The following is a 144,179-nucleotide window of genomic DNA, read 5'->3' as shown; positions in this document are numbered from 1 at the left end:
TTAAAAGAGTCAAGATATTGTATTTATAATGATATCAACAAGATACTTGAGATTTTATATACAAGGCAATATTATGCAATGAGTGAAAATAAAGTATTTCTAGCATAAAAGCATATATATATATATATATATATATATATATATATATGTTTTTTTTTTTGAGAAGCATCTAAGTCATAGGCTGATTATATGTTATTAACTACAAAATAATCAAATTCATATACGGTGACTATTACAATTTATTATGGTAAATTTCAAATATAACTAAAAATGCTTGTAGCCCAAACCATAAAAAATTCATTAATCTAAAATTTGAATAACAACAACAATAATCATAATAATAGTCATACAAACAATATTAACTACAACAATACATAATATTTTACAATGTATTAGCTTCTAATATTTACAAATCATATATTTATACAATAATAATAAATCTGTTAATTTCTAGAGCTGTAAGTTAATAAGCAAACCAAAAAACTCACATTAACCCAAAACTTACAATTCTTAGTTGTGCACACTGAAGCAAAGCAGAAGAGTAATATAACATTGAACAATCAGAAGTAAGTGAAGCAATATGAAAAATGTAACTTTGTGAAGAGATGCAATGCTTTAGTGATGGTGCCTGCCTTTTATAACGAGGAGGAGAAATGAAAAGACAAAAAAGAATCCATGACATAGATTTTATGTGTGATATCAGTAGGTTAGGTTTTATTGGGAATGAATAAAGAACATATTTCAAGTACTTTGGAGAATAAGAATCAGGAGGAAGAGGTGAGGTGATTGACTGATTGAGTCCTCTAATTTTCGGTGCCATAATTTTTTTTTCCTCCTATTTCAACAATTCTATTGCCACAAATTTTTTTCCTCCAATCCATTGCCAAAATTACTATTAAATTCCTCCCCAAGATTTCGGCAACTTGGTTGTCGCAATTCTTTTTTTTTTTCCTCCCATTTTCGGCAACTTGGTTGCCACAATTCATATTTTCTCTCTCCTTACTCCCCTACAATTTCGGCAACTTGGTTGCCACAATTGGTTTCCCTTTCGGGCACTTCACCTAACACTGGGCAGGAGTTTCGGGCAGCAAGAATTTCAATAATAAGATTACTGAAATTCAAATTTTTTCTCCCTCCTCCCATCACATTACTTATCTTTCCTATCTTATCTCATACTTTTTGTTAGAATTTCGGCAACCATTGCCGAAATTCACTCTCTTCCCTCAATTTCCTAAATAACTTTAAACAGTATCCATATCACAAATAAACACAATTTTTGGCAATATTCAGCCAAAAGACTCCAGACCACAAGCAATGAATCAGTTTCTTGTTTGAGTAAAAATATTAATTAATATTGTAACATCACACGTAATTTCACCATGTAATTTCTCTCCCTTACGCAATTTGCCACTCAATTCTAGAAAAGAGTATTTTATATCAAATTGTACCATGACATTTTGTATCAAAACCTAATATATGAGAAATACGTGTGCAAAAATAACTACCCATTAACACATGTCTTTTAATTGTCAGTGAGTTATTTATTTTTTACTAACATATCTCACTCTTATTGAATTTTGATACCGCTGACATAGTATCATTTAATACCAAATACCTTCTCAAGTTCTAGGCCATCAGGACCACTTAAATAACACATGGTAAAAACTAATTAAGTTCCAAAAGAAAAGATGAACTGATTGCCTATAACACTTTCTTTCATTGATGGGATAAAAGGGAAGAATATTTTGAAGAACCTTTTGAAGAGCAGATAAATAATGAATTTCGATTCTATAAAGATTCTTTGTAAAATAAGATATTTATACTATATGATTTTATCTTAGCACATAATTAGATTTTGTTTTTTTAGAAGAACACATAATTAGATTTTTAAAATGTAAAGAATAGGCGGTTCCCACTCTAAATACAATTCCAATTCGGTTTCATATATATATATATATTTATATATATATATATACACACACACATACATATCCTAATTTTAGGCCTATTATAAAGTATAGTGAAAATAAGATTATCACAAACAATACGAGAAATCCAAAATTTTATGATATGTATTACACTTATAAATTACAAAGTATCTTTTCTTTATATGATGGAGTTAGTGAGAGGTGATGCAAAAGGCACAAAGAGATCTATTTAAGTTTGCAAGCTTTTTTTTTTTTTTTTTTTGATAGAGTTAATTTTGTAAGTCAATTGTATTCTATTTCTAGGTATTTGTAGTTAATTAGGTTATTTGCATTTTATTTCCAAAAGTCAAGGTTATTTTTTGTAATTCCAAATGGTATTTTCCTAGCTAATTAATTAGAATTAGGTTTTTTTATATTAGTTAGAATATAGGTATAGTAGTCTATATAAGCACCTTAATGTACTCCTATTCCTATATAGTCAAATTATTTTTATGATAAAAAAAATTTTCATGAAATTCTTCCATTGGGCTAGTGCTGAACATTGGGTGTTGACTCCTAGAGGTTCTTTTTTACTTGATACCAATTACAACCAAGTTTATTAGGTGTTGAGTCTGTTGGCTCTTTATTTTGTCTATTCTTTAAATTCTTTGTTACATAGTTTTGATTTTGTCGGGATGAATCAAAGTGGAGGGATGTCGAGGCCACTGAGGGAAGCCAGCAAAACAAATACAACATCAATTGACCCAAAATAAAACAGAAGGGAAAAGGAAGATTCTGTGGTTTTTCCTTAGCTTATGTTTGGTTTGTGAGAAAGTTTCTAATCGTTGAATGAGGCTTGGAGAGGGGGAGAGGGGTTCGAATTGGAGTACATTAATGGAGGATATTGTCCCTAGCTAGCAAGGGAAACCGTGGCAATTATGACCATGCATGAATGCTTCAATGATAGTGTCCATGGAGATTATTAGGATTGTATTTGTCTATTGCTTACAGAGGTTGGTGTAAACATAGGGTAGTTTTGCTGGAGAACTTACAGAATTCGAATAACAAGTAAATATGTGAAGCAAACTAATCTCTCTTCCCAACTTTCAAACCTTTTACTATTCACTTTGAGTATATTTTACTTGATAATATTAATATTAATATTAAAATAATGGTTAAATGTTAAATTTAATTTTTTTAACCTTTCAGTTTTTGGGACAGTAATTTATCATAATATCATAGTATGTGAGGGGTGTTTACCAAACCACACAAACCGCAAAAAACGCACCAAAACGGCTCGTAAAATGGCATAACTGCACCGCAAGTAACACTGCACCACACAACATAATGCAGTGCGATTTGCAGTTTTATAATAAGAAAACTGCACAAAATTTGAAAAATATTCTGACTTCAAACTGCTCAATCCACATCTTATACACCACACTGCATTTATGATATCAAAAATGAAGTGCAATGCAGTTATGGTTTTGTCTAAATTCTGAATCGTATCGCACTATACCGCACATGTGACCAGAAAAATAAAATGTGGTATAGTTATAGTTTTAGCTAAACTACATCGCTAAGTGTGGTGCTAAAATTGGTCCAAAACCACACCGCACCGCGAACTCCCCTATATGTGACTTTATAATATTAAAGTCACATATTTTACTTGATAATATTAATATTAAAATAATGGTTAAATGTTATTCACTTTATTTTTAACCTTTCAATTTTTTGGGATAAACAGTAATTTATCATAATATCAAAGAATGTGAGGGATGTTCACCCAACTGCACAAACCGCAAAAATTGCACCAAAATTGCTCGGAAAATGGCATAACCGCACTGCACCACACCGCAAGTAACAATGCATCACACAACATAATGCAGTGCAGTTTGTTGTTTTATAATAAGAAAACCACACCCACTCTATATATTAATATATATTTTTAATATTAAACATATTATTAATAATTTAATAACCCTAGTTTTCAAAAAAAACAAATTATAGTTTGATAACCCTAGTAAATGTTGACTATGAAAGTCAGCCCAAAATAAAGAAAAACTAACTCAATAGTTTAAATCTTAACTCAAAATAAAGTGTTTCTAAAAAAATAAAAAAAATAAAAAAACTCAAAACAAATGGAAAAATTAGTTTTGGGCTAGGTAAGAAAAGCCTAAAATTTGAAAAATATTCCGACTTCAAACTGTTCAAATCGTATCTTATACACCACACCACATATGTGACCGCAAAAATGAGGTATGGTGAGTTATAGTTTTGGCTAAACTTTAAACTGCACTGCATATGTAACCACAAAAATAAAATGCAGTGTAGTTATAGTTTTAGCTAAACCGCATTATAAAATGTAGTGCTAAAAATGATTCAAAACCACAATGCACGGCAAACACCCTTATATGTGATTTTATATTCAAATATAGTCTCTATCTTACCTCTCATTTAAAAAGTAAAATATCTCACATATTTAACTTCACTTTACAAAGGAAAGTGTTAAAAATAGTTAAATGATTGAATTTATCATTTTCTAATAATTCATGCTTTTATAACCGTCTTATAATTTTACTTTAGAACTATCATTTTCACTGTAAGAACGGCTAAATGATACGATTATAGTGAAAACAAGCCTGAGTATTAGAAAATGATAAGAATGGTTAAATGAAGGCAAGTGTTAAAAGAATAGTTAAATTGATTAAACTTATCATTTTCACTATACTTTTTATAATGAGTCTCAGCTTTGATCAACTAAGGACATAAAGTTATTTTTCATCAAAAAAAAAAAAAAAAAAATGAAATAAAGCTATTTCAGAAAAACTCCCCCTTAATATCTTATGTAATGGAAATTGAACTGAGCCTAACCAAATAGGGCTTCCATCAGTGAACCTAATTGTGCCCAGTTCAAGGGACTAACTGACCCAGACCCCTGAGCTAATAGAAATTTCAATACGTAGTAGTAATGCTTAAAATAGTGAGGTTGTGGGCCTTGTGGCCAATAAACTCATTGCTTTCTTTTCGACCTTTTCTCATGGATGTTTTGTTTATAGTTTTCTTTCTTTTAGTAAACAGTACTAGTTATTAAAACCCAACAAAAATAGTAATATTAGTGTTTTAAATCTGGTTTATAATTTACAACTTTATTTTTCACCACTGTGACATAAATTTGTTGTGATTTAAGAAGCGACAAACTTTTAGGGACATTGAATTTAGTACACGTAAATGGGTTAAGCGAAGGGTCAATTACTAGATATGGGCCTCAAGATTCAGTTGAGATAAGCCCAGCCCGTTAACTTTAGCACGCCAAAGCTACAATATTTTAGGCTAAAGAGGTCGGCCTTGTGCTAGCTCCAGTGACGGTCAATCCAAAGGGTATATTTTGATCCAGAGTAATATTAGGGAGCAAAAATTTTCATAATTTATTTCTTATGACAAAATATGCTAGAGTTTTTTCACAAAAACCATTTGTATTTGTAATTTTAAAAAAATGTTATGTTTAAAATTTTTTTACAACAAATTCTAAATGATAAGTAATTTCATATATAAATTCTAAATGATAAGTTATTATTGGCTAGAAATTGGATTGAATCCTGATTTCCCAAAAAAAAAAAAACGCATATCGTGTCTTGAACTAATGATAAAAAAACTATTGCTATAAAGTTGGAAAAGATTAAAAATCATCTCCACAGCCACACTTATTCCAAGAAAAATAAACCTTAAAATCCAATTAAAGAGAATAAACAAAATTCAATTATAGTCAAATAATGTAACCTTAAAACTTATTCATTGGGCCAAGAGCTCTTGTAACCTAATTAGCCCTTTTTAGTATTTTCAACAAAAATATTCAGAGTTTAAATCCTCCTCCCACGTTGTAATTATCATATTTATCAATTAAAAAGCTAAACTACTCATTGGTCCTACAACCACAAAATAAAAAATATAAGCTTATACTTTTTGAATTAAGTTGTCTTTAATAATTTTAGGATTAAAAAATTAATGATCAATTTGATGTTAAATATGAGATTTAATTTTCAAGATTAAAAAATGATCAATTCTGAGGTAGCTAATTATAGGCATGTGAAATATTTGTACCATTTGAAATGATGAGAAATTTCAAATCATCTCACTATTAGTATTTTATTTTATAATTCACCAATCGTTGTGTAGTCTCTCACACTTATTTTGTTTTATTTGTAAAAATAACTAAAATTTAAAATGGAAAATAATTATACATATGACATAATAAATTAATAACTGTTATTGGTAGAGTATCAAGTGAAAAACTAGGAGATGTTTAGCAAAAAAAAAGAAAAAAAAAAAGGTAAAAAACTAGGAGATAAATGCATGTATGCGAATCAATTGCTGTAATGGAGACCTTAAAATTCAATCAATGATAAATAAATTAAAAAAAGATTATAGGAATTTATCAAAACATCATGTCCCTATAGATAGTGTGGGGAGTAAAAAGACCTTGATGGGAATATGGGCCGTTGGGTCATGCTAAGGAAGGCCGACCTGCTCTTGGGTTTAGGACTTCTTAGTACTACGGGTCGGCCCATACGCCGAGGGTCCGAGGATCCAGCCGAGGATGATTTTTCCCTTCGTACTGACACCGAAGAACCCGGGACTTCATGGTAAAGGTTAGGGAAGGACATGGACAAAACCAATGGTTAAAGGGGGTGAACCCTTGAATGTCCTAGAAGCACCGATGTTGGAAAAATGTCAAAGATAAAGGCTGCTACCTCCACATTAAAGACCCTGCACCTACCACCCTGGTCGCATTAATGGGGAAGTGACATTTAAACAGTGGAAGGGAAACTTCTGGTTACTATTCAAAGGCACTAAGAAAAGAAATATCTAGGCTAAGGGGGAGTTGGGGCAACACATGTACAAAGTATTAAAAAGAGGAGTATTTAAGGAGGAACCTAAAAGAGAAAAAGGGACGGACTTTTTGTAACCTAAAAGGAAAAAGAAACAAAGAGAAAGATATAATATAAGAACAACTCTCGGCTTACATCCGAGGAAGCTGATTTACAATATTCCTTGTTGTTTCCAAGTACTTGCAATCTTTAGTTTGTCATTTAATCCTCACACACTTCTAACCTGGGTTTCAAGCCCACACTCTACAAATTCATATTGTTTAAGGCTCATTGGGCCTGAGCCCATAACTGTTTTTGGGGCCAGGTGCAATTGTGCACTTACAATTGGCGCCGTCTGTGGGAATCTAGTCTAGAAGAGGTAGGGTTATTATGGCAGGCTTAGGCTCTCACCATGCAGAGTCACAAGGATCACAACCAGCCATACTCATGGTGGGGGTAGCACTACCCACGATGAGGGTTCTAAATCCATGCAGAAGGAAATCAATTGTTTGAAGAGGAAGTTACGCCGCGCTAAACGTAAGGTTTCCCCGTCCTCGTCTAGTTCTTCTTCGGAGAAGGATAGGGGAGTTGGCTACAGTTCAAGGTCGTGTTCCCCCACCAGCGCAACATCCTCCGGTGAGGAGGACGACCAGCCAACCCGCAGACATAAGAAGCTTCGTTCTAGGGGCTTAGGCAACGATACCATGAGTAGGGCTTAGGCAACGATACCATGAGTAGGGCGTTGCACCAACTCTCTAAATCTCCGTTTTCACGGAGGATTGAGAGGGGGAGGCTTCCCAGGAGGTTCACCCAGCCCACCTTTACCATCTATAATGGCCGGACTGATCCGGTGGAGCACGTGAGTCACTTCAACCAGAGGATGGCAGTGCACTCTCACAACGAGACTCTGATGTGTAAAGTCTTCCCCTCCAGCTTGGGACCTGTGGCTATGAGATGGTTTAACGGTCTCAAATCGGGGTCTGTAGGCTCATTTGGGGAGCTGACTAAGGCATTTGCTTCGCGGTTCATTACGTGTAGCAGAGTCCCTCGGCCATTGGACTCGTTGCTATCCATGGCCATAAAGGAAGGGGAGACACTGAAAGCATACTCCGACCGATACTGGGAGATGTTTAATGAAATAGATGGCGACTTTGATGAGGTGGCGCTTAATACCTTTAAGGTGGGTCTCCCTACTGATCACGACCTAAGAAAGTCTTTGACGAAAAAGCCCGTCCGTAGCGTACGCCGTCTTATGGATCGTATTGATGAGTACAAAAGGGTAAAGGAAGACCAGCAGCAGGGGAAAGGAAATGAGAAGGTTATCCCGTAGGAGAGAAGGGATTTCAGGTCGGACAGATATCACAACAACAAGCCGAGGAGGGATTACTTCGGACAATCCGGCTCGGCAGCACCTCAGGCTGTAAGTACTGTGTTCCGAGAACCAGTGCATCAGTTATTAGAAAAAGTTCGTAAAGAGCCCTTCTTCAGATGGCCCGGCAAGATGGCAGGGGACCCTGCGAGAAGAAATCAAAACCTCTTTTGTCAGTACCATCAGGATGTGGGCCACACTACCGAGAACTGTCGGACCCTGTGGAACCATCTAGAGCAGCTCGTCGGTGAGGGAAAGTTAAAGCAGCACTTGTGTCGGCCACCGGGCAGTGTCACCAAGTTGGTTCAAACAACCAGAGGAACAATTCATCTCGGCCAGCATTGGGAACAATTAATGTTATCTTTGCTGCACCTGGTAGGACCGGCTCAGGTCCCACTAGGGTGATGACGGTTTCCCATCCTCAGGCCGAGGATATGGGTAGCAGGCCAAAGAGATTAAATGGCACTTTACCCGTTTTGGGTTTCTCCGAGGAGGATAAAGTAGGGACTATCCAGCCCCATGACGATGCTCTTGTGGTTACCCTCAGGATAGGGAATTATGATGTGAGAAGGGTGATGATAGATCAGGGCAGCGGTGCAGATATCATGTACCCTGATCTATTTAAAGGGTTAAGGTTGGAGATAGAAGATCTAACTCCTTACGACTCCCCACTTATAAGCTTTGAAGGGAGAGCCGTTGTGCCGAAGGGACAGATCCGTTTACCCGTACAATCCGGCACCGAAACGGTTGAGGTGGATTTCATTGTGGTTGACGCGTACTCTCCATATACAACCATCCTCGCCAGGCCATGGCTGCATGCTCTGGGAGCCGTCTCCTCTACCTTGCACGTTAAGGTTAAATTCCCCTCGGGGGAACATGTTGAGGAAATCCTCAGCAGCCAGATAGTGGCCAGGCAATGCATATCGGCTGCAGTACTTCGTCAGTCAGAAATTGAGTTATCAACTTTGCCCATCCAGGAGTCATAGCAATTAACAGCTCCGGAGGCACCTAGAGCGATGACAGGAGATGAGGCTGTTTGTGAGGAGTTAGAGAAGTTTGTAATAACAGATGATCCAGAGAGGTTCTTCCAAGTTGGCATACGTTTGCCACACCAAGAGAAGATAGAGTTGTTGAAATTTCTGAAGGATAATTTAGATGTCTTTGCGTGGGACCCCTATGAGGCTCCAGGCGTAGATCCGAACTTCATTTGTCATCGTTTAAACGTGAATCCTGCCATCGTTCCGAGGAGGCAGCCACCTCGGCGATCTTCTCGGGAACATTCTGAGGCTGTGAAGGAAGAGGTTCTTAAACTCAAAAGGGCGGGGGCTATCAAAGAAGTTTTCTACCCTGAATGGTTGGCTCATACTGTTGTTGTTAAAAAGAAGAACGGCAAGTGGAGAGTATGTGTGGACTTTACTGATCTGAACAAGGCCTGCCCTAAAGATTTGTTCCCAATGCCACGGATTGATCAACTGGTAGATGCTACTGTCGGACATCCTCAGATGAGTTTCTTGGACGCCTTCCAGGGTTACCACCAAATTCCCTTGGCGTTAGAGGATCAGGAGAAGACTGCTTTCATTACTCCAACCGGGAACTATCATTATAAGGTCATGCCCTTTGGGTTAAAAAATGCTGGGGCTACTTATCAAAGAATGATGACCCGAATGTTTGAACAGCAACTGGGGAAAACCATAGAGGTATACGTGGATGATATGGTGGTGAAGAGTAAGACAGTACCTTCACACATGACAGATCTGGCCGACACCTTCCAGATGCTAAGGAAGTATAAGTTACGCCTTAACGCCTCCAAATGCTCTTTTGGCGTAGGGTCTGGAAAGTTCTTGGGATATATGATTACTCATAGGGGCATAGAGGTAAACCCAGTGCAGGTTAAGGCTATTCAGAATTTGCAGCCGCCTCGAAACCCAAAAGAGATTCATAAATTGACCGGAATGATTGCTGCGTTGAATAGATTTATCTCTCGGTCAGCTGACCGATGCCGTCCTTTCTTTCAGTTGTTGAACAAGTGGAAAGGGTTTCAATGGACCGAGGACTGCGAGTTAGCTTTCCAACAGCTTAAGCATTATCTTTCTCGCCCACCCATTTTATCTCGCCCTGAGGTGGACGAGGTTTTGTTCGCTTATCTGGCCGTGGCTGTCCACGCGGTGAGCTTAGTCCTTATAAGGAGTGAAAGCGGAGTGCAAAGACCGATCTATTACGTTAGTAAGTCCTTGAATGAGGCCGAGGTGCGCTATCTGCCCTTGGAAAAAGCGCTTCTGGCTGTAGTCCACGCCACGCGCAAACTTCCTCATTATTTCCAATCTCATACTGTGGTTGTTTTGACCCAGTTGCCTCTCAAGGCTGTGTTGCGTAATGCTGATTATTCCGGCAGGGTGGCAAAATGGGGAACCATTTTGGGAGCTTTTGATGTTAAATATAAGCCTCGCACCTCGGTGAAGGGTCAGGTCCTCGCTGACCTGGTGGCGGAATTTGCCGAACCATTGCTGGAAGAAACTCTGAAAGAGGCCCACATGGGTGAAAAATCAGTTGAGGCAATCACAGTTGCGGTGTCTCCGATTTGGGAAGTGTATGTGGACGGGGCTGCTAATCAAAGAGGGTCTGGTATTGGACTCGTTCTAATGTCCCCTGAAGGAATTGTCTTTGAAAAATCTTTAAGATTGGCCTTCTCGGCTACTAACAACGAGGCCGAGTACGAAGCAGTCTTGGTAGGCATGCAGATGGTACGTAAGATGGGCGGTAAGGAAGTCCATGTCTTCTCGGACTCCCAACTGGTGGTCGGCCAGGTCATGGGGACCATGGAGGCTAGAGACCTCAGAATGCAGGAATATTTGGCCCAGATCAAACTTCAGCAAACTGAGTTTGGTTCCTTCGCCTTAACCCATATCTCTCGGAGCGGGAACACTCATGCAGACTCCTTAGCCACGCTGGCAACTACCTCGGCTCAAGGTTTACCTAGGGTTATCCTCGTTGAGGATTTACTAAAACCCTCTGTTGTTATTGCCGACGCACCCCGCATCCATCTAATAAGGCCTGGACCTAGCTGGATGGACGCGATCGTATCCTTTCTTAAAAATGACCTCCTTCCCGAGGACAGGGCTGAAGCAGAAAAGATACGTCGAAAGAGGCCGCGTTTCTGGTTGTCCGAGGACCAGAAGCTATACAAACGATCCTTTTCAGGACCGTACTTGTTGTGTGTGCACCCTGAATCAACAGACACATTACTGGAGGAACTGCATGAGGGAATTTGTGGGAGCCACACTAGGGGAAGGTCCTTAGCCCATAGAGCCCTGACTCAGGGCTATTGGTGGCCCAATATGCAGAGGGAGGCTCAGGACTATGCCAGAAAATGTGATCAATGTCAGAGGTTCACCCCTAATATTCACCAACCTGGAGGGGTTCTCAACCCTCTCTCCAGTCCTTGGCCCTTCGCACAATGGGGCTTGGACATTGTAGGGCCATTTCCGAGGGCCGCTGGAAACAAAAGATGGCTTCTTGTGGGAACAGACTATTTCACCAAGTGGGTTGAGGCCGAGCCCTTGGCAAATATTAGAGATGTTGACTCCAAGAAGTTCGTCTGGAAAAACATCGTCACTAGATTCGGAATACCACACACACTCATCTCAGACAATGGTGTCCAATTCGATAGTAAGGCTTTTAGGAAGTATTGTGGTGACATGGGTATCATAAATAGATATTCCACCCCAGTTTATCCTCAAGGAAATGGACAAGCCGAGGCTGTTAACAAGGTCATAGACAACGGGCTCAAGAAGAGGTTGGACGATGCGAAAGGTAGATGGGTAGAAGAGCTCCCTCATGTTCTGTGGACGTATCGGACTACACCGCGCAGTCTCATCGGAGAAACGCCATTCTCAATGACTTATGGAGCTGAGGCGGTGATACCACTGGAATCTGGTTTTCCTACCCTAAAGACGAGTTCTTTTAGCCCAGAGAATAATAAAGGACTCCTAGAAAAGGATCTAGATTTACTTGAGGAACGGCGTGAGGCAACTATGGTCCAAATGGCTTATTATCAACAGAAGCTAAAACGAGGGTATGATGCCCACGTAAAACTAAGACCACTCGCGCCAGGTGATCTTGTATTAAGGAAAGTTGTAGGCACTTCTAAGAACCCAGCTTGGGGTAAGTTGGGACCCAATTGGGAAGGCCCCTATCGCATTGTTTCAGTAGCAGGTATAGGGTCGTATAGGTTAGTTGACCTAGACGAAAGAATTGTACCACGTCCATGGAATGTAAATAATCTTAGAAGGTATTATTATTAATGAAATGAGCTTTTGTCAATTAATATTTCAAAGTTATGAGTAGCTCTGATGCTCGCAGTTATCATTTTTAAGAATCAAACAGAAACTTGGTTAAGTGCAGTCCTCGGACCACAAACCTTGTGAAAATTTATGTCTTGTCATTTGTTAAATAGAACCTTAGCTATGCCGGGTCTTCGGACCTCCTGCTTTGGGAAAATTAACATTTGAGGTTATCATTTTTAAGAATCAAACAGAAACTTGGTTAAGTGCAGTCCTCGGACCACAAACCTTGTGGAAATTGATGTCTTATCATTTGTTAAACAGAACCTTAGTTATGTCGGGTCTTCGGACCTCCTGCTTTGGGAAAATTAACATTTGAAGTTATCATTTTTAAGAATCAAACAGAAACTTGGTTAAGTGCAGTCCTCGGACCACAAACCTTGTGGAAATTGATGTCTTATCATTTGTTAAACAGAACCTTAGTTATGTCGGGTCTTCGGACCTCCTGCTTTGGGAAAATTAACATTTTGAAGTTACTGTTCTAAAGAATCAAACAGAAACTTGGTTAAGTGCAGTCCTCGGACCACAAACCTTGTGGAAATTGATGTCTTGTCATTTGTTAAACAGAACCTTAGCTATGCCGGGTCTTCGGACCTCCTGCTTTGGGAAAATTAACATTTGAAGTTATCATTTTTAAGAATCAAACAGAAACTTGGTTAAGTGCAGTCCTCGGACCACAAACCTTGTGGAAATTGATGTCTTATCATTTGTTAAACAGAACCTTAGTTATGTCGGGTCTTCGGACCTCCTGCTTTGAGAAAATTAACATTTGAAGTTATCATTTTTAAGAATCAAACAGAAACTTGGTTAAGTGCAGTCCTCGGACCGCAAACCTTGTGGAAATTGATGTCTTACCATTTATTAAACAGAACCTTAGTTATGTCGGGTCTTCGGACCTCCTGCTTTAGGAAAATTAACATTTTGAAGTTACTGTTCTAAAGAATCAAACAGAAACTTGGTTAAGTGTCGCCCTCGGACCACCAGCCTTGTGGAAATTGATGTCTTATCATTTATTAAACAGAACCTTAGTTATGTCGGGTTCTCGGACCTCCTACTTTGGGAAAATTAACATTTGAAGTTACAACTTTGATAAAGGTTATCTCCTTATTATGTCTGGATGTTAATGCGTTACTGTTTATTAAACTCGGATCTTAAGTTTTATATCTTTAAGTGTTAACCAATTTTGTGTAAGGAATGGTCCTCGGATCTTACATCCTACTAGAAACAGTGTTATGCATTATAAGGGTTTAATTGTTATATGAGGTCCTCTCTTCTTTTTAATCGAGGCATTGTTCAAATATATTAACCATGTCACCTTTTATTAAATCTTTAATAATATGCGCGTGATTATGTGAAAGTTATGATTGTGCAATCCTTGGAGTTAGATTTATTTACTCTGAGAAACTTCTGTAATAAGTACAAAAAGAATAAAGTAAAAACAGATACAACCCAAGTGAAAAGCAAATGAAATTGTTCTTCATTAATCAGTCAAGTATACATTACATATATAATTCAAATATGGAAAAAGAGAAGTCCTAAAGATAGGTCCTAAGCTTTTGTAGGGGGTCTTGCTGAGAGGTACTGGTGCCCTCGGTCTTTCTCAACTCCAGCTCAAAGGGAGTCAAGACTTGCTTTCCCTTATCTGCTGTCTTCGTTGGAAGGACGTTGGGTTCCACTGTCTGGCTCAAGTCCTTCTCTGCATCCCCTCCTCCTTCCTTCTCTTTGTTGGAACCAGAAGGTTCTGTAGGATCAGGAATTTGCTGAGGGACCACCGGAGGTAGAGCAGGAAGAGTTGTCTCAGGGGTAGGAGTAGCAGCAGGAGCCTCTTCAATCTCCTGTATTTCCAAGGGAAGCCAAACGTTCTCGGACTTCCTCAGATTTGAAGATAGAGGAACTCCTGCTACGTTTAAAGCTTCCCCCCATACTTTTTGACAGTATTCCCGGCATAAAGCCGCGAACTCTTCTGTCAGCTGCTCCTCTGTGGTTGTTACCCCTTCTTCGAAACTCGCCTGCTTGGCAGCTTGAAGAGAGAGTTGGAAGGAGCTGGCTTCTTCCTTCATCAACGCCAGTTCCTTTTTCAGATCCGAGCACTCCCTTTGAGCTTGGGAGAGCTCTTCATCTCTTTCGCGAAGGAGCTTGCGTTGTCCTTCTATCTGGGTCTTCATGGTCTTCAAGTTTGACTCGACCCCATTTTTCTCTCTCCTCAGATCAGCCACCTCTGAGGTCAACTTCTCATTCTCAGCAAGGGCTGTGCCCAAGGACTTCTCAGTCTCCAGCCTGATTTCGAGCTCAGTTCTGGCTATCTTCCGAGTGTCTTCTATAAACTTCTCGGCTACAAAGATCTCCTGAATGGCCTGTAACAAAGTATGATGGAATTAGGAATAGTAAAAAAAAAAATAAAAAAAATAAAAAGAAACTTAAACTTACTTATAAATATTGTTAAAAGTGGAATCTTCCTAAAAAAGGGAAAAACTTACCAGCGCTAAGTCTCTTTTTAGTGAGAGGAATAGTTGTGGCTGGCCCATTTTTTCCAAGGTCTCCATGTCCTTGGGCAGCAGGAGAGGGCGTTCCAACACTTCGGCCAAGTGGTGGGCATGGCCTTGTTGAACCGCCCTTATACTGGACTGGCAGGAGATGGGTGCGCCGTCCAGTCTTAGATCGGGGGACCAGGTGGTCGGTGCTCGACGCACTTCAGCCTCGTCCCTGATTTCCCCGATTTCAACCGAGCGGGCCCTACCCTTGCCTTTGTCCAGCTTCTGCTGCTGAACCGGTGGGAGTTGTTGTCGTGGTTTCTTGGGGTCCTTATTGATCGTCCCCTCGGTATCCCCCTTTCTCTTCTTCTTGGGATCCTCGGCTAGGAATTTTGGTTCAGCTGGAGGAGGGGGAGGTGGTAAAGATGGGGGAACTCGGGACGTCCCCGTCTTTTTCTCTACAACCTTAGCAGCTCTATTGGTGAGGAGACCCTGCATTCTTCCCATATCTTCTTCAAATTCGTCTTCGGGTAGGGCAACCACAAACCCTGCAATTCCAGAGGCCTCGGTGGCTTCTTCCTCCTCGTCGGAAAGTACAACAAACTGATTCCCGCGAGGTCTCTCGGTGTCTTCGAAATGGAATTGATCTATCTCGTCGTCAAGTGTATGCGAAGAAGACACCTGCTCTTCTGGAACGACAGTTGCTTGTGAGTGCACGGCGAGGGGAATTGCTGCTATAGGCTGGTTGTACAAAACGGTGTTAGGAGCGTCCAGGAGGTCGCGGTCGTCCAGAAAGTGGGGCCGAGCTACGTTTATCCTCCTTCGTCTTCGGTCACCCGCAACTATGGCGTTTTCTATCTCCTGGAAGTTCGAGGAAATGGGAGTGTACCCTAGAATGAGATGAGCAGCCCGTAGTTGTAAGTCTTCGCTAATGTACACCTCGGAGCGAAGTACTCGGTTTAGATCTGCGACGTTACAGTGACTCAGACGAGAACGCACGTGTTGTTTATCTGCAAAAAAGACATCAAAACAAACAAATCTGGTCAGATTCACACAGATATTTAACAAGTTTAAGTAAGTGTGAATATGCATTTCTGTGTGTGTTAGAAGAAGTTGTGTTGTGGGGAGATTAATCCTACGGCATCGCACCTGGATCCCCCCACTCAACTGGGCAGTGGAAGCCGTCGTGCCAGTTCCCAGAGACGATCAGGTGGTCGTCCTTCATACCTTTGTTGGATTTGGGCAGACAGGAGATTAACCTAACGACACTAGAACGGGACTTAATGTAGTAACCTACGTTGGAAAGTTTATGGGACTCATATAGAAACACGACATCGTGCCATGTGAGGTTTAAACCCATCTGCTCGTTCAGAGCATCTACACTACCCAAAACTCTAAAAACGTTTGGGAGGCACTGATCGGGACACAACCGGTGGTTGCGAAGGTACTCCCTAGTTACAGGTTTCATTGGAAGGGTCATCCCACCCTCTATAAAGGCTATCATTGGGATGATAACCTCTCCCTCTTTCCTAGAACCGGCCACGGCTTCTGCCGGGCAATATTTTAACCCTACATCACTGGGAATACGGTATTTGGCCCTAAAGCCTTCCATCCCAGCAGCGGTATCAACTAGACACTTAAACCTACCCATTAGAAAGGAACGAAAGGCTAAACTCTAAAGGGGAGAATATTTACGAAGACAGCCGAGGACTGTATCCGAGGAAAAAAGGTTAAGAATAGAGAGAGCAAGAACTTACAAAGTTGAAGGTACAGGTTCCCACGGTTTTCTGCAGGTAAAGTATGATTGTTGATGTTTTGATGGGATTAGTCCCTGATGAATTAAATGAAGGCGCAGGTTCCCGAAGCGTCACGACGTGCGAAAAGGCGGCCTCGAAATTATATTTGTCCCGCCTAAAATTTCGTGGAGTAACGAGGACCGTTGGATGCCCATCTCACCGTTGAACATGGGAGACAAAGAGTAACTTACAGTAATAAATGCGCGCGTTTTTGAAAATAAAACCGCCAAGTGGCATCTTCTGGGACGCGAAACGATTTCCACACGTGCCATCACTTATGAAGTGTGTGGAGTGGATCCTCGTTAGATCAAAACCCTATTTTTCTCCTCGGATGTCGAAAATTAGAGTTTTGAGGGGCTATTGTGGGGAGTAAAAAGACCTTGATGGGAAAATGGGCCGTTGGGTCATGCTAAGGAAGGCCGACATGCTCTTGGGTTTAGGACTTCTTAGTACTACGGGTCGGCCCATACGCTGAAGGTTCGAGGATCCAGCCGAGGATGATTTTTCCCTTCGGACTGACACCGAAGAACCCGGGACTTCATGGTAAAGGTTAGGGAATGACATGGACAAAACCAATGGTTAAAGGGGGTGAACCCTTGAATGTCCTAGAAGCACCGATGTTGGAAAAATGTCAAAGATAAAGGCTGCTACCTCCACATTAAAGACCTTGCACCTACCACCCTGGCCGCATTAATGGGGAAGTGACACTTAAACAGTGGAAGGGAAACTTCTGGTTACTATTCAAAGGCACTAAGAAAAGAAATATCTAGGCTAAGGGGGAGTTGGGGCAACACGTGTACAAAGTATTAAAAAAAGGAGTATTTAAGGAGGAACCTAAAAGAGAAAAAGGGACGGACTTTTTGTAACCTAAAAGGAAAAAGAAACAAAGAGAAAGATATAATATAAGAACAACTCTCGGCTTACATCCGAGGAAGCTGATTTACAATATTCCTTGTTGTTTCCAAGTACTTGCAATCTTTAGTTTGTCATTTAATCCTCACACACTTCTAACCTGGGTTTCAAGCCCACACTCTACAAATTCATATTGTTTAAGGCTCATTGGGCCTGAGCCCATAACTGTTTTTGGGGCCAGGTGCAATTGTGCACTTACAGATAGCGTTCGATATTATTTGTTCCATAAGGTCGATATTCTAGTTAAGCACATGAGAAAAAAAAAATTTGTGTTAGCTTTCACTTTTTGAATTTAGTTGTCTTTTATAAGTATATGTGTTTGATAACATATATATGATATACAGTATAATATTAAGGATTCAAAAATTATCAATTTGAGCTACTAAATTATAGGCACGCCAAATATTCATATTATTGTGAATGATGTCAGTCTTAATTACACGAATCAAGACTTCAAAAAAAAAAAATTACACGAATCAAGTATTTTTTTTAATTATACAGAAAATAAATGCATGCAGCATGCATGTCGATCAATTGCATGCCACCCTCTTTTTTATTATTTATATTTACCTCTCTCTCTTTTTAGAATAGCATAACTTTATTAAAAAGAAGATAAAAACATTACATTTTGAACCAATGTGGACTCAATAGTAACAGGATTTTTCTCTCTTGATCTATATAAAACCCATTACATATTTAATCTCCTCATCACAATTACATAATAATTTATCTTTTATCAAGAAGAAAAAATTGCTTGAGTCTTTTAGTAATGGAGAGTGGAAGTGTTCCGGTACAGTCCTCAACCTCAAGTTCTCTAGTAACCCCTAAATCCAATGCAGCGGCTCAGTCCTCGAATCCTTCAGTAACCCCTGATGCAACAAAAAAGCCAGAACCACCAGAAAATAAACCAAGTTTGAAGAGGAAATTGTAAGCTTATTTCTTTGTTTGTAGTTGAGAAATGTGTTTTATTGTATACACCACCTTGGAAAAAAGAAGAGATGAATTTCAAATTATTTTATTTTAATCGATGATTAGGTGTTTTGAGACTTGACAAAAAGTAAATGCTAGAAAGATTACAATTTTTTTTAAAAAAAACTTACAAGTTGACATAATTATGAATGTGACTAATGTCATTTAAAAACACACACACACACACACACATATATATATATATATATGCTACCCTCGAGATTAATAATGACTTTATATATTCTTGTTTTACAGATTATTCACTATTGGATTACCTATGTGTAAATGTCTCTCATTCTCCACATTGGAAAAGAAAAAATGACAAAATTTAACTACAAAATTGGTTGTAGTTTAAGATTATAAATTCACTAAATAAAATAAATATTACTATATATTTTGAAAATTTAACTATTAAATTGCATGTTCTTTACACTCTTAATACACATGTCAAACTTTATGTCAATTGGATATTATTTACTATATGATCTTTAAGCTTATATTTTATGCATAATTTTAAATTACAAAAACTAAAAATTTTAAAAAATTATTGATGACATAGCTATTGATCTTTAATTTTCTTAAAATTTTGTAAGCATAGATAATATAAGAAAAAGATGTGATCCAATAGTAGATTTGTCAAATTCACTTCTAATAAAAATATATTGAGCCTCTGTTTGGATACCAATGAAAAATGAAAATTATTTTACTATTCAGCTTATTTTTGCTACTATTCTGGGGTCTTACTGCACTTTTTGGTACTATTCATGTGTCTCACTATACTATTTTAACTAATTTTTACCTTTATCTACAGTACTTTTAGCAATAAGTTTTCAATTTCAGCAAAATATGAAGTATCTAAACAGACCTTAAGTAAGATTGTACCCTAAGACTACAACCAATTTTGTAACTAAACTTTGTCTAAGAAAAAATAAGTTTATACTATTAGAAATTAATAGAGTTCAAAAAGATTTAACATTGTATGGATATTCTGAAGAAATTTTACTCTATTGCTAGTACAAGAAACAATTATCACAAGTAGCTCTCTCTCTCTCTCTCTCATCTATTTACAACAAATATAAAATAAAAATTGCTCATTGTAGACATCACATTTTGCAACATTCATTTGATTTCACTAAGGGTAAAACGTCATTATAAAACATAAGAATGAATTGGTAATATAATTATTTATTTTAAAAAAAAAACAGATGTCCTAATGATCAAATTGACATATTATGTGTTTAAATCATACCACTAGATTAAAAGATATAGACAAATAAATCAAAATTAACAATTGTATGCATCCTTTCGATTGAGGTTGATCGGCGATCACATTTGATTTAGAATAATTAATGATGATTGTTTCTTTTAAAGAATTAATTTTAATTAATTATGTGTCATAATCTTATTGGATTTAATTAAAAAAAATCATAACCATTGCACACCCTTGACGCGATGGTCACTTTTCATGTATAAGTGCTTGTGTGGTGTGGGGGGCAAGGGCCGGGGTTCAAGTCTCTAGGAGGGAACTTTACACACATATACATTTAGATTATATTATAGTAGAATTTCCATCTTGTATTAAAAAAAAAAATCATAAACAAATGGTTCTTTAAGGTGATGGACATAATCTATATAACTAATTAATTATCTTTTAGTTTAAGACAGTTAATTAATTGTTTTAAATTCATTAATCGGGCCTACATTATCTGACTTTAGAGTGGTTAAATTTAAAAAAATCATAAACAAATGGTTCTTTAAGGTGATGGACATAATCTATGTAACTAATTAATTCTCTTTTAATTTAAAAAGTTAATTAATTGTTTAAAATTCATAAATGGACCCTATATTATCTGACTTTAAAGTTTAAAGTGGTTAAATTTTAGGTCCAGACTGGATTATGTCTTGAAACTAATTTAAAAAATGCCAAAAATCATAAAAAGAAAATGAAATAGAACTTTAGGCCCAACTGACGATTTGGAATTTGGATTTGGCCTCTACCCACTAAATTTTCAACCTTTTTTTCTATATTATCTGATTGTCAACTAATATCTCATCAGTTTCTTAAACTCATCCATGCTTATTGCAATGCCTTCCACTCCCTCTATAAAATAGAGGTGGATTCACAATTCAAAAGAAAATTTCTTGGAGCTCTAGAGAAAGCTGTATAGCACGATCATTAGGCTTTTAGTGATCATTCAGTGTACGGCCAAGTCCTTTGTAACAAAAACCCTCTAGAATCTAGCCTCAAAACCTAAATATTTACTAACATTTCACCCAAAATCCTCCTAGACAGTAGACACCGAACCATAATATTAGGATCATCAACCAAACCCTAGTTGATTATTAAGCCATGTGCATGCAAGATATATTTATTGTTCTTATTCTTTGTTTAATAAATTCTAAATAATCAAGAACATGCTTGTTCTATGATGATATGGGTTGATTTAGGATCAAAGCATGTTTTGTGATGTTCATATATATGCTCAGAGCTTTTCCCCCTATAAGACTCTAAACGCTAGAACTTTTTTTTTTTTTTTTTTCTACTAATGAGATGTTAGTTGAATAGATGAAAGGACATAATGGTGGCCACTAGATATATTTTAATGGTCCATTTGGTTGGGTTGATTTTAGGAGATATGGAAAAGAAGAAGAGAAAATGAAATTTTTGTGTGTTTAGTTAGAGCATTAGCATAGATGTAAAACTTCCCAAATTGCTATTATAGCTCCACGTATGTCCAAAACCACCAACATCTGGTTGGTATATCCACAAAATTTTCCCACATAGCTATAGTAAGGTTGTAAATTTACAACATAAATTTACTTATTTAAGGGTCTATTTGGATACCACTTATTGCTAAAAACTAAAAACATTATAGCAAAATAATTTTTAAATATGTGAATAGTACCGTGGGACCTATTTTTAAGGTTCCAAACGCACACTAATTCTCTTCCTCTCTAGCTGGTTGTGTGGATTTGATGGAGAGAGAGAGGAAGAGAGGAAATTAAAGAGAGAAGAAAGAGATGAGAGAAAATAGAGAGAAATGAGTTATTTATATTATTGGATTTGGTAGTTTATATTATTTTAATGAGTTGTATATTTTAAAATAAAAATTGGAACGTTAGATAAGTTGTAAAATAGTATGGTAAAATAGGTAAAATAGATTTTTAAAGTGTAAAATAAATTATTTTTTTTTCCAAATCTCCAAATGCTAATACTCCTAGAGAAGAAAATATGAGAGAAAACTAAAGGTGTTCAAATATTTTCTTTTTTAGCCTACCAAAATGTTATCTCTCCATAATAAAAATGAAAAGTAAATTCAAGAGAAAAATGCATGAGACAAAATGTCTCGTGTTTTAGACAAATTTGCACCCCCCCCCCCCCCCCCCCACGTGCAACGCTTTGTTATATTGTTTTTTTTTTTGTTCTCTCTCTCTCATTTGTTTTTGGTCTTTTTGTTCTATTTACTTTAAGCACTTTTTTTTTTTTTTTTTTTTTTGTCTTCTTACTTCTTCTATTCACATCTATTCTCATTTTTTTTTTCCTCCTTCTATTTTGGGTTCTTTTATATATATATATCTTATTAGTTTTATCTAAGAGCATGAAAGTAAATTTATACAATCTAAGTTTCCTATGCTTTCATTTTTCTTCTAAAATGAATAAAAAGTTTTTTATTCCCCACTTTTCCAACTCTAACCAAACACTATGAAAGAAAACTAAAATCTCTTATACCCTCCCACTTTTTTATTACTCTTTTATTTTCCATCATTTCATTTTTTTTATCTCCCAACCAAACAAACTCTAAAAAACCAAATTCAATAAAGAAAAGTGAGTGTTTAACACTTTTCTCAACTTCTAACTTTAGCTTCTCATTTTAAATCAATAAAACATCTAATAAATTTTATTCTATGTAATTTTATCTTTTTAAAATGTAATTAATACATCAATCTATGTAATTTTCGTTAGATTGTATATAGAAGCAAAATCATAATAACGTTATTATTCGTATTCAAATTGATGCAAATTACTAATTAGCATTTTTATTATTATTTTTAATCAATGAAAAGGTACATAGAAAAGGTCGAAAAAAGGAGGTGAGATTTTGCCGACTGCCAAGTGGCATGCTCCCGCTGGTCTAAAACCATGACCTCTCATATTTTTTATTAAAAAAAAAAAAAAAAAAAAACAGAAAGAGAAAAAAACGATGGCTTGCCGACTTGGTAATGCTACCAGGAAAAAAGAAGTGAGTAGACGGAACTATTAAGACAGTGACCAGTTGCTTATCAATTACACCTAAACCAATCATTTTTCTCTAAGCTTAGGTTTTTTTTTTTTTTTTTTTTTTTTGTGCATACGTTCTTTTACCTTATAGTTGTGACAAAAATATTGTAACATAAATTATGGTATTAAATTTTTTCAACTACAAAGTTGTTGAGAGATAAATTATAGGGCAATGACTTACAAAATGCACATATATCAATGCTTCAAATAGACCTTATTTGGTGAAAAATTTAATCTTAACACGGAAAAATATAAGTCTATCTAAGACATTGACACGTGTTCATTTTTTAGGGGCAAATGTTAACGAGCACAGCATAGGTGTTTGTTAAAGTTGTACAAAAGCGAGTCTTATTTAATAAAAAAAAATGAATAAATAAACGAAAATGGTATAAAACTTTTTTTTTTTTTTTGTTATTTCAATATTTTTTCTCTCTATAAAATTCACCCACACTAAAAAAAATATGACTTAAAACTGTAAAAATGACAAAAAATTATACCAAAAACAGTCCAAATTTGCTATTACACCTTATGTCCGTTAACACAACCATTTTTTAAGAATTCAAGAAAGATTGCTGGGCTTAAAGAGTTATATTTAGGGGTGTGTATGGGTCAGGTTGACGGAATTTTTTGACCTAATCTACTATGGTGGGTAAAAAAAATTCAACCTAACCCAACTCATCATATAAGTCCAACCCAACCCAACCCAATCCAACCCAACCCACATGGGTCGGGTTGAACACATGGGTTGGACAAATTATTATTATTATTATTATTATTAAATTGAGTAGAAGAAAATATAAATATATTAAAAAACCCAAAGAATAGTATCAATATAACTCCTTGAAGGCAAACAATACTAATGACTAAATAACAATAGTAATTTATTAGGGTTTGTGTAAACTAATTAGCTTTTCTATAAAATAGGAAGAGCTGATTATTTTAAAAATTTTATTAATTATATAATATATTTTAAGTGTGTATATATATATATATATATATATATATATATATATATATATATATATTAAATATATGAGTAGGTCGGATTAGATTTGACAAGTTTAAAATTTTATGACTCAACCTCAATCCGACCCGCTATAAAAAAATTTGTAACCCAATCTAACCCAACCCACCAAAGTTTAAAAATGGACCCAAGCCGGTAAGTTGGGTTAGTTGTTTTGGTGGGTGGAGGCTGCACACCCCTAGTTATATTCAATCGCATATTCGCATACACCCTCCAACGACTTCAAAAAATAACTTACGTAACGTGTTGTGGAATAGTAAAAGTAGCGAGCTATTAAGCCAGCGTTGCGTAATTTCCCAAACTAATATAAACGTTTTCCAAATCCAGAGAGAGAGAGAGAGAGAGAGAGAGTCCGTACCACTCGGACCGAATCAGCGGGGAGTAGAGGCAAGTGGCGACACAGACATTATCGGATTCTGTGCCTATTTAGTATTTATTATATACATTGAACCATGAACATCACCACTATATATAGTACTCCAACAGCTTCTTCTTGTGCTCTAAACTCTTCCTCATTTGTCTCTCTCCCTACTGCTCTCACTTCCTTTTCTAAGCTCCTTTCTTCTTCTTCTTCTTCTTCACCACCACATCGTTCTCTTCGTCTTCGAAGTCGAACTACTCTTCCACCGAGGATTCTCTGCTCCTCTTCTTCTCTCTCTGTTTCAGGTTGGATTTTTCTTTAGCTTTGATGATTTGCTTCGTAGACTGAATTTCTGAATTAAGTTTTTACAATGATTTGGAGCTTCAAATGTGTTGGTGATTTGGTTTTTGGAATTTACGTTTTGGTTGTGCTAATATTTGCCTATGTTTTGAATAATGCTTTGTTTGGATTTAGATTTAGATTTAGATCTTTCATTCATGGTTCCAGGTAATGATTGAACAAGTGATAATTATTAAGGATCGATTCTGCCAAAGTATATTGGTATTTTCTTTGTTATTATTATTTTTTGTTCTTTCAAACATCCTAAGTATTATTCTGGTATAAATTTGTTTTGATTCCAACCTGGCGTGTAACACTTGCTTTGCATCACATGTGTTTGTTCTGTATTTATATACATGTGGATCGCTTTTGTTAGTTATAATTTCAAGGCTGTGATTGATTGTGAGTTTCTGACATTTGCTATGTCTTTTGGGTCTTTATTCTATATTGCTTTAGTTAAAAATATATTCTGTACCTGGCCATTTTTTTTTATTAGCGTCTTGTAGAAGAACCTAATCGGTACATTCTGTGAAGCACGCACAGTGATTGATATATGGTTTTCACTTTTTATTTGGATGCCCGTACTCACATTTAGTTGATACTTTATTATGTACATGGCAAATTGGCAATATGATCTTAAGCCTTTTCTGTTGGTTGTCTACTTTTATGACTGCAGACATGGATGCCACCGGAGGTCAAAGCCTCTACCCATTGCACCGTACTAAAACTCTTCACCTGGTATGTGTATATAACGCTGCTACACATTCATTTTTGGAGATTATTTCTTGGGGTATTTTTTTTATTTTATTTGTACTTTGAAAATGGTTTGGTCTAATTAAGCCATGTATACAGGTAAGGCATGCCCAAGGGATTCACAATGTGGAAGGAGAAAAGGACCATGATGCATACTTATCTTATGATTTCTTTGACGCGAACGTTACCCCACTTGGCTGGAAGCAGGTAGCCGCTTCGTTAATTATGTTATAATTGTTTGTTTGTTGCAACTCTGTTCTTATTAAGTTGTTAAAAACTTTTATACAACTGGTTTGCTGGTGGAACACATTTAACTTTTTATCTTTAGAAAAAGTAGAATGGTCCCATAAAATTTTGCAAAAACTACTTCAATTTGAAACTGAATAAAACTTTTGGTCTTTAAATGGAGAACATAGAATTTCAAGAAGACTTTTTGCTGACCATACTTCTAGATTTTCTTACCCTGTTATTGTCTTGTATTAAAATGATTAGATATTATATTATATTATATTCTCTGTTTCATGGACTTTTTTACTTTATGCACTTGATTTGTTTTTGTCCTTGATGCATACTCAGGTGACACCACCCCTCTTCTTTTTAATATATTTTTATTACTTATCAAAAATAAATAAATGTCATGGGATGATTTCATTGTGCCATAACAGGTTGATAATTTGCGCAAGCATGTTCATGCGTGTGGACTTTCCAAAAGAATTGATTTAGTTGTCGTTTCCCCTTTGTTAAGGTAAACTTACTGCCTCCAATTATATTGCCTCCATATTTAGAAATTTTCGGTCATCCTCCTATTTGCTTAATGCTGTGTAAGTGGTGCAAACTATCTTTTCTATGATTCCTTCCACTAAGCTCATAACTGGATTCTGATGCTAAATATAAGCTCGATATTAGCACTAGCAACAAGTAGTGAACCACTTAGTAACTGACTGCTCTAGCATTATTTGTTGATGAGAGCTATTTCACCTGTTATGATTAGGTCTAGGTCTAGGTCATTCTTGCTTTAGTCACTCAAACAAGAATCTATATATGACTGAAATGAGTGTGGCTGGTCTCTGAAGTCAAAAGGTTGGGGGGACAGTTGAAAACTTTACATCATATAAACCTTAGCATGATTGTTGGATACCATTTGAAATGATTCTACCACAAATGATTGAAAGGGGATATAACCAATCGTGTAAATTAACTTAATTTTCTACTTCTTTATTCCCTGAGGGAATTTTTTTTAGAATTCTTTACATGTTGATCTCAAACAACTTTGACTCTACATGTTTAATGTCAGAAATTTTGTACTATAAGCCATGACCAACAATGACTGCATTGCAGGACCATGCAAACAGCAGTTGGAGTCTTTGGTGGTGAAGCCTACACAGATGGCATAAATGTACCTCCTCTAATGGCGGCAAATACAGGGAAAAGTGGCCGTCCTGCAATTTCAAGTCTAAATAGCCCACCATTTGTAGCAGTAGAGCTTTGCCGAGAACATTTGGTATGTCATATACATCTAATAGATATTGTATGGGCATTTTTCTTCATTTATATGACTTGCAAGTATGAAAAGTTATTATTGCATTTGTGACATCTCTCTTTGCACTTGATCCAATTACTCATAAAGAAACGAGTGAAAATTTTCACAAATGCATCCACCATCTCACTCTTCTCTCCTTTTCATTAGTTAAGACTTAGAGTTGTCTTATAAAAAAAAATTAGTCACTGGTTGTCATTTGAATTCATGTGAGTTTGTTTTTTACTACAGGGAGTTCATCCATGTGATAAGAGACGAAGCATTACCGAATATCGCCCTCTCTTTCCTGCAGTGGATTTTTCTCTGGTAAGTAATCTATCATTATTGGTGCTTTATATCAGGAGCAAGTGGCTTTGACAGTCATTTTTTCCTGTGATAATTGATTTGTTTGTTAGTCTTTAACTTAATTCTGTTTTGGAATTTAATCTTGTTTCAATTTTTGTTCAGATAGAAAATGACGATGACATCTTGTGGACGCCTGACATTAGAGAGCGGAATGAAGAAGTTGCTGCTAGGGGACAGAAGTTTTTGAAATGGTGATTGCCAATTTTTCTTTTTTTCCCTCTTGCTAAGAAAGTGATTATTCTTTTAACCAACATAACAATTAACAAAGGAATGAAATTTCTATGAACAAAATAAGAATTCAATTTCTTTAATTTCAGAATTACTCATCCATCAAAAGCTAAATGTGTAGTTGTTTCACCTCTGGCATCTCATAATATACTTTGGTATACTGTTTGATAGTGGCTAGCCTTGGGGTTTTCAAACACCATGCCTTGATTTTAAAGAGTTGTTGGGGTGCTACTTATAAATAAATTTATAAAAAAATCTTAAAAAGTGTTTTTTGTATTTTAAAATTATAAATAAAGATGAGTTTATAGATCAAATAGAAAATAACATCTGATTGACACAAAATTTGGCATACGTGTTAAGAATATAGAGAACATGTAGTCCTATGATGAGTTTTTCGAAATACTAATTCAATAAAAAGTTATTAGGTGATGTAACATTGGTCAAAGTTACACTAGGTGTAAATTGATCTTGACACTATATATATATATATATATATATATATATATATACACACACACACACACATATATCAAATTAGCTAGCATGTAGTTGTCCCATCTAAAGGAGATCATTTCATTGAGTCTTACGTGCATCCAAGGTCACCTCCTTTTATAAAGTCAACAAGCTCTAGCTCAAATGACACTTCCCTTGTAAGAGCAAGATGAAGGGTGAAATTGTGGACTTATGACTGATCAATTGCGTATCTTACCAATTAAAAATAATAAATAATTAGTTATTTGTTTGTGTTATGTAATGAGTTCAATATGTAATACATATTAGTGTGTTACATGCATCTAAAGCCCCTAATTTTTTTTTTAACAATAAAAATAATATTAGTGTTTTCAAATGCAAGGGAAATTTTTTGGCAAAGTTTCTTATTGTGGCATATAGAATGGCTTAGTAGATCTTATAAAGAAGTTTAATAACAATGCTCTTAGGTTCTGTTTAGGATCTGCTTATTTTGTTGAAACTGAAAATTTTTTGCTGAAAGTACTGTTGATAAAGGTAAAAATTAGCTGAAATGGTACAGTAGGACTCATGAATAGTACTAAAAAGTGCAGTGGGGATCATGAATAGTAACAAAAATAAGCTAAATAGTAAAATACACTAACTTTTTAATTTAGAGCCAAACGCACACTTAGTTATTGATTGTGATGATCAATGTTTTCCACATGATTCATTTATATCTTTTTCACCTTCTTTTCCTGGTTGAATATGAATTGTATAGACATTTGGAATGCGTTGGCTATTATCTGGTTGCAAGTATGGTCATAACAGTGCCACAAATTATTTCTTACTTTTTCCCACTTTTCAACTGGTCCAGGTTGTGGACACGTAAAGAGAAGGAGATTGCAATTGTCAGCCACAGTGGATTCTTGTTTCATACCCTAAGTGCTTTTGGAAATGATTGTCATCCATCTGTGAAGAGTGAAATATGCACACAGTAAGAATTATATTGATTTATATTTTTCACTTGCAACTATACACATGATCAGGTTCTCAGATTTTAAATTAAAAGAACTAAGTATGTGCTATCAGATGATCAGCGTGTTGCTTAATTTGCAATCTTGCTAATAAAAATGCTTTCTTTTGAACTTTTTATTGGTAATCTCTTATTAACTTGAAAGTAAACGCATGGTCAGTAAACATATGATCAGGTTTCTTAGATTCTAAATTAAAAGAACTAAGTACGTGCTATCAGATGAAGAGCTAGTTGCTTAATTTGCAATCTCGCTATTAGGCATGCTTTCTTTTGAACTTTTTTATTGGCAATCTCTTATTAACTTTAGAAAAAAAGGGGGGGGGGGGGGGGGTTTAAAACTGCTGGGTGAGCGAGAAACTTTTATCTTTTTATTTATTTTATTTTATTTTCTTGTACCAATTCTCTATTCTGATGAGACATCCTCATGGCAGACACTTTCGTTATGTCCCATCTAAAGCAATGTTTTACCTGTATGACTAGGAATTGGAAACTACGTGTACCCCTCCCAAACATTCACCCTACTGTGGGAGAGACATGAAAAACACAGAAATTAAACAAGGGGAATTTGCTGTAGATAAATATAACAGAGCTAGTGAAACAAGATGTTTATAAATTTTTGCAGCTTATATGATATGCTGATTTACATGCATGGTGACGAAACTAAAAAAATACAATCTGTGTTGTGCAGCTTTGCCAACTGTGAGCTTCGGTCGGTGGTGATTGTTGATAGGAGGTGAGCATTGTCATTTGCAAAACATAGAACCTATGTTATAGCTTAACGCAGAAATTTCATCTTCTGATTTTTCTTTCTGCAGTATGATTGGGTCAGATTCCTCAACAACTAACTATCCTGGAAAAATTCCTAATGGACTTGATCTTACCAGTGAAACAGCATCAGAGAAGCATCCAGAGGAAAAGGGTGCCTAACTAACTATAGCCCATGGCAATGATCAAACTGGAATAGACTAGATACACTTAATATGAGTCTTCAGAAGTGTTCACTGAGGTACTTCTCAAGTGAATATCTTCCCACAGGAGTCGAGGTGTCCATTTTTTGTGAGTTTGGTAACTCTGTTTGGCAATTTCAAGATTCCATTTTAATTTGAGTAGTTAGATTTAAAGCCTTGAACAAAGTCATAGGTGCCAATTCTTTTTCGGATGAATATGTGGACACATTTGTTTAATTCAACTAAGTTTTTCTATCTATGATGGTCGAAGAAGATAGAAGTTTAGGTGAATTATATTTACTTTCCCTTCTAAACTATTCGGATATGTAATATCTACCCTAAATTTTAAATTGTGCAATAATATTCCAAGATACACTCGAGATGCAATCTTACTATTGAAATCAATGTTACTCTTACATTGAATATTTTAGCACGTAAAACTTAAACACATTCTGTTGAATTTGATGCATCTCTTGATTTAATACAGAATTCACATGATTGTCCGAGTGTTTGATAAAATCATAAAATGTGTCGGTGTTTGCGCCAATTTTAAAGTCCAAACCATTCCTAGTAACCTTGTGTTTTGATTCTTCAATTTCCAAGTTTCCGAACTGTTGGGTTAAAATGAATTGACCTATTGCAAATTAATTAATTACCTAAATTAATTAATTAGATCAAATTATATGCAATAGCATGGTAGCACAAACAAATCATCAATTATACTAAATGCAGCAGAAATTAAATTTGGCACAGGTGATTTATTTACGAATGGAAAAAACCACCGAGGTAAAATTTCACCGAGTAAATTTAAGATTACCCCTTCCAAGAATCTATTATTATCTATCACAAGCAGTTACAAGTATAAGAATCTTACCAAACCCTTTGGCCTATCCCGAAATACCAACCTATAGTTGAATTCTTACCATAATATCTAATTGGACTTGTATTATAGCAGCAATGTTTCCGTTGAATGCACGAATCTCAATACGTGGCTAACCAATGATACATAGATCCTAGTATGTGACTAACTCCATAATTTGAAGAAGTTGTTGGCTGCAAAGTTCTTCAGTTTATCAACGATGAAGATCAGGAAGCTCCTTAGACACAAAACCCTTGGCGTGAAGATGCAGTAGTTTTTACAGAGAAAATGATGAACTAGGGCACTATCTGCTTGCGCTATCTGATGAGACAACCTTTTAAAATAAGCCTTATATATATTTAGGGTTGTGAGAAAAGAAACCTTTTACAAATATTTCAGCATGGGCCGAAAATTAGATTTGGAATTTATGATTTCGTAAGTCTCGACAGAAACAGCTTGTGTCGAGCTTCAACATTAAATCTCGATAGAAAGGATTCTATCGAAATTTTAATCGAGTTTTAATGAACAACTTTTCTTCACTTGTTTTTTTATCAGATTTTCATGGCTTTAACACTTGACTTGAACAACATGTTTCTTGAAATCTTAAACTCATCCTAGATCTACCCAATTACCAGTAAAGTACATTTTGTCAAAAGATTAGCCAATTACATAAGATATGTCCCTAACAATCTCCCCTTTTGACAATCCGTGACAAAACCACAACAAAATAAATAATCATGAGAAAAGTCTTAAATCACTCAACTTATAACCACTTGTTGTATTACACAATAAATCTATTCCTAACATAAACTCTTGAAAACTTTTTAAGAAGAGAGTTCCTGGTAAGATAGACTTTCACAACTTGTTTTTCTGAAATACTTAAACAAAACTCATCAAAGCATCATATGTGAAACGGAAATAAAGATTGCATACATAAAGAAACATGTGTATAAAGAGAAAAAAGAAACAACACATGTAGAGGTAGGTGAATAAAATGAACATACATCATCATCATATATAAGAAAATAAAGTACAATGTATGTCATAATCATATTGGTCACAAGACCGGTGTACAAGAGGCTAATGTAACTAAAAGAAATAAAAGTGCATATAAACCTCACTACATCCCTCAAAAACTATACACACTCCCCCTAACAAAAAAATGTCTTATACTAACTTTTTCCTTAAGTACAAGACTACTCTCAAACCAAAATCACTTCCCCTTTTTGTCTCGAATGACAAAGGGCAAGTCATTGAGAGGTCGTCATCTCGTCATCACTGGAAGAGCTAGCATCATCCTCATCATTATCATCACCCTCATTAGGCGAGGAGTCTAGAGGATAGGGAGAAGGTGCAAAGCCAGCCATACGAGCCTGTCTGTGGGCAATGCAGCCAACTCAAGTGTTCATCTAACACATCTCATCTGTGAAAATAGTCAAGACAACCACCAAAGTCAGCCTCTATTTACTGAAGCTGCGCCATGATGGCCTCGAGGGTCACACCACCAGTTGCGAAGGTAGAAGAAGCCGAAGAAGAAGCTGAAACAGTGAAAGCTACAGGATCGGTTGTCTCCACTTGTGGCCGCTTTGGTCAAAGCTGGGCCTCACTCCACCAGACAAAACTAGCTCTGATGGCACCCATGACGGTGAAATGAGGAGAGAGAGGAATGGAAAGTGAAAGTGTGTGAGGATAAGCGTGATAGCCGAAAGGAAGATGAGCTTATCACGTGTAGCAGTGTCCAAATACATATCTAGAATAGATGTGATGAAGTGAGAGGGAAAGTCTATAGAAAGATCTTCCATCAAAGAAAGAAGAAAATGAGCACAAGGTTTAGTGATGGAGTTATAGTGAGACAATGGTGTGAGAGTGAAGGTCATCACCATATTAAGGAATCTTGGGACTTTAGCAAAACCCAAGCATGGAGTGTTTAAGTTACCACCCCATATGGAAGGAGTCTCACAAAAGTGAGAGACAAGCTCATCTTCGAACATAGTCCGTAGACGATCACAGCCAGGGTAGTCAGGATGCGCTACCCTAGGAATGTGGAGTACCTCAGATATAATATCTGGAGTAACTACAATACGTGTACCTCGAAATGTAATAACAAACTGAGGCATAAAGGTATCGATGCTGTGTATGTTGGAGTAAAACTCTTGTATAAACACGACGGGACACCGCGAGGGTTTCTTACAAAAATATTCCCATCCCCGAGTCCGAATAACTTCAGATAGCAGAGTATTGGCAAAATCTGACAGAATAACCTGACATTTCGGATGGACGCCACGTTTCTGGAAGTTCTTAAAGAAGTCCGTTTGGGCCTTCTCATCACGAAACCAAATATGAAAAGGTACAGGAGGATCAGAAGAAGAAGATGACCTAGAACCTTGACGAGAGTTCCAAGCCGGAGTAGATTTGCGTTGTTTGGGTGCAATAACATAGTCTATTCAAGAGAGAGAGAGAGAGAGAGAGAGAATAGAAAGAAACACAACACATGCTTAGAAAAGAGAGAAGGAAAGGACGTATGCATGAAAAATGCATGAACATGTGATGTGAGAATTTAAAAGTATCATGGGTAAAACCCAATCCAAACCTATCAACATTCACAACAATAATCAAGCACACACATCTAATATGCATGAAACATTGTTATAATGCAATGAGGATGCAATGCATGACCATATAACAACAAATCAACACAACCCAACCCAAAAATTTCACAAAAATCTCAAAAACCCCAAAACCTAGGTCTAATGCGTGAAATGCATGAAAAAGAGAGGATATAGAGGTCATACCACAAGAATGAGGCTTGAACTAGGCCAAATATTGAGTGGGTTGAAGGATTTGAGTAAGGGATAGAGGTTTGGGTTGAGAGAGAGAGAGAGAGAGAGAGAGAGAGAGAGAGAGAGAGAGATTTCTATGGAGAGAGAAGAGAGAAAAATGAATCTAAAATCGCGCCTTAGCTAGCTCAATGGATCGAGATAGCTATTGGATCTGTCGAGCACTAAATCTCGACAGAAATGAATCTGTTGAGGTGTTGTCGAGGATTTGTCAATGGCAAAAATCACCTCGATGGATCGAGAAACTATCGAGAATCTATCGGTCAGATAGTATGCATAAAAATTTGGCTCAATGGATCAAGAAGCTGTCGAGATACTGTCGAGAAGAAACCCAGAAATCTCAATGGATCGAAGATTTGTCAAGATTCTATCGACACTGAAGAAACAATGCTCGATAGAAATGAATCTATCGAGGATCTGTCAAGGAGCTGTTAAGCTTGAAAAAAAAGAGTTTTTCAAGGGAGGAAAAACACATAAAGATGAATGCAACAAGCAAGTTACTCAAAACATCTCTCAACATATAAGCATAGCATCCATAGATCCAAAAACACACACACACACTAAACAAGTCTAACCAATTTTATATTTAAAAAATAAGTTAAGATAATTTAATGAGCATATATCAACACATGTATCTCCTGTGATGGCCAAATCACATTGTACCTGCATATGTATCAAAAGTAGCAAAGACTTTGCATGTTGTGTGTGAAAACATAACAAGTGTGCACAAGTTTTTCATATTATGACGATTTGAGATATGAGAAAATCTAATATACTCACATACAATCATAATTGTTTGATGGGGACTGTCACCTTTGAGGTACATCATATAACTCTCACATCTCCTAAAAACACGCTTACAACCATATTCAAAGCATTTTGATTCTTTTTGCTTTTATATTCTTTGCATATTTTTCTTTTGAGCATAGCATGCATGGGCATATAAGAGAGAAGAAAATACCCAATTATGTAAGACTAAAACATCACACTTTTGCTATGTCAAAGCATATAGATGTTATACATAATTGGCGGGCTTTAGTGGTGAGATGGTTATTTATGTCTTTCTCTTAGGATTTTCTAGTCCTTTTAGTCAAAAAGAGTGCTATGAGTATGAGATCTAAAAGACAATTTTAATTGTACTCCCGCCACTTGCGTAGTTATGCATTGAGATGCTCATCTAAGTTACAAGAGATACAAAATTTAGAAAACTTTGTTTCAATAGCCATCGAAGGTACACAAGTACCAATATACACAAACGCACACTGTTTTTGTATTTTTCTGATTTTTCAATTTTTTTATTTTTATGTAAAACAAAATAAAACAAAACTGAAAACAAATAAACAAAAACGTGTAAACATAAAATGCATGAAACTAGATTGACTCAAGAACAAGAAAGCAAAACAAACAAGTAATGCAAGAACAAGAGAGAAAGGAAGTGACTTAATCACTTGAAGCCTTTTTTCCTTCCACACTTTGGAATTGGAGGAAGATCATTTCCTAGAGTTGAACCTTTGTTCCAGAGGTGAGGCGGAAGAATTGAAACAGTTCAAATTCGAAACAAACATGAGGGCCTTGAGAAAATCTCCAAAAGGACCCAAAGATGGTGGAATCTGACCTTGACCACCAAATGATAACACACTATTGCTCTATTAAGTGGCTAACCACTTATAGCAATTTGGACGAGTGTATCCTGAAACTCCATAGTGATGACAGAAATACGGCTTCTTTTGTTGAGACTCTTTCTTATTGTCTTTCTTAGTCCTAGGGTTCCTAGTCTTTTTCTTCTTTATCTTAGGGGGTGCTCCTATAATAGATTTGCTCTTGTCTATATTCTCACTAGCTATTTCAGTCTTAGCTTTATTTTTCTCAAGATTTTCATTATTAGTGTGTGAGACAAAAACAGTTCTACTAGAAGAGGCAATATGAGAAGAGTTAGAGAGTTCATACCCCAAGCCAGTTCTGTCAGAAGCTGATTTCTGAAGGTTCAGCATTTCATCCAGCTTTGCACTAGAAGTCCTCTCCAACTGAGCTCGAACTTGGAGCAATTTTGCTTCAAGCTACTTGGTTCTTTTAGCCAAGAAATTGTTCTCAAATCGCAGTGCTCCAATCATTTGATTGGCTTCATCAACCTTGGTAGAGAACTCCTCTAGTTCCAACTCCATTTCACTAAACTTCTTAGTAGACAACCTATACAACTTCTCATGCTTTTCAGATACCTTGTATACCTTTGCATAGGCTGTATGGATGCCATCATGTTCATCCATCTTCTAGAACTTGGATTCCACCAAGTCCCCTTCTTCATCCACTGCTTCTACGATCCCCTCAGTATGATCCACTGTGGCAGTGAAAGCATTTAAGATTCCCTCGTCATCACTGTCATCTAACTCAATCTCAGGCTCGGTATCACTCAAGGTAGCCGCAAGAGCCTTGCTTTTCCCAATCGACTTGAGATATGTTAGACATTCTTGTTTCATGTGTCCAAAACCTTGACATCTGAAGCACTTTGGTCCAGAGGGAATAGTATACTAACCGCAATCCTTAGCATCCTTCTTCCCTCTGTCTTGACTTTTGAATTGAGAAGAACTGGATTGCTTACGGTCCTTGTCAAAACCTTTCACATTGGCATTCTTCATGAACTTCTTGAACTGCTTAGTGATGTAGGACTTTATCTTGGACTCTTTATCATTTGAAGACTCATCAGTCTCATTACTTTTGGCCTTCAGTGCCATATTCTTACTTTTGGTTCCATTCCTAAGTCTAGTCAAAATCAATTCATAGGTTTGCAAGTTGCCAATCAGTTCTATCAAATATCCTTTGATTCTTCAATTGCTGTTATCTTGGCGTGAAATCTCTCAGGGAGAGATTTAAGCACCTTTCTCACAATCTTGGGCTCGGGAATATGATCACCAAGATTGAATGTTGAGTTCATTATGACCTTCAGCTTGGCATAGAACTCATCAAACGTCTCATCCTCCTCCATCTTTATCTCCTCAAAGCTAGTCTTGAACCTTTGGAGTTTTGAATCCTTGACAGCCTTAGTCCCTTCATAGGTTGTCTGAAGGATGGTCCATGTTTCCTTTGCAATTTTAGTTGAGAATATTTTCTTAAACTTCTCATTAGTCACCGCACTGAATAGGGCATTCAATGCTCTACTGTTGAAGTTTGCCGCTTTGATCTTGGCCTCATCCCAATCAGTCGGCGCTTCCTTTGGCTTCACCCAGCCAATTTTCACAGCTTGCTAGACCTTCTCATCTAAATACTGCAAGAAAGCTCTCATGCGTACTTTCCTGTATGCATAGTTAGTGCCATCAAATAAATGAGGTATAATAAGAGGCTGTTCTCTATCCATGACAAACAAGAGTCAATGGATCACACAGCAAATATTAAAACCTAATCAGAGTGTGCCCGCTCTAATACCACTTGTTGGGTTAAAATGAATTGACCCCTTGCAAATTAATTAATTACCCAAGTTAATTAATTAGATCAAATTACATCCAATAGCGTGGTAGTACAAACAAATCACCAATTATACTAAATGCAACGGAAATTAAATTTGACATAGGTAATTTGTTTATAAATGGGAAAAACCACCAAAACAAAACCCTATCAAGTGAATTTAAGGTCACCACTCTCAAGAATCCACTATTATCAATCACAAGCAGTTACAAGTGTAAGGAATCTTACCAAACCCTTTGGTCTATCTCAAAATACCAACCTACAATTGAACCTTTACCCCAATACTCAATTGAACTTATATTGTACTGACAATCTTTCCATTCAATGCACAAATCCCAGTACGTGACTAGCTCCAGCAACTTGAAGAGTTGTTAGCTGCAAAGTTCTTTAGTTCATCAATGATTAAGATCAGGAAGCCCATTGGTCACAAAACCTTTGGCATAAAGACGCAGTAGTTTCTACAGAGAAAATGATGAACTAGGCACTATCTGCTTGCATTCTCTGGTGCAATGGCCTTTTAAAATAAGTCTTATATATGTCTAGGGTTGTGAGAAAAGAAACCCTATACAAACATTTCAGCATGAACCTAAAATTAGATCTAGAATTTCTGATTTCGTAAGTCTCGACAAAAACAGCTTGTGTCAAGCTTCTGTCAAGTTTGAACATTAAATCTCAATAGAATGTATTCTATCGAGATTTCTGTCGAATTTTAATGAACAGCTCTTCTTCACTTGTTTTTTGGTCGGATCTTCATGGCTTTAACACTTGACTTGAACAATGTGTTTCTTGAAATCTTAAACTCATCCTAAATCTACCAAATTACAAGTAAAATGCATTTTGTCAAAAAAATTAGTCAATTGCATAAAATGTCCCTAACACATTCATAGAACATTACAATTTATTCAAGAGTTTATGCTAGGAAAATACAACTAATCTTAGATAATATAATTTAGTAATTGATACATGAGCATGCAGTAAAACATGTCCATGAGTATCAGATCTTGAGCATGTATTATGTGATTTTATCTTTAGTATGACTTCTGTTTCACGAAGTACGAGCTAATTATTGGCTAACTGAAATTGGCAGATAAAATCAGTCTTCATTTCCATGAAAATTGACGTCTTACTCTTTTCTTAAGAATAAGATCAAACCTGCAATTGGTTTTAAGTTTTAACTTTTAGCCCCTTCCCTTTATATCCCCCTCCCTGCTTCCTACTCCCCCTTGGTCAGAGAGAGAGAGAGAGAGAGAGAGAGAGCGAGAGATTTATACATTGGTTGGATGAGTGCTTAGCTTGTTTCTCTGATTGAATTCAAATGCCTGGTCGCATTGCATTCAAACACTCTGTATAACTTATTAGTTGCTTTAATTTTTTAAGCCTTATTTACAGTTTTGTTTTTTAAAAACTCGTATCTTATTTACGGTTTTTTAAAACCTCGGTATTTTTTTTTAGAGTTATATTATAACAGTGTTTTTATGAATTTTTATAAAGGAAAAATAAGTTGAATAAAATATGCCATCTCAGCAAGCAATGTCTAATTGCACCGGAGTTAGAAAAAAAAAAATCAGTAATCTGTGCTTAGCTTTGATACTTTGTGAACTTCGTTTGGTGCTCTTTTTTTATGAGAGGTGGGCATGTAATTCAAATTGTCCTATTTGCAGTGGACAAAAAATAAATAATCCAATAAAGATAGAATCAGGACAAAGAAATGATCAGAAGTCAAATGAATCAACGCTTTCCACTCCACTCCACTCCACTTTTTCCAATTAGTACTTTACAAAAAAAATCCAAATTTTTTTTATAGGTACATATAACACTCAAAATTGATCCCACAAAGGTAAAATAATTAATGGGGGGAAAAATCTAATTGATTTGTAGGACTGCAAAAACCAACACCATTGGATATTGAAACCGAGGCTTCACTTGATGAACAACTATGTTTTTGATCCCCTAACAACATAGAGCCCTAACCCCACTACGATAGAGAGAAGCAGGAAGAGAATAGCACCCACGATGTTGAGATTGTTGGACTTGGTAGATTTTTTCCCACTTTCCTCTTTTGTGTCAATTCCATTTTTTTCCAAGGGAGAGCAAGATGCTGAATTGAAGGGGATTGCCACATCCCAGAAGGGCTTGGTGACAAGCGATGGGGCTTCTTTTTCCAGTTCCAAGATTGTTGAGGCATCACTTGGAGCTTCCATGGACATCAACTCAACACAGTGATCTTTTAGAACCTAGGGGAGCATGTAAAGCAGGGGTCAAAATAACTAAGATAATGCAATTCTCTGGGGCAGTGAGGAGTGACTCAATTATAACAAATATATTCAATAAGGGCACGGTCCATTTTGAAAGAACATATCAATTTTTTAGATCATCATATCATATATATCAACAATAAAATCTGTTATGCCAGATATGCATGATTAAGAGCTGAACCCTATTATGGTATTTCGCACACATCAAGCTCGTTGTAAGGACGTTCATTATGCAGGATTGTCCAGACCACACACATGCAATATGCATATCCAAATACTCTTTTAAGTAATCTAAGCTTTTTTTTTTTCTTTTCTTTCTCATTGCAAGAAACCACATAACTAAATATTTTACACATCAAGTCAGATGTACGAACCTCGAGAGTCTCAGATGGCTGTAGGTAGTCACATATGTATGTGCCTGCCAACCACGGAACAAATACTCTTCGAGGAAATGACAGACGGCATTCTTTTCTGTTTGCAAATGTATAACAACAGATATCATCAGTGTTCAAATTATGTTCCAGTGAACATGGGGAAAAAAAGTTATCAATGAAGAATGATGCATTAAACATAATGATTCAGCTTTGAAACTTTGGTTTCACAAGAGATTGATTAAACTGCTAAAAGCAAACTGATGTTGAGCAAAGGAAGGATGCATTAAACATAATGATTCAACTTTGAAGCTTTGGTTTCACAAGAGATTGACTAATCCACTAAAAGCAAACTGATGTTGAGCAAAGGAAGGATTTGCAATGAAAATCTAATGGTGACAATGAAAAAAGTATTGCTGAACATAATTAGACCCCTTAAATGGCTCAATCTAAATTAATTCCACCTCCAACACCAAGTTCATAAATCGTTTTAAACCTTAGCTGATAGCACACAGTACAGGCATTCACCACAAATGCTTTTAAATGCTATGTACCTATGCAAGTGTGACTATGCATTTATAATGGTCAGAAAGATGGAACCATTATTGCAACTACATAGGTAGCGGAAAAACCATATATCAGAAGGTACTACAGTCAAACTAGACATAATGACCTTATGGAGCCATTTCCCTACTTGTAATCAAACACAACTTGCCACCTATCTACAACGGGCATGCAGTATGCATGACTGATTTTGGCACAAAATACCAAAACCTCATTTAAACATCTAAGGCACCAGAATCTAGGTCCAAGAGTCTATAAAAGAGTGACGACTTCCAAACCTTGAGAAGAATTTCAGTAAATAATGATGACATATGAAAAGAAAAAACACATGCCATATTAGAATCAAGGAAGTTCCTTGAAATCAATGGCATGTCACAAGGATCTCGTAAATTTAGTCTGTGCGCAGATTAGGTTTTCTTCCCAAAACTGGTAAGTTACACAGACCAGTCTCAAACCCATGACCTCACCCTCACTCTTACAAGAAAAGGAGGTGTCACTTGTACTAGAGCTAATTGGCTTATTGAGCACTTAGTCATTCTAGTTTAAGTGTGAAAAGATGATGAAATAACCATACTGACCCAGTATTTCACTCAAAAAGTATATAATACCTAGGTGTTGCAATATGATGACATGAGACGTGATTCATAACCACATTAATATCAAATATGGACCATGGTGGATGCATGTTATTGATCAAAAAGCCTCTCAAACATTGATTGAAATGATAGCAATACACAAATTGATATAAAATAATGAACATTAATTTTTTTAGCCATACTATCCTCGTAAACGAAACAAATACATAGGAATATACATCCAACACACCTTAATAATTGCAGGACGAGTTGGGGAACAGGTTTATCAGTCGATATCCCATCACTTGCTTCCTGACTAACATCTTCTGTCTGACCCATATCTCCATATGCCTCATCACAGATGATATCTAATCTACTTTGCAGACTACTGATGATATCCCTCTATACACAGAAAAGGAACCGAAGAATACACAGGACAATGAGCTACAACTATAGGTTGTTCATAAGAGTAAGACTAGCAAGGACTATTTCACAGGAAAAAGAAAAAAGCAAAGAACAAACAACAATTTAAGCATTAACATTTCATGGACAATTCAAAAGCAGCTGATAAAAAGCAATCTAAGTGGCAACCAAATGAGATGGAAAGATGAAGAATAAGGGGGGGTGGGGGGGAGTATAGAAGCTTTAATTATACTCTATGTGATACTTATCCATTTCTTCTTAGTGATCAGTAACCTTTTGTCTTTTTTAATAAATACAGCCAACATATGCAAGCATTCTACATCAAAAGTAGATCAATTGAATATCATAGTTAGACAACTGTAATCCAGTGCATCAAGGAAACAAAGACTAAATAGCTAGAGAAAACCCTGTCTGAAATCTCAGGCACATGCAAAAGTGACACTTGATCAGTGGCATACATCATTTATCATATTCATCTAGTTCTTAAGCACTTGGTCCTCCCAAAAAAAAAAAAATAGTTGCACTAGATTTCCACTTCTACATCCTTTTTGTTTTATCCATAAAATAATTTCAAGTACATACTTTTTTGGGGGGCAAGTTCTCAAGCACATACTTCTGAATATAAAATTCGAAAGGATTACCTTCAATGCATTAGGCTTGTGCCTTGCCTTATGGGGGTAAAATGCCAAGCATAATGTTTCTCAACTTGAAAAAAAGTGACACGGTCAAGCAAACAGTAATAACATGCTACACTTTCTAAGATGTCAAGAAGTATCAGTCAACAGTCAATACAATAAATGCTCTTGTAATCTTGCTTCCAAAAATAATGATAAATCAAGCATTTCCAAAGAAATCTCAATGTCTAGGCCCAAAAAAAAAATCATAACACTTTTCAAAGCTGTTGAGGTGACATACTGTTATTTATGTACACTAAAAACGGTGTTAGTGGTGGACTCATGTGAAAGTGGTGTTAAACCAATTACAACTTACTATCTCAACAAGTTGTGAAAAAAGTTGTGAATTTTTCTGTCTCTAGCATTACTCAAGAAATTTACATGACCCTTTAATACTAAAGCAAGAACAAATTTTCATTGTAAAACAAATAAGTAAGCCTGAACTGATTTTTGAATACCTTTATATCGGCCACAGCTTGTGAAATTGGTTCCTTTGAATTCAAGTATGCAAAAGAACAGACAGATCCCTTGAAAAGAAGAACACCAAGAACATCTTTTCGGCTGCATGCTTTACATCATATAAACAAATAGTTCAGTGTAAGGAGATATAATGAAAATGATGGAAATCACAAAGAATAACCTACTTAACAGTTGAAAAAAAAAAAGAAAAGGAAAAAGTGCCAGCACACCTTCTGCATATGTATCTTTCATGAATGGTAGAAGCAATTCAACTTCATGCACACCATCTGATGTGCTTGGTTCATCACTAACAACCTAGAAATGAAATTGGAACACCCCCCCACCAAAAAAAGACGTAAAAAATATGATATTAGAAGAATCCACTGACAAAGTGAGCTTAGAGAGCCATGATGTAATAATAATTATAAATAAAATAAAAATAAAAACCCACTACAAGATTCAATAAATCTCACATTCTAAATTACTGGAAGAATGGTCAGCCATTATTTTAATTATATCAAGTCATGGCCTCCCAAGGACGATAAAACAAGTGGAAACTGCTACTAATCACATGTATGCTTGTCAGTTTAAATTTATGTATTTTGTTTTGCTTTCTACGAAATAAGTGGTTACTACAACATAACAATGAGATTTGGCTCAAATGGCACCTCTCCTCCTTATAAGAGCAAGGTGGAGGGTGAAGTCATGGGTTCAAGACCCACCATGTGTATTTACCAATTGAAAAAATAAACACTTAGTGTGAAGCCTTATCTTCATTGAATCTTCATTGCACAAGAAAAAAACTGCTGAGATTTGCATCTCAAGCAATCAATTTTGAGTCATGGAAGGAAAAATTGTTTAAATCTTCTAAGCAGCACCCTTGAGACTTAATAGAGAGGAAATTAAATCTTTCATCATGGTTAAGATACTAAACAATAATCATGTAACTGGATTCTCCCTTTGAGGCAGTTGAATTGACACTAGAATCAAGTGTAAGGCCATTAAGAATGTAAGATACAAATAGGTTTAGAAAACCACCAGAGCACTGCCCTATGCAACAAGGGGTGCATCCTGATGTTGCATGGTAGCTGCACTGATGCAGCATAGCGTATGTCAAACTTGATCTTCTCTTGGAAAATGGATAATCCTGATTTAGTATCTTCTTGAGTCATCATATATTTGTATCATATGTTAATGCAAATTATATTCTAGTTTCTTTTCTTTCCTTTTGAAGCAAAAAGGATTTGTTGCTATACTATATAAATTTTTTTACACCTGACTTGACTTTATGCATGAACTATCAATAAATATATCAACTTACAACACAGTATTGAAAATTTTGATGAGAGAACTATTGCAGCTATATGAGAATATTGGTAATCCGTTGTACGAACAAACATCCACAGTAAGTGTGTATAAATGGATGGATAAATAGACAGACAGATAATAAAGAAAGTGAAAACATGGTATCTTGTAGTCTGTCTTACCAAATTACCATCAATAACTGCCCTTGCATCTTTTAGCTCTTTAGCATGATGAGAAATTCCCTGACGAAGAACGTCACTTAATGTTTGAATGTTTGATGCACTCTCTTGACATATGGGCAATCTGGGAAAAGACAGCTTCACCCATGAGAGATTACTTAGTAAAACATATTTAGGAGTAGCTACTTCCATGACTGACATCAAGAACTTTTAGAATAACTACCAAGTACCAAAATATCAGTAGACAATTTACAGCCAGAATATAATGTGTGATGGTATGATTGCCTGATATTCTACACCAAGAGGTTCACAGAGACGCCTAATGGTCCATTTGGATTGAGGGAGAGGAAGGGGGAGTAGAGTAGAATTGGCCCAAAAGTAGCCTATTTTCAAACAACTCTACTCTACTCCCCTTCGCTCCCCCTCCCTCCCCCCTTAATCCAAACAGGCCCTATGCAGTTGGCATAGCTTACATGCAGAAAGAACCTGGTGCAACTTCAACATTGACCTCAAATAGGACTTACAGCCAACTTGATTGATCATTTTTTAGAGGTTGGTGGATGATAAAATGATCAAGACGGATTCTTATAACACCTTAGTTAGATAATGTCAATTTTTTTGGGACATTTACCAGTTCATGCTTGATTTACAATATCAATGACTTTTGTTTCCTTATCATTCTCCTTATAAAGATGAAATTACGGCTCAAATTTTGGATATACTAGCATCTTTACACTAATTCGTGTTGAGGAAAATGATCTCCATCAAATACCACCTCCCAAAAAAAAAATTTATAGAGAGAAAGGTGTGAGATTTTTTACTTGACATAATGTAACAAACTAAATATATATGAATTTCCAAACAGAAAACATCAATTTAATTGTCACAAGAAATGAAAGAAAGTATTAAAAATTAAACAAGAAAATTTATCAATCAATAATTAAGAAAATGATTGATAACTGATGCAAATGTTACCTAAGGTTAAAATTGTAGTTGCACTTGAAGGTCTGAAGGGAAGTTATGACCCTTCCCATCTTGAAATCACATGGTCGCAGGCTACTTGATGTAATATTTGAAGTCCATGTGCAATTTCGACACGTCCACCTACACAAACAAACTCTGTTGTCAGCATGATAATCACATAATAAATTCACTAAGATGTTAAAATTGAGAAGAGAGAAGATATATTAAGTTAGATAAGTCATATACCTCATTGGACTGTAACAAATGTGAATGAGCAGTCTTTCCTCCCGATCATTCTCCAACAGGGGTGCTGCTTCTGCAACTCCCTTTACAGTCTGCAAGAGCTATTTCATTATTTGAAATTAACACAAACACATTGCTCTGGACTGAACTTCATGGTGAATGTAAAAGTTTTATTAAACATTTCAAAATATTAAGTGTGTTTGACAAAAATTAAAAAGCCAGCTTATTTTATTATTTAGCTTATTTTTACTACTACTCATAGGCCCCACTACACTTTTTGGTACTATTCATAGGTCTCACTGCATTATTTCAGCTAAATTTTATCTTTATCTACAGTACTTTCGGTAAAAAAAATTTAGTTTCAGCAATGACTCTTATGTATTGTGTTGTTTTAGCTTCAGGAATATGACATATATTATATCAAAATTTTGTATTAGACATAAATTAGCAGCAGTTTCAAAATTTTCAGGAACCAAATTAGTAAAATAAGATTCCCACATGACAAATTTTCAAAATGAAAAATCCTACATTACAATAATCTCAATTTCTAATATCTTCCTTGTTCCTACTCTTTTATCAGTAGCAATCAATCCCCGACGAGAAGTCAGCATCCATACAGCATGATATAAGTATCTTATTTATATTATATCACAAATCTCAGCTGAAATCCTGGTTGAATCCACTCGCACGTGGAATTTTACCCATTGTAACTCTATTATTCCAAACCCCACTTTGTTTTTTGGCTTGATTTGTTGTAATTTTAATGATTCTACGTGTTCATCATCTTGAACATGAAGTAACCTTCTCTTTCAACATAAACTAAAATCCTACATTACAATAATCCCAATTTCTAATATCTTCCTAGTTCCTACTCTTTTATCAGTAGAGCAATCAATCCCCGACGCGAAGTCAGCATCCATACGGCATGATCTAAGTATCTTGTTTATATTATATCTCAATTCTCAGCTGAAATCCTGGTTAAATCCACTCGCACGTGGAATTTTACCCATTGTAACTCTATTATTCCAAACCCCAATATGTTTTTCGGCTTGATTTGTTGTAATTTTTAACGATTCTATGTGTTCATCATCTTGAACATGAAGTAACTTTCTCTTTCAACATAAACTAAATAAAAACACGCACACACATCAAAATTGAATAAGGAAAAACAAAAGAATTTACCTGACAAAGCGTTATGGTTGAATTTTTGAAAACAGTATCGCTAACCCATATATAGATACCAATAACTTTCATGCCCCCAACTAACATTCTAGCCACCTGAGAATCCATAACCAAAGCTCAAAAAATTAGTATTAAATTTAACGAAATCGTATATACAACAATGACAATAATAATTTGAAATGTAAAAAAAAAAAAAAAAAAACCTGACGAGCGTGTTCGGCGACCCAATCGTTATCGATGAACAAAGAGGAGGAAGAAGAAGAAGAAGAAGAAGAATCTGCTGAGGCCTGAGATTTGGATTTGGGTCCCTTTTTCTTGTCGTCTTTGGCGGTAGTCTCGACGAGCGAACACGCGGGCTCTCTGGCATCGTTTGGTGGAGTTGGGATCAAATCGAAGACGAAACCTCGGTCTAGTGGCGAGCTCAGCTTGCCTATTACCAGACCCACCTGCAACAAAACCCTAAATTCAGATTTTCAACCATTTTTCTTGCATACATACATACATACATGCACACATTGATTCATCGTAGAGAGAGAGAGAGAGAGTGTGTATGCCTGAACGGGGAGTCGCGATTGGATGAGACGATCTTCGATCAATTTGAGTTGGGTTTCTTCTCCAACCACCGCTTTCACCATTTTCGATTTTCTCTTGTGGGCTCTCTGTACCAGTGTCTATGACTATACTATAAAGGGAGCTCTTGAAGAAGCCGTTGAAGCATTAAGCTCATTTTTACGGTTATGGTTTTTTTCTTTTTTCTTTTTTGGCCCTTTATTTTTAATTAAATTACACTTTTAACTCAGTTTTCAGTTTTGGATTGTCCATTGTCCGCATTTTTATTAGAGTCCGTTTGGTTGGAGTGAAAACTGGAGCTATAGAAAATTGTGATTACAATCCTTTTGAGAGTTTTCATTACATTTCATCTGATTTGATTCCATTTCAAAATGGTCATTCTATCAATCTTTGTAATTGAAGAGCTGTTTAACTGTCAATAAAAATCATTATTTTTCTTATTTTTTTATCACCCTTCTTTCTTTATTAAATAGCTCGATAAGTCAAGGACATGAACGGAATGATCATGTTAAAAATGTAATCAAACTTAATTGACTAAAATGAAAAATCTAAAACTTTAATGGACTGAGTTTGTGGTGAGGTTCCAACTTTGAATCATGCTAAATAACTCTATGTCATTCCTTTCCTTCTTGAATTAATATTATTTAGCAGTTATATGAGAGAGAACTTCCTAAGTCCTTAGCATTCACGGATCAAGGTATACTTTTCATCTTGAGAAATTTTTGTAGAAACATGAGAAAGGTATAGCTTTGAAATTATTGCTCTTAGGATTACACTTCCCTTACCCTGCTTGTCAACAACCAAATAGATGTACACGGAAAACTAAACCAAAGAAAGCTGAAAGCAATTAGGTCCATTTCACTATTAATTTTATACATTGATAAGTAAAAGCATGTCCTGATCACAAGCCGTGTCTTCAGCCAATTAGGTGGTGAGTCAGGTGAACCAGTACCAAAAAAAAGCCTCTAAGTCCATTTTACAATTCAATGGATATAGAATGCTCCAACCCTTCCAACATAAGAAGATGATTTCCCAAGGGTAGTATCTTTACTCCATCATCATTCACAATGCTAAAATGCTTGCATGGGTCAATTCCAATGTTTACTTGAATAGCGTTCAAAGATTCTGTATGTACACGGGTAAATTCAATCAAAGTTTTCCGTGGGGCTCCTCTAATTGAAGTGGATGCTCGGCCAAATAACATTATCACGTGGCTCGCATCCATATCCGCATGGTTGAACACTGAAATCTGCACTTCAAATTTTAAGAGATTGCAAGATGCTATCTCATTGACATCAATATAATCAATCCCATCTAATGTCTTGTGAGTAGTTAATTTACGTAGACCAGACTTGCTAGTAGTATTCGATACCGTTATATTGTCTGGCACTGATATAAATTTATATGTAATATTGGAATATGTCAACCCATATCCAAATTCATATACCACCTCTCCAGTATAGAACCTATAAGTTCGTCCTGGATAGCCTCGCGAAGGGTCAGGCCGCAAGCTCATGTCATTCATGGGCACACTGATAAATGAGTCAGGATACCAAGTAATTGGCAAACGTCCACCTGTTTCTCTCAAACATTGTCCAATAAGTTTCCTTATGACAAAAAGTAAGTGAATGTTCAACATTAAGACTTGATTCAAGATACAAACCTGGATTAAACTCTCCAAAGATAATTTCTGCTACCGCTTGCCCACCAGCCTCGCCTGGGTATCCTATCCAGAGGATGCTTCCAATTTGTGGGTTTACTTTGGCAAAGGATACATCAATTGGTCCACCACCAAGTAGGATCAAAATAATAGGCCTTTCACTTGCAGAAGACACTGCAGAGATGAGATCCATCTGTTTACCCGGCAAGAGAAGGCTTGTCCTGTCACGTCCTTCATCTTCTTGGGAAAGATCAAGCCCAGCAACCACAACTACTGCATCAGCTTCCCTGGAAATTTGAATGGCTTCTGCAAACCCATCACTGGAATTACATCGTGTGCCACCACAACCACTAGCATAGGTTGCTTTGATGTAAGGTTGTAGTCCCTCAAAAAGGCTAATTGGATTGCATGGTACACCTACACATTAAGGAACCTTAACTACTTTAAACTTACAAGCCATAAAAAGTAACAGACAAGCAATCCTTCCTGAGAGAAACCTGTGTAGTCACCACCCAGTTGACTGGAATCATTTGCTGAAGGCCCAATAATGGCCAGGGAGGTGATAGTCGTTCGCTTTAATGGCAGCAAATTCTTATCATTCTTTAAAAGCACAATTCCCTGCCTTGCTGCATCTATTGCCAATTTCTTGTGTTCCAGAGTACATACATCTTCCCTTCCCAATTTTCCAAAGTGTCCCCTACTAGGGTCTCCATTGAAAAGGCCAAGAAGAAGTTGGACTGAAAACAAATTTGAAAGAGCTCGGTTTATGTCCTCCTCCTGAATCTGTCCTTGCTCAAGTGCCAACTGGGTATACCGCGATAAATATGTACCGCAATTTATGTCCATTCCTGGTTCAATCAAGCTTTTCTCATAAACTTTACAAGGTGTAACACTTATTGCAGCGTATTAGAAGTTGTTGGTTTAAAGATTGCATTATTGCAAGAACAAAAAATGCACTGATTTCAGGGGCTAAAATTCCATGGCTAAGTTTTTGTGATGGAGGCTCACATGAGGTGATTGCCTCTATCAATAAGGCTAAAACCTCATTGAGTATCTCTTACATTAACCAACCTACTGATCTTCAAATTCTTTGCAACTATATGATCAAGTCTATTATCTCATTTTATGCTAATTTATTTTTCCACCCCCTTAAAAAGAATGATATCTCAAGGTCTCAGTTCTTTTAAATCATATAACTAACTTTAACATCTTCGAGTGCAAAATAGTTTAAATTTGATCTACAAACCTTATGCATGCATGTAATATATTTAAAATGTTCTCAACCATTCATTTGAATCAATATAATACTTAAAAATGAAGATATTTGGAGTTGTAAGTCATGTTTATGCCTGTTAAATTTGATCAATGACACAGCATCAAACCACAAATGCATGCACATTGCACATTCTTTTTTCCTATTAATTAAGTACTCAACTCAGGCAACAACAACCTTACCTGCTTTAATAACATCAGCAACTGCATCTTCAGGAGCCTTTGCATATTTATGATCTTCATAAATTACAGCAACTGCATCACAGTCTGACGTAATGTATCTGCATTTTCCTTCAAAAAGTTTGTTACAAACAAGTAAACAACACTTATATTATCAATTCATCAAGATAGAAACTTTCAATCCAAGCTTGCCACATTAGTACATACCCTTTGAAGCCCCAATCCCTTCGAGCTCTCTGCAGGAGATCAAGATCTGCACATGAAGGCACTCCGTTGACTCGATTATATGAGCACATCAAACAAGTAGCTCCGCCTTCTTCAATGCAGCTCTGAAATGGAGGCTGGTAAGTATCCTCCATATCCTGCTTGGAGACCTGGTAAAACAGCAAAAGCCACCACAGAATAAAGAAAAAGGAAACCAAATTGTGCTCTCCATTTCATCAACACAATATTCCTTTCAGAGTACTTAATCACTTAAATTTCTGTTTAAACCAAATTCAACATCAAGAAAAATTGCGGCCATGACGGCATAGTAGGGCTGTATGCCATCTATCTAAACCAACTAATCACTATATATCCTGATTAGTGATTATTCTTCCCCAGGAAGGACACCAAAATATGACAATAGAAAATGTAAAACAAGCTTATTTTCACCTCAAAAGAAAGTTTACAGCTTTTTTAAGTATCACATTTTTCAAGGTACGGTTGTATAAAGCAATAAACAAAATAACCTAATTAAGATAAGCTCATCCAAACTTACACTAAACAAGAGTTCAATTGTCAAAAATACACATAACTCACAAGTCACAATTTTGTGCTACAAGCCCAAACTGTCTTTGGGTTTTCGAAGAAAATGTACTGCTTTTTAAAGTCTTACATTTTTCAAGCCACAATTGTACTCTCACACAATAAACAAAATAACCTAATTAAGATAAGCTCATCTAAATTCACACTAAACAAGACTTTTATTGTTAAATACAAAGAACTCACAAGTCACAATTTTTTCCTGCAAGCCCAAACTGACTTGGGTTTTTGAGTTTTTCCAACAACAATCCCAATGAAATACAAAAATAAAAAAACATAAGAGTGAGACACTTCCTTACCATTGCGTTAAAGCTAAAACTACGGAAATCCCCCCAATTCTCCAAATCATAAGCAGTATAATGCTTGCAACAAGCAGAAACCATGAAGCCACCATCCCCACCAACCAAATCCTCACCCTGCAACCCCTTTACATACTCAACAGCATAAGCACTTGCCACCATAGGATCCTCACCCGAGGTCTCTTGCCCTCTCCCCCACCTGGGGTCCCTGAATATATTTATATTGGGTGCCCAAAAAGTCAACCCAGATTGACCCTCATTGTACATGGCCCTGCCTTCAAACCCAATAGCCCGCCCAACCAAAAACCACAAACTTTTATTAAAAGAAGCTGTGGTGAGCAAAACCTGAGGGAATGAAGTGGCAGCTCTTATTGGGCCACTGAAAGACACACCAGGGCCATTTGAAGCTATGCCATGGAGGGACTCAGACCACCACTCATAAGCAGATAAGCCGAGTCTGGGTATAGCAGAGGCGTTATTGGATAGGAGTTGGATCTTTTCATGGAGGGTCAAGAGGGAGACGAGGGATTGAGCTCTGGTTTTGATGGGAAGGGAAGTGTTGCAGAAAGGGTAAGAGTGGTGTGGTGGGGCACAGGAGAAGCTTGGGTTTGATTTGAAGGGGTGTGATGATGGAGCTGTGGAGGTGATTGGGAAGAGTGACTTTGGCTTGAAGATGATGAGGAGCTTGAGGAAGATCAGAGTGACAATAATTGCATTCCAATTCCAAGGCCATTTTTGGACCATTGTGCAACTACTGAAACTTGTTTAGATTGAGCTTGGAACTGAGTTTTCGAGCTGGGTTTACTTTTAATGAAGATTCTGGCTTTCCTGATTTTCTTTGACTTTGTACGAGATTGGATTCTTGCAGATACGAGGTTTGGAGTTTGAACTCTGAACCGAGGACTAGTACAGGCTGTTACTTTGGGAATAGAAATCCCTTTATATATATATATATATATATATATATATATATATATATATATATATATTTTTTTTTTTTTTTTTTTTTTTTTTTTTTTTTTTTGAAATGCAGAACACAGACTTTTAACTCTCATTTCAGTCTTCTATATTTATATTCTTTCATTTCAATTCTCTTCAATTCAGTCTTCCATTAAAATTTTATACATTCTTGCCATTAATTTAATATATAATATTTATTTTATTATTTATTTCTTAATTATTTTAAAGAAACCATAAATTAATTTACAAACCATGGCGTCTTTGTTCATCCCAAACTGAACCATTTGAAAATGTTGGACCTCTCATAGGTTTGGCCCATGCAAAGAGTCACGGCCTCTTGCATTGGTTCAAGGGATATTGGGCAAATGAACACAGATTGAACCACACATAAGTCCAGCTCTTCAATCATCTTCTTCAAATCCAATTTCTCTACACCAGCTCGAACAAGCCCACCCAAAACCCCATATTTGATAGCAGTGTCCAAATCTAGAACATTCCCTTCTCCACCACCACCGCCACCACCTTTATACCCAACAACCCCATATTTCTCTTTGTCAATCTGTCTCTTCTCTCCCTCTCGGTCTCTCTCTCTCTCTCTCTCTCTTAGTCTCAATTATCAATGGGTTAGGTTGGGGTGGGTGGGTTTCGTGTTCTTTAGACGGGAAGGACAACTACATAGGATGCTATTTTAATTTTTGATTTTTTTAATTAACGTCTTTCAAAATTAAGAAGTAAATAATAAAATAAATATTATATATTAAATTAATGGCAAGAATGAATGAAATTTTAACAAAGAACTGAATTGAAATGGATTGAAACTTAGAGGATTGAAATGACAAAACATCAAATTAGAGGATTGAAATAAATAGTGGTGAAAATTAGAAGGTGAGTTTTACATTTTGACCTTTTTTTTCATTTTTCCTTTTTGGGCTAATGAGAACTAAGTCCAAGATATTTTAAAATTGACTAATTTAGTCCTTAAATTCAACTAAGTCCTAAAAAGAAAAAATCATTAGTTTTCCATTAGTCATTTAGGCTGCGTTTGTTTCAGTGTAAAATATTTTCCGAGTGTAAAATAATTTCAAGTGAAAATACTTTCGGAAAAGGAAAATATTTTCTAGTGTTTAGTTGCATTTTAAAAGTTATATTATAAAATAATTTCAAGTGTTTGGTAACATTTTGAAAATACAAATTTTCTACTAATTTCTCACATTTTTTCAGCCATTTTCTCAGCTTCCAAACAAATTTTATAATAGAAAATTGTGCTATATAAACTTTTAAAGAAACAAAAATCAAAACAAAATCATTCTCAAAACAAAACCATTCGGTCAAACTGAGAGAGGAAGGAGGAAGAGAGAGTGATTGCAAATCGAGGGAAAGGGAGAGGTAGATCGAGAAAGAGAGAGATCGGTCATGGGTGGGTCATGGGCTACGAGACCGGTCTAGCGACGGTAGGCTTCAGGCGACGTCGAGATTGAGACAAAAAAAGTTCGATCTAAAGGGCGGCGGCGACTCGATCTAGGCAATGCGATTTGGGGTGCGATCTCAACGGGACGATATCACCAGTGCGATCTCACCGGCGCGAGCTCTATGGCGCAATCTTGCAGCTCGATCTCGTCGGCCTGAGCTCAATCTCACTCTCCCTACTCTCTCTTCTTGCTCTCTCTCTCTCTCTCTTTCTCTCTCTCTCTTAGGATGTCTGAGTCCGGAAATCATTTGAAGGTAAATAAAAGTGTAAAATATTTTCCGGGTTAAAGGGCTTATTTTACTGTCAAAGCTAATGATTTTCCGTTTGACTTTATTTTACAGGCCCTACCAAACACGCTGTTGGGTGTAAAATATTTTCCGAAATTCATTTACACCCAAAACAAATGCAACCTTAGTTTCTCCTCTCTCTCTCTCTCTCTCTCTCTCTCTCTCTCTCTCTCTCTCTCTCTCTCTCTCTCTCTCTCTCTCTCTCTCATCCACCATTAAATCCAAATAGAACATGAGTACATATGGATCAGGTAGTGTGTGGTGTTGAGTTCAATGGCGGTGGTTGGTACTTTAGGAAATTTGTGGGATTTGGGCAACTTTATGCAGTGGTGACGATTGTTTAATTCGACGACAAGTTAGGCTTGCCTTTTGGTGAATTTTGTTTGGTTTTCTGGTGCGTTTTTTTTTTTTTTTTTTGGGTTGAGATCTATATGTGTGTTGTGTTGGGGATGGGTTCCAGTGTAGTGATTTGCAATGGTTCTACAAGTTTTGTGGGTTTCTATGGGTGGCTAGAGCTTTAATGGTGGAAAATAGGATAGGTTTTTTTTCCTTTAGTTTTAGCGTGACTAAGGAGAGAGAGAGAGAGAGAGAGAGAGAGAGATGTGAGCTCGGTGGAAAGAGAGAGATCTAGTAAGAGAATGAGGGATCAATGGATAGGAGAGTCACATAAAGAATTGAAAGAATGAGAGAGAGATGAGGAAAATGACTAACGGGGGCTAACGGTGTTTAGGGACTCACTTTATCATATGTTTCTTTTCTCTCTCTTTTTTCCCCCTCACTATGAATGTGTGTGTGTGTGTGTGTGTTTTTCTTTACTCACATATGACATTTTTTTTCTTCATTAAGAATGCACACTATTTGATTTTAAATTGATGAATTGGAATAACAAAAATAATTCCACACAAATACTATACTTGGAGTCTTGGATTAAAAATTTTAAAAAAAAATCTGCACTGGTGGAGGCATCTAGAGATGACTGGGCTGCCACAAGACCAAAAAATGTCACTGCTAGCAGATAAGGAAATACATATCATTCTAGTACTTTTTTTTTTTGGGTTTCCATGGAGTGTCCGGGCCAGCTTATGCTAGCTCAACTTTTAAAGAACTCAAATTTTTCTGAAAGCATGGATGTCAAGTAGATGATAATTATGTTGATGACTGATTAATACAAGGTAGGTTGCTCTAAATGCAGACCTGATCTCTCATGTAATCAGCTCTACCAACTACTTAGCCCATGCTCTTGCAGCTTGGAGCCCTTTTTTGTAATATTTATGGGCCACTTTCCATCTATAGTCTCCCAGTCCCAGTAACTTCTTGAGGAAGAGAAGCTAGTTGAGCTGGACTCAGAGCTCTCTTTTTAACCATATCTCTATTATTTCATCATAAGAAAATGGAAAGAAAAAAAAAAGCAGAAAACCAAATAATTGAAAGAAAAAGTTTAGTTACAAAATTAGTTGCTACAACTTCTTTTAAAAAACTTAACCTTATTGCATATTTTGAAAATCTAACTATTGAATTACATGTTTTTTACGGTCTTAATATACATGTCAAATTTTGTAACAATCGGATATTATTTACCATATGATTTATAAACTTATAGTTAATGCATAATTTTAAAATACAAAATCATGCAATTTAAACAATATATTGATTACATAGCTATTAATATTTAATTTTCTAGGAATTTTGCAAGTATGGAAAATAAAAAAAAAATGTAATTAAACAGTATATTTGCCAAAATTCACTTATAATAAAAAGATATTAAGAAAAGTTGAAACCTAAGCTCAACCAATTTTGTAACTCAACTTTTTTTTTTTTGGTAAACTAGATAATATATTAAAACTAGGCGATATCCGCCACCAAATTACATAAAAAATCTTGGGTCACGCCTAGTTTGTCCAAATGCAAAAGACTAACAATTATAGAGGGAGGGAACTCAGAAACAACAAAATCATCCTCCATGTTCGCTCCAAACTTTGCGAGGGTGTCCGCATAGCGGTTTACTTCTCTATAGCAGTGTTTCAATCGAACATGAGTGTCATGACCCAAACCTGTGCTTCAAAATTTAAAGCACGACTGGCATGTTAATATCAAGTTTACCTCAATACTAACACAAACCAACCTAAACTAAAGGTGTTTATCAAGAATTATTTTTTGTATTTCTGCTTATTTACTTGCATAAAAGCCATAATATACAAAAAAACTGAAAATCTTGAAACTTCATTTCATTTGAACTTAGCAAGATTACCACTTGGCTGAAACTTAAGGTATTCGTGTAAATATTACATAGCTAAATGTTTAACAAAACGCTTATTTACAACTGGGGTTCAAAACAAACTAAGGTTCTGAATTACATTTGTGCTCAAGGATCAAATACATCTTGATTCCTCCTATACAACAAAAGAGCTAAACTATTATACAACAAAAACTATACATTCTAACAAATGAGAATCACAGAATCCTTGGCGCCTTTACTACTCTCACTACTTCCAGGAAAGAACCTGTGCACTGAAATATAATAGGGTAAGCTGCAAAGTCTAGTAAGGTTTTAAGCTCCATGGATCTTTAATAAGAATGCATGTAAATTAAATATTTTATGGATATGCCAACTTTGATAAAATAGTCTTCAACTATTCATATTTTTCTTAAAATAACTTATGAACTTTTAAATGAAAATACTTCATTTTCCATTCATATAATAATAAAATGACATAATTAACAACTTAAACATAATTTAGTAACCTTATCTTTAAATAGACTATAAAATACTTGATCATAAACTTCTCATCAGACTTATAACACATTCAACATATCTTTCTTATCATCATATTTTTTTTATAATTTCCAATTAACTTAATAGCTCATTTATTATACATATTAGTCAGTCTAATTATAAGTCTGTCACAACTTTGTGAGGTTTCCAACACATAGTGCTAGGCATTTAGCACTAGTCACAGTGCTAAGTAATCTTTGGATCATATCATAATACATATCTTCAACCATGGGGGTAGGTTGGCATCCTCCACAAGTTGGTTGTTACCAACAAGGACGAGTACAGCAGAGCTCTCCACTTTTAATGGCCAATCCGAATCTCTATGGAAATGCCAGTACTATAATCCCTACTGGCCGAGTTCAGATTATAACAATGAAATAACCAAAAACTATATATTTTTGATAACTATGCTTTTACATAAATATTTCACAATAGTAACATATCTACTTCATTCTTAAATATTATGTTCGTGATATAAGTAATAGCATCAATATGTTAAAATTATCATGTATATAAGATTGAACAACTCACGAACATATATTTTACTTAAATCATATTTATATGTAATATCTCTAATTAAGAGGTTTTAACGCATAATAGTTTTTCAAACAATTTTTATACTTATCAAACGCACATGTCACATATCCCTTACCTGAAAACAGAAGACGCGAGAGATTTGTACAAGAGGAGCTCAAGTGTCCATATTCTCGTTCTCATCACCTAAATGAAAGGCCAAAACTTATTACTGACAAACTCTTCCTAAGTATTCAAACTTATACATGAATCACAACCTAACTCTCAAACCCAAGAAAATCTTAATTTCCATCACACAAAAGTTCCCCAAAGCACATGATACATTCATCAAACACATTATGTACCAAACCATAGAAAAACCAAGGCATAAAATTTATCGATGATCTAAACATACCAAAAGATGCGCATACTAATTTATAGCTCAAAACATTCACCCTAACCTTAGAATTAAATTCTCAAAGTCAGGTGTATCATATGTTGTTCACTGCTTATTTCAGCAGCATATGCCTCATTTGTAAAATACAAATGGGCAATTCCTAGGCATCCAAATGTCATGAAATTTTACAAAACTACTCCCTTGGATGTCTAGTACATAACATATCAATTTCAAAGTCAAATTATAAAACCATAATTTATTAAAAATCCTACAAGGCAACATGATCAAATCTGTCTTAACAGAAATTCATGCAACTTAGAAATTAGCCATTACTTTTATATTAATCCAAATGATGTGAGACCACTTCTATTACAACCATATGTATCTTATAATTCCTAAAAACTATTCCTAGCATCCTAATTCATAGAAAAAGATTTAATACAGATTTTTCTTGTTGTAAACAGCAAATCTGTCATAGTGACAGTTTCAATGTATGTTAGTACAAAATCATCAACTAATAGCAATTGGTCTTCATTTAATTTGGGTATTTTTATACCTATACTATAGATATTAAAATACGTTAATAAGCATCCAATTGACCATAATATCAACAATCTTTCAAATTACTAAAACAGAATCACAAGTTCAACTTCTAAAATCAAATTAGAGAATAAAGAAGGGAAAATAAACAAAACAATTATACTGTCAAAATACCTAAAATCAAATGAGGTTTTAATTACTTACTCACAAACTTTGAAGCTAAAAATTTAGTGTTACTCCTTTAGTTTCTTTTTTAGAGAGAGAGGTATATTATTTCAGTGAGAGAGAGAAAGAGAGGTGTTGTCATGTAAGAGAAAAGAGAGAATAACAAAGAGTTTTCTGGTGCAGCAGCAAAGAGATTAGGGAATAGGATTTTGGGTGGGGCACTTGTTGGCCAAGGGGAAAAGGGTTGATAAGTCACCCTTTAAACTTTTTAAAATTTACTTCCCCCCCCCCCCCCTTTATAAGCTTATATTCTATAAAGACCCAAACAACAATATAATTTTACATATAAACCCTTACCTTTATAAATTTCTTTCCATAACATTAAAAGAGCATATATGTTTTATAATATCACAATATCAAAGTTTTATGCACTTAGAGTAATTAAGAAAATACTAAGTATATAAACCCATAAAATTAATAATGTAATTGGGTTAGGATGTTACACTGAGGGATGTTCTTCATTAGGTTCCTGCAGTCATCAACAAGAGAGGAAAATTCACCATTAGTATTGGTGGTGTGGGATAACAAAGAGATAACTACAATTGCATCAATTTCAACTTCCACCGCCGCTAGTAAGAGACTATAGCACCGAGTCAGGCCGCCTCGCACTGCCCAAAGTTCAGCAGTAATTCTAGTTGTGAAGCCAATAGCCCTAGCAAAACTTGAGATCTAGTTCCTATTGCAAGTGCGTGTAAGCCCTCCACCCCCTGCTAATCCAGGGTTCCCCATAGCAGAGCCGTTTATATTTAATTTAACCCAACTCAAAGGTGGTTTCACCCATTTGACAGCAATAGTTGAACCAGGCCTTGGTCTCACATGATGAAGTACACAGAACCAATACTCATAAACCTGCCACTCCATAATTTTGCGCAGATTTAGGTATGGTTAAGTTGCTTGGAACAACCTTTTATTCCTTTGGAGCCATAGGTACCAAAAGCCAAAAGGGAAGAAATGTGCACAGGGATAGCTCTTCCCCTTCGCTAGCTCTGTTCAAAGCTCTGTGCAAAACGCATTTGCTTTAATCCACGCCATGACTTCGAGCCCAAGGTTGTGGTGTATGGCATCAGGCCAATTAGATTTAGCCTAAAAAATTTTGGCTACAATGCAGTCCCTTAACACATGGCTTATAGTTTCAGGTTGCCCCTCACAGAGATCACATGTTGGAGATAGTTGGAGGCCCCTATTGTTAACATTTCCAAAGAAAGATGTGGACTTTGTGCAAGGTTTTAAGTTTCCATATCCAATTACCTCGAAAGCTAGGTTCACTAGTGTTTGCTCCACAAGCAATAAGGTATGCACTTTTAGAATCAAACCCCCCCTAGGGCTGGAAATCCACAATAAGTGGTCACTATTTGACTAGGCTATCCTTATCGGTATGGCCTTGATGGATTGATTGAGGAGAGGAGGTAAGACAAAGGAAAGTTTATGCAGTTCCTAGATACTGTTTAAGTAAATGTCACATACTCAGAGGTCTTCCTCTCCCTTGTGAAGGGGGCCTTCAATACACTCACTAATTGTGCCGATGTCTAACCATTTGTCTTCCCAAAAAGGTAGTTGACTGTTACTACCAGTGGTCTATTTTGATCCCACTTCACACACAACTGCACCATGGAGTACTGCCTTCCAAGTTCTAGATTTAGGGATTTTACTAGTAATTGCTCTCCTTTTATACTTGTGTTTCAGAACTTTGGCCCAAAGCTCACCACTTTCTCCCTTCATTCTCCAGCATAATTTTGCAGCAAGGGTGGTGTTTCTTTCCTTCGCAACATGTAAACCCATTCCCCTCTATTCTTCGGCTTGGTGACTTTATTCCACCCAATCATGTGAAGTTTTTTCTTGTCTTTAAAGGAACCCCATAAGAAATTCCTACTGATCTTATCCAGGTTAGTATGGATTTTACTTGGCAGAATGCACCCTTGCATTGTGTAGAAAGGAATGGCTGAGATCACTGCTTTTGTCAGAGTCAGTCTACCCCCATGGATAGTAGGTTAGCTTTCCAGCCTTGGAGTTTGTTTTGGACTCTTTCCAAAATTAAGTCAAAATTCTGAGAAAAGGAATTCTTGTGCTGAATGGGGAACCCAAGATACTTGCCCAAATTAGGGGTAGAACTATAACAAAGGATATTGCATAGTGAATCACAGGTATCTTCTCTAATGTTTGGAGAGAAGAAAACCTTCGACTTAGTCATATTCACTTTTTGCCCTGAGAGGTCACAAAACGTGTCTAGGATGTTTCAGATGCTATGGCAAATCTTTACATCTGCCTTAGCAAATAGAGCCAGGTCATCCGCAAAAAATAGGTGCGAGAATGATGGCCCACTCTGGGAGGATTTGAGAGAGTCCCAAAGTTTCAAGGGCACTGATTAGCTATCAAAAACCCTAATATTTTTATGCACAAAATGAATAGGTAGGGAGAGAAAGGATCTTCTTGCCTAATTCCTCTTGAGGGAGGAAAGGGATCCAATTTTCCTCAATTGAAGAGGATTGAGATGGTTGAACCCGAGATGCAACTCATTATAAGCTTAACTGTGTCTTGCAGGAGCTTGTAAAGAAAGAGGACGTCTCGGATGAAATGCCACACAAGTCTGTCGTAAGTCTTTTCAAGATCAATTTTTATTGCCATATAGCCCTGATTACCCTTCTATATACTTATCGTATGTATGAGTTCTTGCACAACGATCATGTTATCAAGCCTTTTCCTCCTCGGGACAAAGGCTGCTTGAAGGGGAGAGACCAATTTATCTAGATGTGGTCTAAGCCTCTAGACGATGATTTTTGTAACAAGTTTGTAAATAGTATTGCAAAGGCTGATTGGTTTGAATAGGCTAAGGCAATCCGCCCCTAGGCATTTGGGTATGAGGGTGATCAGTGTCTGATTCAGATGGCTAGGCATGGCCTTGTTGTTAAAGATTGAACAAACTTCCCTCACAACTACATCTTTCACAACTGTCCAATTTCCCTGATAGAAGCTTGCATGCATTCCATTGGGGCCAGGAAACTTGAAGGGCTTCATGCTCCAAAGCCCATCTTTTACCTCATTCTCTATGACCTGGCACGTAATCCTTTCACCTTCCTCTTTCGACAAGCTATTAGTCCAGCTTGTAACAGTCCAGATTGAGATAGGAGCACTCATATTACTAGTTGTAAACAAGGATATGTAGCCCTCCCTGATAATAGAAGCAATACTTTCCTCATTGTGACTCAATTTCCCCATATTATCCTTGAAACATGAGATCTTGTTCCTTTTTCTTCGGATGAGTGTTGAATTGTGAAAAAATGTTGTATTTCTATCTCCTTGAATCAACCAGTTGTATCTAGATTAAACAGATCAGAACTTCTCTTCCTGCTGATTTACTTCCCAATACTCTTCCTTCAACTGTCTCTCTAAGGCTAAGAGACAGGCACTTGGCCCGTTAGCAAGGGCTTTTTGTATGCCTGCAAGGCGTGCCTCAACTCTCCTCTTCCTATGGAAAATATTCCCAAAGACTTCCTTATTCCAAACTTTTAATGCCTCGGTGAACTTTGATAGATTTGTGCTAAGGCTGAGGTCATTAGCCCAGTTATTTGCAAGAAATTTCTCAAAGGGGTGGGACATCCAGACTGGTTGGAATCGAAAAGGTCTAGTCAGCCTAAGAGTTGGTGGCTTGTCTAGGCTGAGGAGGATGGGACAATGGTCAGAGTGCACCCTGGTAAGATGAGTGACTGAAGCCTCAAGGTATAGGTTAAGCCAATCCTGGTTTGCAAAAGCTCTGTCTAGGCGTTCTTGAATGAATTAGCCGATATCTTGTTTATTAATTCAGGTATATCTTGGACCTAAAAACCCTAAATCAATCATATTGCACAAGTTTAAGTAGTCCTTAAAGATTTGGTCTCTTTTCATGTTAATTGGGTTTCCTCCACACTTATCAGCACTAGATAGAACTTCAAGTCTCCTAACATTGTCTAGGCAATATTGTGCAGCCCTACAACTTTAGTTAGGTTCTCCCACAGTAACTTTCGTTCAACAAATCTAGGACTAGCATAAATACAGGATAAAATCCAAGTTATGTTAGAGGAGAATGCCTTTCTTATGACTTGGATCTCTTGCTCAATCTTTGCCAGCTAAGTGACTTCCACTAAGTTTGAATTCTAGAGTAGCCAGAGACCCCCTAGCGTACCTAATAGTGTTTGTATGTATGGCTCCATCAAAAGGGAGTCCATCAGTAATATCTTCTACCCGTGCTCCACCAACTCAAGTGATGAATTGTGCTTGCTTATTAGGCTATCCAAAGTAGTTCGAAAACGGGGGTTTAGAGCCCCTTTACAGTTCTAGCAGATAATATTCATGGATATTGGAAGATAAATGGGTGGATCCTTATTGATCTGAAATCGATTGCTTGCTTGATTTAGCAACTTCCAACTCTGCTCCCTTAGCCAGGACTTGGTGACCTCCTTGTTCTTCTAAATGCATATCACATGCTCCATAATCCTTATTTGTTGTTCCCTCAAGTTGATCAATAAATTAATTGTATCTCCCACATATCTGAATTAACTTGATTGCTTCCGAACACCCCATTAAACTTGTTGCTATTAGTATTCCCACCGAGATTTTCCTTGTTTGAATCTCCTCCAAGAGGCTTAATTCAGGCAAAAGACGATCCATTGAAGTTAGCGATAGTGCTTTTCAACCCATTATCTTCCCTCTTGCTACTAACGAGTTGTCCATTGGAAATCTTCACCAAGGGTTTTCCCACTCTAGCCACTTCGAGTTTGTCAGCGGGAGGAAGCCTAGCTTTTGACTCTCTGGGGTTAGAGGGAATATGTGGCTCCATGCTTGCAGTTGCTTTTGGTCAAACCATCCCCAAATCATGGTGGGGGATGCTCTAATCTGTTGGATGAAAGATGGAGATAGGGTCACAATCTTTCCATGGAGGCTTATTGCCCATTGTCTTTGGAGCTTGTCCCCCATGGCTTGCAATAGAGATTTTTTGTTTGGGCTTAGATCTACTGTTCACTTTAGGAAGGATAGTGTGTGTTCCAAACCTTGGTGGATTTGAATTAGGGAAAGTGGAAGTGCTTACGAGATTAGCCTTTTCTGAAATCGAGGTGCTGAGTGTTGTCTTGGGAGGCTTACTTTTTAGGACGTTGTATCTTGGCCAAAGGAAATGGCGTGGTCATCAGAGCTAAAGTTGTCAAATCTCCTGGTTTTACGTTTCCCATCTGGCGAAGCTGTAGGAGGCCTGTTTGGTGGGTTAACTTCTAGAGATAGCCTAGTCGGCCCAAATCCTTAGCATTTAATGCTGAGATTTGCTCCAGATTGGACTGAAGAGGGAAGGTATGAGTTGCCCAAGATTTAGAACCTTGTTTCTCTCACCTCACTAGCATCCAAGGGCCATAATCTCCCTTATCATCTCCCACTTATTTTCCTTCGAGATTAATGCCCCCTGCCACCTCATCATCATTTCTCTTCAGCGCACTCTTGCCGATGTTCTCCATTTCCACCTCTGCCTCCCTAACCATGTAAGGACAATAGTTTTTCCGGTGCCCCATTCTTCCACACGAAAAGCAAAGTGAGCCAATACCCTCATACAATATATCCTGTTGGAACCTTCCAATGAGGATGGTCCTCGGTAGCGGATTGTCCAAGTCAACTTGAATAAGCCGAGCGTAGCAACCTCTTGTCCCAGTAGTTGTGTTGGCATCAATCCAAAGCACTGGACTGATGGCCTACCCCATCTCCTTCAAAACCTCCAATTCATAAAACTCAATGGAAGCCCTGAGAGGCGCGCCCAAACAACAACCTTAGAGCAGGCAGCCATTGTGGGTTTGAAGTAGGGCTCCCATGCACAGATAATGAGATAGTGTTCCCCTATAAACCAGGGTCCCCCCTTCAGGACTTTCTCATAACCCTCAACCAGCCCAAACTTGATTAGATAGAAATCGTTTTCCAGATCAATGCAGTCTAACCTCCCCACTGGTTTCCAAAGGTGCATAATCCTAGCATGAAGAAAGTGAAAACCTACTATTCTTCCAAAGACTTTTACAATAAGGGAATGTGCCCATTTAGCCCTGATGTGCATTTTTGTCCTCTTGGATAGTTTGATGGCAACGGTGCCCTTAGGGGGGGTTCTCTACCTCTTCATTGGAAAAAGGCTCCTCTTCTTTGTTAGCATGAAACTTAAAGGCTTGGGCATAGGCACCAAGGATGTCTCCAACAAGTTTAGCCTTGTAGGATAGCATTCCACCTACGCCTGCACACCCATCCTAGCTAGCCTGAGGGGAGCCAAGGACATGGACCTCTTTGACTTTCTTAGTACTTTGCTGCAACTCCGCTTCTTCTTCACCAGTTCTCTCTAGTGACGTAGACTCACACTCCATGATTTTCAATTTGTAGTTTTTCACCTTGTAACTCAACTTTGTTCATAATAAAATCAGCTACCCAATAATATATTTATTAAAAGTAACAATATGTTAAATCTGATAACATGGTGTAGATAAGCGCAATCATGCAAGTGGAAAAGGTTGAGTGCAAATGAAAAGGGTTAGAGCATCCGTAGTAGATGTGCCAACTGTCAAATACTTGGCACACCAAACACAAAAACAGAGCTTTATCAAATGTTGCAAATCACAAAAATTATGTCACATTGCTACAGTACCGTGGCAAAAATGCCATGGTACAGACAACAATGGCATAATGAAATATCTTTATTTTATTACCTTTTTCTCTCTCTTCTTCCACTAATAACTCTCTCTCCTCTCAGTTATTTAATTGATTTTTTTTCTCTCTCCTCACAATCTGTCTATCACTCTCTCTTTCTCCCAACTGGTCTCTCTCTCCCTCTTCAGATCAGATCAGCTCCTCCCTCAACCTCAAACGTCTCTCTTTCTTTGCACCTTAAATCAAACCCAAAAATCTTCCCTGCCGATCTAGATCTCGCCGATCTCGATCTCGCCTCTGTCAGCTCCTCCCTGCCGATCTTGATCTCGCCGCCTCACTTTCCAGTCCACGCCACCGATTTCGCCAGTCTTCGCCTCTAATCTCGCCACCTCATTTTCCATAGCTCGCTGCCGATCTCGCTGCCTCATGCTCCAGCGCTCATCAACGACATCCACAACCCTCATCACCGACCTTCAAATCGTTGTTTGAGTTTGGGTCTGTTTGAGTTTTTTTTTTCCCTCATTTTTTGAGGTTTTTGGATTTGGAATTTGCTGGTGTTGTTGTTGTTGTTGCTGTTGCTGTTGATGTTGTTGGTGTTGGATTGTTGGTTTTGTTGTTGTCAATGTTGTTGCTGTCGTTCATCAGCATTGATGTAGTTGCTGTTGTTGATGATATTAGGTAGAGATAATATATTATTTTATTATGTAGTAAATATTAATTTAATGTATAGAATTGAATTTTACAACATCTGATAAATGAGATGTTGTAAAATGATGTGGTAAAATAATAAAGTAGGGTTTTGATATTGCAAAATAATATTTTTTTTGCAACATCTACTGTGAATGCTCTTAGAGACTAGAGTGCTTAAATTAAATTAAAATATATGAATTGGCTGCATAATTTTATAATGTCAAGTCGTTGTTATAAAATTATATACCACATCCAATATATTATGCAGCTCGTGGTAAACTTGTTGCCCATGGTAATCACCTGCAAACAAGTCAGCACCCTGGGCCAAGTGAGTCAGTGACAGCCCGAAAGTGATCAACTTTGTGATTTAAAAAATTAAAAATTTTAAAATCATGGAATAGAGAAAAGGGGTTGAGTATATAATAATATATGTGGAAAAACAATGAACTCTAGCACGGTTCATGCGGCTGATTTTAATTTTTACTCCACACTCACTGTTACGACTTACGAGACTATTAGGTCTAATTGGAAGAGAGCTGTGGTGGTCCTTTTTTGTCTTTCTAATTAATAAAATACTACTCAGTATTATTTATACAAATGTTATATTACTTGCTAATTTTTTATTTTTTATTCTTATGGTGGTTAGAAAGTTGACTATACATTTGCATAAGTAGCTGAAATATCCTTTTATTAGTTAAGAGGACTATCTTAACAATTCTTCAAATGGACTTAAAAAAATTTCGGGACAATGACTAGAAATTGGTAAACAATTTAATATCACTCGTGATTAATTTGCCATGTGATGAAACTTGACTGTATGGTTCGTTTGGATTGAGGTAAGAAGGAATATAGTAGAGTAGAGTAGAGTAGATTTAGTACAAAATTAACTTATTTTTAGCCAACTCTACCCTACTTCCCTTCACTCCCCTTCCTTCTCTCCTCTATTTAAACAAGCCATAATTTTTTTTTTTAATAAAGAAACACTTTCAATTTAATGCCCAAACATTAAGAGGGTGTTTGGTAAGGGTATGTTTGGTAGAGTAGTTTGAGATGAAATTTTTATAATTTTTTGTAATTTTTTGAAATACGTGTAAATAAAAAAGTGTATAAAGTTGTTTAAAATATAAAAATGTGAGTTTGAAATAAAAAACAAACAGCCCTAATTGTTTTGCATTTTATGGGAACAAAGTTTAACGTTTATAATTAGATTCTCAAAAAAAAAAAATATACATACATACATATATATATATATATATATATATATATAAACCGACGCCAAAAACAATACAATAAACAAAGAGCACATGCCGTTGTGTAAAAGCATATGCTTTGTTAGGTCAAAGGTCCATAATAATCTTTTTTTTTTCTAGGCCATAATAATCAACTTAAAACGTATCAGTTGTCACAGTCAATCATAATATATTAGTATATACTTTAAAAAAACAAGATCAGTTATTGACAAATGGTTCAGACTTGATTTTAGAAAGAAAAAAAAAAGTTGTATATTCGGGTGCTGCACTCAAATGTAGGTTAGACTCAAATATAATATTATGTTTACAATAAATTTATAAAATTGAGAATTTATTTTGTTAAATAATACTCCCTCCTCTCCTTATAATAACAAAGTTTGAATGTCATTTGATAAAGTAGCATTTTAAGTGTCATTTCTTATAGAGATGAGTTCCACATTTGTTACGCTACCATAACATTATAAACATTATGTACGTGTGGAAATCAACTTAAAATAGATGAAGAGTAACGTTTCAAACAATAACCGAAGTTTAAAAGGATTGTACATAAATCAAACAAATTAGTAGTTTATAAGTTAGACTGAATTGGTTGAAATTTTTTTTCTATTAATAATTTTATTACTTACACAGTTACACTAAAAAAAGAAAAGAAAAAAGAAGTCTCTAATTATAACTATTGAATTATAAAAATAAAAAAAAAGTTGTAAATATTAAATTATAAACAAAATAAAAAATGGTCAAACTCAAGATGTTTAAATAAGATCATCTAAAAAAAAAAAAGTAAACAATAATTGAAGGAGAAGAAAAACAGATATTGTGGGAGTCAAAAACTACCCTTCCCAAGGGATAAGGTAAGGCTCTTTAGGAAATTAGTTTGACTGACGGACAATTCACTAATAAAAATGCAAAGAGGGAATTAACACTTTACGATGGGAGACTCAAACAATTGATTTCAACAACAGCATTTGTTTCATATAAAACTAGAATATTACAATGGAAATATCTCTCTTTCCCGTGATGTTACACTTTCTTGTTCTCTCTTAAGACAAACATATTTTCTTTTTCCCTCTCTCTTTCTTTTTTCATACCCCTTCTACTTGCCTTTCTCTTCCTTTTTATAGATACATTCCTTGCTCTTTTCTTTATAGCTATCTTATTTCCAGCCAAGTTTTCAAGAATATTTTCTCCTCTTTTATCGATTTCCTCCCCTCCCTTATCTTGAAATTTTGACTTCTGGAGGTGTTTGTACTATTCAAATTGTCCTACTTGCATTTAATGTGGCAGGAGTTAGGTAGAAATCCCCTTATTAATGCGGTGGTAAAAATCGTTAACCTTTTTGTTGGTTCTGGAAGGCTCTCCGAAGTTCTAGGTACCCTTTGGAAGTATGATGTGGAATTTTCCGTACACCTCTCCTCAAATATGGTGTGGCTCCCGCTATCTTGCTGTTCTTTCCACGGGTACAATTTACAAAGCTCTTACATTCCTCAAGTTGCTCAGGCTGGCCCTACATCCTTCCTTCAATCCTTATAACTTCATTAGGCTCCTTTATGCACATATGTGTATGGCCTAATTCGCTCCACGGGACCCAATTGACATTTGGGCTTTAAGCCTAAAAAGGGGGAAGGACTCTTCCACTCCCCACAGATACCATTAGCTTTTAATTTGAATTATTAATTGCCTAATTCATAAGTTTACTCCAAGTCTTATGATAAGGTTTTAAATATTTTGACATTTAGATGGTATGTTATGGTATTTTCAACATAAATATTAGGGATGACAATTTATATCTGACTCACAAATACCCAGCCCGGCCAGACCCTAATGGGTCAGATTTTACCCGGTCTAATAAATTATAGGGTCGGGTATGGGTTTAAAAAAAAATCCAAAGTGGGTCCGAATTGGGTCCAAGTTTTTGCAAAAATCCGGCTTGAACTCGGACCCAGACCTGACTCGTTTATATATATATATATATATATATATATATATATATATATATATATATATATATATATATATAAGTTAAAAAAAACCCTTAACCCCATATTCCCATTTCACACAATCACTTTGAGTCGCTTGCCTACTCTTTTTCTCCTCTCCCACTCTCACTTGGTCAGTCCCTCATCATCAACCCCAACCTCCAATCTACCACCGCTAGCTTGATTAGTCTGAAGGCCTTCATCGCCAGCCATCACTTGCACCTCCAGCAGCCTTGCTTCCTCCATGTGTCTCCACCGGACCACCTTGTTCTCACCTTTTTTTCTTTTTTTTTTCCCGTCTCAATCATGTGAGTTGTTTGTGATTGTGTTAGGATTTGTGTTTGTGTTTGTAATTTTGAAAGGGAAAACATAAATCTAAATTTGTGTTTGTGTTTGTGATTTTGAATGGGAAAATTATAAATTTGAAATTTTTGGGTTTGTGTTTGTGTTAGGATTTGTGTTTGTTTTTGTGATTTTGAAAGGGAAAATTATAAATCTTTGGTCATTGTTCATCCATGATTTCCTGGTGGTTCTTTTTATTTTTCAATTTCATTCTTTGATTTTCTCTTCCGATCCTCAAATCTTTATTATTTTTCAATAATTTTTGTATGTGGGTATTTCATCCTTTGATTTCTTTGATTTTTCTCTAACTAAGTATACTCCTGCTAGTATAAAAAAAAAAAAAATGTTTGCCCAGATTCAAGCCTTGAATTTGGGCAAGCACATTCTCAAAAAATCTGGGCAAACATTTTTTTAAAAATTTTTGGGCCACGGTGTGGGCTGCAGGAAAATTTTTTTTTAGGATTAGGCCCAAATTGTGGCATGGTTGGCAGGGCCTGCAGGCAGTGGCGGAGCCAGGAATTTAGGTTAGGGGGGCAAGATTAAAAGTAAAAAACTAATCTAAAAAAATTAATACTAATAACAAAATAAATAAGCAATTATATGCTAATGTAATTGTCATATAGAATCTAACATAAAATGTAAACTTTAATTTGGCTTTTCATACTTAGCTTAATTTACTCAATTGTCCTCGAAAATTTTTCATATTTTGAAACCGCTGCATGATTTTTTCACACTCAATAGTCTTAAATATATCTTTCTAAACAATTATTCATCCATTGATCTCCCATTCGATTGTATAGTCGATTTTTAATTATGTTCATTGTTGAAAAAACTCTTTCAATGATAGCTGTTGCAACTGGTAAGATTAATGCCAATGTCACTAATGAGTAAACCAATAGATATGAAACATCCATTTTCATTTCTCCCATTTTTTCAACAAATTGTCCAATTCCTTTAAGTGTTGAATGCTTTCAAAAACTCCAAAGTTCAAATTGAAAGAGACTGGTATCAAAAGAATTTATTTATTTATTGTGAGGCATCCTTTACTCCTTTATATTATATATATATATATATATATATATATATATATATATATATATATATATATATATATATATATATATATATTTTATAGAGTCCTATTAGTATTAGTATTAGGTTGTGTAATTCCTTTTTATTTTGGCCATACGATCTTTTTTTTTTTTTTTTAATCAATTAGGTCAGCCCTATTGCCCTATGATTTCTATTTCCTTATGTCAGCACCATTCCCCTATGATTCCTATTTTCTTATATACGACATTAGGATTTGCATCTTCTGTACAACAACAACCTAATGTCTTTTGTGTCGGGGGGCATGGGTGACATACATACCATATTAGTTCCAAAAAAAATTGAAATTTCAAGGGGGGCACCTGCCCCCCCTCGCACCCCCCCTTCCTTCGCCCCTACCTTCGCCCCTACCTGCGGGTGCCCGACGGTCAGGTTTGGGGTAAAGAAAAAAATCGGTTTAATAAACGAGCCGGGTTCGGGTTTCTAGGGTAGATCTGTGGGTTGAGTCCGAGTATGAAAAAACCCAGCCCGTTGCCATTCCTAATAAATATCTATGATTTTGAAGGAGTAAATTGCCACTAAACAGAATCTAACATTTTTAGAAGGTTATCTCTCCTTTTATTTTTGAAATGCTTTTACGAGGAAAATAAAATATCAATTTTTTTTTACAATAATTGAATTATCAACCAACCATAACTCAATTTTTTTAAAACCTATGGACACACAATTGAAAATAAAGCTGTGAAAATAATTGTAACATTTTATTATATTCTTAAATTATTATTGTTATTTTCCCAGCATAATATCCTCTTGGTTGGAGACTTGGAGTTGTACCAAAGCTATTACTATCACTTCCATTTTTAAAAAGATAAAAAAGAAGAAGTCAAATTAACATTATCTATTTCTATAAAACAAGGTCTCCCTTTTATTCAAATATGAGTTTTACTAATGTGTACTCTTAGGGCATATATTAGTAAACCATTTTTAAAAAAATTATGAAAAAGTGAAAAAGTTACCAACTTTTTTTTTTTATAGTTTTTTTAATTTATTATAAAATATTTCAAAAAATGAATGTGATGGTCATTGATGTGATAGTCACTCTACTTGACGCCACCACTTTTCCTCCTTACTCACATTAACTAGACCCTTCGAATATTATCAGATTATCACTTACATCATTGATATGATAGTCACTTTACTTGTACTACTTGTGAATTGTTGAGAAAAAGGGAGGTTGAAATTTTCTCCTGAAAATTTCATACATACTTTTTTTTTTAATAGCCATATATATAATTAGATTAAACAATAAAATTATATTGTGTATAAAAAAAAAAGCATTATCGGATTATCCTTTTTCACTTTTAAGTTATCACAAAATGGAAAAGAAACAGAAAAAAATCACTCACATAACATGACATGACATCAGATGCTCTTCCTTTCACGTCTCCACATTTTTTTTTTTCCTTCCTCATCAATCCAACCAACCAATTCGTGGGTCCCACCCCTACAGCCGCTTAAACTCATCCCAATCCTTAAATTAAAAAAAAAAAAAAAAACCCAATTCACCTACTCCAAATCCATAAATATATGCTTTCAGAAAAAAAGAAAAAAAATCCATAAATATATAATCCACCTTCTTTCCCACGCCACCACTTTTCCTCCTTTACTCACAAACAATGCCTGCTGCGAAAGCTGTTTCCCTCTAACCCTAAATTCCAATTCCCACTCCCGAAAAGAAAATAATTTTCCCAATGGAAAACTATTCCTACTCTTCCTACCCTGATTCCCGAGACTCCTCTCCTCGCTCTCGCGAAATCGACTGCGAAAACCAGTCATGGGAAGAGCCTCCTTCTTCCAACTACAAAGTCAAATTCATGTGCAGCTATAATGGTAAGATTCAACCTAGGCCTCACGATAATCAGCTCGCTTATGTCGGCGGCGAGACCAAAATATTAGCCGTCGATCGCAGCATCAAGTTCAGCGCTATCAAGTCTAAGCTTTCTTCGATTTGCAACGACGCTGATCTTTGCTTCAAGTACCAACTCCCTGGCGAAGATCTCGACGCTTTGATTTCTGTCACCAACGATGAGGATCTCGAGCACATGATGTTGGAGTACGATCGGCTGCTTCGCGGTTCAGCTAAGCCTGCTAGGCTCAGGTTGTTTCTGTTTCCGGTGAATTCTGCGCCGGCGAGTTTTTCGACCGGCGATCCGAAATCGGAGCGGCAGTGGTTTGTGGACGCTTTGAATTCTGTTCAGTTGGAAGGCTCTTCACCGCCTGCTGCGGCGGCGGCGGCGGCGGCGGCGGCGGGGAATCCGGATTTTTTGTTTGGCTTGGACAAGGGGTTTCCGGCTATTCCAGCGGCGAAGTTTCAAGATTCAGCACCGGCTCAGACGGCTCCGGATGTGGTTGCGACGAAGGACATGTCCGCCGGATCGGACTGTGGATCGGAGGACCGCCACGTGGTTTCCGATCCACAGTTAATGTCTCAGGCGGAGATCCAGAGACAGATCCACGAACTGCAGAGAATGCAAATCGCGAATCAAGAGCAAGCAGCGATGTATCAGAGAAAATCCGATGAAATAAACCCTAGGGCTTACGTTGGAGACTACTACACTCAGAAAGTACCGGAAAAGATTTCTCCGGCGCCGGTTCCGGTACCGGTACAAATGCAGATTCCCGCGACGTACATGCCGGAAAGACACATGACCACCGCCGGAGGAGTCTATCCCATGGCGCCGGCGCCTGGTGCGGCGGAGCACCAAATGTATCTGATTCAAACACCAACTGGTGTATACCAGGCTGTACGACCGGTAACCAATCCAGTCAGTCAAAATTACTACGGAGTCCAGAGGGTTGTACATGAAACTTACCGGGAACAGCCGGTATACAACGCAGTAGCTCAACAAGGAAAGGTTGTAGGAGGGGCTTATAATGAGGGGAATATTCCAGTGGTGCAGCATCAGCAGCAGCAGCAGCAGCAAATGTATTATACGACACAAGGCGGCGGAATTATGGCGGCGGCGAGCTATCAGACGGTGGCGCCTGTGGCGGTTGATAGTAGACAAGGGGGTGGCGGTGTTGTTTTGAATCAGGAGGGTAAGGTTGTTACCAAGGCTTCACAATAAAAATCATCATATATAATAGCCTTTGCTACTATCGGCTATGTGAAAGTGTGTCACGTTGGGTTCATAATTTACTACATACACTTAAATTACTATCCTCAGTTGTTAGAGTATTTTTATTATTTTTATTTTATTTTGGTAGTTAAAATAAAAAAGAGAATGAAGGATTTATAATAGGTTTTTTATTTTTTAGTGAATGTTTTATGTTTGGTTTGAGTGATGCTTGTTTGTTGGGATTGTGTGTGTGTGTGTGTGTTTGTGTGAGAGTGTAAATTTGTGACTAGATTTTTTTTTTTTTTTTTACAATTTTGGCAATAAACTAATGTAATAAACTAAAAAGATTAGTGATTTCATGTGTTTTGACTCTTGGGCGTTTGAAGTGCTTTGATTCTCGCGTCAAAGAGAGAATTAATAATTTTTCAGTCAAGAACTCATGATTCATTTTAAAAAATAATGGTGGTTCATGGCAATTTTGGCAAAGCTTAAAGAGTGCCGTCTTTGACTCTTTGTAGCCTTTGTTGAAGGGATTTGCTTCTCAAATCCTTTCAATCCATGGGTCACTTTGTTTCTCAATAATGACAACTTTATAATAATTGATAATGACCCACTTTGTTATACAATTGGTGCGAGTTTTACCTCATGAGGAACTATTGCTGCTCTGAAGTTTCAGATTTTGCATCATCTCCTGCCCCATTTCACTAATATGCCTACAGAATCCCACACGTAACTCCCAGTCCCAACTATCCTTCAAATTAACAAAACCCAGAAGCTGCTATTCATTATTAATTTTATTTGAAATTTACGTACTCATCATGGCTCTGAAATTGCCGTTATAGCCCGGTCTCGGGCTCATTCATACAGATGAGACTTGAGAGGCAGGCAACGCTCTGATGGGAATTTGTGTGGTTCATGTCATCCCCGGCCAGGCTTTGCAATCTCATTTTGTCAAGTGAACATTCTGCTAGTCTGCTGTCTTTCTTATATAGTGTGGTGTGTACCTCTGTAAATAATGTTATAGGATGAAATTTCATAGACAAACTCCAACATCTTGGTATAAAATATTTTAGTTGCACTAGGTAGTATTCACTTCAACTAATAGTAACTGCCATGTTTTATTGTACTCAGTAATAGATGCCATGGATCATCATCTACACGACAATGTAAGCTGTTATTTAGCTAGACTAGGTTGACTTCAAAGCTTAATGTGGCATAACTTATGCAGCAGGTGCCTGATTTCTGTGGGTTGTTGCATCCTTGGGGGCAACCTGAAGGAAAAGTCATTCATTGTATTTTAGCGACAACCACCACCACCTCCACAACGTCCCCCACAACCACCACCGCCACAATTACCAGACCCTCCACAACCACCCCCACCGCCACAACTGCCACCGCACCCTCCGCAATGACCACTCTTCAGCTTATGTTCATGGCCATAACCATCAGGCCTTCCACATGTGCTGTCTTTCACCAAAGCTTCACACTCATTGCAACACTGGACTACGCAGTTTGTGCCATCTATTTTTGCCGCTTCATTGCTTTTCTCACCCACAGCAGAGTAGTTGTTTTTAGTTTTTCCAGACTCCTCATTGCAGCTCTTGACATCTTCTTTTAAGGCATTTTTTATTTCTTTTGGATCCTCCCTTTGGTTGGTGATGAAACCGCTATAGTCCTCCTTCCTCGAAATATCAGAGATCACAAAAGCTGATAGGATCCCAGGCAATATTAGCCACTCTTCGTTGATCTGTTTCATCAAATATTAAACTACAAGCATCGGCATCATCATTATAATTCTGAGCCGTCCAAAAAAACAGATAAGAAAGCAAAAAAAAAAAAGAACCTTTAGGAAGCCAGATTTAAGGTTGAGCAAAGCCACGGCTTTTCCATAAGGATTTTCTGCAGAGAATTCAACTGCTGTCATGAAGTCTTGTTCATTTTTCGGCTTCTCACAGTAGTTACACTCGTAATCCAGTTTTTTACCAGGAAAAATAATCACCTGCAGGAAGAAAATAAAGAAGAGTAGGTAAGCTGCAAGCTGAGTTTTGGTGGTGACGAGATTGAATAATGTCTTTGTCCATTCCCATTTGCACTTGTGAAGAGGATCATTTGCTGCATTTGGTCCAACCATCTAAATCACACCAGAAATTGTATAGATACTCACCTTTTGGATGTCAACGAGCTCTAGCTGAAATGTCACTTTCTCCACTTTAAAGAACAAAGTGGATGGTAAAAGACCCACCGAGCCCTTGTGTAACTCACTTAAAAAAAAAGAAAAAAAAGAAGAAGAACAAGAAGCAGATACTCACCTTCCGGATACCTGTGAGCTCAAAAATATGGCCATTTTCACTGAGTTTCTTCCGAAGCTGAAGTGACCAATTAGAATTCATTAAAGACCACCCTTCTCCAACAAACTCTGCAAGCACTTGAGTTGCACCAGATGTGAGAATACCAATCACTTCTTTCTTGAAAATACCATTTATTGTTGATTCCCTGTCATGTGCAACAAACGAGCAGAAAATTAATGCTGAAACTTTTTTTTTTTAAATTTAAAAATAATAATAAATTGAAGGAGCTTGTAGTAAATATAGACAGTAACATTTGGTTCTTTTATCCTTAATTGGAAAAAGAAGGGCGGAAATCTTTGGTACTCATCCTAGACAACCAATGCTGGCTGTCCGAACTGATGCTTCTATCCATGCATGACCACAAGACTCAGCAGAAATAACATGACTTGATGATCATTAGGTGATGCCTTCAACAATTTTATATTTCGACAACAAAGTACATCAAGATGATCATGTTCTTTTGTTTTAGGTCTGAAAGATTGTGATGGGGGATAAAATATGGTTGGACTCATGGAGCAAGTGTACTGAGTTACCCCCTCATGCTCACTGGCAAGGAAATTTAAAGTGCTTACTGTAAATTGGAATTCTATGTCAAAGTTCAACATACCTCATGTGGAAACTGATGACCTCATTGCCAGACCCATCCAGGATACATGTATGCTGTGATGTTCCATGAAGTGGAAAGAAACATGAACTTTTTGAAAATGGATGCTCGTGAACCATTTGCAGCACATATGGTGCTGGAAATGGAGCAGTTGAGGACACAGCAATAAGTAAACTGATTGGTGTGGAATCCATGACTTCAGAACTTGGTGACATCTCAAACCATTTGTCTACAAGAAGTTTGGAGATGGGATTCAGAAGGTTCTCTAGAGTGATTGAAGAGGTACCCAAAACTTTGACTGGCCCTGCTATGGGCAAGTTGAAAGATGAAGAGGTCATAAGTTCAAAGACAAGCTCTCCAGTAGGTTCACATCGGAAAACAGCAAACTTTTTCTCTCCTGACTCGTCTATCCTTATTTTTTTCCTGGTGTTGAAGATTACATCCGGCTGTTTCTTACTAAAAGAGACAAAGAGGCTGCTCTTGCACTCGGCTGGCAAGCCTTTGATCCCCGCAATCTCCAGCATAATCTGAATGAGAATTAGGAACAAAAATGTAAATACAGTAATTCAACAACTTGTGGCAAAAATAAGGTAATACAAGTGCCTGTGCTAGAATTTATGTCTTTGTCATGAGTTGAGCTTTTGTAACAAACATAATTTGGCAGAAGATCATATTAGGGGTTACCTCCACTTGAGTTTTCTTGGGGAGTTGAATTATATTCTGATACTCATTGGATAGGGCTACTTTCATGCTCACAATATTCAGTCGGTTAAGATTAATAGAAAGAGGAGCTGGAGCACGCCCTCTACACATCACTCCTGCCCTCCAGTATTTTGAACCAAATGCCTCTTCCCACTGCTTGGTGGTTCTGGAAAACCCGACGTCCAGCTTACTGCCCTTGGTTCTATCAGAATCTGTGTCATCATGCACTAATACCTTGCCCATTATTGCCACCATATCTTTACAGTAAGAAGCAGAATGCAGTTGGTGTGAGTGCCAGATGAGGTCAATGTCATAAGTTGGGACACAGAATTGATTAATTGACCTCTCTTTGTTCCTCTTGATCAAATGTAGAAACCCCTTATACCTGGCCACTGCTTCTTCAAGCAATTGATTATCATTCATGATGACTTGAGATACCTGCAACATATAGTGGGAACAAAATATAATGCCAGTCTTCAGTGATTAATTGTAGAATAGAAAATCTAGAGAATAGTACATATGCTTAAAGTTCTAAGATGTACTTAACCTTGTATTATGTGTCTTTCAAATGTTATGCCAAGAATTGTTGCAGCACAGCATTTGGCAATAGTTTAAAATGTTTGCATTGACAAGAACTTAAAAGCTTTCAAATTTGAGATAGTTTATACAATATGCTTTAACACGTAATTTTCTTCATTACCTGATAAAAGAAAGAACATTGCCTTTTGACAGCTGAATCTAAATTGTACTCGGTGCTTTTTGAACCTCCTAAAATAGTTTCATCAAAATTCTGTATCAATTTGCTTGTCAGCCTGATTTCATATGGTTCAGCTGGATACATCCTGTTCCAAATTTCTTCAGTTTGCTTGTTACAAGTTCCTTGAATTGAGGATGCAACATTCCAGTTGTCAAGAATTCTCCCATAAATTTCCTCACAGTCATTCTTGTAACGCACCTGAAAAACGAATAAACACAGCTTAGTTAATCCAACCAAACTTAAATGCAGACAGTTTCAAATATGTTGTGAGTTCTGATCCAGAAGCCTACCGGATTGAGCCTATGACAATGCCATACCCATTCACAATCAAGAGGCACAACTAAAGGGCCTTCTGTAACTTGAAACTTGGTATGTCTGGCAAGTAAGGGAAGCCAACAATACTTGTACCTGACATTGAGCATAATAAGAAGAAAAAGAACTCTTAAAAATTCATGAATTAATATGCTGTTTTGTTAACATACTTTGATGGCCTTTACATATCTGCACCTTCGCTATTACCATTATAACAACAGCCATGGGACTTTGAATTGATTAAACCTGAATTTCCAAGGAGGATTAACCCACTAAAAAATATTGAAAAAAAAGAGTAGAAAAAGAAAAGTACAGTCTAAAGGGACACAGTTGTTTGGAGAAACTGGCCCTGAAAGTTTTGATGATTTGATCATTGTTCAACTCATTCTTTACTACAAAACCATATAATGATGTGCCTTCAAACATGTAAAACCTGGTAACTAGCACAAGGATGGATATGTATAATGTACTTAAGTCAGTTATTTGTGCCATATCATATCAGTATATCAATAAGGATTTTGATTATGTTTTAACATATGACGTCTGTTCTTGATGATAGCTCTTTATCATCAAACCAAGATACCAATCAGTTTTAATGCAGGTAGAGATCTACATCTTTTATACAACCATCAAAGATTTTATTATATTTTACTAGTTGTGCTCATTAAAACCCACAAATGAGCCCCATTTAAATGACAATAATAATAGCTCAATCCATTCCTAAAACTTATCATTAAAATTACTATTTACTAAACAGAATAGGAATATACGTATATATACGTGATATGTCACAAGTCCTTCAGGAACGAAAACTCATGTCATGTACTATTCAATGAGTTAAAGAAAGTACCTCAAAATGGCTCGTTCTAAAACTGGGCCATCGTAGAGGCATCGGTTTCTGTCTACCTCTGCAAGAAATCGTAGCTGCTGTTTAGCTGTGGCCACGAGGTCTTCGCTTATGTCAATCTTCTGAGCTTCACCCCACTCCAATTCCTTACTTTTTTCCATGCCTCCTACTAAAACTGCCCACCAAAAAAGAAAAGAAAAAAAGAAGTCTTCTTATTCAGATTATGTATCACTCAAACCTTAAAAACTTCTTGCTCACAATCCAAAGTTTGAATTTTAAAACACATATAATTAACCAAATCTTTACTTGTATAAGGTCAAGGGCAGAAATCGCTAATGCACAAGAAAAAGAATCAACTTGTATGATATTTGATGTTCCGTTTGTTTCTCTGAAAAATAAATACATTTTTCCTGTGTTTACATTTGGTTGCAACTCAGAAAATGAGTTTAAAAAACTTTTTTGTTTAAAAAAAAAAAAAAAATTGTTCGACATTCATGAAAAATCGTTTAACAATTCAATATCTAAATTATAAGAACAAAATCTTTCATTCACAAAAACATGTTCTAAATACATATTCCAAATATGATTTTTTTTTTTTTTTTTTTTGCATGGGAATATAGATAACAAATTTGAAATCCATACCAATAAAAATTTAGAAAAACAAAAGAAAAAAAAAAATTCAACACTCAGTCAAGAACGATAAAAATCAATCAACATTTCGTTTTTTTTGAGTGGGAAGAGACAAAATTTATCATTAAATGTCTTTTGTGGTGTTGAATTTATTTGTGGTAACTTTTTGAGTATGTAACGTTTCAAAAAACATTATATATTTTTATGCTCTTAATTGGGTTTGAATTTCACATTTTCTGCTTACTTAATTTTTTTTTTTTCAATATCAAATACCATAAAATGTGGAAACAATTCGGCATTAAAAAATAGTTTGAATTAAAAATTTAACCTGAAAAGTGTTTGTGACAATGGAGATTTGGTTATTGATGGATCAGATACTGAATTCGCTGGCTGTAGTTTCCTTCTCCTTTCCAATGTCACTGTCTTTATCTACAAGGCCGGTTGCTATTTATAGTTTCACACAGGGTTTGGAGACTAAAACAAAAAAAGGTTGCTCAAATTATCAATCTACACTCAATTCAGTTTCATGAAAACTTGCCACTTGAGACTGGATGGTTTTCTACGTATCGAATTGTTCATACATGGAATTTCCTAAGGTGAACTTTTTGCATGTGAAAAATAACGGTCATACCAATATTTCATTCAATTTGTGTGTCACGCCTTAAGCACTTTCCTACAAATGGACGGGTTTTGTGTGTGGGGGGGGGGGGGGGGTGGGGTGGGAGTCGGCGTCACGCAAATAAGAAAAGCTTGTCTGGTTGGTAACATTGGTTGCCATTCTAAATTGTGTGTACCATCGCGCACCTTTAGGGGGGGGGGGGGTGGGAGTCGGCGTCACACAAATAAGAAAAGCTTGTCTGGTTGGTAACATTGGTTGCCATTTTAAATTGTGTGTGTACCATCGCGCACCTTTGGCGCGATGGTCATTACATAAGTATAATTACTTGTGACGTGTGAGAGGAAATAAGGGTCAAGGTTTAAGTTTACAGAAAGGAGCTTCACACGTATATACACTTAGATTAGACTAAAGTAAAATATCTATCTTATATATATATATATATATAAAAATGTGAGGCAAGAAAGTATCTAATACGCCCTGGCGTATAGGACTGAGTCCTACTACATAATTTTGGAATTACTTAACCTTTCATGAAATGTGAGTCCAAAAGTGCAATAGTGAGAGGCAAATATAAATAACACCAATAAGGAAGGGAAATGATTGAGGACAAGGCAATGAGAGAATTGGGTATCATGGGGTGCTCAATTGGACAATATGCTAATAAAAATAGAGTCCATATTATATTTAGGAATGAAATATCATTTGTCTCGGTCCTTGGAAACCAAGTTGTCTATTAGAAATCGCCTCACTCATTGTCTGTTTTATTTAAAAACAAAAGCAAAAAATCAATGGAAGACAAAAGCAAGTTGGATTTACCAGAATATTGGTCAACAATGGGACTATATATACTAGAAAGTGATGATGAAGGGACTTGAATGAGGTGGTAAATGGTAATAGTACTGTTGCAGAAACCAAGTTGGAATGTTGGATTAACCAGAATTCTATGTAGAACTTGCCTACAGATCGAATGTAAGCTCTCCCACTTGGGAGGGACAAAGTTGTTTGCTAAGCGTCATCAAAAAAAAGAAAAAAGAAAAAAAAAGAGGTGTTTGCTAAGCTACATGCTTCCAAAAATGTAAGTACTTGGGGTTAGTGGGAGAAGGGTTCTAGTTGCAAGATTTGACTGATTAGTAGCATATTAGTTTATATATTTTTAACTATCTAAAAACAAAAACAAAAAAAAATCTATTTCCCAACTTTTTTTTTTGTAAGTATAAAAATTAAAATGGCTAATATATTAGACTTATAAACAGAAATAAAAATAAGTCTATTACAAACATTTATTCTTTCAGGGCAAGCAAATTTTCCACTACATCTGGTGGGTGATCAAATGTTACAAAAGCAGAGTGTAGATTAGTGTCAAGTTTTGCCAATGCATCAGCAAACTAGTTTTTTGGTTTTTATTTCTTTCTAAAAGAAAACTTTTTCTACCAATTTTGAGGAATCTTCTTCAGTATATTTTGTGACAATTTGTAAAACCATTCACATCACATGGCTTATTAAATGTGTCATATGACTTAAAGTATACATTTTTATCAATTGCTATGTAGTGGATTTTGAGAGTTTTCCTCCTCCTAATTGATTTGGAGGTAAACTTATTTCTTTTTTTTCTTTTTAAGTGAAACCATTTATTGTAAAGTGAATTCAACTATGTAATTGAGGTTTTTTTTTTTTTTTTTTTTTTTCAAAATGAAATTACTTTTTCTAAGGTCGATTTTGCCACTATTCCCTGTTGAACTTATATAGTATTATTTTGCCCAATCCCTCTAGTCGTTTGCAACTAGACAAAAGTAGATCCATACCTATTAAACTCATCAGAATTTGAAGAAAATATATTCTTATGGGTACGGATTTTTAGGTCCATGAATAATGGGCCAACACGTACTCGACTAGCTAAAAATTGATCATAATAAATTTGTCTTTTATTGATTTTGTCACACTTAGCAAAGCCCCACTTCTCCAAGTTTGGTCACACTTGATCATAAATTTCTTGAACAATCCTTCCACAATTAATTTCAAATGGAATATTTTAAGTGGAACAATGCTTGGAAGATTTGTAGACAAACTCATCTTGTGAGATGACATAATCCCCCATTTGCGATGATTCTCACCTGCTAATTACCTAAAGATTGATTAGCACCTCGGTTTGTCCATTGGATTTGAAATAACATGAGCTTGAGCATTGGAATTTACTCAATTTAGTTTCCTTTAGCTTTTATAAAATCCACCAAAGATGACTTAAAATTTGTATTTCCAAAATAAAATTTATAGTTAAAAATACATAAACTGTGCTCTAAAAACACGATTTTCAACGTTTATAGAAATCACAAAAAAAAAAAATAGATTATTCAACGAAAAATTATTAGGTTTATCAAAGGATGGTTGAAGTGGTCTTCGTTAGTCCACTTTTATTTTTTTATTTTTTATATTGATTAAAAAATTGATTCACATATTTATATAAATAATATTATTTTATTGATTGAGAAACCCACTTCGCCCAATATGAAAATTAATGAAAAAACTAATACTTTTGGGAAATTGGTCTGGGCCCACGGGCCAGGGGATAGTGGAAGTGGGCCTGCTCCACTTTACTTTTGGAAGAGTGGTTGTAAATATGCGGACTCCACGTTATATTATAGGGACCATCGACATCTTATCTCTTCAAACTAATTTTTTAAAATTCTCAAATTTTACATCTGTACCTCTCCTCAATAATTACTCATATGCTGCAATGATTCTTATCTTTTACTTCTTACCCAAAAAAAAAAAAAAAAAAATATATATATATATATATTTTAATGCTCCTTCTACGACACTATCTTTTTCAGGATGAGCAAGTGTGGCTTAACCGCGGTTTGATAGTGTTATTCTAATAATGTTATTTTAGTAATATTATTTATATTTTTTTTAAAAATATGTAAGTAAAAAAAAATATAAAAATATGTGTAATATTGTTTAAAATTGAAAATTATTACCTTAAATACCATATCAAACGGCCCCTAGAATTTTTGGATGATCACAACCTGAGTAATTTTAGGTAGTTCTGAGCATAGTAAATAGTATTTTATTCTCTCACATTTATAATGAGGTTTAATTATTAAATTTATGATATCATTAATTAAAAAAAGAGAATATTATTTTATTATACCTTGAAAATATCTAAGAATTTTCCATTTGCCTAAGTAATCTCTGTAATCCTATGGCTGAATTTTTATTAAACATTGTGTGTATATCAAACATGTACAATTAACACACGGGCGCCCTCCCCCCCAAAAAAAAGAAAGTACAATGAAATCAGCCAATAAGGCAATCTTGTGCTTGATATTTTATTTCTTTATAATAATTTCCGATAGAAGCTAGCTATATGTGTGATAGATATTTGTCCTTAGCAGCTACCAGTTAGCACTGATCCTAAGATTTTTATGTTTTGTGCTAATCGAAGTAACACATGTTATTGGTGCGGCCAGTTATATGTATCACACTAACACGTTATTCTTGAGCTGTTATTCTCGAGAAAGCAATATTTGGAATATAACGGACAATCCGTCAGATTGGGTTGGGAATCGAGATTGGATTTTTGTTCGCCAGTTTTCGGTTAATTTTCCCGTAACCAATCACATTTGATAATTAATTAATTTTTGTTGAGAATTTGACCGAATTCATCCATGGTATTTACTATTTAGGATGTTCATTAGTCGAGTTGGATCAGATTAAGGGTAAACTGTCACTGACTCGATAACTTTGGGTTGAAATCCTAGGGTACTATTTGGTTCTTTATATGGTCAAATCCAGCCACAACTCAGATGTTCATAATCTACCAAAATCCAACCACAATTCCAGATACAGACCAAAACCAAAATCCACTCAAACTTTTGTCAGCAAGCCAACAATCAACCTATATTTCCACGTCACAAGTCGTAATCCACAAAAAAAAAAAAAAAAAAAACTCAAAACCTACCCTAGATCTCCACCAAAATTTCAACAAGGTTTATCAAATCCCAACATGAGAGAGAGAGAGAGAGAGAGAGAGAGTTTTTTTAATGAGACAACTTATAGTTAGAAGGATCCACAAAGTTGATTTTTTACAAAAATGCCACTGTATCCATTTTTACTAAACATGAAAATGGTCAAAAAGCATTTTCATTTTTTTATATTCAAACCCATTTTTTTGAGTATTGAAAATAAAAACGGAGTACATACCCTCAAGCCAAACCAATTTGTAGTGATAGCTCTCACAAAAAACTAAAAAATGAATACAAGAAACGCCTACATTTTTCTTAGACCAAACACCTCTAGGCTCTAGACCAAGTTTCTTTGAAATTGAATTAAAGTCTTCTCAGAAAAAATAACTAATTTGAAAAAAAATGCTTAATTTTGTTATTTTTAGAAAATAAAAAAGATAAAAAATTGTAGCATAGGTGGAATTTTGTTTTCCTAATCAAGTAAAAAATCTATCTTTATCAGCTGCACATAAGTCTAAATGAGGAGATTAAAAAACTACTAAAAGTATAATAATCAACACTATATAAAAAAAAAAAGCCGCTGTCTGTACGATAATATTTATGTTATAAAAATTAGGAGTGGGGGGAGAGTGAAAACGAAGAGTGGGGGTGACTTGTCACCACTCAGCTGGCTCCATCAGCGGTCGGCGGTCGGCACTGCCAGTCAGCTGGTTACCAGCTACTCAACACCTCTACTTGTAACCCCCCATTTGTCAAACTACTGCTTTCACACGCCAAACCCATATGTCAAATAAACAAACAATCCCCCTCTCAATTGATATATTTTTTTTAAAGACAGTCTCAATAGGTCTTGCAACGCTTTTAATGATAATTATTTATTATTGAATTAATATATTAATTGATATTTTTATTATCAGATCAATACACTAAAATCAACTGGTGTAAACGAAAATTGAATCCTAAATTTCTTATTTAATCATCAAAAAATTTTACTTGTTGATCTAACTGGAACATATAATCTCTCAATTTAAAAAAATTATTATTAGTATTAAAGACAAAGATCGAGATATTTCCCTACTATTTAATTTTGCCTCCCTTTTATTAAATTTTCTCACCTGGAATTCAAAATTTTCTTTGATTCTTTTCCATTTGCTTTCCGACCTAACCTATCTTCAAAATACTAAGAAAAAGCGAAAAGCTTGTTAGTAAAGCTTTTATATATATATATATATATATGGTGGTGCTTTGCTGGTAAGAACTTTTTATGTTCTGGAAATAGTTGGAGTGCAATGCTAGTGAGCTTGAGTTCAACAAAAACATAGTTGGCAGAAAAGAAAAGAAAAAAAAAACAGAGAGAGAGAGAGAGAAAAAAAAAATGGTGGTGAGGAAAGTAGGGAAGTACGAGGTGGGAAGGACAATTGGAGAAGGAACCTTTGCTAAGGTTAAGTTCGCGCAAAACACGGAGACCGGTGAGAGTGTCGCCATGAAAGTTCTCGATCGTAATACCATCATCAAACACAAAATGATCGAACAGGTTTAGTGTGTTACTACTTTTTTTAGTTACTCCTATTTTTTCGAATTCACTCAACCAACCTAACTGCAATTTATTACACACATACTGGTTTTTTTTTTTTTTGAAAATAATTAATAGATCGGACGGTCGTTGATATTATTGTTTAGCTAATAAACATGCGGATCTTAGTACTTTTGTAGATTATCGTTTTATCTGATAATTTGTTGTTTAAATTACATGTTAAGATTACCAAAGAGTGGCTCTAAGTAGTTCTTAATTTTCTTGTTTTGTTGGAATTATCAAAGCTTAGTTTGTAACGTGTTGTTAATCAAGTTTCAATAGGATGACCCTTTTGATTTTTATGAATCATTTTAGGGTTGACCAAATGAGCTGGGTTCTACTCTTATCTGAAGTTTGAAACCTTTTTGTACTTTTAATATATTAGCAAGAATGGCATTCTGGGTTTTTACAATCATAATATAATGAGGTTTGAAACAGCTCTGCTGATGTGTTTTCAATTAACATTAAAAGGTTGATTTTATTGCTCTCCTGATATGAAAGCTGAAGTCCTAGTTTCTGAGGTGTTTATTGGTCCTTAAAAAATAGACATTTGATGTTAAATTACAACCTATCATATTTCGATTTTAATTTACTCGATGTCAAGCAACTTTTGTTTCTCATAATGTATTTATTATTATTATCTTGCAGATTAAGAGGGAGATATCAATAATGAAGCTAGTCAGACATCCCTATGTTGTTCGTCTTCACGAGGCAGGATAATTTGACTTCTGAAGTTCTAAATCTGGACATTGACTCTACAGTTATTTTAGTAATCCATGAGATTTATATGTTTTCTCCCTGGTATATAATGGATCCTTTGACTAATAATGTTCTTTTGTTTAGGTTCTAGCAAGTCGTACTAAGATTTATATAATCTTGGAGTACATTACAGGTGGTGAATTATTCGATAAAATAGTGAGTAGTCTAATTTTAAACCAGTTGGCAATAGATGGACTAGCCTTATTTTGGGGGTCAGGGGGGTTGGGAGGGAATTTTAAATTATTTATTTATTTTTGCTTTTAAATTAAGTGGTAATGTTGTAATGATTATGAAGATTCATCAAGGACGTCTGAGTGAGGCCGAATCCCAGAGATACTTCCAGCAGCTTATTGATGGTGTGGATTATTGCCACAGCAAGGGAGTCTACCATAGAGACTTAAAGGTGTTCATTGGCTGGAATTTGGAAAGCAATTGTAAATTTTTTGTTTCAAAAAATTCTTACAATTGTTTCCTTTTGTTTTACAGCCTGAAAATCTTTTACTTGATTCCCTTGGAAATTTAAAGATTTCAGATTTTGGTCTGAGTGCACTGCCTGAACAAGTAAGATTGTTATTAACGTTATCATGGTCTCAAATTTTCATGTTATCTTATCTGTGAGAAATGATGTTATTGGCTTATTACTTGGTAATGCTTGCACATAGGGAGTTAGCCTCCTTCGGACAACATGTGGGACTCCCAACTACGTAGCACCTGAGGTAATTATAAGGGTAGCTAGCTTCTAAGTTGGGTTCAAGTGCATTGGATATATTTATAATGCATTCTTATCTATCAATTAATCTCATATTTTGCTCTAGGTTCTCAGTCACAAGGGTTATGATGGAGCTGTGGCGGATGTTTGGTCCTGTGGGGTCATCCTTTATGTTCTGATGGCAGGATATCTTCCATTTGATGAACTTGATCTCACCACGCTATATAGTAAGGCATGAGCTATTATCATGAGTACCTTTTTATTTATTTATTTTTATTTTAATTATCAAACGGATAAGTAGCTTTGCATGTTGCTATTGGCAAGGTTTTTTTTTGATGATGGGTGTAATGGTCTTTAACCAATATGTTGCTTTATTGTTGCAAACTCTGAACATCAGTTTAGTGAATTCTTATCCCATTTACCATGCTTAGTCAGTTAGTCTATACTGCAAAAACAGTGATCAAGCAGTCCTGTGGAACCTATATTTGGTGGGAAGGAAGATGGGGATTTTATCTTTGGTCTATGTCTTATTTTGTCCATGAATCTTGTTATTAGATGCATGTCCATTTGGATTCTGGTTCTGATCATCATTTAATTCCCCTTTGTCAGTCCAAACCCAATATATTCTGCTTCCTCTCATGTGCTTTTTGTCAAAGATGTTAGAATTTCACCGGTCTCATTTTTTTTTTCCCTCAAATTTTATTCTGCAGATTGAGAAAGCAGAGTTCTCATGTCCATCTTGGTTTCCAGTTGCAGCAAAATCCTTAATTCATAGAATTTTAGACCCCAATCCTGAAACTGTAAGTATTAGCTCTATGACAAGGCATTGATTTTTGTATGTAACATTTGTACATTCTCTTGGTTGCATCTGATAAATAGGATTTGTGACAAAGACACATGCTCATGCAATTTTTGGTATATGGTTCAGAATTAAGTTAGGGAATGACATAAAAATAACATGCAATGCAATAATGCATGTGCCACTACCCCACTCTGTATAACCTGTTGGGGCAACAGAAAATTAGAAATCCCAAAAGAGGATTGTCCTTGTTACTTTTTTTACATATTGTTGCAAGAGCGCCAATTTTTTTGCAATTGGAAAACTGACTTGGTCTATGTCATAATTTGCCCAAACTCCAAACCTGCACTGAGATAAGTTCATTCTTGACATCATTGTCTTTTCCTTTTAATTTCTACTTATCTTCTTTCATTCTTTTTCTATGAAATCATGTAGAGGGGGAGGGGTTACCATCTAATCAAGTGTTGATAAAAAAAAAAAAGTACATAATTGAATAAACTGGCTGTAGTGGTCACAGCTGTTCGGTTTAGCAACTTGCACATATTTTCCTGCTAAGCTATGGATTCGATGTCATATGGGTAATGGGTCTCACTACAAGCACACAATGTGTTGAAATACTTTCATGGGAAAGTATATTAAAGAAAGCTATCGTGTGCCTGGACCATAAAAGCCAAGATTTTTAGTTGTAGTTATCCAATTACTTAAGTATCCAGTTAAGTTTTTGACATCCTTAAGATGGCCTTCAAATGTTTATTTATAGGTAAAAATTTAAAACAAATCTAGTTTAATCTTGCAAGATCTTTGACTAGAAATAGAAAGCTAGATGCCCTCTTAGGAAAGTTTTGCCAACTTCATTTTCCTTTATGGGAAGTTTGACTTTTATTTCTAGAGTCATATTTTTTGAGAGGTTGAGTCAAATGTTGCTAAGAATGGATAATAACATTACATTCAATTTTGTTCCTGATCTACTCTTTGCCAATGATACTAGTCTCTTTTATGATGCCATAGTTGAGCAACCTTTTTATATTAGAATAGTGTTGACCTGCTTTGAAGATTTAATTGGTTTGAAAGAGAATTTGAGTAAGCGTGAAGTAGTCCTAGTGGGAGAGGTTGGAGACAAGTTGCTTTGGCTTGGGAGATCAATTTAAATACCATCTTATGGATTGGAATCCAATCTGTTCTCATTTTTTGATCAAGGTTAGGGGTGCATAAATTAGGCACCTTTAACCAAGCCCTGTTGGGTAAATGGCTATGGAGATTTGGGGAGGAAGATACTCATATATGGAGATTAGTTGTTGCTTTGAAATATGGGGAAGATTGGGGTGGTTGGTCAACAAAGCATATTAGAAGTACACATGTTTGTGGTTTATGGAGGAGTATGAGGCCGGGTTGGGATAGATTTGTAGGTTTTGTGTTGTTTGAGTTAAGGGATGGCAATTAAGTGAGGTTTTGGCATGACAAGTGGTATGGGAGTTAACCTTTGAAGGAGATATACCTGGAGTTGATTGCGATTGCAACTGATAAGATGCCTCAGTTAACTCTTATTTATAGTGTCAAAATTAAGGGAGGATGCACTCGTGGAATATCATGTTAATTTGAAATTTTAATTATTGGGAATTGGAGTCGGTTGATTCGTTGTTTGATTTTTTGTTCTCCAACATCCTAAGTAGAGATGGTGTTGGTTGCATGAGGTAGAGGCTGAATGGAAATGGTGGGTTTGATGTTTGTTCATATTAAGAGGTATTGCGAGGCTTTGGTGAGGTGTTTTTCCCTTTGATAAGCATTTGGTATGCCCAGGCTTTGAAAAGGGTTGCATTTTTTATGTGGACAGTAGCATGGGAGAAGATTCTAGCTTGTGATTATCTCATAAAGAGGATTTATTCTGTCTGCTTGGTGCTACATGTGTGGGCATGGTGGGAAGGCAGTGGACCATTATTTGTTGCACTGTGATGCTTCATGTGAGATGTGGAGTTTTGTCTTTTCTGTGTTTGGGGTTTAGTAGGAAATGCTGAAGAGTGTTGTTGGTGTTTTATATGGATGGAGGAATTGGTTTGTTAAATTCTCTTCTTCTTTTTTGGATTTTGGGTCCTCTGTGCTTGTTGCGGACTCTTTGGAGAAAAAGAGAGAGAGAGAGAGGAAACTTTGCATTTGAAGATGTGGAAGCCTCATTGGTTCACATGAAGATGTCCATCATTACAACATTCTTTTAATGTGAATGTTTTGGGTCCTAGAGATATCCACAGTTGTAAATTTTATTGACCTTTTCATTTGGATTGTAATTTCTTTATTTCTTTTTTGGTATTTTTTTTTTCTATCTTATGTACACTTTCTGTATACACAAGGCAGTTACTTTTATTCAATAAAATTTTGTTACTTATATAAAAAGTTTCATAATTAATGAATGAAAAATTCTTCTTACATCTGATCATTGGCAATATGGTGTGCTCTTGGTATATAGCAATCTAATTGGCAATATCTTTGATTTGAATTTTTTTGTTAAATGAAATCAGCTGTGTCCTACCTTGTGTGATGGCAACTGTGAATATGGTAGACAACCAAATGGATTACAAAGCGTCCCCTTTTTAGTGGCTTAGGAGAGGCAATAATGATGCTAATAATTCTGATTTTGCTGCAATTTGATTGAACATAAATTATTTTTTTCCCACATCTAACAACAATTGTGATGATATCAGACAACCCTTTGAACCACAGTAATATCATCTCTCCTTCTAATGGCTTAGGGGAACCCATTATCAATGCTCATAGTTCCTATTTTACCATTTTATGCCAACTGAATGATGAATTCCTATTTGTATTGCCTTCTATATGATGTTTGTAATACTATTAAAAATGTCACTGAAATTGATGGCTTTGATCTAGTTCCTCTGGTTTTTTTGTTTTTGTTTTTTAGAAGTTATTTTCTGTACTGTGCAGCGAATAACTATTGAACAGATCAGAAATGATGAATGGTTTAACAAGGATTATGTTCCTGTCAGACTTCTTGAATATGAAGATGTTAACCTTGATGATCTAAATGCAGTTTTTGATGATGATGAGGTTGGTAAGGCTTTCAAATGCTACATTCAAATGCTACATTTTCTTTCCTTCTCGTTTGCATTTATTGACATTTTAACATGCCAGCTTGTGTGGAGGAGGTTGATCTGGTGTGTGTAGCATATAGGCATATGTGCAGGATGGATGGATCCAGTGTGTCCTAGTTGCTCCTGGAACCTGTAATAGTGTTAGAGAATTGTTTAGTTTTAGATTGGAAATATCCATTGACAATATAATAGGAAAAGAGTCTGTAAAATGTTGCTCAAGTTGTGTTGAAGCATATCAGAGAAGTACGATCTGTGCATCTTAGACAGTTCCTCTATTGAAGCTCAATCAATCGAGAGTCATAGTTTGAAAGTCCCTCAATTGATGCTTGGTCGATTGAGAGCCACAGTTTGACAGTTCCTCAATCGTCAATCGACTCTCGTTCAATCGAGAGTTAATCTGTTTTGCAGTATGCATTAAATTTGGAGTCGGCCTTGTTTTCTGAACCCTACATATAACAATTATAAAGGCTTATAAACTCGACTCCCATGTGGCCGAGAGAGGCAGAAGTACTAAGCAAAGAGTAAATTGTAGCCTCAATCCCGTGAGTGCAGAAGAGAGATTTTCTCTAATTTAATCGACAGTATGTGATCCAAAAATTTGAAACCGGAGCCTTTTTATTTTCTGTTCTTCAAAAATTGTTGTTGCATCCATTTTGATTTTGTCCTGCATTACTATGCCTTTTCAATATACACACTGGAACATATGATTTTCCAAATCAGGTGTCTTTTTCGACTTGCATTGGTTTGGTAATTGTATGCTATATTCTGTTAAATCATTGAAAATATGGTTTCCTGTAGGAACAAGGGGCTAATGAGCCATGTGGGAATGAGGACGCTGGTCCTTTGATTCTTAATGCATTTGACCTGATAATTCTATCTCAAGGATTAAACCTTGCATCCCTGTTTGATCGTGGCCAGGTATGAGTTAATAATTTTTTCCTGTTAAAATGTATTTTAATCTAATATATCTCTAGTGTTAAAATTCAAATATTGTGTGTTTTACTTTTTGAGCTATGATTTGAGGACACACAAATGGGTGTCTTGTTCTGACACTGACAATGGACATGAGCTTTTGGGTAGGCAACTTCTTAAAAACCTAGACTATGCCACATGGATTTTTATATGTATTCGTGAATTGAAGTTGAAACGATGTTGATAGTGATTCTTAACATGTTGAAAAGCCATATAACTGAGACAATGATTATAATGTTTACTTGATAATAACTTCATTAACAAATGGCAAAGAACCTTTTACTCCTAGATGTGAAAGGTGTGTTGTCAAACGTAAGCTCTCTCTACTCTATTGTTGCCTATCATTCTTAATTATCCCACATATCATGGACATAAGAAACCCCAAACCCCATACAGAATTGGTGTTGTTAACATTTGCTATACTTTTATCTCTTAATACTTCAATTTTACCTTACCTCAGAAATATGCTAAATTCTCGATCTCATGCAATAAGTGTATGTTGTTGTGATCTTGTTTAATATATGTTTCCTACTTCCATTAAGAAGTTCAAATTTCTTGCCCTCTCCCTGACAGGATTCTGTGAAGCATCAGACACGCTTTGTTACACAGAAGCCAGCAAAGGTCGTTTTAACTAGTATGGAAGTTGTCGCACAATCAATGGGTTTTAAGACTCACATTCGCAACTTTAAGGTAGATATGTCAGCATTTTCTCTATTAGTACTCTTGGTTTTTCAGCTTTTCTGATTTTTTTTTTTTGGTTCCCCCCTACCCCCCTAAACTGATATCATTGTACCAACGAGTTTTCCCTAGTCTCTTACTATTCTACTCTGTAGATGTATAGTTCATCATGAGGGGATAATAATACTGTCTTCAAAACTTCCTATAACTCATTTATACTAAACTGTGTGAAATTTCAGATGAGAGTGGAAGGTCTTTCAGCAAATAAGGATAGTCATTTCTCAGTTATTCTAGAAGTAAGCTTTCCATCCTGACTTCTTTCTGATTTTCCACCTGCATCTCAAATTTTTGTTTTGCTTAATTATTGTTTTTTAACTCTTTTGCCTGAAGATCTTTGAGGTTGCTCCGACATTTTTGATGGTAGATATTCAGAAAGCAGCAGGAGATGCCAGTGAATATCTCAAGGTCTGTTGTATATAATTGTTTTCTTTGCAGTTATATGTGCAAGTATTGTCCTAGTAATTTATATTTAGTAACTTTTCACTTCATGTTGCAGTTTTACAAGAATTTTTGTGGCAATCTTGAGGATATCATCTGGAAACTGCCTAATGAATCATGCAAATCAAGGATCAGTAAGACAAAGAGTAAAAAACGTTAATTTTGTTTCCTGTAAACTTCATCGACTTCTGTTACATATTTTAATCTGGGGGTTGACCCATAGGGACACAGACATTACAGCCTTGAGGTTAGGATTACATTACAGCTTTTACTAAGTATACCCACATCTCCCCTCCTTTCTCTCTCTCTCCCTGCCAAAAAAAAAAAGTGTTCCAAAGAAAGAGGAATTAGTATTGTAAATGCCTAATTCTCTTAGTTTGTTTATTCTACTGCGAGTGTTAATTTGCTTTTAAGTCAATGGAATGCGAGCTTATATAGTTGATGAATTTATTAATGATTCTTGTTCTTTAATTTCCCAACATATATTCAATACTTTTTATGTATTTGCAAGTTCACTTTTTTTACTTTAGATTTCTGTTTGTATGATAGCGAGAGCTGTTTCATTCTTCTGTGGAGACTGAAGTAATATAACTTATAACCCTCCCTTCTCTCTATTCACAATTACTTGGGGTGAATTGTTTTACTTAATGTGCAATGCTGGCATGCCAATTTTACTGTATTTTTTTTAAAAGAGAGTTTCAACTTATGATGTATGTGTCTGATGATAATGATAGCTCTTTATCATCAAATTATGATACTAGTCGGTTTTTTGGTTTAGGCGGAGATTGAACCTCAAATCTCTTATTTAATCACAAGAGACTTTATCAGTTAAGCTAATTGAAATTTACAATTTTTTAAGGGGTAGACTTATTAGACCAAGGTGCTTGTTGGTAGAATTATTAAAAAAAAAAAAAAAAAAATTGGAAGGGAGTAGAATTATTAATTTCTATCGTAGTATATTAATCCACTTGAGTGGAGGGCTTACAAATTGAGTTGAGCTCGAGCTACCTAATTGGGCTTGGTCCAATATTGATAGACGGGCTAGACTCTACAGATGGTGGTTTATCAGACTAAAAAAAGTACGCTACCCCCAAAAGTGGAGGAGAAAAAATGATAGACCCCGTGTGGTGTTATTCGGCCGTGGCAGAGTTTAGTCCACGAATTTTAATCACTAAATTTTGACTCCCTAAGATTTGATTCTATCAAATTAAATTATTAAGAATTCCTCTAAAATAAGTGTGTTTTTTTTTTTTTTGCACATTTGGAGCATGCGTTTCTTTAACAATTTTATTTTTTAATCTAAAATTTGAGTGTTCAAAATATAACAATTTAGAAGTTAGCGTGACAAAATTGTGATAGGCTCAATTCACAAGTGTATAAATTTTAGTTTGACCAATTAGAAAAATGAGGAGTAAATTTGTCCATAGAATAAAAATATTCTTAATGGGGATTGAATCTTAATAATTTCATTTTAATTCAAATTTAGCATATTAATATAATAATTAAAAGTTTGTCAATTACATTTAACCAATTAAGGTGATGCCAATTCATACATTATCAAAAAGAAATTGTGAAAGGAATAAATTTAATGACATTGTGATAATAGGATTATTATTATTATTAAAATTGTATATAATTATAAATATAGAAGAAAAGAGAAAGATCGTTATACCAAAGAAAAGAAGAAAAGAAAAAGAAAATGAAAATGCTAGGATCACAATTTTGGCCACAACTTGTCACAATTCATTACTCAGAAGAGAAAAATAGAATGCTAGGATCACAATTTTTGTCATAAATTTCCATGATCTATTACTCAAATGAGAATGACACTATTTTTTTTTTTTTTTAATGAATAAAAAATAGGCCTTGCGCATGTGATCATTGACCCGGCTTACTAGAACTCATGGCATATGGCACCCCTGCTCGTGGCACAACATTTTTACAAAGCGCACCACTCCAACTAGGCAACTCCTAGACACGCAGGAGTGATTTAGTCCGAAACTTTTACAAACACACCAAGCCCAAAATGGCAGAACGACACCGTATTGGGTGGGGTTGTTGAGGATGGCGGTTGTGACGTCACATAATTGGCAGTGACACCTGAGAGAGACAAAGAAGACAAGCGCGCTTTCCAATCACATGGTATCTATTACTACTATTTGTTTTACAAATCAACCTCACCCACCAACCCACCCACTCCCACTCCCACTCCCCTCTCCAAATAACAAAAGCGTTCCATAAACTCCAAACACTCTCTCTCTCGCACAGACAGACCACTCCAAAGAGAGAGAGCGATGGCAATGGCAGCGATTGCTCTTCGCAACAGACTCTCCTCCTCCTCCTCCTCCATCTCCATCAACAACTCGATTCGACCTTTCGTTAATCATTTGGTACTTTTCACTTCATTTCATTTCCAATTTTTATTTTACCCGCCAATATTTCCTTTAACGTTCCATTTCCATTTATTTATTGATTATTTTCCATTTTCGATCGCAGTCCTCTTTGGCCAACCAGGCACTTCAGGATAAGGAAAAATCTCGTGCTACTGTAAGCCATTTCTTGTTCACTTGTTTCGATCAGGCTCATTTTGCTCTCCTCTCTAGAGATCTCTGATTTGAAAAACGATTTTATAGATCTGGTTATTTTTGTTGCAGTGGATTAAGCAATTGAATGAACCACTTGAAGTCATCGATCCCGTCATTGCCGACATCATCGAGCTCGAAAAAGCTCGCCAATGGAAGGTAACCATACATTTCCTCGTAGTGAAAGTGAATAGAATTGCTGTTTAGGATATTTCAATCTGAAATGATTGCTGGTTTCAATGAGGCTTAAATTTGAAAAGTTTTTTTAGTTTAGAATTTTTTTAGATTTATATAAGAAATCACTGTGTGTTATGTAGGGGCTTGAGCTTATACCTTCCGAAAACTTCACGTCGTTGTCGGTAATGCAAGCTGTTGGGTCTGTCATGACCAACAAATACAGTGAAGGGTATCCTGGAGCTAGATACTACGGTGGAAACGAGTATGTCTATGCATAATTTTAAATTTGGGTAAAATATGTATTTGGTCACTATCCTTTATACAATATTTCGATTTGGTCTCTAACATTTCAATTGTGTCAATTTGATCCCTAACTTTTCAGTATTGTGTCAATTCAGTCATTGTCGTTATCTTTTTGATGAAAATTGCTGACGTAATCAACGGCCAAAATGAAAAATGATCTTCCGTTAATGTGACAATAAACTAATTTTCTATTTTGCCCGTGTGCCATGTCAGCAATTTCATCTAAAAGATAATGATAGAGACTAAATTGACACGACACTGAAAGGTTAAAGATTAAATTGACACAATTGAAAGGATTTAGACCAAATTGAAATATAGTGTAAAGGATAGGTACCAAATACGTGGTTTAACCTTTAAATTTTTAACACACACATATATAAACACTTCTATATCTATGTTTATATATCAATATTGGCCTCAATTTTGATTTAGCTAAAATAAACGATACACATTCTATGTTTTGTGTCACTGTTAGATTGGTTCCTCAACTATTACATTCATGTCAATGTGCCTCTTCCGTTATGGTCTGTTGCATTTTCTCTGTTAACCTAGGACAAATTTATGTTGTTTTTTCTATTTTTCTCTAGGAAGCATGGACCCTTCATTTAAGGTGCCGTATCTGTGTCGTACTGGCCGTTTCATGTTATAATTTTTTAGACATTGCTCTTGTCCGTGTCCGTGCTTCCTAGATTTTTCTTCCCAAAACAATGTTATTTTTGTTTAGTTTAATGGCAAGAACCTACTGGATGTCAATGGAAGGGGCGTGTTGATATTGTTGTAATTGCTCAAGTCTCAAGGGTATATATCACTAGTTTTTATAGTCAAGGGTCTTATTTAGAAGCAACCTCAAACTTAGAGGGTGTAAGAATTTTATTCTTTTAATTTTTGTGTTGTTTAGTGGTTTTTATTGAAGAAAACTCTTAATATCTGAAGTGATTAGGACGTGTTTGATATGAAGGAGAGAATGGAAAAAATAAATTTTTTCGAATTAAAGAGAGATCAAATGTCAGCCTCTCTTATTTAGTTTTAACCTTAGAATGCAAGTTGCCTGTTTTTAAAGCGTTACACTTTGATGTTTTATGTGATATATATTTTGAATATTTATTTATTCAGGTACATCGACATGGCTGAATCCTTATGTCAAAAGCGTGCATTAGAAGCTTTTCATTTGGATCCTGAAAAATGGGGAGGTAATTGAACTAACTATAATTTGTGTTGCCGTCTAGGGGAACAATAATAATATAATATAATCACAGTCTTTTTTTTTTAATGTTGTGGATGTTCACTCAAATGTTTGCCTAAAGTTACAGTTCACAGATTTAGAGAAATAATTCCAGAGAGCCTTAATGATAGAATAATCACATGTTACTGATATGCAATGGTTATTTAAATTTGGGCTTTAGGGGTTCACTACATTCTATATAGGTGGGCTAAAAAGCTGCAGAGTTTAGGGTTTGTTGACTAGAAGTCTAATTTAATCTGATATAGGGGCTTTCTTTTTGTATTACCATGTTAAAATTATTATGATCGTTTAAGTCTTCCCTCAATTTGTGAAAATGCCAATCCTTGTATTTTTCTGGAAAGCTAATGCACATTTATATTGTCAGGAACTTGTTATCATCTCAACTGCATCTCTATCTTTGTTCAATTTTGCTTATTTATTTACTTTATGGTGCAACTTTTCATTTTTACCTCACAAAGAGAAATGTATAATTAATACTTGCTTAAATGCATACTTTATTTCTTGTAGTCAATGTGCAGTCGCTATCTGGATCCCCTGCTAACTTTCAAGCTTACACTGCTCTGTTGAAACCTCATGAGAGAATCATGGCTCTTGATCTACCTCATGGTGGACATCTTTCACATGGATATCAGGTGCCTATATATTCAGTTGAACTTTTACCTGATGAATTAGGTTGTGTTTTTCTGCTGTTGGTGATTATTGATTACCAAATGCATACCTCTCCCTAGTTTTCAGTTATGGCTGGTGCTTTTAATTTCGTTTCTGGCCTGGGAAGGAAAAGTTAGAGTAACAATCTATGTCAATTAAATTAACAGTGCTTTTTCTATTCTCCCTACTATTGGTATGCTACTGTGATGCACGGGTTAATTAAATGTCAGCGAACACTTGAAACTGAACTTCTTGTGGTCTGTAGTACTTTTGATATCTGAAAATGGAATTTAATAACAGTAGTTATTTCTGAAAGGCAATGTTGCTTATCTACATACATTATGCTACACAAGTATTCATTGTTATTTTGCCATTGTGCAGACTGACACCAAGAAGATATCTGCTGTGTCTATATTCTTTGAGACAATGCCATACAGATTAAATGAGAGCACTGGTTATATTGACTACGACCAGGTATCTTATCTTTTATCTTTTTGTGGAAATGCTCATTCTAATCAATAGCAAATTTACACTTTGGAATGCTGCTATCATACTCAGAAATATCTCTCCTTTTTTTTTATTTTTTTTTATAAAGAAATTAGCATTCGAATCCTATATCTCTTTGTCAGTGATGCTGTGTTTGTCTCTAAGATCACTATTTTTTAGGTCGATGGTCAGAAGTAGAATTTTGAGACAGTGTTGTCTGTTTATGTTCTGCAGATAATATTGGCAAAAGAACTGAAATTATATAAGTAATATGGCAATTGCAACATGTAGGGAGTGTAGTATACTAGTATGTAATTTTGGTCCCAATTGCTTCTTTATACATTAAAAATTGTGTTGTGATTGATGTTGCACATGGTGTGTCACTGTTGTTTATATGCCAATAAATTACTTGCGAGAATTCTTACAAATTATTAGAACGACCACAAATCAAAGAGTTCAATCTATTTTGGAATCAGAATGTTAACCCTTGCATTTTCTGTGAGTGAGTGATGAGGTGCCAAAATGTTTTGGCTTTCCAATGACTTATGGGTGAAGCATTCTATATTTGTCATCTATTCTAATTTCTATATATCAAGGAAGTATACGGTTGCAATGAAAATTGAGGACTTTTTCTTCCTCTTTCCACATGGCTTCGGTAGGATTTCTGTTCTGATTTGGCAAAGGGCTAATGTTAGCCCTTCATATATTTTTTACTTTTGTTTCAGATTGTTTTGGGAAACTGCTCTCTCTCTCTCTCTCTCTCTCTCTCTCTCTCTCTCTTTATAATTTTTATTATGAAGGGCTGACCCATGTGAATAAAAATATCTGCAGTTGGAGAAAAGTGCCACGCTTTTCAGGCCAAAACTAATAGTTGCTGGTGCGAGTGCTTATGCACGCCTTTATGACTATGCACGCATTCGCAAGGTAAACTTTGGCTTGACCTATACAACTAATGATTATGGTCAAACATTAGAGAAGTTCTTATAATGTTAGCTTACAACATATATTTCTGATAATTTTGACAGGTGTGTGATAAGCAGAAAGCAATTTTGCTGGCTGATATGGCACATATCAGTGGATTGGTTGCAGCTGGTGTTATTCCATCTCCTTTTGAATATGCAGATATTGTGACGACCACAACGCACAAGTCCCTTCGTGGCCCACGCGGAGCTATGATCTTCTTTAGGAAGGGGGTGAAAGAGATTAACAAACAAGGGAAAGAAGTGAGTCCTAATTTTAATTTTTTTTGAAAAAAGAATAAGAAGATGATGAATGGGGAAAGGAAAAAGTGTAACTCATGCCTTGCTTATAGTTTTTTTTTGAGAAATAATTACAACATGCTGCTAACCCCGTAGTTCGAACCCTTTCCCCCTTAGACCCCCAAGCACTTTGTACATGTAGAGGTGCCAATTCAGCTACAAAGCCTTTGGCATGCCTTGCTTTATAGTTGATTCAAGCATTTCCCACCGGTTTTGCTATTGGTGTGCTAGTTATATTCAGTCCTGTGATGACGTTATGTAAGCTCTGAAGTGAATTACCTAGAATGAATTATTGAATGTTAAGTTTTTTCCAACAGGTGTTGTATGATTATGAAGACAAAATCAATCAGGCTGTCTTTCCTGGACTTCAAGGTGGCCCACATAATCATACCATAGCTGGTTTAGCAGTTGCACTGAAGCAGGTTTTTTCAATTTGATTTTATCCAAAATAAACTGAAATCACATATTGATCAAATTCATAAATCCTTTTGGTATTTATAAAATGCCAGATAGGGTTTTATTTTTTTATTTTTTTTTTTAAATTTCCTTTTATGAAACATAGCCAAGCTCATAGGAATTTTGGCTCTTGGACTATCTTGTGATTATAGGCCACAACTCCGGAGTACAAGGCTTATCAAGAGCAAGTTCTCAGTAATTGCTCGAAATTTGCAGAGGTACAATGAATGGGTACTTTTTGTAACATTTATCAAATTGGATATATTCTTTGGTTTTCTTTTTCTTTAGTTGTGTTTATTGACGTTATCTATCTCAATATGTTACTCTGATAGCTTGCTCTTCTACTTTCTCTGAGCATGCAGAGTTTGTTAGAGAAGGGCTATGAACTTGTATCTGGTGGAACTGAGAACCATCTAGTCTTGGTAAATTTGAAAAACAAGGTAAAGAGAAATATTACTTTGGCAGTTGTTTTATTTAGCAATTTACTTTTCCTTGAAGGACTATGGTCAGATGTTTTTGCATATTAGATAAACTCTTCAAGAACACTTTTCTATGATTTATTGAAGAGAACTTTTACTGGAATGAGTCAATAGGATGTCAAAGGGAAAAAGTGACCGACAAAATTTGTATTATTTTGTTGTGTAAACCCTCTGTTCATTAGTGATTGTGTTTCACAAAACTCAATGGAGCAGAAAACTTGTTAATCCTATTCTTGACGAGTTTTAAAGTTGAATTTAATGAATTGATCCAATTACTTTGAAATACTCATTTGGGAAAATCATAAAACTTTGATGTATAGTGGAGGGATGTTCTCTATAGGTGGCTACAAACAATTTATATATGAGAAAGGGGATCATTAACGTATTTGAAAATTTTATATCATAGGGTATTGATGGCTCAAGAGTTGAAAAGGTTTTGGAATTAGTTCATATTGCGGCAAATAAAAATACTGTTCCTGGGGACGTATCTGCCATGGTTCCTGGTGGTATTCGTATGGGTAAGGGCTCCCTCCTCTGATTATCCTATGCCAGCTGATTATTGGCTGTTTGCTTTTATTTTGACGAATATCTGTTCTCGGGTGGTTCAGGAACCCCAGCCCTCACATCTAGAGGGTTTATAGAGGAGGATTTTGTAAGAGTAGCTGACTTCTTTGATGCAGCCGTGAAGTTGGCCTTGAAGATCAAGGCTGATGCTAAAGGTTACTCTTTATCCTTAGATGCACAATGTTTCTTTTATAAAGTTCTAATGTTTAGTGAGGAATGTTTTCTGCTATTATTGTAATGCTCACACGTGTTGTGTTACTATAAATCCAGGAACAAAGTTGAAGGATTTTGTGGCAACCATGCAATCAGATGAGCACATTCAATCTGAGATTGGAAAGCTCCGGAATGAGGTTGAGGAGTATGCTAAGCAGTTTCCAACAATTGGTTTTGAAAAAGAAACAATGAAATACAATTGCTGAAGAAGGTTGTTTTTGGTGCAAGGTTTGTCACATCTTGCTGGCTCTTTGAGCCAGATGTCTCCAGCATCTCATTTATTTGTTGGATGAAGGCCATAGAAAACTTCTATCTTGGAACATGTTTTGAATTTATGGTTGTATTTTGTATATACATAGTTGTGCTCAGTATCTGGTACTGCTAGATGTAGATTTAGAAAGTATCCTAATAACTATTGATATATGGATGTTTTGCTGGATATAGTTAACTTATTATCATTGAAATATTAGCAGTAGTGTTGATATATCTTCTGTCAAGAAATGTATCTGTGCGCATTTGTGTGATTTTGAATGACATAAGCAATATATGTTCTCTTTTATATTTTAGCATATGCTGCTATTTTACATTTTGCTTTAAGTTGATTGATGCAAGCTATTTCAAAATCTATGTATCTATAAACCAATTAATTTGACTCTAGCACTTGTGCCATTTAGCAGATCTCTCCTATTGTTTTTGTTCCATGTCAGGAATTTTTTTTCTTCTTTCTACTTTAAATAATTTAATGAAATTTTTATCTTATTTTTGCCTTTTTTGATTATATTTTGGATAATATGCCTGCTCTTTATTGTATTGCAGTTAGAGGTTTAGCGGGTTAGCAGTTGGTTGCCTATTACGTTTGATATCGGATTTAAATTATGTGCATGCGTACAATTATTTTTAGGCTATTAAAAGAAGCACTTAAAATTTTAGCACATTTTCTTCTTTAACCATTGGTAACAGTTTTTTAAAATTTGTAAATAACACTGAAGCTTGATGCGACAACTTTTCTAGTAGTTTACCAAGAATTTTTTAGTAAGACATTCAATTTTATGGTATTTGTGAATTTAGGATCTTAATATAAATGGCATCGCATACATGATTAAAAATTTAAAATCTTAATTCTTGTGTTAAAACACTAGTGGCCTAAGTTGAAACGCTAGGAAATATGTTTTTTCATGTATAAAACATTCGTTCTATTAATTTGTTTTTGCAGATACATAAAATCATTAACACTTCTAATTTGTTTTTCAGATACATTCCTTGCAGGACAGGCCATCAATGTTTGCGTCAAAATGTTCTATATGAAGGGGAGACAAAAGCATGGGAGCATGTTGAGCTTTCATCTATATAATCCAGATAATGTCTGTTTAAAATTTCACGGCAAATGTGTAAATTAAAATTCTGTTAGCTGATGCTTTGCAAATTACAAACATTGATTGTTACTAGTCAATTGTTTTGTCAACTAGCATATTCTAAATTTTAATATCTTTTATTTTTAGGTTATTTTTGGGGGTGTGGGGAAGTTGAGTCAGTTTTTGAATTAGATTTTTCTGTGTTCGTTGAAGCCTTCTAGGCTTGATATTCCGCAACTCTCCTAACCTTCATTTGGCTAATGAACTGAATAATAATGATACGCATGGACAAGTGTGTTTTTCTTCTTTTTACGCTATGTTCAGTCAGATAAGAGCGTCATTTGGCAAGCAGTATTTCACAGTTTCTGCAATTCTAGAGCTGGCTGGTCGAAACAATGGCACCCAAGAAAGGAATTCAAGGTTGAACCTACTCCAGGATAGAAAAATCTGAAATTCCACAAATTGCTAACCATTAAGATCAATTCAACCTCACTTGGAGGAAGAAATGTCACTTGGTTATTTTATGATGCATCCCTCTCTCTCTCTCTCTCTCTCTCTCTCTCTCTCTCTCTCCTCCATGTTTAAATCACTAGGCCTTGAAAATAAATTGTTAGCTTACAGATACAAACATAGGCAGGAAAAGAAGCACACAAAATTACATGAAAGAGAGAGAAACCTAAAGATTAATTACACGGAAAACACATAAACCACACACAAAAGTTGAACACAATTGATCCTTATGCAAAACACAACTTATAGATAAATGTAGAACACCAACATATCAGAGAGTATGAGAAGTTAGACACAACTTACAAATAAATGCAGCGTCTCTCGCCCACAGTGGCGGCAACAACGTCCCAAGGAGAGAGAAGGTGGGCTCGAGCGAAGGAAAACAGAGGGGATCGGGTTTGTTTGTTCTGCTTAATGGGTTTGCAATTATTGTGTTTCCTCTGTTTTGATGGTTTATTAGTTGGTGGGTAGATGCAATTCATTGAAGAGGAAGATGACGGAGCATTGAAGTGCATTGAAGACATCGCTGGCACGGCAGTTGAGAGAAAGAAGAAGACCATTTTGCGAAATTACCCGTTGGCGTTGCACACCGTTTTGTGTTTCACTCCTCTCTGCTTCGTGGGTTTGATGAGTGATGAGTGATGAGTGAAATATCCTAGGTTTTTAAGTTAAAACAAAACGCACCGTTTAGAGAATTATAGCAACGCGTTTCCTTAAGAGATGTGGTTCATGAACAATACACACATGCAGTGTTTTATTGAAACGGTGGGTTCAGGTTTCCGTTTATGCGTTTCAGCTGAAGTTGCTGCGTTTATTTCAGGGGCACTGTAGTCGTAGGTCCCATTATGTAAAATGTAAACGCAGACGTTAGACATGTTTTTAGTGCAATTTAAACACTCAGTGATCAGGTCATTGGGTCACTGATCCTACCGGCCTTGAAAGGAGAATATTTCTTTTATGATTTTATCTTTTGATTTATTTTCTTAATAAGCTAAACCTTTTTTTTAATAACTTATCATTTTATATTTTAATTTGAACATTAACACCATACGTTTCTATATTGTAATTTACGGATATGATTATTAAAATATTTTCTACAAGAGAAACATTACTGTGCTCTCTTTATATTTTTGTTGCATGAAAAGAGCTTAATAATAAATATTGTATTTAGCACGTCACCAACCATAATAAATTTTTAAGAGAATTTGATTCCCAAATATGAACCTCACAAAAACAGGATAAATACCACCAGACCATATGACTATGAGTCTATGACTATTAAGTTAATGACATGTGGAAATAGTAAGATATTCGAAAGAGGTTTAGGTACTCTCATTCCTAAAAAAAAAAAGTGATATAATTTATTAATTTACTGCTAATATGGTATATAATTTTATTTTTAGGTATTTAAAAATTGATTTGTCTAATTTTTTTAACATATTTTTTATATAAATAATTCTTAATTTACAACACGGTTAAACCTGCCACCAACATTTGAGTGGCCTAACTGGTAAGATACTGGATCAACAAGTCTGAAATGCTACTATGGTCGCATTCAGTTAGAAAATTCACATTTTTATTTTTCAAAAAAAAAAAAAAAAAGTAACGGGAATTGAGCCTATATCAACGATCAAGTTAAACTTTGGTGCCAATTTAGTAAAGTGGTGTGTCAATTCATTGATACCGTACCAAATTCAAGTACAGAGCCAGAGGTAGTAACTCTGTGTGCGTAGTTTTAAGACCAGTGTAAATTTATCTTTTCAATTATACTCTCTGGTCTCTACTATTTCCAGCGGGTGGTAGAGGTTGACCAAGTTAGAAAGGCGTCCCTTCCCTCCACAATTTTATCCAAACAGATAGCATAGGATAAAGTAATAATAATAATAATAATAATACTTGCTCCCGAGTCTCCACTCTCTCCACTATGTAGTTTCCTTGATATCCCAAAAATCCATTCTTCATGGCTTCTTTGCCTTCAGTTGCTGTTACTCGCACTCTCAAACTCGACCCAGATTTCAGGAAGCACCCCACCACCGAAAAGGTACTTCTTCTTTTCTAAATTACTTTCTAAATTCTTTATTGATACCACTTTTTGCTATAAAAGTAGAATTTAAACAATACATTAAAATCTTGTAATATTTGTGTGTTGGTTATACAAGTTTTGTTACAAGAAACCTTATTATAAGACTTGTATGCAGACAATATGGGTGTGTGTATATGTGTGTTCCAAACCATCCTCCTTGTTTGTGTTGTTTGCATTTCTTAGCGACGGATAATATGTTCAAAATATTATAGTTACTAAAACTTTTTTGTTAGTGCATCATTTCCGAAGTACTTGTACTTGCTTTTAAGTGCTGACTCAGCACAACTTTCAGTTTAATGTTAACTACCTGATGCCACAATTTAAGGTTGCTGTATTTATATTAGCTAAAGCACTTTGAATTTAATGTGCTTTATCAAACCTGGGATGATCCTAAATCTGCATCAATGTATCTCAGAGTCCAAGCATCTCATATCAGAGAAATCAGACACAGGCCCATTTGGATGGAAGTTCAGAAATAAGGTCGGTGGACTTCCGAGAAGCACTTTCAATAATGAAAGAGGGGACGAAGTTCGAATCTTCTTATTATGTCCCCCTCTTGCAAGGATGCATAAACAAAAATTCGGTTTCAGAAGCACAGATTGTTCATGGGCATATTATGAAAACAGTAACACAAGAAGATTTGTTTGTCATGACGTTCCTGATTAATGTTTATGCAAAATGTGGAAGCATGGAAAATGCTCAGAAGGTCTTTGACAATTTGCTTAGAAGAAATGTTGTTTCATGGACAACCCTAATGACTGGTTATGTTCACAATTCGCAGCCTGAGATTGCCATCCAGATTTTCCAAGAAATGTTGGAGGCTGGGGCTTTTCCTACAAATTTCACGCTAGGAACTGCTTTGAATGCTTGTTCTTCATTGTACTCTGTCATGTTGGGGAAGCAATTTCATGCCTATATTATCAAATACCAGATTGACTTTGACACAAGTGTTGGCAATTCCCTTTGTAGCTTTTACTCCAAACTTGGCAACTTAGAATCTGCTATTAAAGCCTTTCAGAGGATTAGGGAAAAGAATGTGATCTCATGGACTTCAGTTATATCCGCTTGTGGTGATAATGGAGAAGCTGCAAGGGGTTTGAGGTTTTTTGCTGAGATGCTTACTGAGGACATCATACCCAATGAGTTCACCTTGACTAGTGTCTTGAGCTTGTGTTGTACAATGCTGTCTTTGGGTGTAGGGGCACAAATTCACTCATTAAGCATTAAACTTGGCTATATGTCCTCTCTACCCATTAAAAATTCCATCATGTATTTGTACCTTAAATGTGGATGTATTAGTGAGGCTGAGAAATTGTTTGATAAAACGGAAACTTTTAGCCTGGTTACATGGAATGCAATGATTTCTGGCCATGCCCAGATGATGGATTTTGCAGAGGATGATCTTTCAGCATACCGAAGTGGATGTGAGGCACTCAACATTTTCTTTAACTTGAACCAGTCAGGCATGAAAACTGATTCATTCACCTTCTCAAGTATCCTAACTGTATGTAGTAGATTGGTGGCCATAGAACAGGGGGAACAAATTCATGCTCAGATCATTAAATCTGGGTTTTTGTCAGAGGTGGTAGTTGGCACTGCACTAATTAATATGTATAATAAGTGTGGAAGCATTGAGAAAGCAACTAAGGCTTTTGTGGAGATGGATACAAGAACTATGATATTGTGGACTTCTATGATTACAGGTTTTTCTCAGCATGGCCAGTCTCAACAAGCGCTGCAGCTCTTTGAGGATATGAGACTAGCTGGTGTTAGACCAAACCAGATTACTTTTGTGGGTGTTCTATCTGCTTGTAGCCATGCTGGAATGGTCAAGGAAGCACTCAATTACTTTGAGATGATGCAAAAGGTATATAAGATTAAGCCTGTAATGGACCACTTTGCATGCCTGATTGATATGTTTGTGAGGTTGGGTCGGTTAAATGAAGCTTTTGATTTTATTAAGAAAAATGATTTTGAGCCCAATGAGTTTATATGGTCGCTCTTGATGGCTGGATGTAGAAGTCATGGGAATTTAGAATTGGGTTTTTATGCTGCTGAACAATTACTCAAGCTCAAACCAAAAGACACTGAAACTTATGTTTTGGTGTTAAATATGTACCTCTCTGCAGGTAGATGGAAGGATGTTTCTAGGGTGAGAAAAATGATGAAAGAAGAGAAACTAAAAAAATTACATGATTGGAGCTGGATTAGCATAAAAAACAAGGTTTATTCATTTAAACCAAATGACAAGTCGCATTTTCATAGTGCAGATATTTACAAATCATTGGAAAACTTGCTTGACCAGGCGAAGAGCCTTGGCTATGAGTCACTAGAAGCTTTGGAGGTTACTGATGGGGATGAAGAAAAGACAAACTCTTCTACTGCATATCACAGTGAAAAGTTGGCCATTGCATTTGCGTTGTTGAACACACCAAATGCTGCGCCAATACGAGTTATCAAGAGTATCTTTATGTGCAGGGACTGCCATAATTTTGTTAAGTTCATCTCGTTACTGACTGCTAGGGAAATTGTCATTCGAGATAGTAAGCGGCTTCATAAATTTGTCAATGGACACTGTTCTTGTGGAGAATTTAGTGGTCTTTTTTGATATCCTTGTCTGGGTGGAAGGATAAATTCAAAAGGTTGTTATTCTCGTTGAACTTTAACATGTTTTTTTGAGGTTGATAGACGGAGAGGCGTGTTGTGTAGTCCCTTCTGTTTTCATACAAGGTCAAATACAAAGTTCATACCAACCCTATGGTACATTTGGCATACTAAATTCTGATGAACTAAGAAATAGGAATGGGTAGTAATACAAAAGTCTGAATGTAATAACTATTCGGTAATAACACAATCATACAATAATAGAATTTTGAGTATGTAGTCAAGAGCCTTGTAACTTAAACGATAAATTATGATTTAAACAACATTATTTGTGTTATGGTATCCGCAAAAAGGTGTGTTTGTGCAAAATAAATAAATTTTTATCCAAGGAAGGAAACAACTACATTAACGAGAAATAGTAGGAGTACACAAATTTTCGGTAACAATCAAACTCTAACAGGATGCTACAATACATAGACTATAAAATCTAGAAGTTGGACACAACCGACAAAGGGTTTTATTTTTTTATTTTGTATAACCGGTATATATATAGCATCTCTCTCGTATAGAGATGAATCCCGCTGGTATAAGACTTAAATGTTGGTATATCATGTTAGAGCATTCACAGTAGTGAAGTTAAAATTTTAGCAATTTAGCTCCACAAAAAAGTTACTTTATCTATTTTATTCACTCACTTTACAAAACATACTGCAACAGTGGATCTATTTTAACTTTCAACACAATAAAATAATATAAACATCACAATAAAATAATATATCTACTACAATAAAATAATACATCAAAAAAAAAAAAAAACCACAAACCGATCCACCACCACTGCCAACCAACTAAGAACAACATCCCACAACCACCCAACAACAACTAGTAAGCCAAGAACAACCACCCACAAACACTGCCAAAAATCCAAATTAGCCAAAAACCACTATATAATTCACCACCAACTCAGCCACACCACCACTGACCCACGAAATCCGTGGCGCTCTTGAGTTCGATGAAGGCGGTGTCGGTGGAGCTTGGATCGGCGGTGAGATGGAGGACTGGGCGAGATGGGTCGGCGGCATGAGACGGTGACGTGGGTGATGAAGATGAGGATCGACGGTGAAATGGAGGACTGAGTGAGATGGGTCGGCGATGAAGATCGACGATCTAGAACAGGTCGGTGATGAAGAAAGAAGAGAAGCAGAGATTAGATGAACAGGTTGGCGAAGAACAGGTCGGCGAAGCAAAGAGTAGATGAGGGAGAGAAAAAAAAAAGAAAAAAAAAGAGAGAGACAGAAGGAAAAATGAAGAAAGAAGAGAAGCCAGAGAGAGTGAGAAAAAGAAAGAAAGAGAAAATATTTTTTAAATGAAAGAGAGAGAGAAATTTATTTATTTATTATTATTTTTTTTTTACCTTTGAGCTACAGTGTACATTTATCTTTAGATGTGCACTATAGCTGGAAGCAAAAAAAAAATTGTTATAGCTCCACTGCTGGAGTATCATTTTTGGTGTTTGAGAAGTTAAAAAATACCAATATACCTATATAGCACCACTACTGTGAGTGCTCTTACACCAAGTATCACTTCTTTGGAAGGAAATCTGCACACCTATTTGTTTCATCTCTCCAGCATCGACTTGCATTCATTCAAAATTGGACTAAAAAAGTGTTAGTGTTCTCCTTCGACAAAACAACCTTAACAGCTACAAGGGAATCTGTTTCCCCATCTAAAAGCTAAAGTAGGAAAAAGAAATAGAAAAGTAAAGAAAAAATATTTAGTTACTTTAACATTTTCTTAATACTTTATACTTTGTTTCGACACTAATATTCTCTGGAAAATGAATCGTATTTTAGAAAGTATTTTCTATAAAATTATGTCGTTCTCTTATATTTGATAGCGACCTTAAAATAAGTTGACAAAACTATCTTTTGACTTTCTTTGTTTAGATTCGCATGAGATCAAGTTATTTTTCTTAATTAAACTTTCGTGTAAGATAGATAGAGTTGTCTTCTAGGAAATTTTAGTGGAAAACAACTCAATTTCCTATTAATTTTAAGGGAAATGTTAATGGATGCCCTAAGAATATTAGTTTAAAAACTACTTTTAGAAACATTTTATGAAAAATGATAAAACAATTAATTTTTTTGACAGATTTTTATATTTTCCATAAAACTGACGTTAAAAATTTCTTAATATGGTTTATTAATAATTGTCCTAAGAACACCCATTAACATTATCCTAATGGTTTGTTTGGATTGAGAGAAAAGGAGGAGGAGTAGAGTAGATTTAGCACAAAATTAATTCATTTTTAGCCAACTCTCCTCCACTCTCCCTCTTTTCCCCCTTCATCCAAATAGACCATAAGTTAAGGATTTTATTAACGAATGCTCTTAGCCACACATTAGGCAATAGCCAATAAGTCTATTTTTTAATTTAAGAAGAAAGATACTCGGTAATTAGCTCACCCCCATTAAGGTAAAGTACAACTTTCAAAGTTATATATGATGTGACTTGCATTTGACTATTCGACCGCTAAAAAATATTCATTTTATACATTCATAGTTCACACTCCAAATTCCACAAACTATACCCAACTGCCAGTGTCTTTTTTTTAAAATTAGTTTGTAGTGTAGTTGGACATAACATTTTGATCAAAACTTTTTTTTTTGTTAATGAAAAATTATTTAAAATATAATTATATATATAAAAAAAAGTGAGTTTTTAAAAAGATGTACGTAACAAATAATTTTTTTTTTGAAACAACATAAAAAATAAATTTAAAAGCTAAAGAAAAAGATATTTCTAAAAGAGTGGCATTAGGAATAATATAAAGTAAACTCTACAAACTAATGTGTCACTAATTACAAAAAGATAATTCTAAAATTTATTTATTATATTTTTTTATCACGTCAATTTATAAGTTTTATGTTATAAAATTTATAACTAAATTAAATATGACAAATTTTTATGACCCACTTTTTTTAAGGTTGGATGTAACAATTGCATCTTCTCAATTACATCGTGTGATGTGTACCATTGAGGAAGATGGTACCTGGTTGACGTTTCTAATACAATCTCTTCTTTAGGGGAGAAACAGTTTCTACCAGTCTTTTTCTTTACTTTATGCACATCAACGTGCGGTTAAAATTACTCCAAGTGCAATTAAATCAAGGTGAGTTGGCATTCACATTAGCAATAGTATAAATGTAAGAGTGATATTTTCCTACATTTTACCTTATGCGCCAGATACATGGGATACACTTCTCAATGGACCTACATATTTATGGGAGTGTTCATGGATCCACATATTTATGAGGGTTGTTCTCCATACGTGGTATCTTTTATGTTAAATATATGGAACACGCCTCTATGGACCCACATACTTATAAAAGGTTTGTGCTTGTCCAGCGGATAATATAATTTTCTTATGGTATAAAGTTAACAAAACTTTCCTACTATATTTTACATCAAAACAACACCCAACTGTCAATCTCTCACTCTCAAAATGGAAACTTTAGAAACTGAGGCACCACCAAGCAGTAACTTACGAGAAGAGTCCACCATAGATGAAGACGAGCAGTCACCAATCGAGCAAGTCCGGCTAACTGTACCGACCACCGACGACACCTCACTCCCTGTATGGACATTTCGAATGTGGACACTGGGCCTTCTCTCATGTGCCCTCCTCTCCTTCCTCAACCAATTCTTCTCTTACCGCAGAGAGACCCTCATCATCACCCAGATCACCGTTCAAGTTGCCACTCTCCCCATCGGACGACTCATGGCCTCTGTTCTTCCCACAACCAAGTTTCGCATCGGGTCCCGCGAGTTTTCGCTCAACCCGGGTCCCTTTAACATGAAGGAACACGTTCTCATCACTATATTTGCTAATGCTGGAAGTGCTTTTGGGAATGGCCCAGCTTATGCTGTCTATATCTTTGACATTATAAAGGCTTTTTATCGAAGGAATATCTCTTTCTTTTCTGCTTGGATTCTTATCATCACAACCCAGGTTCTTCTTCTTCTTTTTTCTTTTAAATTTGCTTATTTATGTTTTTCAAAGTTACGGAATATTGGTTTGGTTTTTACTCTGGTTGGTAGCCTAGAAAAGTGAGGAATTAATATATATATATATACACACACACACACACAAACACACGGAATTTGTACATATACCTTAATATATTACCCTGCAACCTTTCAATTAGCCTTTTGGTTATTCTGTTGTTGGTTAAGACACAACCACAGAAAGTGGGATCTTCCTCTATGCCTTGCTATTATCCGCAGAGAAAATGGGTTTTTAAGTATTTTTAACTCCCATATTATCATGTTGTATTTCGCTTATAATATATGATATGAGTCTTAGGTACAACTTGGGATAATTATTGAGTGAAGACCAACACTTGCATCATATGAAGCTGTCGTTTGGTGGTTCATGGTTCATACTAACATGTGCATGTGTATGGTGACATATATGTAGGTCTTGGGATACGGCTGGGCTGGGCTGTTGAGGAAGTATGTGGTGGAGCCGGCTCATATGTGGTGGCCAAATACACTTGTTCAAATATCACTCTTCAGGTACCGTACACTTGTTGAAAATTTTTGGTGTCCTAATTTGATTTTCCAATTTTTATGCACAGTGACTAATGAAATGAGTCCAAAGTCCAAACTAGTGTTACCCTTAGCAACTTGTCTGGACTTGGAATAATTGGACCACGATAATAGGCTAAGTAAAAATGTATTTTCCTTAAAAATGCTTATATTATGGTCTGTTTGAATACGGTTTATTGTTGAAAACTGAAAACATTGTAGCAAAATAATTTTTGTGTGAATAGTGCGTGTCGTGGGACCCAATTTTAAAGTTGTTTTTTTAAAAAAAAAATAGTTTGTAAGTCCCGTCCCTATTGATTTTGACGCAAACGTAACTGAAGCTCTATCCAAACGATCACTTAATAAAACTTGTAACTTACGTTATGGTCCTACAACCCAAATGGCCGACCAAGTTATGATATTTGAACTTGAAGGCGAATGTCATATCTTTGAGCAGAAAAGGTTTATCTCCAAACTAGTTTAGAAAAAAAAACCATTTGAACTTCTCTTATGTTTTGTTATTGGATGTGAATTTTGAAAATCTTACTTTTAAATTGCATGCTCTTATTATATATTTCATACATGCAAAATTTCAAAAAGATCAAAGATCAATAGCTTGTTTAAATTTCAAGTTTTTGTGGTAAAAAATTATGTACAAAAAATAGTTTTATTGATTGAATAGTAAATAATATCAGTTTTGAACGAAATTTAACATGCAAGTTAAGAACATAAAGATTATGTAATCTAACGGTTAGATTTTCAAAATTCACATTTAATAAAAAGATATAAGATAAGTTTAGAGAGTTTTTCTCTAAACTAGTTTGGAGAGCGGTGCAATATCATTTTTATATTAATAAGCAAATTCAATGTTCTCATATTAGCATATAGCTAGCTGCTCTGCCCCCATGCCCACATTTTACCTTGCCCATCTCCCAACTAGGGGTGGTGATGGTGAAACTCCCTCTAAGCTAGTAACATTATATGTCGTCAAATAAAAGATCTGAAGTTCAAATTTTGTCTATATAAAAAATCGATAAATATCTTAGCCTAATAATATAGAGTAATTATCATACGACGGATGTCATAAGTTAATAAAAAAATTATTTACCACCACACATCCTTAGTGCGATGGTCACTCCACAAGTATAAGTGCTTGTGAGGTGTGGGGGGCAAAGGCCGGGGTTCAAGTCTCCAGGAGGGAGCTTCACACACATATGCACTTAGATTAGGCTAGAGTAGAATTTTATCTTGTATAAAAAAAAAATTTATTTAATTAGACATTTTCCATCTTTAATTCACTGGCTGTGATATTGACCTAGAAAACGGCTTCTTATATGTCCACCAACATGTGTGAAAAAGCATACATAGTACATAGAATTCCAGTGCAATCCCATTATCTTCAACTTTTGGAAACAACCGCAGGGTCCATATCTTCCCAATTTTCAATATTTTAGGCTTATAGCCAATAATTTACGTGCCAAAAGACTTTTCTTTATCTTTGTTTCCTTGATTTCTACTTTGTCAATGTCCTCCGTCGGCCTAATCAACTTGCAGGACAGAGATAATGGAAACAGTGAACTTCTATAGTTTGATTATTCTTTTTCCTAATATCCATTTGTATTTCTCAAGATTTCTAATTATCTTTTTCACATCATGAACATATAGGCTTCAAGCATGACATCATATACTTTCAACATATTTTTCATTCATACATTTTTTTTACTTGATTTATGGGTCATAATTAATTTGGCATCACCTTGTACAGTTGTACTACCAACAAATTGAAAATGGAAAGGCTTACCTCTAAAATTGGTTAAAAAAACGCCTCAACTGCATGATCATTGATAAAATCATCGTTATGTGAGTTATTTAAATAGTGTATATATATATATATATATGGTTTTGTTGATCTAAATTTAATGGGTTCTAAAAAAAATCTCCCAAATTAATTTGGATGAAAATTTTGTCCAACTAAAAAGTCACATTATTATTCTTTTTTCTTTTTGGAGGGAAGGTGAGATAAAAGTACAATAAATTTCATAAACCACAGATATAATTAAAAGTAATGTTGCTCCAATAATAACATATCACATTAACAAGTTGTGAAAATTCTCTCTCTCTCTCTCTCTCTCTCTCTCTCTCTCTCTCTCTCTCTCTCTCTCTCTCTCTCTCTCTCTCTCTCTCTCTCTCTCTCTCTCTCTCTCTCGTGGAAAAAGAAACTTCAAATTAAACTCATTTAAGAATTCAAAATTTTTCTCTCCAAGCATTGCTTATACAAGCATACAACTTCACTAACCTAATTTGATGTCACTTGCCGCTCTCAATCGTTTCTTATAAACCTTGGGGGATGGTGCAAACCTTTATTGTTATTATTATTCTTATAAACTGAACTTTCATTAAAGGAAAAAACTAAAGAACAATAGAAGAACAATTGGCCATTATCAACTCGATCAAGGGTGATAATATGTTCCACTCCGAGTTTGGGCATGTTTTGCAATACAATATTTTTCTTAGTTTTCTTTTTAATTCTGTTTTCTTTCACCATGTTAAAAGGCGAGGTAATTGTATGGCTCACAAATTAGCTAGAAGAGCTATTTTTAGTCATTTCACTGTTTGGATGGAGTCTGTTCCTCCCGACACTTTGATATTTTACAACTTTGATCTTCGACTGAATGCTAAATAATATTCCCTATTCCTAGGGGTTTCTCAAAAAACAAAAAAACAATTAGCTCTACAAATATCAGCAATACAAACAGGGAGGTAGGACTAATACAAAAAAGAAAGAAAAAAAAAAGACCTTCTAGGACTACCAACCAGCATTATAGGCTTTACTAATCCAACAAAATTTACAACTCAAAAAACTCTCACTAACTTATAAACTATTTTTTATTAAGGTGGAGATGGACTATTACACTTGCTTTCCTTTGAACTCATAGGCACTAGAGAGTAGATACAAATTTTTGCATCCCCTTCCACTATAATTCGTTCCCATTTATTGTTATTCAAGATTTATCATAGTCATCCTTTCATTAATTAATGTGTCATTTAGCCTATACTATAATATCCAAGTTTAGCCATAACAATTGTTACAATAACCAAAAGATAAACTAATGCTATATTTACTAATATCAATGTAGGACATTGCATGAAAAAGAAATAAAAGAGGATGGCAAGAAGCCCAGTCTATCAAGAGTGAAATTTTTTGTGATCGCACTAGTTTGTAGCTTTTGCTGGCAGTTGTTCCCTGGATACCTCTTTCAAACCTTACAAAGCATCTCATGGGTCTGCTGGGCCTTCCCAAAGTCAGTGACTGCTCACCAAATTGGGTCAGGTTTTCGTGGACTTGCGGTTGGAGCCTTGACCTTGGATTGGACAACAGTGGCTTCATTCCTATTCAGCCCTCTAATAAGTCCCTTCTTTGCAATTGTCAATGTCTTCGTAGGCTTTGTATTGATTATCTATATTGTGATTCCCATTGCCTATTGGGGGATGAACGCATACAATGCTAAAACATTTCCCATTTATTCAGCTGACTTGTTTACTGCTCAAGGTCAGGATTATAATATTTCATTGATTGTCAATGATAAGTTTGAGTTAGATACTGCACAGTATAAGCAGCTAGGGAAGATCCATTTGAGCACATTCTTTGCTCTCACCTACGGGTTCGGTTTTGCTACTATTGCATCTACACTTTCCCATGTGGCTTTGTTCTATGGAAGGTAATGTTTTTCTTCATCGTTCATTCACACATGTTTTATTGCATTATGTTCTGTTGCCTACGCTGCGAAAGCCTTTGAGGTAATTATAAATGGAAAATGTAATAGCAACTGCAGACTTTACTACAAAAAAACTAACAACTTAATGTGGTAAGAAAATGATTGGTTGGTATCATTTCAATAACATAATAAAGGAATAGTTTAATTACTCTTTTGTAATTTGTGACATATTAATACTTATGTTTTAAAGTTTGTAATATTCATAACATCACTCATTATTTTTTTTATGAATGCATCACTCATTATAAGTATGAGCTTTGATGAATTTTTTTTTTAATAAAAGTTTGTTTGTTTTTGGCTAAAAGTTGGTTAATATATAATTGTACATTGTACCTAAAAAAATAAGTGAAATAGTTGTATATTATCAAATAAGCTGGAAGTTCAAAGTAAAAAATGTAGGCAAATGCATACTTGTTGTTAAGCAATAATGTTCTCGATCTCTATAAATTTCTTGGTACGCAAGGTTGCATTTGAGAATGAACCATGATGTTGTAGGGAGATTTATGATCGATATAGAGCTTCTCACAAGGGTAAGGAGGATATTCACACAAGACTGATGAAGAATTACAAAGACATACCTTCATGGTGGTTTCATTTGCTTCTGATTGTTACCATCTCAGTCTCGCTTGTACTTTGTATCTTCCTGAAAAAGGAGGTCCAAATGCCATGGTGGGGGCTTATATTCGCAGCTGCACTTGCCTTCATCTTCACCCTTCCCATCAGCATCATAACCGCCACCACAAATAGGGTAATCTAATTGCATAATGGGAGCTAATTATCGAGAAAATTTGTTATTTAAAAGATCAAATCAATATGAAAAGTGACTGCCTTATTAGTTTTCATTTCTTTTTGGTTATTCCAAGAATCATTATTCACTAATTACCAATACTTCTTGTTTAGACACCGGGGCTAAATATCATCACAGAGTACATAATGGGAGTAATATTGCCTGGAAGGCCCATAGCCAATGTCTGTTTCAAGACATATGGGTATATGAGCATGAGTCAAGCAATCTCCTTTCTCAATGATTTTAAGTTGGGCCATTACATGAAGATCCCTCCAAGATCGATGTTCCTAGTACAGGTATGTGCACTGTTCTCTCCCCCTATACTAGCATAATTTATTAATATCTTTAGAAATTGTTGTCATAGATGGATACTCCAGTACCAGTGGTTGAAATTTAGGATTAGCGAAAGCTCATTAACACGGGAAAAAAATTTAGAACATGCACATAAGACGATACGATTTGACATCGCATTTCCAACTCTTCAAGCCTATACCGTGTTAATCCATTACTGAAAATCCATGATTAACAATATGGATTATTGATGATGCTGAAGATCGTCAGTAAGTCGCATGGTGCTTACGTGCTATAGATGAAAACCTGAGCAACACAAAAAGAAGAAGACCTTATAGAGAGTACTGGTGTGGTATCGGCCAACTACCCTCCAAAGGTCAAGTTAGAGAACTTTCACAACTCTAGAGTGCTAAAGTTAGGGTGAATTATGCGTATCTTGGTTTGTGAGGGTTTGAGGGTTTTTATAGTAGCGTAAAACTGACATTTATTTCTTGGCGGAAAGGGTCTTTCCTTCTAGGGAAGATCCTCATTAATGTGTATATTGCGGGATCCTTTCCATATGGAGATCCTCTTGATTAGGGTTAACCGTGAGACGCAAGATGTTTCCTTATATACACATTCGTGGAGGCCAAGCAAGGCCATGTTGGACCCTTCCAAGGTTTCCTTCTCCCTATCAGCTTTCTTCCGTTAGCCTCTTATCTCGTCTAGATGTCTCGTCGTTCCACATAGATGTCGTCGAGCATGAAGTCGTTGGCCTATAATGTCATCACCTTCATCGCTTATGAATGAACAAGTAGAGTTGACGGGTTCATTGTGACCATCGGCTTCCTCATAAGTAGACGAGTTTACCCTTTTCCAAAATAACCCTTATCAGCTGCCTCCTACTCCATCACTCCGTTAGCTTTAGCTGACAGGTCGTGGAGTGTAGCTTTCCTTTCATTTATATTTATCCGTTGAAAAATAAGAGTGCTTATTAATGGCTTCTTTGAGCAACTTTTATTAAATGCTAGGACACATGGCAGAGGCTAGTTGGCTTTCTGAGCAAAGGCGTCACTTCTTTTCGTGCGCTCTTGCATTTTATAAATAGCCCATCCCCTCCCCTCATTTTTCCTTATTTCATTTTTGCAAATCCTAAGAAATGAAGCTTGTCGTTCCGTCATCATCATTGCCGTCAGCATGCGGATACCGTCACCTCTGCAAAGTCGTCTATCAATCTTGTAAGTCCACTTTCATTCCTTTTTTACTTTCGCATTTCTAGTTAGTCTTCAATTCTGTAGAGAGACTTGTTAAATAGGTTCTTAGAACACTTCCGTCGCTTGTAGGTGAATAGATGTCAGGTGATAGAGAAGCGACGAGTGAGCAGTCGTCGTCAGTTCGTGAGGGAGCGGGCTACGATGAAGTCTTCCTGTTAGGTCATAGGCCCGAGGAGGGCTTATCCAAGTCGTTAGAAAAGGAATTGTCTGCCTATTCTCCTGATGATGAAGGGGAAAACTATGACGGAGAGGAGGTAGAGGGAGATGTGAAGGACGAAGACGACAAGGGAGAAAGGGACGAAGTGGAAGAGGAGGGCATAGAGGAGGGTGACGAGGACGAGAGTGAGGATGATAGAGGAACATCCTCTAAGGGAGGTTCAGGAAGTCAAGAGGACGATGGAACCTGTCCCTTCATTCTTCCCGAAATGTGGACAGTCAATGACTTTTACCCGAAGATGACGACTAGAGTATTCAAGGAGCTTCGGGATCGTTATCAAATCCTTGATAATATCCCAATTTGTCTGCCCGGGAAGTTTGAAAAATGTTACTCGGGGAAGACCGCAGACGTCGGCATGTATAACACCATGTTCGCGGCAGGATTGAGATTGCCATGACGGCACTACACCGTCAGTTGGCCAATCTTCTAGGATTATCTATTAGCCAAATCGCTCCCAATGCTTGAAGAATATTCATAGGGGTTGAAATCCTTTGGGGTCGCCTTAGTGGTGGGAACCGTCAACTTACCCTTGACGAGTTCTTTTGGTGCTACAGACCCCAACATATCGTCTCGTCTCAAGGGATATATCACTTTGTGGTGAGGAAGAAAGTACTTAGACTAGTGTCAGACATGACTGACTCCAATAAAAATTGGAAGGGTAGATATTTTTTTGTCCAAAGGACGGATTGGGTATGCCAACAGGAAGAGTGGGTGATGATGCCCTACGGCTTTAACAAGACTTAGGGTAAGGTTTGATACTGTCAGTCTTTTCATTTTTCACTTCATTTATTTGTTATGTATTTAACGTCGTTTGCTTCCCTTTTTCTCAGCTAGTGTTCGCCCATGTATAACTGACGAGCAGGAGGTTATCATCCGTCGGGTACTTTACATCCCGTTTGACGAGCAAAGTGTAGGGATTTGATCACCCTTGATACACTGCATGCTTATTGCGGTGGTCCTATGCCGACGCTTGAAGCTCGTAAACTGAACAGATACTCTTGTCAGTGTAAGTCCTTACCTTTTTGCTTCCTTCTTCTGTCTGCTTCATACTTACGTCCGTTCACCTAACGTTCATCCTTTGTTCTTTGCAAAAATGGAGGCAGTTAGACAAAGAAATTTGGTAAGGGTGTCAGCTGCAGCGCGTAAGCAGAAGGAGAAGGAGAAGGGGAAGGAGGGGGCATCCTCGTCGGCTCCTAAGGTCATTGGTAAGGGAGCATCCAAATGGAAGAGCGAAGGGAAGGACGATTGTCCACTCAAAAAAGGACCGATCACTCCTACAGGCGACAAACAGTCAAAGAAGCCGTCGCCTACCAAACAAAGTCATAGGGCTGGTAAAGACTTAATGACAGCGACAGGCCCCGTCACTTAGGGAACCTCTCGCCGTCTTCTCATGCATAAGGGATATGCCATTGAGATGGTTGAGTCAAACATCAAAGAGACGGATTTGGACCCTTGTGTTGAGCAAGAGACAGAAGACCAAGGGCGTCAGGTCTTTTTGACCTTTCTAGGGTACATCCTTTCCTTAGACCCTCTTCCATTCCACTGTTCATTCATTAGCTGACGGTTGTTTGGTTTTCAGGTGCTGGTGCGTATGAAGGCACTTCAATGTAGGTGCATCGCGGAGGAGGGGATGATCACTCGGCTTAGAAAGCGAAATGAAACCTAACCAATGAATAGGCGCAATATAAGGCAGCCCTCTGCACTCTTAACGAGGAGGTGACGACTTTGAAGGAGAAGCTAATGGAGGAAGCCAATCTCCGAGTAAAGGCAGAAGAGGTAAAGGCGAGCATGGAGAAAAAGCTGATGGCTCTTGTTGAGCAGGTATAGACAGCCAGGGCCGATGCCATAGCGGAGTTCAGGGCTTTCCAGCCCTTTATTGATGCATGTGCAGTTTACTATGGTGACGAGTTTGATGATTGCCTGAAGCAGGTTAGGTTCGTCTACCTAAATCTTGACCTATCCAATGTCACCATGGATGATCCACTGCCGACGACCCCTACTGATGGCGATACCGTTAATGAGGAGATTGACAACTCTACTTTTGCTGAGCAGGGTTTGAAGGATAACGATGTGGTGCTTGGTCAACCTGCTCTGGAGAGACCCATCACTCTCGTGATCCCGTATGTTGAAGATCTTCTTAAAGACACCAAGAACCCTTCTGCCCAGGACGCCCAAAATTCTCCTACCGAAGATGACGAGAACCCTCCTGCTTAAGACGTCCTTTTGGCCTAGTTTTCTTTTTAAAAATTCAACTTTTTTGTATTTTGTTTTCAAATGATGTTGCCTTTTTGTTTTTGAGCTTTTGTTGTAAACACATTCTTATTATTTATGGTGTCTGTTTAATATATTACACCCTCTGCTTTCTAGTATGCTTTTATTATGTGTTGATCTTCTATCTTGTGACAAGCATCTGTTTGTCCACTTTAGACTTAATAATGAGCTCGTCCACTTGTGGACTTGGTAACTTCAAGGCATCTCTATGGGATGAACTCGTCCACTTATAGACTCGTCCATTTGTAAACTTAGTAATTTCAAGGCATCCTTATGGGATAAAGTCGTCCACTTGTGGACCTACTATTGAACTCGTCCACTTGTGGACCTAGTAATTTCAAGGCATCCCTATGGGATGAACTCGTCCACTTGGGGACTTAATCGTGAACTCGTCTACTTGTGGACTTAGTAATTTCAAAGCATCCCTATTGGATGAACTCGTCCGCTTGTGGACTTAATTGTGAACTCATCTACTTGTGGACTTAGTAATTTCAAGGCATCCCTATAAGATGAACTCGTCCACTTGTGGACTTAATCATGAATTTGTCCACTTGTGGACTTAGTAATTTCATGGCATCCTCATGGGATGAACTCATCCACTTAGGGACTTAACCTTGAACTCGTCCACTTGTGGACTTAATCAAAGATGTAGTTTCGTAGAGACATATACATACACAGGTCATATCTGAATAACACCTCTTATTATGATAAATGTGTGCATAAGTAAAAAATTGTTCTTGAAATGATAAAAAACTGACATTTAAAAAGTACTGTAGATAGTAAAAATTAACTAAAATGAAGTAAATTGGAAATGAAGAGTGTTGTTTTTCGTGCCATCATTTACTGGTAGTATCTTTTCAAGTGCTCCATGTTCCATAGGTGGTGCAACTTTTGCCCGTCTAGCGTCTCCAAGTGGTAGGTACCTTTTCTCTACCACGAAGTGATTTTGTAGGGTCCCTCCCAGTTAGGACCGAGCTTTCCCTAAGAGGGATATCTAGTAGCTCTCATCACCTTCCTCAAGACGAGGTCTCCAACTTGGAAATCTCTGTGTCTAACTTTGGAGTTGTAGTGCTTAGCCATGAGATCCTGGTACTGTGCTAGCCTTTGTTCAACTGTTTCCCTAATTTTGTCCACTAGGTCAAGCTGTAGACGCATGACCTCGTCGTTTCTATTCTCGTCATGGTTGTCCACTCTATAGCTTGTGAGTCTGACCTCAGCTGGGATAATTGCCTTGTTGCCGTATGCCAACCAAAATGGTGTCTCCCTATAGACATTCTGGCTATTTTCCTATATGCCCATAGTATGCTTGACAACTCTTCTGGCCATAAACCCTTTGTCCCCTCGAGCCGAGTCTTGATAATTTTGAGCAAGGATCGGTTTGTGGCCTCAATTTGTCTATTGGCCTAAGTATGGGTGGGGGAGGAGTAGTGGTTATTGATCCTTAAGTATAAGCAAAAGTTCCTGAGGGAGTCGTTGTAGAATTGCTTTCTGTTATTGAAGACCAAGACTCTAGGGATCCTGTACCTACAAATGATGTTTTTCCAGACGAAACTTCGTACGTTCTTTTCTGTGATGGTGGCCAAAGTTTCAGCTTCTACCCATTTGGTGAAGTAATCTATGCCGACCACTAAGAACTTCAGCTATCTCATTGCTATTAGGAATGGGCCCATGATGTCTAAACCCCATTGAGCAAAAGGCCACAAGACCGTCATTGGGGTGAGCTCTTTTGTCAGCTGTATGATGACATTGTTGAACCTTTGACATTTGTCGCAGGATTTGACATAAGCCTGGGCGTCCTTTTATATAGTGAGTTAGTAATATCCATCCCGAATCAATTTGTGCACTAATGACCGTGACCCCGAGTAGTTCCCGTAGATCCCTTCATGGACTTCTCTCATGACATAGTCCACTTCTTCAGGGCTTAAACATCTTAGGTACGGGCATAAGAAGTCTCTCTTGTATAAGACGTCCTTTATCAGAACGAATTGTGTTGCCTGAACCTTCAGCTTTCTCGCGGCCTCCTTACCATTAAGTAATGTGTTGTCTTTCAAATAAGAAACTAACGATGTAGTCCAGTTGCTTCCCGAGTCTATTTCCTGCACACCGACGTCATCTATCAAAGGTGAGAGCTGAACGAAAGAGAGTACCTTATTAGGAATAAGCAAGTGTTTCGCTGAGGCGGCTTTGGCAAGGTGATCGGCTTTCTCGTTCTCTTCTCTAGGGACTTGGACGAACTTGGCCTGCAACTCGCCTACTCATTTTCGCACTTGCTCCAAGTACTTCTTCATTTTTTTCCCCTTTGCATTCGAAGTCACCGTTCACCTGAATAGTAACGACCTGAGAGTCACAATATACAACCACACTTGTTGCCCTCGCGACTTTCGCGAGATCTAGCCCGCCACTAAGGCTTCATACTCTACTTTATTGTTGGTCATTGGGAAGTCGAGACAAACCATGCATTCGATCTCGTCCCCTTCTGTGGAATGGACCACTACACCAACTTCGCCAACTTGCCTGTTAGACGATCCATCTGTGTGGACACTCTACTGAGGATGTTCTCCTGCCCCCTGGCCTTCCATATTGGTGAACTTTGCAATGAAGTCAACGACTACTTATCCCTTTATGGCAGTTTGTAGGTGATTGTACGTCACATTCACTCGCCTATAGCGCCATTTGTCCAGCGGTTTCAGGATTATTCATTGTTCGTCGTAGAGGCTTGTTAGTCAAGATAACCACAATGTGGCCTGGAAGTATGGCTTGAGTTTACGGGCTGCAAAGACTAAAGCAAAGACGAGCTTTTCCATCGGTGGGTATCTTTCCTCCGCGCTCGGCTAGTGTAGTATACAAGTTTCTGCACCTTGTCTTCTTCCCTGACTAAGGCCGCACTGACAGCAACCCGAGATACAGCTAAGTAGAGGAATAGTTCTTCCCCTAGCTTGGAGGGACTTAGCAATAGCAGCGAAGAGAGGTAGGCCTTCAAATCCTCAAACGCTTTTCGACACTCGGCCGTCCACTCAAAAGACTTCTTCAGCGTGTGGTAGAAAGGTAGGTACTTATCCATTGCCTTTTATGTGAACCTATTCAGCTGGGCTACCTTGCCGTTGAGGCTTTGTACTTCTTTCACGTTCCTTGGTGGTGATATCTCCATTATGACCCGGATCTTGTTTGGGTTGACTTCGATACCTCTTTGAAACACCATGAACCCTAGGAATGTTCTAGCCGTTACCCCGAATGCACACTTGCTCGGATTGAGCTTCATGTTGTAGAAGCGAAGGGTGTCAAAGGTCTCCCTGAGATCATTCAAATGGTCATCTTCCCTTCAGCTTTTTACCAGCATGTTGTCAACGTAGACTTGGACATTTCTTCCAATCTGAGGTGCAAACATCTTGTTCATTAGCCTTTCATATATTGCGCTCGCGTTCTTGAGGCCAAACGACATTACTTTTTAGCAGAAGAGGCCTTGACTGGTGACAAACGAAGTCTTCTCCTAATCAGCTTCGCCTAGTTTGATTTGGTTGTAGCTAGAAAAAGCATCCATAAAGCTCAATAACAAGTGTTGGACTGTAGAGTCTACTAGGACGTTAACTCGCGGGAGGGGGTAGCTATCCTTGGGGCACGCCTTGTTTAGGTCCGTAAAGTCTACGCACGTCCTCTACTTCCCGTTGGCTTTCTTAACCATCACCACATTGGCCAGCCAGTCGGGGTAGTATACTTCTCTAATGAAGTCTGCATCCTGCAACTTGCGGACTTCTTTTGCTATAGCTTGGTCTCGTTCTTGGGGGAACACCCGCTCCTTCTATCGAATAGGGGGGGGGGGGGAAAGATGGTGACACATTCAACCTGTGCACCATGATTGAAGGGTCGATCCTAGGCATGTCTTCATGGCTCCAAGCAAAGACATCTCGATTTTCTTTTAGGAACATCGTTAGCACTTGTCAGATTGGCGGACTGGCAAGGGTTCCGATATCGATCATCCGCTCAGGCTTGAAGTTGTCGAGGGGTATCTCTTCCAATCCCTCAACGGGTTCTGCAACTGTTCATTGCTCTTCTATGCTTATGGTCTGTAGATGGTCGGCCATCTTCCAATCCCTCAACAGGTGCCGCCACTTGATCCCCACGTACTTCTCCAACTCCATACTTAGTGGGGAACTTAATCATTAGGTGATAAGTTGAAGTCACAGCCTTCCATGAGTTGAGGGTAAGTCGTCCAAGGATGGCATTGTAAACAGACGAGCAGTCAAACACGAGGAATGTTACATCCTTAGTGATCTATTGTGGGTAATCACCAACTGTTATGGGCAATGTGACTGCACTGAGAGGATATACTCTTATTCCTTTGAACCCAACGAGCGGGGCGTTGGTCGGATCTAGCTGTTCTATTTCAATCCTCGTCTGCTGGAATGTCAGGTAATAGAGGATGTCAGTAGAGCTTCCGTTGTCAACCAAGACCCGGTGTGTGTTGTAGTCCCCAACCCATATGCTAACAACGAGTGCATCGTCATGTGGGTGGTGGAGACGTCGAGTATCTTCCTCCGAGAATCCAATGATGGTTGTCGATCCGTGCCATCTTTAGGATGAAACCCGTCAGCTAGACGTTCTAAGCCATCCTTAGGTAAGTTTTTTGGGCCTTTTTAGATGAGCCAGAAGATGTAGTTCCTCCCGCAATCATTCTTATGTCTCCTAGGGGCGGCCTAGGATGCTCGTTCTACCTTCGAGCAGCCTGTTCTTGCGGCACATCTGTCCTTTCCTTGCTGACGAACCTCTGCAACTTTCCTTGTCTGATAAGAGCTTCTATTTGCTGCATCAAGTCGTAGCAGTCGGATGTATCATGACTGTGATCACGGTGAAAACGGCAGTACTTGTCTTTGGATCTCTTACTAGGGTCTCCCTTTAACTTGCTAGGAAACGTCAAGGTTCCTTCATCTTGATCTACATTAAAACTTGATTGATTAGGGCATTGAGCAAGGTGAAGCTTGCGAACCTCCCAGTGGGAGGTTTGGAGCGCCTGTCTTCCCGTCGGTCTCCAATCCTGGTTGTCTTCTGTTCCCTGTCCTGCCATGCCTCTTCTTGTCTTTCCCTTTTCTTGGGCTTCTCTTCTCGGGCTTATCTTCTCAGGCAAGCAATGCGTCTTCCGCGTTCAGGTACTTAGTAGCCCTGTAAAGCATGTCTGACATAGTCTTCGGGTCGTTTTTGTGTAAGGAAAACAAAAACTTCCATTTCCGTAACCCATTCGTGAATGCAACCACGAGTATCTTGTCGTCAGCTTCATCAATTGAGAGGGCCTCTTTGTTAAAGTGGGTAATGTAATACCTCAGCGTTTCATCCTCCCATTGCTTGATGTTCATCAGGCATGTAGTGGACTTCTTATACCTATGCCCCCCGATAAAGTGCGAGGCAAACTGGGTGCTTAACTCCTTGAAGGTACTAATGAAGTTTGGTGTCAACCTACTGAACCAAACCCTTGCGGGGCCCTTCAGCATAGTGGGAAAGGTCTGGCACATGATCTCGTCCATCACGCCTTGCTGGTGCATCAAGGTTTTGAAAGACTCCAAGTGATTTAAGGGGTCCTTGGATCCATCGTAGGCTTCTACCTGTGGCATAAGGAACTTTGGTGGAAGGGGAAATGAAGTGACAGATGCAGTGAATGGTGAATCGGTTCGATGGACCAACTCGTTGGGGTCGCTAGACACCTGTCCTCTGAGGGTGTTCATCATGAAGTCCATCCGTTCCTTCATCATATGCATCTCCACAACAATGTATGGTGGAGACGTATCTGAGGCGGATGGACAACTCGTATCCTGTCGCTCTTGTCTGGTTGTGGCATTACTGCCCTCTAGCCTTTCTTATTCCCTTCTTTGAGCACTGGTGCCTTCTTGGTCCTACTCCTAAGTGTTAAGCCCTGCGCTTTTTTGGTGCACCTGCTTCTCTAAGTCATGGTTTTGCTTGGTGAGGTGTTCTACTGTCGCGGCGAGAGTTTGAACTTGTCTCTCGAGGGCAGTGGTACGTGGTTCATCTCCTTGATTATTGTTGGTGGTCGCCATTGAGCTAGTAAATACCATGCAACTATTTGTCCGGGAAGCAGTAGTATGGCTTACAAGTGATTCCCACAGACGACGCCAACTAATGATCTCGAAGATCGTCAGTAAGTCGCACGGTGCTTATGTGCTCTAGATGAAAACCTGTGCAACACAAAAAGAAGAAGACCCTACAGAGAGTACCGGTATAGTACCGGCCAACTACCCTCCGAAGGTTAAGTTAGAGAACTTTCACAACTCTAGAGTGCTAGAGTTAGGGTGAATTATGCGTACCTTGGTTTGTGAGAGTTTGGAGGTTTTTATAGTAACATAGAGCTGACATCCGTTTCTTGGCGAAAAGAGTCTTTCCTTGTAGGGAAGATCCTCATTAATACGCATATATTGTGGGATCCTTTCCATATGGGGATCCTCTTGATTAGGGTTAACCATGGGGCGCGAGATGTTTCCTTATATACACATTTGTGGAGGCCAAGCAAGGCCATGTTGGACCCGTCCTAGGTTTCCTTCTCCCTGTCAGCTTCCTTTCGTCGGCCTCTTATCTCGTCTAGACATTCTCGTCGTTCCACATAGATGTCGTTGAGCATGGAGTCGTTGGCCTATGATGTCGTCGACTTCATCGCTTGTGAATGAACAAGTAAAGCTGACGGGTTCATTGAGACCGTCGGCCTCCTCATAAGTGGACGAGTTTAACCTTTTCCAGAATAACCCTTATCAATTATAATCACACTAAACCAAACTTTATAAAATAACACTTACAAACCTCACAAATACAAGCATACTCAAACTTTTACAAAAACAAACTTATATTCAAAAAAGAATCTCTCAGTAGGAATTTATATATGTATGTATGTATGTATGTATACATATGTGTGTGTAGGTGTGTTCAAATTGTTCGCAGCTACTATAAGAAATTGATCTGAATTTTAGTAAATCTAATATACAAATTGCATGTAACAATCTAAGAAATCGATTAAGAATTCAATGTTTTTATTTTAGGCAATTTGACCATCACTATGAGAATCTAATATCATAATCAAATTGGTCCATTAACTGCATAAATTGTTGCAGGTATATGACTTTAGAACTTAATAACTTGGAACATATTTAGGAAAAAAAAAACTTGGAACAGTATAAGCAGATAATTCTTGTTTGAAATTGATACTGAAAATAAAATAAATCACTCTTTCTATGCTCTTATCATTACATTTATTACCCTCTTATGAGGTCGGTCTTTTGCATTTTTTTTTCCAGTTCATTGGAACCATTTTAGCTGGAACAGTTAATCTTAGTGTAGCATGGTGGCTTTTGAACTCTGTCGAAAACATATGCCAACAAAATCTCCTTCCACAAAATAGTCCTTGGACATGCCCCAGTGATCGAGTCTTCTTTGATGCTTCTGTTATCTGGGGTTTAGTAGGGCCTAAGCGCATTTTTGGCTCTGAAGGAAACTACTCAGCACTTAACTGGTTCTTCCTCGGAGGATTGTTAGGACCAATTGCAGTATGGCTGTTGCACAAGGCATTCCCAACTCAAACTTGGATTCCTCTCATTAATCTACCAGTACTCCTAGGAGCAACTGGGAGTATGCCACCAGCAACAACATTGAACTATACTTCCTGGATTTTGGTTGGAACAATCTTCAACTTTTTCGTGTTCAGGTATCAAAGGAACTGGTGGCAGAGGTATAACTATGTCCTATCAGCAGCTTTGGATGCTGGAGTTGCATTCATGGCAGTTCTGCTTTACTTCTCATTAGGCATGGAGAACAGAAACTTGCACTGGTGGGGTTCTGACTCAAATGTTGATCTTGAGCACTGTGAACTAGCAACTTGCCCCACTATGAAGGGTATATCAGTTGAGGGCTGCCCTACATTCTAAGTCCAATATTAATGTGCCTAGGATCCTACTTTGCTAATGTGAGATTTGAAGGGTTTAATTACAGAACAGAAATTATATAGGAAGGCCATAAGAAACAGAAGGTCCTCTCTTATTGTAAATTATCGATCCATGAATTGCACTTGCAGGCAGGTCTCTAAAAAACTATACTTCTGCATGGTATATATTTGATTTGTAGGACGAAACCATTGCATATTTTCTGATTTTGCTTCTGCAACAATAAAAACTAGCAAGTTATATATATATATAACTTGCTAGTTTTTAGGAAGCACCCCACCACCGAAAAGGTACTTCTTCTTTTCTAAATTACTTTCTAAATTCTTTATTGATACCACTTTTTGCTATAAAAGTAGAATTTAAACAATACATTAAAATCTTGTAATATGTGTGTGTGTGTCGGTTAAACATGTTTTGTTACAAGAAACCTTATTATAAGACTTGTATATATACAGACAATATGGGTGTGTGTATATGTGTGTTCCAAACCATCCTCCATGTTTATGTTGTTTGCATTTCTTAGTGACGGATAACATGTTCAAAATACTATAGTTACTAAAACTTTTTTGTTAGTGCATCATTTCTGAAGTACTTGTACTTGCTTTTAAGAGCTGAATCAACACACCTTTCAGTTTAATGTTAACTACCTGATGCCACAATTTAAGGCTGCTGTATGTATATTAGCTAAAGCACTTTGAATTTAATGTGCTTTATCAAACCTGGGATGATCCTAAATCTGCATCAATGTATCTCAGAGTCCAAGCATCTCATATCAGAGAAATCAGACACTGACCCATTTGGATGGAAGTTCAGAAATAAGGTCGGTGGACTTCTGAGAAGCACTTTCAATGATAAAAGAGGGGACGAAGTTCGAATCTTCTTATTATGTCCCCCTCTTGCAAGAATGCATAAACAAAAATTCGGTTTCGGAAGCACAGATTGTTCAGGGGCATATTATGAAAACAGTAACACAAGAAGATTTGTTTGTCATGACGTTCCTGATTAATGTCTATGCAAAATGTGGAAGCATGGAAAATGCTCAGAAGGTCTTTGACAATTTGCTTAGAAGAAATGTTGTTTCATGGACAACCCTAATGACTGGTTATGTTCAAAATTCGCATCCTGAAATTGCCATCCAGATTTTCCAAGAAATGTTGGAGGCTGGGGCTTATCCTACAAATCACACTCTAGGAACTGCTTTGAATGCTTGTTCTTCATTGTACTCTGTCATGTTGGGGAAGCAATTTCATGCCTATATTATTAAATACCAAATTGACTTTGACACAAGTGTTGGCAATGCCCTTTGTAGCTTTTACTCCAAACTTGGCAACTTAGAATCTGCTATTAAAGCCTTTCAGAGGATTAGGGAAAAGAATGTGATCTCATGGACTGCAGTTATATCCGCTTGAGGTGATAATGGAGAAGCTGCAAGGGGTTTGAGGTTTTTTGCTGAGATGCTTACTGAGGACATCATACCCAATGAGTTCACCTTGACTAGAGTCTTGAGCTTGTGTTGTACAATGCAGTCTTTGGGTGTAGGGGCACAAATTCACTCATTAAGCATTAAAGTTGGCTATATGTCCTCTCTACCCATTAAAAATTCCATCATGTATTTGTACCTTAAATGTGGATGTATTAGTGAGGCTGAGAAATTGTTTGATAAAACGGAAACTTCTAGCCTGGTTACATGGAATGCAATGATTTCTGGCCATGCCCAGATGATGGATTTTGCAGAGGATGATCTTTCAGCATACTGAAGTGGATGTGAGGCACTCAACATTTTCTTTAACTTGAACCAATCAGGCATGAAACCTGATTTATTCACCTTCTCAAGTATCCTAACTGTATGTAGTAGATTGGTGGCCATAGAACAGGGGGAACAAATTCATGCTCAGATCATTAAATCTGGGTTTTTGTCAGAGGTGGTAGTTAGCACTGCACTAATTAATATGTATAATAAGTGTGGAAGCATTGAGAAAGCAACCAAGGCTTTTGTGGAGATGGATACAAGAACTATGATATTGTGGACTTCTATGATTACAGGTTTTTCTCAGCATGGCCAGTCTCAACAAGCGCTGCAGCTCTTTGAGGATATGAGACTAACTGGTGTTAGACCAAACCAGATTACTTTTGTGGGTGTTCTATCTGCTTGTAGCCATGCTGGAATGGTCAAGGAAGCACTCAGTTACTATGAGATGATGCAAAAGGTATTTAAGATTAAGCCTGTAATGGACCACTTTGCATGCCTGATTGATATGTTTGTGAGGTTGGCTCAGTTAAATGAAGCTTTTGATTTTATTAAGAAAAATGATTTTGAGCCCAATGAGTTTATATGGTCGCTCTTGATGGCTGGATGTAGAAGTCATGGGAATTTTGAATTGGGTTTTTATGCTGCTGAACAATTACTCAAGCTCAGACCAAAAGACACTGAAACTTATGTTTTGGTGTTGAATATGTACCTCTCTGCAGGTAGATGGAAGGATGTTTCTAGTGTGAGAAAAAATTATGAAAGAAGAGAAACTCAAAAAATTACATGATTGGAGCTGGATTAGCATCAAAAACAAGGTTTATTCATTTAAACCAAATGACAAGTCGCATTTTCATAGTGCAGATATTTACAAATCATTGGAAAACTTGCTTGACCAGGCGAAGAGCCTTGGCTATGAGTCACTAGAAGCTTTGTAGGTAACTGATGGGGATGAAGAAAAGACATACTCTTCTACTGCATATCACAGTGAAAAGTTGGCCATTGCATTTGCGTTGTTGAACACACCAAATGCTGCACCAATACGAGTTATCAAGAGTATCTTTATGTGCAGGGACTGCCATAATTTTGTTAAGTTCATCTCGTTACTGACTGCTAGGGAAATTGTCATTCAAGATAGTAAGCGGCTTCATAAATTTGTCAATGGACACCGTTCTTGTGGAGAATTTAGTGGTCTTTTTTGATATCCTTGTCTGGGTGGGTGGGTGGTATAAATTCAAAAGGTTGTTATTCTCATTGAACTTTATCATGTTTTTTGAGGTTGATAGACGGAGAGGCGTGTTGTGTAGTCCCTTTTGTTTTCATACAAGGTCAAATACAAAGTTCATACCAACCCTATGGTACATTTGGTATACTAAATTCTGATAAACTAAGAATAGGAATGGGTAGTAATACAAAAGTCTGAATGTATTAACTATTTGGTAATAACATAATTATACAATAATAGAACTTTGAGTATGTAGTCAAGAGCCTTGTAACTCGGTCGATAAATTCTGGTTTAAACAACATTATTTGGGTTATGGTATCTGCAAAAAGCTGTGTTTGTGCAAAATAAATAAATTTTTATCCAAGGAAGGAAACAACTACATTAACAAGATATAGTAGCAGTACAAAAATTTTCGGAACAATCAAACTCTAACAGGATGCTACAATACATAGACTATAAAATCTAGAAGTTGGACACAACCGGCAAAGGGTTTTATTTATTTATTTATTTTGTATAACCGGTATATATATATCATCTCTCTCATATAGAGATGAATCCCACAGGTATAAGACTTAAATGTTGGTATATCATGTTACACCAAGTATCACTTCTTTGGAAGCATATCTGCACACCTATTTGTTTCATCTCCCAGCATCGACTTGCATTCATTTAAAATTGGACTAAAATAGTGTTAGTGTTCTCGTTCGACAAAACATTAAAACAACCTAAACAGCTACAAGGGAATCAGTTTCCCCATCTAAAAGCTAAAATAGAAAAAAGAAAAAGAAAAGTAAAGAAAAAAATATTTAGTAACTTTAACATTTTCTTATTACTTAATACTTTGTTTCAACACTAATATTCTCCGAAAAATGAATCATATTTTAGAAAGTATTTTCTATAAAACTATGTTGATGGGACCGACGAACTCCTTGGCTAGACGACCTCATCAAGCACATTTGTCCACCTTGCCACGACATGGATGAGGGAAGACCAGTCATTAATAAGAAGTTTCAATGCCTCAAATAGTTACCAATTAGTTGTCAAACCGTTGGAAGCTCATCAAAACCCGTATTAATAAGCCCTGAGGCGTCACAGAAAGAGCACTAAGGCCCCAACGGCTAGAAACTATGAAGCTATATATACACGCTTATCAGAACCAGACAAAGTACATACACACTCACCCAAATTATACTAATATAGGTAACTCCTGATATTCTGAGCTTTCTTATTTCCTCAAAAACTTCTGTATACTGACTTTACTATCGGAGGCGTTGTGGCAGACACCACACCGGTGTCCATCTAAGGGAAGCTCTCACACCACGTTTGCAGGTATAGAGACGAAGGCACAACTCCATCTAAACGAACCTACACAATTAATGATTTTCGCATCATTAGTTTGGCGCTATTTGTAGGAATGACATTTTCGCACTCAGGTTCAAAAGTGTAGTTCTAGTCAATTCCCAAATTCAGATGGAGTCCAACCAAGATTTTGCATCATTGGCCCCTCAAATCCAAAAACTCACAGCTAGTGTGGAAGAGCTTACCAAATAGAATTAGGAGATGAGGTTGCGGCTTCAACAAGAGGAAAACTGGTCTAGGACTAACCAGGAGGACAATGGAGACAGTAATAGAAGGAATGACCGTCGAAGACCCACCACTCCAGAAGGACCAAGCTCGGATCTTATCTGGGATATGAGAAAGGAGATGGACGAGCTAAGGAGCGCCATTAAGGGGAAGACAGACCGAAAATTGGATAGAATGGTCAGGACAACGGATTCACCCTTCACGACTGCTGTCTTAGAATGCCCAGTGCCGTCGAAATTTCACCTACCTCAGCTTGAACCGTTCGATAAACTAAAAGACCCCTTAGACCACCTTAACACTTTCAAGAAGACCCTAAGCCTCCAGCAGCCTCTTGATGAGATATTGTGCCGCTCTTTCCCTACCACTCTCAAAGGAGCTGCAAGGGAGTGGTTCACGAAGTTACCAACATCATCCATCAACAACTTTGAGTAGTTGAGTAATTCCTTCTTACGCCACTTCATTGGGGGACAATGCCCGAGATGGCCAACGGACCACTTGCTTACCATCAGACAAGGCGAGAAGGAGACCCTGAGGTCATACGTGAAGCATTTCACCCACGAAACCTTAGAGGTCAATGAAGCTGATGATAAGGTGTAGCTGATGACCTTTAAAGCCGAATTGAAATCTAGGGAATTTGTGGTGTCACTCGTGAAGAATCCCCCAAAAACAATGGTAGAGATGCTCTTGAAAGCGCAGAAGTACATAAACGTTGGATATGCCTTAGCAGCGATAAAAGATGTAGAGAAGTCCAATGAAAAGGGAAGGAAGGAAGAAAATCAGAGAGGACGAAAAAGGAAGAGTTCAGATTGTCAGAATAACGACGGGGGTAAAAGGAAAGATGATAAAGCTCCTCGGACGGTAAAATTCACTCCTTTAGTTATGTCTGTTGACAAAATTTTGACGCTGATTAAAGATGAGCACTACCTCAAATGGCCAAGATCGTTACAGTCGTCACCCAATGTACATGACAAGAAGAAATATTGTTGTTTCCACAAGGATCACGGCCATTACACAGAAGATTGTAGGGACCTGAAATAGCAGATAGAAGAACTCATACGAAAATGGAAGTTGCAGAGGTTTATAAAGAAGGGAGAACCCAGTAGGTCTAGGGATGACAACAAGGACAAGCGTGAAGCCTCACCAAGGGATGAAGACCATGCGTCCCAACGTCTACCAAGTGTGATCGGGGAAATAAAGATGATCACAGGTGGGCCATCCACAGGTGGGTCATTCATATCCCTCAAGAAATTATATCAGAGGCAGGTGAACAACATCCATAGGATACCACCCTTGAAGCAAAGACAGACGGACAAAGACATGTTTTTCTCGGAAGAAGATGCTAGAGGAGTAAAGTAGCCTCATGACGTCCCCTTAGTCATAATGCTCACGATAGAAGGGTTCAATACTAGGAGAATCCTCGTAGATAATGGCAGCTCTATAGACATCATCTATCTCTCCACTTTTCAACAACTAAAGCTAGATCCAGGAAGGTTGCGCCCTTTTGAGTCCCTTCTTGTCAGCTTCAATGGGGACAAGGTGTATCCCAAAGGCATAATGACGTTGAAGGTCATAGTGGGATCTTATTCACAACAATTGACTCGTCAGTTTGACTTCCTAGTGGTAGATTGTCCTTCTTCCTACAATGTGATCATTGGGAGACCCATACTCAATCGCTGGAAGGCAGCCACGTCCACCTATTGCCTGAAGATAAAATTTTCAACGGAGAATGGTGTAGGTGAAGTAAAAGGAGATCAAGTACTGGCTCGGGAATGCTACCAAGAAGTGTTGGTTGCAAAGAAGAACCATACGTGGATGATTGAGGAGAAAGAAAAGGAGAAGGTGGAAGCCCTAGAAACTATGGAGCTGGTAGACGAAGAGCCAACAAAGACTACAAGAGTAAGGACGACCATGAGTATAGACATGAAGAAGAAACTAGTCCAATTCCTTAAGGAAAACCTGGACATCTTCGCCTGGAGTCACGAGGACATGTTGGGCATATCCATAGAGATAATCTAACACAAGTTAGACGTTGACCTCGAGAAAAAGCCCGTCCAGTAGAGACAATGAGTGTTTGCTCCAAAATGAAACTAGGTGATCATGGACAAAGTAAATAAACTACTAGCGGTAGGCTTTATCCGCGAGGTCTACTACCCTTACTAGCTAGCCAACGTCGTCCTTGTAAAAAAGGCAAATGGGAAATGGAGGATGTGCGTGGACTTTACTGACCTGAACAAGGCCTACCCAAAGGATAGCTTCCCCCTGTCGAGGATAAGACCATCTGGTGGATTCCACAGCAGGACACAAGATCCTGACTTTTATGGACGTATTATTGGGGTACAACCAAATAAAAATGGCGGAAGAAGACCAGGAGAAAACTGCCTTCATCACAAGCCAATGGCTCTACTGTTACAAGGTGATGCCCTTCGAGCTGAAAAATGCAGGGGCAACCTAACAGATGTTGGTAAATAAGATGTTCAGCAAATAGATTGGGAGGAACATGGAAGTGTACGTGGACGATATGCTCGTCAAGAGTAAAGAAAAGTTTGCTCACCTGGACAACCTCTAAGAGACGTTCACAACTCTTAGATAATATCAAATGAAGTTAAACCCCAGCAAGTGTGCCTTTGGGGTGGCGTCAGAGAAGTTCTTAGGGTTCATGGTGTCCCAAAGAGGAATAGAGGCAAACCTAGAGAAGGTACGAGCCATACTAGAGATGACATCGCCCAAGATTGTAAAAGAAGTTCAAAAGCTCACAGGGAGGATAGTAGTGCTCAACAGATTCGTCTCGAAAGCGACGACCAAATGCCTGCCCTTCTTCAAGACATTAAAGCAGGCCTTCATTTGGACGGACGAATGTGAGAAAGCCTTCTAGGAACTCAAGCGCTACCTAAGCAATCCACCCCTCCTGAGCCCATCAAGGAGGGAGAAAACCTGTATTTATACCTAGTAGTGTCAGCTATAGTTGTAACACTACCTTGATTCGAGAAAAGGACGGAAGACAGCTCCCAGTTTACTATGTCAGCCAAGCTTTTCAAGGGGCAAAAGCCAAATATCCATGCATAGAGAATATTGCATTCGCTTTGATTGTAGCTTCACACAAGCTGCATCCCTACTTCCAGGCAAACCCTATCTTGTGATGATAGACCAACCTATAAACCAACCTATAAAGAAGTCGATGAACAAGCCCGAGGCTGCAGGAAGGATGATCCAATTAGCTGTCGAGCTCAGCCAATTCAACATTGAATACCACCCAAGACAGCTATTAAGGCACAGGCATTAATAGACTTCATCGCCGAATTTACAATCCCAGATGAGAAGGGAGCTATGGGTGAAGTGGAAAGATGGACGATTCAGATTGACGATTCGTCAGTCTGAAAGAGGGGTGAAGTAAGGGTTATTATCATCACCCTAGAAGGAGAGACGCTTAAATATGGAGTCTAGCTAACATTCTCGGCCACCAACAATGAAGCTGAATACGAAAGAATGCTAACGGGGCTAAGAGTCGGGAAGGCATTAGGAATCAAAACTTGCTCCTCCAAAGCGATTCAAAGCTCGTTGTAGGTCAGATAAAGGGGGAATTCGAAGCAAAGGAGGAAAGGATGCAAAAATACCTAAAGTTGATGAAACTTTTGACACATGAGTTTGATCAGGTGGAGTTTGTATAGGTCACTAGAAGCCAGAATATGAGGGCAGATGAGCTGGTGAAACAGTCGTCGTTAGAAGCAAGACCAATGAATACAGACCTGAAGATTGAAATCCAAAAACATTCTAGCATTGAAGAGGTCCTCACCTTCGCAATCCAGAGCGAAAGTAGCTGGATGACCCAAATCTTGTCCTTCCTTCAGGATGGACGGCTTCCACAGGACGTCGAAGAGGCCAAGAAGGTCAGGAAGAGGGCAACAAGGTTCACGTGAATGACACCCTGTACAAAAAAGGCTTCTCCATGCCTTACCTGAAATGTGTCAACGAGGAGGAAGCCAAATATATTTAGAAGGAGATCCATGAAGGAATTTGCAGAGACCTTGCAGGCCCGAGATCCCTGATTAGCAAATTTATCCAAACGGGTTACTTTTGCCCTACCTTGTAGAAGGATGCAAAGGAGTTCATCAAGAAGTGCGACAAATGCCAAAGATTTAGGAATGTCCAATGCATCCCATCTGAGAAACTGATGACAATAGCCTCCCCATGGCCGTTTGCCTAGTGGGGACTTGACATCGTTGGCCCGTTACCCCAAGATAAAAAAGAGGTGAAATTTTTACTAGTTGTTATTGATTATTTCAAAAAATAGGTTAAAGCAGAAGCACTATCAACCATAACGGAGGCGAAGGTCTAGAACTTCGTGTGGAAGAATATAGTTTGCTGATTCGAGATACCACGGATGATCATATTAGACAACAAGCAGTAGTTTGGCAGTCAAGGTTTTAAGGACTTTTGCTCGGGGTTAGGAATTAAGAGCCAATTCTCATCACTTGGTCACCCCCAAGCTAACGGCCAGACAAGTGACAAACCGAACCCTGCTCAAGATCATCAAGGCTTGGTTAGCAAGGCAAAGGGCGCATGGTCGGAAGAGTTACCCCACATTTTGTGGGTGTACAAGACTACAACGAGAATCCCGACAGGGGATACCCCCTTCACTCTCACCTATGGCACTGAAGCAGTAATCCCAATCGAAGTAGGAATCACCAGCTTGAGACGAAAAGTCTTCCATGAAGGCAAAAATGACGATCAACTAAGAGTCAACTTGGATTGCTTGGACGAATCCAGAGACGGAGCATCCCTCAAGATGGTGGAGTACTAGTAGAAGATGTCCGAGTACTTTAACAAGAGAGTGAAGCTCAGACGACTTAACATAGGAGATCTTGTCTTGCACAAAGTCATACCTGCTACCAAAGACCCAACCCAGGAGAAGCTTGGCCCAACCTAGGAAGGACCCTACAAAGTCACCCATTATTCCAGGCAAGGCAGCTATCACCTGGAAACGTTGGACGGGAGAAGATTGCCGCGACAATGGAATATCGAGCATTTGAAACGATACCATCAGTAAATGTAATGGACGATTGTATTCATGTTCGAAATAAAGCAATGAAAGAATTACTCAGCCAACATGATGCGTGTAAAGTAAAAAAAAAAAAAAATTGCCAATTTGGCTAAGTAACAAGATTCCGCCTAGACGAATGTAAGTTACTAACGAAGCCCAATTACTAAGATCCCTTCAATGGGTGTAAGTCACAAAAAATTTGGCTAAGTAACAAGATTCCGCCTAGACAGATGTAAGGTACTAATAAAGCCAAAAATGAAAAGATCCCTTTAATGGGTGTAAGTCACAAAATTTTTTGGCTAAGTAACAAGATTCTGCCTAGACAGATGTAAGTTACTGATGCATAAGAGATAAGTCACAAAAAAAAAAATCTTGACCAAGGAAAATCTGCCTAGACGAAAACAAACTACTGACAAATGCAGATCATTTCCTAATCCAACAAAACCGCAAACTGAGGGCAGACAAACAACAAAGCAGATAGAGATCACATACAGTCAAAAAGTATCATGCACGACAATGCAGGAAAGTAAACAAGTAAACATAGAATAGTCATTAGAATTAAAAGCCCAAAAACATCGAGCAACTAGCTTTGTTCAAACATTAGAATTAAAAGCCCAAAAACACTGGGCAAGAGACATTGTTCTTAAATTAGAATAAAAATATTGTTCTGAAAGTAGAATAAAAAAGCCCAAAAAACACATTGGGCACCCAAAAAAGAAGAAGAAGTAAGCAAACATAAAGCAGGGACATGAGCAGGTTCAAGCAGCGACTGCGTCATCACCAGCAGGAGGAGGCAAAGGAGCATCTCCGGGAGCATTACTAGCAGGAGCGACAGTAGTAGACTGAGAGGCCTCGTCCGCCACCATCTACTGGTCTACCTCTTCCAAGTCCAAGTTCTCTAGATCCACTCCAGAGGGATGCTTAACTAGGTACTGACGAAGAAGCTTAAAACCCTTGTAGTACCAATTGAAGAGTACAGTGTTGTACTACTCAGTTTGCTAGAAAACCTTAATGGCCTTGGTAGCAACAATCTTTATATTCTCCTTCGCAACCTAGAGTTGCTCATCCTTCTCCAAAGTCAGCTGCCTCTCAGCTCTGAGGTCGTCCCCCAAGACCTTGACCTTCTCCTTGACGGTATTGGCCTCGTTTATGGCAGAAATGAGATCCTTCTTCAATTTAGAATTCTCTACCTCTAAAGCCTCCCCCCTAGACACTGCCGACGCGACCTTTGCTTCATGGGTAAGGTACTCCAAAGTAATATGAAGACTCTCCCCTTGTACTTGAAAAGAGGATCCAACCTTCAGAATAATGCAAAAAGAAGAAAAAGAAAAGGGTGAAACTGCATAAGTACACTAGCTGGACGAGTTTGTGAATATGATGACCCACAACCTCGTTAGAGGACATGCTAGAGAAGACCCTCAGCTCCTAGGCAGTGAAAGCCTCTTGTGCCCTCGCTAGCACAAGGCCAGTGTCATCCCAAACGCTAGACGAACGGGAATCAGCCTTATCTTTCCCTTTGTCGACCATGCGTTACTTCTTCCCGAGGGGAGTAATCTCTTCAACCGAGGTAGCCAAGGAAGATGTCCTCATCATCTCAATGTCGGGAGTAGCAGAAGTGACGAAGACCCCCTTCTCCACAATGCGCACTGTCCTTTTCCCAAGATTGAAAAGGGGCTCGTTCTTCTTGGCCCTCATTTTCGCAGACATCCCTTGGTTAAATTTTGTCATCATCTCTGTAAAAGGAAAAAACTTGTTAAAAGAGAGGGAAAAACTGAAACAATGACGAACCAAATAATTACTCACTCTTCTTCTCCTCAATCTCTATGTTGTGCAGGACGTAGGCAGAGGGCTCCAGACCAAGGCAATGCAGGGCTAAGGTACGGGGATCGACCAGGTCGTTGAAGTCGTCAATTGTTTTTGCGTACTCAATAGCCGCCTCAACACGTTGCATGTACTTGCTCTTGAGTTTGGGCCATCTCTTAATTGCACAAGAGAACAAACAGGAGAATTAGAGACGACAGAATGTATACAAAAGAACGAAGGACTAGCCTAGACTTGGGGTTCTCCACCAACGGAACAACCTAGGGAGATCACCCTAAACTTCGTCAAAGGGAGTTTCCCACTCATCCCAAGACACAAAAAAGAATCAGGATTTACAATATCTGAATGACGAGAGCAGGTCCCTGACGATCCTAGTCTTCCTCATCCAAGGCACCAATTCGCAGTACCTAAATTCCTTGGACTCCTTTAAACGGTACAAGTAAACTCATCCACCTTGATCATATCTCCTTCAGTGGCAACCAGCCATATCTCCATACAGCTGATCACTATCCTCCACGAGTTTGGCATAAGTTTCCTGGGAGCAATGTTGAAATGACCTAAAAGCTCCATGATGAAAGGATAGACGGGGAATCTACATCCGCACAGGAAATTAGCCTTGTAGAAGCACACCTTCCTAGGTGAAAAGTGACAAGCTCGTTCCTCCCCGTGAGGAAGACGAACGCTAACCAACCTATCCCTAAACCTAGAGAGCGTTTCAACGTCCAGGCCACATGACCCCCCAAGGGCGTGGAAAGCCCTAATTTCCTGTGGGTTAGAAGCCGTGGTGTCCTTCTCCATCTCCACAGGATAGTCACTAGACAACAACCCCATCTCAAGCTCACTAGATCTCACCTCCGGCATCGCTCTTCACTCACCTACTAAGTCCTCGAACCAATCAACTGACTGACGCAGTAAGGGGAACAAATCAGCCAACACTACACTTAGGCTATTACCCTAAAAAACAAAGCCTTCAATTAAAGGGGAAAAGGAACGAGAAATGTCTAAAAAAGCCCCTAAGCACGCAAAAAGAAACGAAATAAAGGGGCAAACTATCCTAACTTCGGAGCTACTAACCATGGAGCCTTAGAAAACAAGGGAAGAGGGACAAAATCCTAAAACCCCAAAACAGAAAAAGGAATCAGAAACCCGTACAATTTATCTATACTATAAAGAGCAAAAGAGGAGGGAAAAAGGACATACCTCAAAGAAAGCAACCACAGAAAGAAAAAGCTCAAGAAAATCATGGGGCAAAACAAATCGGAGAAGAAGAAGCACAAAGCAATAATGGTGAAAGAGTGGGAAAAGTGAAGGGAAAAGAGAAAAGAAAGGAAGTTTAAAAACTAGACACAAAAAAACTGAGAACCAGTGAGAAACCCGAGTCACACAAGTAAGGCATTAACTCCACCAGTCAGAGCACACCACATGGCCACGATGTGTACGGCACCGCCACTACGCATTAAATGCGAAATGGGATCCCAAAAGCCATGTCTGGGCAGAAAACCTTTCACCTTCTAGTGGTCGTCATGATATACAATGACAACCACAAAACTTGGAGGGGCAGCTGATGGGACCGACGAACTCTCTTGGCCAGACAACCTCATCAAGCACATTCGTCCACCCTGCCATGACAAGGATAAGGGCAGTCGAGTTATTAATAAGAAGTTTCAATGCCTTGGGTAGTTACCAATTAGTTGTCAAACCGTTAGAAGCTCATCAAAACCCACATTAATAAGCCCTGATGCATTATAGAAAGAGCACTAAAGTCACAATTAAGGCCCCAACGGCTAGAGACTATGAAGCTATATATACACGCTCATCAGAATCAGAAAAGGTACATACACACACCCAAATTACACTAATATAGGTAACTTTAATATTTTGGTGGTCGTCATGACATACAATGACAACCACAGAACCTAGAGGGGCAGTTGATGGGACCGACGAACTCTCTTGGCCAGACAACCTCATCAAGCACATTCGTCCACCTTGCCACGACAAGGATAAGGGCAGGCGAGTCATTAATAAGAAGTTTCGATGCCTTGGACAGTTACCAATTAGTTGTCAAACCGTTGGAAGTTCATCAAAACCCACATTAATAAGCCCTGATGCGTTACAGAAAGAGCACTAAAGCCATAATTAAGGCCCCAACGGCTAGAGACTATGAAGCTATATATACACGCTCATCAGAACCAGAAAAGGTACATACACACACCCAAATTACACTAATATAGGTAACTTTAATATTCTGAGCTTTCTTATTTCCTCAAAAGCTTCTGTATACTGACTTTACTATCGAACGCATTGTGGCAGGCACCACACTAGTGTCCATTTGAGGGAAGCTCTCACACCACGTTTGCAGGTATAGAGACGAAGGCACAACTCCATCTGGACGAACCTACACAACTGACGATTTTTGCATCATCATATGTCATTTTCCTATATTTGATAACAACCTTAAAATAAGTTGAAAAAACTATCTTTTGACTTTCTTTATTTAGATTCGTGTGAGATAAGTTATTTTCTTAATTAAACTTTTGTGTAAGATAGAGTTATCTTGCAAGAAATTTTAGTGGAAAACAACTCAATCTCCTATTAATTTTAAGAAAAATGTTAATGGATGCCCTAAGGGAATTAGTTTAAGAACTACTTTTATTAACATTTTATGAAAAATGATAAACCAATTAATTTTTCTAACAGTTCTTATATTTTCCATAAAAGTGATGTTAAAAATTTCTCAATATGGTTTATTAATAATTATCCTAAGAACACCGATTAACATTACCCAAAGTTAAGGGTTTTACTAACAGATGTTCTTAGCCATACATTAGGCAATAGCCAATAAGTCTATTTTTTTTCTTTAAGAAGAAAGATACTCTGTAATTAGCTCACCCCCATTAAGGCAAAGTACGTCTTCCAAAGTTATATATGATGTGACTTGCATTTGACCATTCGACCGCTGAATATATTCATTTTATATGTTCACAGTTCACACTCTAAATTCTACAAACTATACCCAGCCGCCAGTGTCTTATTTTTTTTAATTAGTTTGTACTGTTGTTGGACATAACATTTTGATCAAAAATTTTTTTTTATTAATGAAAATTATTTAAAATATAATTACATTTATAAAAAAAAAAGTGAGTTTTTAAAAAGTGTACATAACAAATAATTTTTTATTTTTGAAACAACATACACAAATAAATTTAAAAGCTAAAGAAAAAAGATAATTCTAATAGAGTGGCATTAGGAATAATATAAAGTAAACTTAACAAACTAATGTGTCACTAATTACAAAAAGATAATTCTGAAATTCATTTATTATATTTTTTTTGTCACGTCAATTTGTAAGTTTTATATTGTAAAATTTATAATAATTTTAGCATTTTCCTCTCTAAATAGCCACTCAACCAAACTAATATGACAAATTTTTATGACCCACTTTTTTTAAGGTTGGATGTAACAATTGCATCTTCTCAATTCCATTGTGTGTGATGTGTACCATTCAGGAAGATGGTACTTGGTTGACATTTCTAATACA

General features: G+C 37.0%; 9 protein-coding genes and 1 pseudogene across 12 annotated transcripts; 7 read left to right on the top strand and 3 right to left on the bottom strand.

The window, feature by feature from the left end:
- Window positions 1-24,268: 24,268 nt before the first annotated feature.
- LOC142613988 (phosphoglycerate mutase-like protein 1) lies at window positions 24,269-30,345 on the top strand. The gene is made up of 10 exons (XM_075786516.1): window positions 24,269-24,601; window positions 25,312-25,373; window positions 25,488-25,595; window positions 26,054-26,133; window positions 26,727-26,889; window positions 27,157-27,231; window positions 27,373-27,461; window positions 28,823-28,942; window positions 29,670-29,714; window positions 29,797-30,345. Exons 1-10 carry the CDS (start codon window positions 24,388-24,390, stop codon window positions 29,906-29,908), a joined length of 1,068 nt encoding a protein of 355 aa, XP_075642631.1. The 5' UTR covers window positions 24,269-24,387; the 3' UTR covers window positions 29,909-30,345.
- Window positions 30,346-38,752: 8,407 nt separating this feature from the next.
- Window positions 38,753-46,988, bottom strand: LOC142611690 (uncharacterized). 2 transcript variants are annotated; one of them, XM_075783792.1, is made up of 11 exons: window positions 46,828-46,988; window positions 46,477-46,719; window positions 46,274-46,369; window positions 45,095-45,192; window positions 44,861-44,989; window positions 43,889-44,009; window positions 42,632-42,716; window positions 42,401-42,510; window positions 41,096-41,247; window positions 39,710-39,806; window positions 38,753-39,314 (listed from the first exon to the last, which is right to left on the bottom strand). In XM_075783792.1, exons 1-11 carry the CDS (start codon window positions 46,906-46,908, stop codon window positions 39,015-39,017), a joined length of 1,512 nt encoding a protein of 503 aa, XP_075639907.1. In that variant the 5' UTR covers window positions 46,909-46,988; the 3' UTR covers window positions 38,753-39,014. The 2 variants fall into 2 exon arrangements, with proteins under 2 accessions (XP_075639907.1, XP_075639908.1); XM_075783793.1 differs by having other exon boundaries at window positions 45,095-45,183; window positions 46,828-46,987.
- A 625-nt stretch (window positions 46,989-47,613) lies between these two features.
- LOC142614153 (putative beta-D-xylosidase 6) lies at window positions 47,614-51,987 on the bottom strand. Its single transcript, XM_075786699.1, has 6 exons — window positions 51,059-51,987; window positions 50,163-50,329; window positions 49,959-50,056; window positions 49,001-49,351; window positions 48,507-48,920; window positions 47,614-48,418 (listed from the first exon to the last, which is right to left on the bottom strand). The coding sequence occupies exons 1-6, from the start codon at window positions 51,800-51,802 to the stop codon at window positions 47,820-47,822; spliced, it is 2,373 nt and encodes a 790-aa protein (XP_075642814.1). The 5' UTR covers window positions 51,803-51,987; the 3' UTR covers window positions 47,614-47,819.
- Window positions 51,988-71,916: 19,929 nt separating this feature from the next.
- LOC142613460 (uncharacterized) lies at window positions 71,917-73,466 on the top strand. Its single transcript, XM_075785821.1, has one exon. The coding sequence runs from the start codon at window positions 71,917-71,919 to the stop codon at window positions 73,291-73,293; it is 1,377 nt and encodes a 458-aa protein (XP_075641936.1). The 3' UTR covers window positions 73,294-73,466.
- LOC142613459 (glycine-rich domain-containing protein 1-like) lies at window positions 73,104-79,015 on the bottom strand. Its single transcript, XM_075785820.1, has 8 exons — window positions 78,858-79,015; window positions 77,986-78,103; window positions 77,639-77,893; window positions 76,921-77,376; window positions 76,240-76,763; window positions 75,594-75,777; window positions 75,128-75,283; window positions 73,104-75,031 (listed from the first exon to the last, which is right to left on the bottom strand). The coding sequence occupies exons 1-8, from the start codon at window positions 79,013-79,015 to the stop codon at window positions 74,582-74,584; spliced, it is 2,301 nt and encodes a 766-aa protein (XP_075641935.1). The 3' UTR covers window positions 73,104-74,581.
- A 6,137-nt stretch (window positions 79,016-85,152) lies between these two features.
- Window positions 85,153-93,604, top strand: LOC142613453 (CBL-interacting serine/threonine-protein kinase 8-like). Its single transcript, XM_075785814.1, has 14 exons — window positions 85,153-85,599; window positions 86,287-86,349; window positions 86,482-86,553; window positions 86,693-86,800; window positions 86,884-86,958; window positions 87,060-87,113; window positions 87,213-87,338; window positions 87,817-87,906; window positions 90,840-90,962; window positions 91,805-91,924; window positions 92,552-92,668; window positions 92,896-92,952; window positions 93,047-93,121; window positions 93,213-93,604. Exons 1-14 carry the CDS (start codon window positions 85,441-85,443, stop codon window positions 93,312-93,314), a joined length of 1,341 nt encoding a protein of 446 aa, XP_075641929.1. The 5' UTR covers window positions 85,153-85,440; the 3' UTR covers window positions 93,315-93,604.
- A 1,689-nt stretch (window positions 93,605-95,293) lies between these two features.
- Window positions 95,294-103,224, top strand: LOC142613350 (serine hydroxymethyltransferase 2, mitochondrial-like). 2 transcript variants are annotated; one of them, XM_075785665.1, is made up of 16 exons: window positions 95,294-95,544; window positions 95,651-95,701; window positions 95,809-95,895; window positions 96,054-96,175; window positions 97,330-97,406; window positions 97,967-98,091; window positions 98,489-98,581; window positions 99,425-99,517; window positions 99,619-99,816; window positions 100,170-100,274; window positions 100,461-100,526; window positions 100,671-100,748; window positions 101,194-101,305; window positions 101,396-101,506; window positions 101,622-101,792; window positions 102,816-103,224. In XM_075785665.1, the coding sequence occupies exons 1-15, from the start codon at window positions 95,449-95,451 to the stop codon at window positions 101,768-101,770; spliced, it is 1,563 nt and encodes a 520-aa protein (XP_075641780.1). In that variant the 5' UTR covers window positions 95,294-95,448; the 3' UTR covers window positions 101,771-101,792; window positions 102,816-103,224. The 2 variants fall into 2 exon arrangements, with proteins under 2 accessions (XP_075641780.1, XP_075641781.1); XM_075785666.1 differs by having other exon boundaries at window positions 95,334-95,544; window positions 102,831-103,224.
- A 2,057-nt stretch (window positions 103,225-105,281) lies between these two features.
- LOC142614174 (putative pentatricopeptide repeat-containing protein At5g52630) lies at window positions 105,282-108,220 on the top strand. Its single transcript, XM_075786720.1, has 2 exons — window positions 105,282-105,467; window positions 105,925-108,220. The coding sequence occupies exons 1-2, from the start codon at window positions 105,387-105,389 to the stop codon at window positions 108,115-108,117; spliced, it is 2,274 nt and encodes a 757-aa protein (XP_075642835.1). The 5' UTR covers window positions 105,282-105,386; the 3' UTR covers window positions 108,118-108,220.
- Window positions 108,221-111,537: 3,317 nt separating this feature from the next.
- Window positions 111,538-129,422, top strand: LOC142614175 (oligopeptide transporter 4-like). 2 transcript variants are annotated; one of them, XM_075786721.1, is made up of 6 exons: window positions 111,538-112,125; window positions 112,594-112,691; window positions 115,841-116,422; window positions 116,975-117,227; window positions 117,380-117,562; window positions 128,585-129,422. In XM_075786721.1, exons 1-6 carry the CDS (start codon window positions 111,619-111,621, stop codon window positions 129,209-129,211), a joined length of 2,250 nt encoding a protein of 749 aa, XP_075642836.1. In that variant the 5' UTR covers window positions 111,538-111,618; the 3' UTR covers window positions 129,212-129,422. The 2 variants fall into 2 exon arrangements, with proteins under 2 accessions (XP_075642836.1, XP_075642837.1); XM_075786722.1 differs by lacking the exon at window positions 115,841-116,422.
- On the top strand, window positions 129,341-132,183 carry LOC142612467 (putative pentatricopeptide repeat-containing protein At5g52630; annotated as a pseudogene).
- The last annotated feature ends 11,996 nt before the right edge of the window (window positions 132,184-144,179 follow it).

Source organism: Castanea sativa, chromosome 10 (genome assembly GCF_040712315.1).
Source record: "Castanea sativa cultivar Marrone di Chiusa Pesio chromosome 10, ASM4071231v1".
Taxonomy (NCBI): domain Eukaryota; kingdom Viridiplantae; phylum Streptophyta; class Magnoliopsida; order Fagales; family Fagaceae; genus Castanea; species Castanea sativa.
Note: the sequence above shows the minus strand (reverse complement) of the source record. Positions and strands in the feature narration are given on the sequence as shown.

Bases quoted from the DNA above. Each gene is read 5' to 3' on its own strand.
- LOC142614153 (XM_075786699.1), bottom strand. From the start codon at position 51,802: ATGGTCCAAAAATGGCCTTGGAATTGGAATGCAATTATTGTCACTCTG. The intron at 50,330-51,058 runs GTAAGGAAGTGT...CTGTTTTACCAG, and splicing joins GTTTTAGCTTTAACGCAATG to GTCTCCAAGCAGGATATGGA. The intron at 48,419-48,506 runs GTTTGTATCTTG...TGAGAGAAACAG, and splicing joins CTTTGGAGAGTTTAATCCAG to GTGGACGTTTGCCAATTACT.
- LOC142613988 (XM_075786516.1), top strand. From the start codon at position 24,388: ATGAACATCACCACTATATATAGTACTCCAACAGCTTCTTCTTGTGCT. The intron at 25,596-26,053 runs GTAGCCGCTTCG...GTGCCATAACAG, and splicing joins CCCCACTTGGCTGGAAGCAG to GTTGATAATTTGCGCAAGCA. The intron at 26,890-27,156 runs GTATGTCATATA...TTTTTACTACAG, and splicing joins AGCTTTGCCGAGAACATTTG to GGAGTTCATCCATGTGATAA.
- LOC142613350 (XM_075785665.1), top strand. From the start codon at position 95,449: ATGGCAATGGCAGCGATTGCTCTTCGCAACAGACTCTCCTCCTCCTCC. The intron at 95,896-96,053 runs GTAACCATACAT...TGTGTTATGTAG, and splicing joins AAAAAGCTCGCCAATGGAAG to GGGCTTGAGCTTATACCTTC. The intron at 101,507-101,621 runs GTTACTCTTTAT...CTATAAATCCAG, and splicing joins GATCAAGGCTGATGCTAAAG to GAACAAAGTTGAAGGATTTT.
- LOC142613453 (XM_075785814.1), top strand. From the start codon at position 85,441: ATGGTGGTGAGGAAAGTAGGGAAGTACGAGGTGGGAAGGACAATTGGA. The intron at 85,600-86,286 runs GTTTAGTGTGTT...ATTATCTTGCAG, and splicing joins AACACAAAATGATCGAACAG to ATTAAGAGGGAGATATCAAT. The intron at 92,669-92,895 runs GTAGATATGTCA...GTGAAATTTCAG, and splicing joins CTCACATTCGCAACTTTAAG to ATGAGAGTGGAAGGTCTTTC.
- LOC142613459 (XM_075785820.1), bottom strand. From the start codon at position 79,015: ATGGAAAAAAGTAAGGAATTGGAGTGGGGTGAAGCTCAGAAGATTGAC. The intron at 78,104-78,857 runs GTACTTTCTTTA...GCTCAATGTCAG, and splicing joins TTAGAACGAGCCATTTTGAG to GTACAAGTATTGTTGGCTTC. The intron at 77,894-77,985 runs GTAGGCTTCTGG...TTCGTTTTTCAG, and splicing joins ATTGTCATAGGCTCAATCCG to GTGCGTTACAAGAATGACTG.
- LOC142614174 (XM_075786720.1), top strand. From the start codon at position 105,387: ATGGCTTCTTTGCCTTCAGTTGCTGTTACTCGCACTCTCAAACTCGAC. The intron at 105,468-105,924 runs GTACTTCTTCTT...AATGTATCTCAG, and splicing joins AGCACCCCACCACCGAAAAG to AGTCCAAGCATCTCATATCA.
- LOC142613460 (XM_075785821.1), top strand. From the start codon at position 71,917: ATGGAAAACTATTCCTACTCTTCCTACCCTGATTCCCGAGACTCCTCT.
- LOC142614175 (XM_075786721.1), top strand. From the start codon at position 111,619: ATGGAAACTTTAGAAACTGAGGCACCACCAAGCAGTAACTTACGAGAA. The intron at 112,126-112,593 runs GTTCTTCTTCTT...ACATATATGTAG, and splicing joins TTCTTATCATCACAACCCAG to GTCTTGGGATACGGCTGGGC. The intron at 117,228-117,379 runs GTAATCTAATTG...CTTCTTGTTTAG, and splicing joins TAACCGCCACCACAAATAGG to ACACCGGGGCTAAATATCAT.
- LOC142611690 (XM_075783792.1), bottom strand. From the start codon at position 46,908: ATGGTGAAAGCGGTGGTTGGAGAAGAAACCCAACTCAAATTGATCGAA. The intron at 46,720-46,827 runs GCATACACACTC...GTTTTGTTGCAG, and splicing joins AATCGCGACTCCCCGTTCAG to GTGGGTCTGGTAATAGGCAA. The intron at 41,248-42,400 runs GTATTCAAAAAT...TTCTGTGTATAG, and splicing joins AAGCTGTGGCCGATATAAAG to AGGGATATCATCAGTAGTCT.